Consider the following 144179-nt stretch of genomic DNA (forward strand, 5'->3'; position numbering starts at 1 on the left):
TTTTGGACCAAAACAATAGTTTTTCAAGCTTAGCCATCTAGGGACCTGCAGACCCACTAGTGGCCTTTCGGCCACAAATGGTGTACGACCGTCCCCTTTTAGTGGCCGACCGGCCACTTGTGTAAAAACACAGATGCCAGTTGTGCCAAGTGTCTTCATAGATGCATGCATTGTACCAGCTGTGTCAGTATGGATATTTTCGAGATAGTCTCATATAATTATATATATAGATGACTCCCTCTCATAATTTAGGGTTAGAAAAATTTGTGGAGCAAAGTCTTGGAAAATATTTCTCTCTCTCTTACAACTTACAACATTCTACCTAGACTCTCTAAACCAAACTTTGAGGGTCCTTTGCTGAGGTTATTGAGCTTGTATTTTAGCTCTTGAGGGTGTGGAATTAGTGGTTTATAATTCAAAAGGGTTACTCCTCTTCAAGAGGTATAATTCCTATCTTCTTTCCTTTATTTGTTCACTATCTTTTCTTACTATTTTGGGGCCATTTTTTACTTGTATTTGTGGGCTAAAACTTGTGGTTTAAGGCCATTAAAGGTAGAGGGGTTGACCACTCTTCTTTGAACCTTGCTTCCTAGGCCTTTACCCTTGTATTTCCCATCTTTTCATAAATTCTTTTTGAGCTTTTTACTGTTGTTTTTCAGAATTTTTCAGAGGCTAAAATGTGGTTTTGAAGTCCAAAAAATAGAGGGGTTAGCCTCCCCTCCTTTGGCTTGTTTACTAGCTTAATTACTCTATTATTTTAGCTTGCTTTTGTAAATGTTTTTACCTTAATTCCAGTGCTCTTTTAGCCTATTTTAGGACTGTTTTAAGTTGTTCATGTCATTTATGCTTTATATTGCATGCTTGTAGTGTAACGGTCCTCATAGGTTTGGTGTTTTAGGCATTAGACACCAACCTATTTGAGTTGATAGCATTTATTTCAAACTTTCCATACTTGTGTTCATCTCTAATCATCTCTGTACTTCTCTCATTTCTTGGCTTCTTCTTTGCTTTGAGAGTTGTTTCAAATTGATTGTTTGTTTAAGCTTGAGATAGAGATTGTTGTGATTAATGGTTTAATCTCTTCGGATGTTCATTATCAATGGCATGACATTTCTCTCATGCCCAAAACAACCCTTTGTTTGACACTTCTTTCCATTAGTGGACTTAGTATTCATTATTGGACTAAAAGGCTTAATGAATGGAAAGGTAATTAAAAGAGGTATTAACATTGGATTAAAATGGAGCAAAGTAAAAAAAAAAAATAGTTTTGGTTTAATCGGATGTTAATTGAACCCATTGAGTCTTAAGTCGTTTCATACTTGTTAGTAATGAAAATGGTTCAAGAGTCGATGTCATCCATTTCCCTTGATCAATATCATGTTAGGGAGGAGGTTCGTGGGTATTTCATTGTATCCCTTGGTTCATAAGTCATCACGCAATGAATTTACACCGATTGATGGCTTGCGAATCGAGCCTATCCCTCCTTTGATCTGTCTAATGATAAGGAGAAGTAGGGTGGACAGACATGCCCTGAAAATGCTTTGTTTGTGCTTTGTTTGCTATCTATTGCAGCAAGGCAGTACCACAAACTAGTAGTTGGCCGGACACTTATACTGTATGGCAGTCCATTACGGTTGACCACCTTTTTCAGCCAGGCAGTACCATTTGTCCTACAGAACAGAGCAGAGGTTGGGGCAAAACAGTGCAATTTTCTGACCACAAAATAGAACCTTTTTGGCAACAAAATAGAGGCATTTTCAGGAAAGCAAACCATGTACATGCATAAGCCATTCCCTCATTTCTCGGGCCCGTTAACTTGTGGACTTGTTATATTTAAATACTTAGTTAGAATAGCTAATTAACTTGGTGTTGTAATTAATTGAATTAATTAATTAATTAATTGAATTAATTAATTTTGTGTTGTAATTATTTAATTAGCTAAGACGGGTAGTTAAATTCGGTGTTGTAATAATTAGTTAGCTAGCTTAGATAGGACATTCATTCAGACCCTCTTGCACGAGTGCAAATATGTAATAATGTATATGCTTTCCAACCCCCATTTCTTTCTCCTTTTTATTTATCCATTTATGATGGATAGTTTAGAGCATCACATTTTCGTTTTGCATTTCTCATGAATTACATCCATTGTCTTGAATGCATTTGGCTCGGCACATCATTGTAACAAAGCATTATTATTTATTGCTTCTTTAAAAACATGCTCAGACTACATGTTATCAAATTGATTCACATGTCATGATAGTAGCCAAGTCAATTTAAATTGCATATTGCATATGTTGCATTTGTTAAGAGCATGCATGTTTTCTAATTCTTTTATTTTGATTAGCTTGCCTCGGAATACTAAGTGAGCATTTCTTTGCTTTAGCATATCGCATGCGTGTGATTGTTGCTATGCCAAGCATAATTACCATGAGGCTAAGTGCTTAAGTGATATACCTGTTTGAATGCCTCTGGATGAAGGCTAAATTGCTTATATTGGGCTAATTTGATTAATGTGCATACGAGCCCACTTTTTCAAGTGATACGTATTCAAACCATTTTTCAAAACAAACATGAAATCAAAGTGTTCCAAATTTTATAAATTAGTCTATACTGTGTGCAACACATAGTAAAGTTAGCCTAATAATCGGAACAAGAGCGGATCTTTGATCGGGCGAGTGGGGTGCTCAATTCATGACCTTCCACTCTAATGTCTACATTCTCGAGCCGAGACACTTTGGTGACGACGAACACGTGGCCTTTGGCACGAGTCATGGGTTTCCTAAATTTTTCAAAAACATTTAAATGGCGACTCTGAAATCGGGCAAAGCAGTCCATTTTTAGCATTTTGATTCAAAATCGATTTTTCAAAAGAATTGCCGAATTTGGACTCATTTGTGTTTATTTATTTCACATTGCACTTGTAGAATTAGATTCAAAATCACGGGAGTCCAAACTGTAGGGCTATTGTATCCGAAAGGAGCACGAAAAGTAAGCTACAGTTTTTGGTGACTCTGTTGGGGAAATTAGAGAACTTGACTCGAATTTCATGATGTGAAATTTTATCTTCACTTATATGTTCTTTGCATTGCATTTGCATTGGTGCACTTAAGTCACTGTATTTGGTATCTGCTATTCTTGGACGGTTTGCCGAAGGCTTGCACAAAAGCTTGCCAAAAGGCTGATCGGTCGTGGGCTCTGCTATGTTAGGAATACAACCCTTGGATCTGGACTACCGCTGTACCGTTTGATCCTTCTTTCACTTCTCGGTGTTAGGTGTGAGAGGTATATTAGGTAGTCTTGTTGAGATATCCATATTTTGACCATTTGGCTTGATTGCATATACACAATCCATAGAAACTGTTCCAAACTAGGACATAACGCTCACCCGAATGCAAGACTGCGGGAAACTGCTTGATTGAACTAGTAAACCCCAGTTCATGAGGTACCCTTTTTCTGACCATTTGACAAGCAAGTTATTTTTCTTTTTTCTTACAGGTTTATTGCTTTCTGTTTTTTTTTTTTAAATATTCTTATCAATAATTTCACAAACTTGCTGCCTCAATTGTGCTATCGTTCAATTCAATAACAACAGCTACCTATCCAAAGTGGGGTAAGAAAAAAAATAAGAAAACACAACACTGCAGGTCAGTGTTCCACTACATTTCTGATTGTGCAATTATATGGCACAATGAGAGCCACGAAAACCCATGAGCCTCTAAACAACATGCACGCAAACCACTTTTCCTGCTGTTGTGTCAGCAAGGAAGGGTAAAAGAGTAATTTTGGTAGTTCCTATGATATTTTATTGGGTGATTCTACTTACACCACTCTTTTACTTCTTTACACCTTCCATCTCATTACACTACTAAAATAAACATTAGATTCTCATCACACCTAATATATTACCAAAACAAACCCTAAGGTAAAAAAAATCTTCAAAACCTATCTCTTTACACCTATACTTTTGGAGGGAAAAGAAGGAAAAGAGAACGACGCAAAGAGAATGACACAGGGAAGAAGACTAGACAACACCGGCGTGGAGGGGTTCAAACGGCGTGGACATGTTCGGACGGCATGGGCAATTGAACTCATTCTTCTCGTTCGCCAAAGGTAAGTGAAAAAACATTTCTTTCTCTCTCTATATTGATAGGCATAGATATGTATATCTATATATATATATATATATATCTATATCATCTATGTCATCATTTTTTACAAATAGATAAAGAATAGCACATTCCCAACATAGCTTTGGTGGTTTTGATCTTGGAATTTAATTGGATTTGTGATTTTTGGTGCTAGTTTTGAATGTTGAAGTTCAGATTTTGGTCCTTTGTTTTATCTAATTTTTGGTCCTCTGTTTTGCCCATTGTCTCTGTTTTTTAATTTTTATTTTTTTGAGAGTGATAGTTAAGTGGAAAGGGTTAGAGTTCTGTGGGTAAAGAGTTGCCATAGAAGGTTGTCAGTTGTGGAAAAAATTGAATTTGTGGGTTAGAGTTTTGTGGGTTCTTGGTTTTCATAAATATATTGGTTGGGGTATAAAATAGAGAGTATGTCAGAAGCAATTTTTGGTTTTCAATTGTCAATCTTTAAAGATGGTGGTAATTATTGATCTTTAAGATATGCAAAGCTATGTTGCTTTCTTGGATATTTGATATATGGGGCAGGTTTTACATTATTCTTCAATTGAGTTCACTAGAAAACTAATCAACTGAGTTCACCCTGAAAGCAACACATTTCCAAACTTAGCTGCTACTTAAATTTTTTTTCCTCTTGTTTTACTTCAAGATCATTAGTCCGAACATATTTTTCCCCCTCCAAAACTTTGCAAATTAAATTCTTACAATTTGCTTAGTAGAAGTAACTTATGGTACTGCTATACTATTAGATATACTGTTAGTTGACATATCAGCCAGTAGGCCAATTCAGTATGTGGCACATCAAGGTATCACCATGGTCTACCATATGCATGTAAGACAACACATTTTATACCAGTACATGCATCAGGTTATATGTCTCAATGGTCATTCAAAACTTATGTAGCTCAAGTAACATCCAAAGCAAGGTATCCCAAGAAGATTAGATTTTGAGCTTCAAGATACAATAAAGTAGGCATTTAAAAATTAAAAATAAACAGGAAAAACTGGAAACTTGAAATAGAACAATGTAGGCACATTAAAATTATCAATTGCATTCTTGGATTACATAGTACAAATCAATAAAGATAAAAGAAAAAAGAAAACAATAGTTAATTATAAATTGTCTCAAGGTAAAGCTATAAGCATGAAATGAGGAACATATTTCCAACCATATCATGAACACATTCAACACAGGGAAAGCATAAACATAATGAACATAAAATTTGAACATTTATCATAACTAACATTCAATAAAGGCAACCTACTTGTAAATTTTTGTCAGTTGTAAATTTGAACATCTATCATAACAAATATTCAATAACAAACAGTGCCCTAAATTGTGAAGGAAGAAACATGAATGAAACACCCCTTGACTCATTTGAATGACCTCTTCCTTATTCCCTAGAACAGTAACTTTTATGCTGATGCAATTTTCTAGGACAAAAAAGTTTGGAATGGTGCCAAGTTTCCCATTTACTTATCATTTTAATAATTTTTTTTTTCTAAAACATCATGTATTAATAAATCATGTATTTTGCTCTTCTATAATTAGAATTTTTCCCTTTTTCTATACATTTGCACATTCAAAACTTTTTTTTTAAAATTGAATGTTATCTATGAAATTATGGTTTCTTTGCTGATATTGTTTACATCAGTCATTTAATATATTCGAGTTTTTATTGATATTGGGTTTAATGATTTTTTTTACACAGAAATGGTTAATGGTGTCTCACGTAAGAGACCAACGGCATCCAACAGAAGTTGTGCTATGCAAACAGAACCTGAAGCATTGGAAGTAAATGTCCCTGTGAAGGAGGATGACCATGTGGATGTGAATAATGATTATGTTGATGACGATGTTGGTGTGGAGAATGACGATGTCGATAATGATATTAGTGTAGAAGCTGACCTCATGGAGGACGATGTTGGTGTGGATGATGACAACACAGAACCAGTTCCGGGTGCTCCAGAGGATCCTTCATTGCTAATTAGCTTCTGTAAACATGTTGCTGCTGCTGTTTGGAAGAAAAAGGTATTTTTTGAATTTCTCAACAATAAACTAATCATATGTACTATATGCTTCAAATTATTTATATATTTTCTATAAAATGCAGGAACGGGGACCTCTTAAATGTTTGAATCGTTCTCAAAAGCTTGCAAAGTGGCCATGGATGTCATCAACACTCGAAAATGGTAGGTGGAGACATTTGGTTGAGCAGTCTGGTCTTAGTGTCCTTGTTGATCACACATATCGGCATGGCAATAGAGTGGCAATATCTGTCTTCATCGAGAGGCGGCACCCAGAGACAAATACATTTCACATGCCAGATTGTGAGATAACTGTCATGTTGGATGATATGCGGACCATATTTAGCATTCCAGTCACTGGCAGGGCTTTGTTATGTCCAAAGTTAACAAGATACGAGGCTGCTGAACTAGTGAGTGCTACTTTGGAAGTGCTAGTGAATGATGCGTTTTCAGAATTAGTTCAATCTCGTGGGCAATCCATGAAGCTAGAGTGGTTGAGAACCAGATTTCATGATGTTAAAGATACAGATGATGCAATTTTCATACAATACGCAGCCAAAGCTTACTTGCTATATTTATTAGGTTGTACCCACTTCGCTGACAAGAGTGGGACTCGAGTACCCCTTACTTACCTGCACATGTTGACTGACATTGATGCTGTTAGCTCATATACATGAGGTGTTGCAGTTTTGGCATTTTTGTATAGATAATTAAGACTTGCTAGTAGGGCTGGTGTTAAGCAGATTGTTGGTTACTTGAAGCTATTGGAAGCATGGATTTATGAGCATTTTCATTTAGGAAGGCCTCATCCAAATTTGTCCTATTCTGATGAACAACCTCGTGTTTGTCGTTGGAGTCCATGGAGAGATGGGGTTTTACAGAAAACCACTTGCAGACATTACGAGAGCAACTTGACATGTTACGTACTAATGAGGTTAGCCATTTTATAAAAATGTCATATTGTAAAAAAAAATAAAAAATTATAACTAATATTACGCATTGCCTATTTGTAGATCAAATGGGATCAATACCGTTTATGTATGACACACCATCTACTACATCAGGTTGCATATTATACTAGATGTTTGAAATACTTTGATATTGTTAAACCCTATCACCCCAATAGGGTTTTGCGACAGTTTGGTAGGGTCCAAATCATCCCACTAGCACCATTATCTCATATTCGAGCTATACGAAGCAGTAAACCAGGACAATACATAATCATGTATCAATACCATGATACGATATGGGCGCAATAGGAGAATCATGTGTTGTTCATTAACGCTCGTAGTGTGACTATACAGCAGAGCCCATCAGAATGTGTACGAGGATACCATCAATGGTATGCTTGTGTTTTGCACCGGGTTGTTCAAAATCCTACGCATCACTCTCAGTTTGATCCACGTATACAACGTCCCGAGAATGATGTAACTATGGATCCTAAGTGGGTAAGCGAATTGTGAATTAACTTATTTCACTTTTAAGTGGTTCACCATAAATCAAACACTAAGTATGATTTTTATCAATTTCTTTTCAGTGTAATGATGTTGCTTTCAGTGTTGGTGCTGCAGTCCATAGCCTCGGTCATGATCAGTGTGTCTTGCACCCTGACATACTGTATGAAACCATTGGTAGGATGCTACAAGTTCTTGATGGACCGAGTTTGGGATCTATATTGACACATACAGAGCATCAAGTCTACTACTATAAACGTCATAGGATGGACAGTACATAAGGATTGGGATCTAGTTCTTTTTTTATGTTATAGTTATGTGTTGACCATACATGAGAGTTGGGATCTAGTTTTTGTTTGATGCCATAGTTTTGGTGAATGTCCAGCCTGTATAGAGTTTGGGATATACTTTTGTATTGACCGGACATGAGAGTTAGGATCTAGTTTTTTTTTTTTTTTTTTTTTTGATGGCATAGTTTTTGTGAATGCCTAGCCCGTACAGAGTTTGGGAAATACTTTTTCCCAATGGCATAATTTTTGTGAATGTCGTGGATCTTTGGTAAACTATATGTTTGGTAAGACAAGTAATGAAGTGTCATACTTTTGTATGAATTTTAAACAATTTCACATCTATTTTGTATTCAATATTTGTATGATGATTTTAATGAACAATTATTTTGGTGAACATATGGATTTGTTATTGTTTGTAATGCATTGTAATGATATTAAAGTGTTTTGGAGTGATATGGTACTATTTTCTGGAAGTAACATTGTTTTTTTCAGTGCTATGGGCCAATTTAGTGGCACACTGCTAAACAATTTCCATTATTCCGGTGTTCTGTTGCCCGAAAAAATAGATCTTTTCAGCATTTTGTTGCTATACATTTACAAAGCCACTTTCTCGTAAATATTTTTTTTTTATTTGTGTTGGGCCTCTTCGGTAATACAATGCTAAACAATTTGAATAACTCTAGTTCCATGTTACTGGATAAAAAAAATTTCCCCAACATTATGTTGCCGTTCAATTGGATAATTTCAGTTTGCTTCACAACAAAGCCAATAGAGTCCATATTGAAGTGTCTATTCGGTCACACAATGCGAAATAATTAACATAACTTCGATGTTATAACTCCGGAATACATTAGTTTGTCCAGTGTTTTGTTACTATACATTTACAGAGCAACTTCCTTTCAAATAATGTGGTAATAATTTGTGCTGGGCCGACTCGGTAATAAAATGATAATGAATTTCAATTACTTCAGTATCATGTTATCAGATAAACTATTTTTTCCCAATTATATGTTACCGTACATTTGGATAATTTCAATTTCCTTAACAACAAAGTCAGTGGAGCCCACTGTGAAGTATCTGTTCGATCACATGATACTAGACAATTTACATTTTCCCGGTGTTATGTTGCTGGAAAACATAGGTTTGTCTAGCATTTTGTTGCTATACGTTTACAGAGCTACTTTGTTCCAAACGATAATTTAGACCTGTTTGGTAATACAATGTTAACAAATTTGAATTAATTCAGTTCGATAAAAAGCTCCATAAATCTAACATGCATCTATAAAATCATACATAAAAAGAATCCATAAAATTTTCATAAAAAAATTAAGTGTATGAATATCCATACAAGTATCCATAAAATCTATCATTGTTTGCATCCATCAATCAAACATGTTATCACAATTCATCTATATCGATTATTTCGATAGTTACTACATCAAGGCTAATAAGAGTGCGGAATTGATGAATACAAATAGTATATGCTTTCTCTCATCCACTAGCACACGGGTGATGAAAACGAATCCAATTATTTGCTATCGGAGGTACTGTATGACCAAGTTGCAGATAAACCTATAACAAAGAAATCAATAAGTATAATTACAAAATACGATATTATAATGATCTAAGTAGGCTCGGTAGTTACCTGTACAAAATGGTTTCCATTTACAGACCCTATGCAGATATCTTTTCGATTAGGTGTTGCAATTAGCACTAATCTAAGTAGTAGAAACGTCAAGCATTGTTGCATGGATAAATGATAAAGAACAACTTGGTAGTATGATGCTATCAAATGGCCCATGTTAGGCGTAGTCATCTAATGATTAAATCTGAGGCCAGGTTCGAAGTAGGATAAGTGTAGTGATCTCAATTTCGATCCTTCTTTCATGTTTTGCCACTTCGACTGGGCCAATCAGGGATTGAGCTGCCCAGTCAGCTCGCAGGGGTCTAGGGGGCAGCGCCCCTTGGCGGGTCCCAGGACAGCGCCCTGGTGGGGTCGATAGGCAGCGCCCCCGAAGCAAAAATGCAAAATGTATTCGAAGTTGCTTGTCCGCTCGAGCGGCCGTTTATGTGCTTAGCGAAGAATGTTTGATTTCAGAAGTTTGACCTATCTGCAAGAGTATTGGGTTAGTGTATTCGACGCTCGAGCGGACCATATTATATTAGTTTGTGAATATGATATTTCAGATCACTTTTTCAGTCCTCTCTCTCTCTAAAACTCTCCAGAATTCCAAATCGGGAACTTCTCTCTCTAGAAGTCATCTTCTCTCTTTGATTTCTCCAAATCCATTGGGATTTAGACCTAAGTTTTTCACCAAAGTTGGTTATCATCTCGAGGGCTTCGTTGTGTACAGTGAAGATCGAGTTTCGACACCATTGATTTTGGGGGTTTCATCTCATTTCTTCTTCAAAACTTGAGGTAGGGATTTTCTTAGAGTTATATATATATATATATATATTTCTGCAAGATCTATATGATTTTCGAAATCATCTTTCAATAGCTTTGAAAATTGATTGTTGATTCAAAAAGTTAAGCGATTTTGAAAGTGGGTTTGTCTCTTATTCTTATAAAATGATCTTATGGGTTTTGATCTTCGTTGATTGAAGAAAATATGATTTTGGAAAGTTTTCTCTCAAAGGATTTGAGTTGTATAGTTTTGGTGAGAAAACCTAGAATTTGGAGATTTTTTTAAAAGAGACTGAAAATCCATGAATGTTATTGTTGTATTTATTTTGTGTGTCAAAACAAATGGATGTTTGGAAATTTTCTATTTATATTTATATAAATGATGAATTTCAAGAAATACGAGAATTGTTGTTCATTTTGGAAATTATTGTTCAAAACGTTGAAATAGTCTTGAAATGACTAATTGTTGATGATACTTGAGAAGAGGGAATTGTGTTATTCTTTGGATAATGAATTGGAATAACAGTATTTATATTCATCTTGTGTTATTGGCATAACAATTCATTTGATTACATTAAACTTTGAAAGTTGATTTAAAAACTTGCATTGAGAAAAGAATGTTGAGAAACAAGGTTCCATGAAATGGTTTTGGGGTAAATACATTAGTAAGTCTTGATAGATGGTGTAGATGATATTGAATAAGTTGGCCTAAGAGTCTGGGGTGAAAGACCGAAAACCTACGCGGATAGGTGTCGAGCCTTTCAGTTAATACCGGTAAAAATGACAATTTGGTAGTACTTGTATAGTCTACTTACCGACACCGACCTAGGGATTACCAGAGTCGTATTTACCGCCCTTGAAATAAATTGTTAAGTTTTGAACAATTGAAATTGCATGACATCATTGAACATAATGGTTTTCAAAAGATAAAAATGTGATTTATCTTCAAAAAGGGGCATGGCATGTGCATTTCATCTCTTGAGACTTGTATAAAATGTATATACTTTGTTAAAGATTTCCTACTAGGCTTTATGCTCACCCTACGGGATTTTTGTGCGGGAAAAGATGTGGTGATGCCGCCTAACTAAAGGCGAGGAAATGTGTGTTGAGAGTACGAGACTCTCATTTTGCTGTGACTCTATGTGTAAGCTAAGGGTTGTATGTGTATGGGTTTGAATAACCGTTTTGTGTAACCAGGCTCAAGCCTTGGAAACTTGTAATCCCTTGGGGGTATTTATTTGTTTATTTACTTATTGTTGGATTAATGTGTTGTTGCATGAAGAACTATTGGATCATGTAATGTAAGTTTGGAGATTTATATTTGATTTTTCTTGAAAGAGTCATGATTGTTGTATTATCGTTTGGGCTAGAAATTTAGGGCGTTACAATAAGATAGAGTTAAGGTCATCAACCCTTTCTAGTGAACCAAATAGTTGCATGTAGTGCACTACATTCAAATGTAACTCAGTCAACGAGTTTTGCCAAATTTGTTGCCAATCATCTCCACTTAAACTAATCAATCCAGCTATTGCTCTGAAATCACAATTGTCATCTGCTTGTACATCTTTTATGTGATGGATATGTGGTCTCAACTTCTCCGAAAATTGTTCCAAGTAAGAGATACTGTATGGGAAAGAAATAAACCTTCTCGTATAATCCTGTTGATCAAGTCTGCGCTCCTTCGTACGACGTCGCTTTACTCCCTGAAAACACAAACGTGAGCTAGTCGGCGGGTGTGTGCCGGATACCTCTCCGATGCCTAAGTCAGCAAAATAGACAAATAGACAAAAGCTCTGTGTATTCGAGAATCAAAGTTGTGTTACCTCTCCATAGGTGATGTTATGAGCTTTTATAGGTTTCGCGTGGTACAATCCAAGTAGGACTCTTACTCCTCCATGTAGAGTCCTCCTAGGAATCACATTCCTAAAAGATAATGCTTATCCTTCAACACCCCCCTCACTGCTTGAACCAAGTGAGATGGTTTTACCACGGTTGGATGTCAATACGACTGAGCTAACATGACCATGCTAAAGCCGCAAACTAGACCGAGCTCCAGCTAGCTTGGTTCTTCCTTTCACTGCGTGTACCTCTGTTTGACATACTCCAACTGTGGTGTTTACTTACTACCGTGCTAACCGTGGTAAATCCCCGACCAAGCTAACGATAGCTAGGTCCACCGCAAGAAGCCCAAATACCTTAGTTCTGAATACCATGACCGAGATAACTACCTTTACTCCATCTGGTGACTTTAATCACACTTGGGCCGTGGTAACACTTGCCAATCCCTTTTCATACTTGGACCAAACTAACTATGGCGCGCTAAGACCGTGCTAACCAAAGCGAGGTCCACCATGAGAAGCCATCATACCTTGGCTCCAAATACTATGACCAAGCTAACTATGGCGTGCTACGACCGCGGTGACCGTCATTACACTTGGACCGAGCTAACACTTGCGATCCACTTGCTAAGCTTTTTTTACCGCGGCTGACACCTTTACCTCGGCTGACCCCTTTACCCCGGCTGATATCTTTACCTCGGCTAACATTGTGGTCAACCAAGTTACTTCGGCTCTTCTCTCCGTTTGACTACCTTGCTTGGTAGCTCGGCCATAGCGTTGACCGCTACTAGGAAGTAGCTAAGTCCCGTAGCTAGGTCCCATGGCTAGGTCTCATAGCTAGGCTGTGTAGCTAGGTCCAATAACTTGGTCCCGTAGCTAGGTCTTGTAGCTCAGTCTCGTAGCTAGGTCCTGTAGCTAGGTCCAACAGCTTGGTTCTGTAGCTAGGTCCCATAGCTAGGTCCCGTAACTAGGTCCTAAAAACATCTTTGACCGCCACTCCAACCTAGCTCGGCCCAATTTGGCTACACAAATTACCCTCTTAATTGTCCCTTAATTCCATCTACGTAGCATGATTTGGGATTACCTGTTAACAGCCGAGCTAAAAGCTTTAGCCCTTCAACCGAGCAATAACTTTGGGGCGAAACCAACTCCCTGACTTAGTCAAAACCGAACAAAGAATGCCGCACCATAAGCTTCAACCGGGCTACGAATCCCTCATTTCACTTAGCCGAGCGAGGACTCCATGTATTTCATCTTTTTTTTTTTTTTTTAGCACAGTCCAACGATCCGTGGTTAATATTTTTTCTTTTCACTTTGCAGACTGACTAGGTTGGCCAGGCACACCTTTGCACGCTCAACCGTGATACTGAAGAGGCCCAACGAAAGACAACCGAACTTCAGACCAAAATTGTCCGCCTTACTGAGCTAGTCAAATAAGCGGAAGCAAATAAGCAAAAGGCCCTGGTCGAACGGAAAGACAAGTACCTATATCTTGTAATGTGAGGCTGCCAAAGACCTCTTCTTCAAGTGTGGGTGGAAAACAGCTGTGGCGCAACTCGGTCATAGCCAAGAGACCGAGGTCTTCTTAAACCCTCCTCCATATTTTATACCGAGCTCCATGGTGGATTATGCAAATGTCATTCAGCAAAAATTTCTTCAAGCTGAGGAGGAAGATGATGCATCCTAAGAGCCTGATAACAACGCCCAGCTCGGTCACCAGTCTATCTCTCCAACTCCAGTGGTCTCCATCCCACCTTTGCCTGTTGTGTCTGATATGGTGCCTTCGACCGAGCTCAACCAAAGTGTGCTTGCCATAACCGAGCTACCTTTAGGTGAAGCCAGGGTTGAATTGGACGTCGATTTAGATGACCTCTTTGCATGACCATGTACTTTTTCTTTAGATGCTAACTTTGGAAGCTTTTGTAACCGGGCTATGGCCCTTCCTTTTTGTAATGCACTTTTGGAATGAAATCTTCAATTTGGAATGAAATCTTCAATTTTCTCATCTTTCTGTTCGGTTTATACCTGCATCCATTATTCAACTATAACTTGTATGAAGTATAACAATTTCTTTCCGAGATACCAATCGCGATCTCAACCTTGCAATCTACTTATACCTGCCAACCACTCTTTAGCCTAGATCCTTATTTCGGCTGAAGAGTACCAAAAGTTGGTTATTCCAGCCAACCACTCTTCAGCCTAGATCCTTATCTCGGCTTAGGAGAGCTAAATGTTGGTTATTCCGGCCAACATAGAGCTAAGTGTTTGGTTATTCCTGCCAAACTTCTTGATTGCCCCCCAAGTCGGGCAAAGACTTGTTGGTCAAACCTGCCAACTTCCTGCAGCCTAGATATCCTTATCTCGGCTTAGGAGAGCTAAATGTTGGTTATTCCGGCCAACATAGAGCTAAGCGTTTGGTTATTCCTACCAAACTTCTTAGTTGCCCCCTAAGTCGGGCAAAGACTTGTTGGTCAAACCTGCCAACTTCCTACAGCCTAGATATCCTTATCTCGGCTTAGGAGAGCTAAATGTTGGTTATTCCGGCCAACATAGAGCTAAGCGTTTGGTTATTCTTGCCAAACTTCTTGGTTGCCCCCTAAGTCGGGCAAAGACTTGTTGGTCAAACCTGCCAACTTCCTGCAGCCTAGATATCCTTATCTCGGCTTAGGAGAGCTAAATGTTGGTTATTCCGGCCAACATAAAGCTAAGCGTTTGGTTATTCCTGCCAAACTTCTTGGTTGCCCCCTAAGTCGGGCAAAGACTTGGTCAAACCTGCCAACTTCCTGCAGCCTAGATATCCTTATCTCGGCTTAGGAGAGGTAAGTGTTGGTTTTTCCAGCCAACTCTGCTTTTAATGCCCCTAGCTCGCTAAAACAACTTTTACAAAAGAAAACAATCTATGCTGAAAAGAAAACTACTTGTTTTATTGAGGAAAAGAAAAATTACAAGTACTCTATAGGAAAGCTAAAAATAAAATAACTTGAGATTGGCAGTGTTCCACGGCCTAGGGATAACCTTGCTATCTCCATCTTCCAAGTGGTATGCCTATTTTCCTACTAATCAACCACTTCGTATGGTCTTTCCCATTTGGGCCCTAGTCTTGCCATCTCCGGGTGCCAAAGTGTTTCCCATTACTTTGCGCAGCACCCAATCTCCAATCTTAAATTGCTTTTTATTCAGCTGCCTTGCCAACATCTGTGAACAGCCCCTTGCTCTCGAGTTCTTCCACTAACTATACATATCCTTTGGCAGCGTGGCTTCCATTTGCTGTGACGAAGCATTGTTTGGACATAATTTGGTCTCCAAAGACCTCTTAAATTACCCCGACTTCGTTGGGGAACCGCAATACTTGATGGTAGGTTGAAGCTACCGATCGAATGGCGTGCAACCATGTCCTTCACAATATTATATTGTAAGAGGAAGAGACTTTCAATAGCCAGAATTCCACTTGTTTTGTCATGGTTCCTGCCTTAACTGGGAGGATTATCTTGCCCACTGGCCACTCTGGTATTGAGTTGAATCTGATCAGGGGAGATGCTGCAGGTGCCAAGGCTTTGTCCTCTAGTTTCAATTGTTTGAAGGTTTCGTAATACATTATCTCACATGAGCTTCCTTGGTCGATCAAAATCCGTTTGATGTCGAAATTCTTGACGCGTAGAGTGATGACCAGTGCATCATTGTGAGGGCAGTATATCCTTGCTAAGTCTTTGTCCGAAAAAGATATGACATTTGTGGGTTCTGTTCTCCCCTTTTCTATGGTAGGTTGTGCACTTAGTACCTCCCTTAAGTGCTTAGCCTTTTTGATCATCCCCCTGAGCTCACATACTCGCTCAAGTTCGAATACTCCATGTATTACGTTTATCACGCCTTGAGGTGGGGCGTCGATTGGCATTCCGTTCGGGTGGTTATCATTCTAGGGGCTGGCTGCGCCCCTCCTTCAATGTATTTGTCCAGGTGATCAGCCGCCACCAACTCCTCTAAATGTTGTCTCAATGGTGTACAATTTTCAGTGCGGTGCCCTTTTTCTTTATGGAAGGTGCACCGTGATCTTTCGTCGTAGTACTTTTGAGCCTCTCCTAGCTTGGCAGGCCATTTGACGAAAGGTTCATCGCGTATCTCGCTTAGAATCCGGTAGATTGGCTTTTTGAATACCGTGGTAATGGCAGTGCGGACTCTCAACCATCTTTTATCCTGGTCTTCTCCGTTGTCCCGCCTGCCTCGTCCGTTTTTGTTTACACATTCTACCGCGTTAACCTTTGTCGCAGTCTTTTTATCTGGTACTGCGGTCGTGTTAGACTTTGCTTTAGCACGGGCGCCATCTTCTTCTACTCGAATGTGTTGGTGCACTCTCTCCATTAAGGCCTCCATCGAGAGAGGCGGTGTCATAGTGATTGAGTCCCTTAGTCTATTCCCGACTGGAAGGCCTCTTTTGTACTGTGCGATAGCGAGATTGGTGGGGCAGTCCCCAATCTGGTTGAAGGTCTCCCAGTAGCGGCTATTGTAGGATTTTAATGACTCTTTTTCGCCCATATCGATGGAGAGCAGTTGATCAATTTCCACCGGGGTTTTGGGGTTCGTTCTGAACCTAGTCACGAATGCCTCCGCCAATTGCGCCCAGGAGGCTATGTTGCCTTCTGGAAGTTTTTCGAACCAAGTCAAGCCTAGGTCACCAAGGCTTGATGGGAAGAGGATGCACATTAAAGCTTCGTTCCGTCGGTATACTGCCATAACCTGACGAAAGTGACTTAGGTGCATGTAAGGGTCTATCTTCCCTTCGTATGTAGTAAATTTAGGCTGGATGAAGCCTGAGGGTAATGGTACGTTCTCAATTGCCGGAACAAACGACGAGCTATGGAGTCTTGCCAATGCTTTATCTGTTGGTTTGTAGGCAAGGTGCAGTATTGGCATCCCAACCTCGACGCTTCCGTGCATCCGAGGAGCCAATCGCTGAAGGGCTGAAACTCTGTGTGGGTCGCGTGTCCTAGCATCCTCCTTCTGTCACACTTTTTCTTCAAGCACAGTCCGTAATTCGGACGATCTAGGTAACTCCGTTTGCCTGGATGATGTATGGTGTGTGTGTGAGGGCCGATAGGTACTTCCCTTTGTGTAAGACCTTAATGATCTCGTTCTCTCAGACCTGGAGTAACAAGTTCTAGAAGTCCTTGATTGAGTGTCGCCTGTCCTGAGGCTTCTACTCTCTGCTTGCGATGGCGTGATATGCCTACCACGATCTTCAGAGTGGCGAGCGGTGCATTGCCTTTGCGCCCCTCTCTCGTCGCCACCTCTTTTTCCCTTGATCTGGCGCTTCATGGCCTCCATGTCCGCCGTCATCTTCCTTATCAGTTCATCTTGCTCTTTTACACGATCCTCCAGAGCTTGAGGGTCGATTCTTCGCCTTTGCCTTTCAGGACTTTGTGAGCGAGAGCGACGGGAGCTATTGTTCTGCCTCCCTCTTGTATCCCTCCGGGGATTCTGTCGCTGGGGCTCTAAGTTCACCATAGGAGGGATAGCGGGCAACCCTTCACGCCTCCCACCCCCCTCTGGGGTTTGTCCGTCAATGGCGGACTGCGGTAAATCTTCGTTGTGCGCCATTCAATTAGCGAGGGAAACTTGATCAAGAGGTTTTGTTCTTTGTCTGGTATTCCTATAGACGGCGCAAATTGTACGGGAAAGAAATAAACCTTCTCGTATAATCCTGTTGATCAAGTCTACGCTCCTTCGTACGACGTCGCTTTACTCCCTGAAAATACAAACGTGAGCTAGCCAGCGGGTGTGTGCCGGATACCTCTCCGATGCCTAAGTCAGCAAAATAGACAAATAGACAAAAGCTCTGTGTATTCGAGAATCAAAGTTGTGTTACCTCTCCATAGGTGATGTTATGAGCTTTTATAGGTTCCGCGTGGCACAATCCAAGTAGGACTCTTACTCCTCCATGTAGAGTCCTCCTAGGAATCACATTCCTAAAAGATAATGCTTATCCTTCAACAGCACCCTCACTGCTTAAACCAAGTGAGATGGTTTTACCACGGTTGGATGTCAATACGACCGAGCTAACATGACCATGCTAAAGCCGCAAACTAGACCGAGCTCCAGCTAGCTTGGTTCTTCCTTTCACTGCGTGTACCTCTGTTTGACATACTCCAACTGTGGTGTTTACTTACTACCGTGCTAACCGTAGTAAATCCCCGACCAAGCTAACGATAGCTAGGTCCACCGCAAGAAGCCCAAATACCTTAGTTCTGAATACTATGACCGAGATAACTACCTTTACTCCGTCTGGTGACTTTAATCACACTTGGGCCGTGGTAACACTTGCCAATCCCTTTTCATACTTGGACCGAACTAACTATGGCGCGCTAAGACCGTGCTAACCAAAGCGAGGTCCACCATGAGAAGCCATCATACCTTGGCTCCAAATACTACGACCAAGCTAACTATGGCGTGCTACGACCGCGGTGACCGTTATTACACTTGGACCGAGCTAACACTTGCGATCCACTTGCTAAGCTCTTTTTACCGCGGCTGACACCTTTACCTCGGCTGACCCCTTTACCTCGGCTGATATCTTTACCTCGGCTAACATTGCGGTCAACCAAGTTACTTTGGCTCTTCTCTCCGTTTGACTACCTTGCTTAGTAGCTCAGCCATAGCGTTGACCGCTACTAGGAAGTAGCTAAGTCCCGCAGCTAGGTCCCGTGGCTAGGTCTCATAGCTAGGCCGCGTAGCTAGGTCCAATAACTTGGTCCCGTAGCTAGGTCCCGTAACTAGGTCCTAAAAACATCTTTGACCGCCACTCCAACCTAGCTCGGCCCAATTTGGCTACACAAATTAGCCTCTCAGATACGATTTGTTAACTGTATCATACAGACCTACATCACAAATATACACCAATGGATATATGAAATAATTAAAATGAGGCTGAACAACTATTAAAATATATTTTGTACATATTTTTTGCCTTCTTCCGTTGCACTTGCTTACGAACTGGTGCAGTTTAGATGGTAACACCTTGTGAATAACTATCTTTCCCATATAGTACAAACTCAAACGCAGATGGGTCACGTTTAGTAGATGTATCGATTTTGAATTGACCACGGCCGCAACCTCAGCCCCTACCTCGCGTATCAGTCTTGAGTTTAGGTTTCACCAAAAATGTACTAACTGGACTAATTAACTCCCTCAACTTTTTCAGAAAGATCACATGTTGCGTCTCATCAATCGTTTGGAATTTCTCAATAAAAAAATCAATCTCTGTTTTGCAATCTAACTCCACAAAAGCACTTTTTGAAACTGGAAGTATATCTAACTTCCTCCAATGAGGATTGCACAAGAGAGGGGAATCGATCGACCTTGTTGAAAATACTCAGTTATTTCATGTGCATATGGCAATCCATGTGTACGTCACAAAATGCAACCACATGCAACAATATATATTCCCACACTATTCAATCTCTTTGACTCTACCAATATTTTGTCCAAACTACAAATTGAAATAAAATCACGTAACTCAGTGAACTCAGTAGGTGTGTAGTTGTGTTGGACTACAATCAAACTCTTTTGAAATGAGGCTTTAATGTCTGCATGCTGTAACTCTAACAAATTGTGTATTTTGGTTCAAGATGTCTCAAAACTGCCTTTACTTGATCCAAGTTGCCTCTTCAATTTAGCATGAGAGCTCTCCGCCCTACAAGTATGTATATTTTGGCATTTAATATAAAATTCAAAAAATTATAGCAATTCATAAATGTAATGAGCAAAATTCACCTATTTGTAGTAGTATTTTTGAAATGCATAGTACTGTCTGTCCAAGTTGCAACAAAATTTTCCTTGTATGGCTCTAACCAATCGGTAGTAACATACTTAATAGCTTCAGGATACATACTAAATTTGATCTTGAAATTGGAAAATTGTTCATTGAATTATGTTTCTGTTCTAACCAATACCAAAGCATTCTAACTATGCATGAACTTATCCCATTTATTTTTCGTCTCAAAAACCTTCTTGCACTTTATCAGAACATTCTTGCTAATATGCCGTCTATATAAAAGATTAGTGGCCATAGGTAGAACTTTTAAGATGGCTTTCATCAAAGCCAACTCTATATGCGTAATAATGACTTTTGGAAAAGCAATATTCTCCATAATAGTACGTAATACGCCTAAAGCCCATGTATAGTTGTCCTTCTGTTCATGACCATGATAAGCAAAAGCAATTGAAAATGTCAAGTTGCCATCTATATAAAAGATTAGTGGCCATAGGTAGAACTTTTGAGATGGCTTTCATCAAAGCCAACTCTCTATTCGTAATAATGACTTTTGGAAAAGCAATATTCTCCATAATAGTACGCAATACGCCTAAAGCCTATGTATAGTTATCCTCCCGTTCATGACCAAGATAAGCAAAAGCAACTGAAAATGTCAAGTCCGTTGATGTTACCCCAATAATCTCTAAGAGAGGGAGTCGATACATATTAGTTTTGTATGTGCAATCCATAATCAAGATATGTAGAAATACACGTAACAACTCCAAACTAACCGGGTGTGCCCAAAACAAGTTAGTCACCGTCTCTCTATCATCACATCGATGCCACTCAACATAATTTTGAATCGGCAATTGCCCTAATAGTTGTTGCATCTGTGATCTTCCCACCCTCAATATTACTCGATGTCGATGGCGTGCGTTGTAGATTGTCTTCATTGTTGTCGCATTATAGGCATCCATTCGTTTCAATGTAACCAATATCTCTTTTAGTTGCACCATACTCTTTGACATGTTAACTAATAAGGATGTTTCCTCCTTAGATAATCTGCCAGCAAATGAGTGCCCTTCAAGATGTTCAGCAGACGGATGATTGTGCACTCCGCATAAGACATGCAACATCCACTAATCATTTGTAGGCAATTTTTCCCCCTTAATAAAAATGGACATCCACATTTTTTAGAACCTGTCAACCTCAATCGTTCCCCCTTGATCTTCTTGTTGTCTCTATAGTAACCACTTATTTCACAAGCAAGGGTAAGTTTTGGTTTTCTGCCATTACCTCCTGTATCTGATGTCTTTGTAACAATGACAAATCCAGTATTCTTCCCAACATCAAAAGCCCATTTAATTAATGCTTGACGACTACTAAAAATCTAAACATAATAAATACATTTATACGTCAAATTATTAATAAAACTCAATACAAATTAAAAATAAGAAAAAATCGTATTCATAAAGAAACTTAACAAATCTCGTATGTAATGAATTCATGATTGGAGTCCACTAATAATGCAGTACTTGCGTTGTTGCAATGAGTATAAATATAATGCTTCCAAGCAAAAAAATATAAAAATATATAATAAAAAAAAACTGAAAATACATGGTAATGAGTGACCGAACAAATTTAAAAAATCTAGCCTTATATTACCGTAAATGTATCTTTTATTCGGTAGTTGGCTACTAGACTTATATTTTTTGTTCGACATTATGATGCCGGACTATGTTATTTTGTTCGATTTCGAAGCACGGAACAAAACTCGAAGACTAGCCTAGAAAATCGAAACAAAAACCTACCAAACAAACAAGAAAACTCACCACTTCACTTTTTTGATGGTTCTTCACCGTCATTTCTTCATCCATTACTTTCTTTGATGATTAAAACACTGCGATTCTCACTTTTTAAAAAGAGATGTGTAAGAAAAAAGAAAAGTTGAGAAAGGAAAAAGGAAAAAGGAAAAGAGGAGTAGGGATTGAAGACCAAAGGGTGTAAGGAGATAATAAAATATATTACTTTTAGTGTTCTATCCTTAAAAGTAATTTCACACATAGATAAAATTGGAAGAAAAAAAAAATCAGGTGATTCTACTTACACCACTATTTAACCTCTTTACACCCTCCATCTCATTACACCACTGAAAAAAATATAATTCTCATTACACCCCCAATATAGTACCAAAACTAACTCTAAATTAACTATTTCATCTCTTTACACCACTAATTTTGGTAACACGGTGCAATTTACATTATTCCGATGTTATGTTGCCCAAAAAAATAGATCTCTCCAGCATTTTGTTGCTATACATTTACAAAGATACTTTCTTCCAAACAATGATTTTTTAATTTGTGGTGGGCCTGTTCGGTAATACAACATTAATTAATTTAAATTACTCCAGTGCCATATTACCGGACAATAATTTTTTTTCCTAGTATTATGTTGTCGTCCAATTAGATGATAACAAGAAATTACTTTGGACCACTTGTGAAATGCATGTTCAGTGATACATTGTTATACAAATGAGATTACTCTAGTGTCATGTTGCCAAACTACAATAGAGTTGTCTAGGCCCTCGTCGCTGTACAATAAAAGATTTACTTTTTCCTTGAAGCATCTATAAAAAAATTCATAAATCATACACGCATCCATAAAATCATACATAAAAAGTATTCATAAAATTATTCATAAAAACATCAAGTGTATGAATATCCATAAAGTATCTATAAAATATGTCATTGTTTGCATCCATCAATCAAACATGTTATCACAATTCGTCTTGCTAATTTGTAGGTATTTTTTTCTCCCTTAATAGAAATAGACATCCATATTTTTTAGAACTTGTCAACCTCAATCGTTCCCCCTTGATCTTCATGTTGTCCCTATTGTAACCACTTCTTTTACAAGTAAGTGTAAGTGTTGGTTTTCTGCCATTATCTTCCGCATCTGATATCTTTATAGCAATGACAAATCCAGTCTTCTTCCCAAAATCAGAAGCTTGTTTAATTAAAGCTTCACGATTACTAAAAAACTAAAAGTAATAAATACATTTATACGTCAAATTATTAATAAAACTCAATACCAATTAAAAATAAGAAAAAATCATATTTATAAAAAAACTTAACAAACCTCGTCTGTAATGAATTCATGACTAGAGTCCACTAATAATGCAGTACTTACGTTATTGTAATGAGTATAAGTATAATCCTTCCAGGTAGAAAAATAAAAAAATATAAAAAAATGAAACTGAAAATACATGGTAATGAGAAGTCAAACAAATTAAAAAAAATCGGTTTGGGGTTACCGAAAATGTATCTTTTATTTGGTAGTTGGTTACCAGACTTATATTTTTTGTTCGACAATGTGATACCGGACTATTTTATTTTGTTCAATTTCGAACCACTTAATGAAAGTAGAACACCAGTCCAGAAAAACGAAACGAAAGCCTACCAAATAAATAAAAAAAACTCATCATTCACTTTTTTTGATAGTTTTTCACCACCGTTTCTTCATCCATTGCTTTCTTTACTGATCAAAATACTATGATTCTCACTTTTTAAAAAGAGATGTGTAAAAGAAAAAAAAATTAAAAAAGGAAAAAGAGGAGTAGGGATTGAAGACCAAGAGGTGTAAGGAGATAACAAAATATATTTAATTTTAGTGTTTTGACCTTAAAGAAAATTTAATACATGGATAAAATTAGGAAGAAAAAAACAAAAAAAGGGTCATTCTATTTACACACCACTCTCCCTCTCAAGGCAAACCATTAATTAATTTATTTTTTACTATAATTTTAACCTTAAGTGAAATGACTATAAAGGACAAGTTATGATACACCTCATTTGTGTATTTACCATAAAGGACAATAATCAATATAATATAAATCATCAATTTCAAACTTGTTCCTTACGTATCTTCTCTGTCAAGAATCCAAAAACCCTAAAACTAAAATAAAAAATCCTTCAACAAATAATAAAAAATATAGTATTATTGAAGATTTTGATTGGATTCAATGAAGGATGCGTCTGACAATTCTCATTCGAAACAATGGACCAATGCAAATATTATTTTTTTTGTTGTTTTCGTTTTCGTTTTCGTTTTCGTTTATGAGTGGTAAATCGTTGTTCGGTTAACCAGAGGTGAATGATATATCATTGTTCGACAAGCTACAATCGAACAACTTATATCTGTTCAACAGATTACAATCGAATAACTTACATCTGTTCAACAAACTACAATCAAACAAGTGCAATTTGTTTGGATTACTATGGTTGAACTTTTTCATTTAATTCAACTCTGTATTGCCGAACAATTATAATTTTTTTTTAATTTTTTTTTTCAGAACTGTGCATCTGTGGAATGCAGTAATGTTGGATTTGGGGGTCTTGTTGACTACACGAGTCAATTTATTACCAACTGTGTTGAGCAACACCACCGACGACGTCTTGATGAGTGTTTTCAGCAATGGTGTTCACCGGTGTAAATAGAGAATGGAGGAGGAGATGAGTATCGTGGGTGTAGGGTGTGTGGCTGTGTGGGGGCAAAGATGGAACTTTGTGTGTATATTGTTGTGGGTAGGTGGGTGTGTGAGTGAGGGTATACATAAAAATTTGTGGTGTGTGATGAGAAAAATATTTATTTTTACAATTTATTTTTGGCGTGTCTTTAGAAGTGGTTTGCCTTGAGAGGGAAAGTGGTGTGTAAATAGAGCCTTCTAAAAAAAAAAACTCATATAGAGGGTGTAAAGAGATAAAGTAATAGTGTAAGTAGAATTGTCCAAAAAATCTCATATAGAAGGTGTAAAGAGGTAAAGTAGCGGTGAAAATAAAATCACTCTATTTGATTACACATTTTTTGGTAAATTTTTTTTTTTTCGTAACCCACATTTTTTCTCTACTTTTTTTCACTAAAAAGTCAAAAATATACTTATCTACAACATCTCAAATCACCTCTTAATTTTTTTTTTTTTTTTTTGTGTAATTTTGTTATTATTTTCTCCTAAACCCTAAACCCAATATATGAAATTTCAAAAGCTTCCCCTTCAGAAATTATTTTCCCCACTTCCTAATTAGCAATTTGAACAGAAAGAAACCCTACTCTCTCTCCCTCTCTGAGAAAATGTATTCGTTTCCTCAACCTGGTTCAGTCACCATCTGTGAAATCAACAGAGACTTCAGTATGAAACCCTCTCTCTCTCTCTCTCTTATATAGACACACACACACAGCGCTCAAATTTTTGTGAAAAAGTGTTTAAACTAGATGTATCATGTATGACAAATGTATATAAAATGCAGTTACGGCCGAGAACCTCTCAGACGATCGAGCTAAGGAAACTTACGCCAAAGTTCTCGTAAGTCTCCTCAATCACATGCATTTCTGTGTCTGTGTGTCTATAATTTGTATTGGTCATATATATAATTGAATGTGGTGGATAATTGTAGGGAATTGTATTCAGTGCGGTTTCTTTTCGGACCGATCATCTATTACCATCACCGAATCCGGAACAGGGTTCGGAACAACTAGGAAGAATTGATGAGAGTGTTCAGAGGAACAGCTGGTCAGCAGCACTACAGGGGATTTTTAGCAATTCCCTCAAACGCCTTTTTCATCCGAATGATGTAAGTTTTTGTTTTTTCTGTTTAATTGCTTTTGCTATTGTTTGGGTTGTTACTCAAAATTTTACTCATATTTGAGTAATGGACTACTCCAATGGACAAATTCAGATTTAACCATAAATTTGAGCAAAAGCTTAATTAATAGCAAAGTGGTAAATTTGAGAGCCACTAAATAGACTTGAAATTTTTTAGGAAACATTTGAGTCTCCGTTGATTTGGGTAAAAATCTGTGTAAAACTCAATTTGGTACAAATTTGGATAAAGGATTGGAGGTTGTTTTTAATGACTTTTACCCAAAATTAAGTTTGATTTAGGTTGGAGTGGAGATGCCCTTAGCATTTATTGAAATGAGGGAGAGACATTGCAGTGTCGTTACGTTGGCAGTACAAGATTTAGGCCTAATAGACTATAAGAAGGCGTGGAAGCATTCAAATGATCATAAGATTCTGAAATGCGTGGTTTTTTTTTATTGTTTATCTATGTTTACTAAGATATTAATGGTGACTCAATGCAGATAGTTAATGTGTTTTAACAACATACACTTCAGAATTGGTTGATTGACTGTGTCTCTTGCGTTAATCATAGACAAGCTTAACTTAAGCGTGAATTGCACTTAAAATGTGCACTTTTATGTCCTGCATTGGCTATTGAACAGCTTAAGTAACCCTGATTATTGATGATCTAAACTAGTTGAAAAGCTTGCAGATTATTTATCCTTGTGTAGTTTCTAGTAAAGGTTTACAGGAAAGCATTGAAAATTTTCAAATATTCTCATCGATTAAGAATCACATTTAGATAGTACACGTAGTTTGGGTATGGGGATCAAACCTATACTCTCTCTTCAATTACCAAACTGACAAAGGACGAGTCGGGGCTTACTCTCCTACTCAAGGTTCTGAAAAGCGGTTGCGGTTGCCGTAACGGTGGCGGTGACGCGGTTGCGGTTGCGGGGTGTAAAGGCCGTAGTGTAACGGTTGCGGTAACCGGAACCGTGAATTTTTTTATTTTTTGCACAATTTGAAAAAAACTTACCGATACGCATATTTTTTTTCCATGATCATATTTATTGGCTTAAAAATAAATATTGATCAATTTTTATAAATTTTTAAGTATGATGCAATATGTTTCATATTTTTAAATCACTATAAACTGAGTTTTTTACATTTTATTTTAATAATTAATGACTTTATATTATACAAAAAATCAATCACTAACTATTATACATAAGATAAACAATGACAAAAGTAAGAGAATAAATAAGAGGCTAAATATATATATATATATATACATATTTTAACCAAGCTAAATAGATAATGACCACACTTGTTATTATTATTATTATTATTATTATTATTATTATTATTATTATTATTATTATTATTTTCAAATAATATATAGATAGACACACACAAATAAAATGGTTTAGTAATAGCAGCTGAATAGAATAGCATAGGTCTTACAGTTTCAACAAATTAATAACATGTTTTTCATCTTCCCTCTTCTCTCTCTCTATCTCTTGCTCTTCCATTTTCTCTCTTTATCTTCTCTCTTCTCTCTTCTCTCTTCTCTCTATCCCTCTTCCCCCATTTTTAGCTTTTTTTTTTTGTGTGTTTTTTCAGAAGAAACAGTTTGGAACCGTTACGTAACGGTGCGTAACAGGCCGTTACGGCTGTTACAGCACCGCTACGGCAGCCGCTACGGCCGACACACCTGTGAATCTCAATCACACTGCAAAAGCGGCCGTAACGGGTGGCGGTAACCGCCAAAACCGTTACGTAACGGTTGCGGCCGCTTTTTAAAACCTTGCTCCTACTAGTAGTGAACCAAAATTAATATATGAGAACAGAAAAGCTGCTGATGTTAATTGATTTTTATGACTAAAAAGTTGGTATTTGTATGAGTAATAAAGGGGTAAGAATGTAAGCATGAAAAGATGGAATTTTTGGCGCTGTTCAAGGGCTGTTATGGGTGCTGTGAACAGTGCATAACTTGGGTTGTTATATATTCTTTTGTAAGCTGAGGTGCTAGGGTTAAGAAACTATGATGTATGGGGGTTGAATGGGAGTTAATACATATCTGGGTTTGTAGTTTAGAGGCTTGAAGTTTAGAAAAATTAAAACAAGAAGAAGAAAGAAGAAGACAAGGTCTAGGCATCACACCCAAATCCCTCAAGTATCACACTTGGGGTTAGAATTGCATCACATAATTCATAGAGGAGCTTTAAAAACTTCACAAAAGTCTCCACACCATGTTCTCCATTGAATTAAACGCATTATATTGCACTATAAAGGCTTCCTTCACCAATTAGTACTAGGACTCTGAAAAAGGAAACTAGGGGCTTGTTTGGTTTGTATCTCAAGATATAATTTTTGAGAAAAATTTTAAAAATTTTGTTTGGTTCAAATTCTTTGAAAAAAAAAATTCCAAAATCACTTTTTCTCTCCTACACATCAATCAATCAATCACTTTTTATCTCTCCTCTCTCTTTCTCAATCATTTTTTCTCTCACACATTTACTCAACTAAAACAAAATATCAAATCATTCCAAACTCCCAAACACCAAAACTATTTTCAAAATATACAATCAAACAAACCAAAAATTTTTCTAAACTCTCTATCCAAATTTTTTTTTGAAAATTTATCTCAAAACATAAACCAAACACACCCTAGACTTTTGTCTTCTAAAAAAAATATTTTCAAGACCAATTAAGATCTATAAATAAAACCCAATTACATGACTCATATGACGACCCATGGGTGACCCCTCGATCCCTTTCACAAAATTATACAAATTACCAAGCCCCCTTGGTATATAAAACTTAATAAATCATATAGAAATTAACTAGATTAGTACCTATTGAGCAGTCTTTTTTCAATAAAAAATAAACAATTGAACAAAACAGTAATTCAGTAGAACAATATATTGTTCAGGTATCGTACCACGAGGACCTTGGGTTGAGTTGTATCAATTTAATTGGTAATTTCTAATTTAATTTGAAGAAGAGAGGATGATTGATTTTTACCGATGAGAATTTAGATTAAACCAAACTAATTGCGCAAATAAAGAGAGTTATCCGAATATGGAGAGAGACTTAGGATTCCAAATCCACTACTAATCTCATATCATGTAATTAAAATATCCAATTCTAGTAAATCAATGGTCCGGATAATAATGATGTATCGTGGCTACAAGCTTTGATAACATTGCCAATAGGATGAGCATATCCAAAACATAGGCACGAATCGTCCACACCAAACTAGGATTGTGGCACGACTCGTCTCCCCTAAACATAACTCGTCTCAGGGTTTGTATATACAAGAAAGTAAAACAGTTGTATGATCATGCATTCTCAATCACAGAAATTGAATACATAAATCGAATGAAAAGATTATTTGAATAACGTATCTAAAAATGATCATACAATGATTATCTAATTTCAAAAAAAAAAAAAAAAACTATAATCAAAATACAAAATTACGGGATACTTGATTAGAGTTTCATCTCAATCTTGAGAAGGAAGCTTAGCCACTCATGGAGAGGTTGAACACTTCGAAAGTTGAAGAGAACGCCATGGATTGATGATTTTTCTTCTTCTCTAGCTTCTAGCCGTATTCTCTAGGGTTTCAGATGCCAAAACAAGTGCCTAAAACCTCTTTTTATCACCTCTAGTCAATTCTGAGTCTAAAATGTGTGCACGCAAAAACGTGACAAATCTCATGCGGATCAACTCAAAGGCCCAACTTGATTCTGGAAAATCCGCTCGTGTGGATTGTGAATTTCGCTCGAGTGGATTCACTCAGTCACGGATTTTCACTCCTTTTGCCTCCTTTTGCGATCTTTTCTTTTCCGGAGTGATATTAACTTGAAGAGGAAGAAAAACACTTTATTGTATCAAATATCATAAGCTAAAAGACTAAAAACATAAGCTAGGGAGCCTCGAAGTGTAACATTTCGGCTTAGATCACCTACCATAAATGATCATATTATTCTATTAACCCTAAAAGGTTTATTGTGCATGTTTCCAATGAGTTTGGCTTGAAAATAATGAATTCTCTCCTTTTGCCTCCTTTTGCGATCTTTTCTTTTCCGGAGTGATATTAACTTGAAGAGGAAGAAAAACATTTTATTGTATCAAATATCATAAGCTAAAAGACTAAAAACATAAGCTAGGGAGACTCGAAGTGTAACATTTCGGCTTAGATCACCTACCATAAATGATCATATTATTCTATTAACCCTAAAAGGTTTATTGTGCATGTTTCCAATGAGTTTGGCTTGAAAATAATGAATTCTAGTGCTTCCTTAATTTTGGTGTTATTTGCTCTTCTTGTGGACTGCTTTACAATGTGTAAGCAAGCTTGTAACTTAGACATGACTACAACGCTCATCATGAACTGTCTTGATAATGTTCCTGAAATGTATAAGTTTTAAGAACAGGAGTTGCATAAATATAGGAAAAAAAATAGATGGTTGGATCATTTGAATAAGAGCAAGTCTAGAGGACGTGGTTACTTGCCTGACAAGGAAAACCGGAAAAAGAAAAAAAAAAAAGTGGTCCGAGGCCTTACCCTTTTCTTTTTCTTTTTTTTGGGTTATAAATTTTGCAGGTAAAATTGTTGCCAGAGGTTGATCTTCATGGAGTGAGTTGGCATCGACATAAGCATATTTTAGCATTCATTTCTGGGCCAAATCATGTTACAATTCGTGATTATGAGGATTCAGGTCAGTAATTTTCTTTCACTGATATGAGGGTATACTTGCTTCTTTCTTCGCCATTTGCATTGTCAAAGAGCATTTCATTCATCATCCTTTAGATGTCTGTTCAATATAATTTTTGATTCTAGTGAATTGAACCTTTATATTTTTAACAGAACGGAAGGAACCATGCATTTTGACCCATGAATCCCAAAGAGATGTTAAGCTTCTTGAGTGGAGGCCAAATGGTGGGAGGACACTTTCTGTAGCATGCAAGCAAGTATCACAACATTTCTGCATTCTTATTGTACAATTAGCTCAATGTTTTGTGTATTATGATTTTAAGAAGATTTACCAACAACTATGTTATTTCTTATTGGGTATCTTTTCAATAACTGAATTGAGCAGGGGTAGAATTTGTATATGGACTGCTTCTTATCCTGGCAATGCGGCATCTGTGAGATCTGGAGTTACCTCTGGCACTATTGCTAGGGGTGCTGGAACTCGATGGACTCTAGTGGATTTTCTTTGAAGTCACGATGATGAACAAATTAGTGCACTTTCTTGGAGTCCAGATGGAAGATATCCTAACTAGTTTCCATTTGGCATTCATTTCTATAACTTTACTATGCTTTATCATATTATCTAGTACTAGGAACATGACTTACTAAATTTGAGATATAATTATCACTTTCCTCACAGCTTTTGCATGCCATTAGTCCTTTTTCATCGATTAAGTTTCATTAGTCCTGTAATGAAACTTTGGATTCCCTTGATGTTTTTGTTGTCTTTGCCATGCACTGGGCCTTTGTGGTTGTTCCTCTGTGTGTAGGGTGCTGAAAGATACATCATGTTATTTGCTTCCCTGTTGATTGACATTTGGATAGTTTTTATTTTTATTTTTATTTTCTTTATTTATTTTTATTTTTAGCAAAAGAAAATACATAGATATACTTTATAATTGACAATATACAACAATGAGGATTTATTCTCACTTCTAAATGAACCATATTTTTCTATGCTTTCATTTTCTGTATTCTATTAATGGTTGAATCTGTGATTTTCTTGACCTCTTTTTACATATTTGGCATCTGGCTCGTATGAGAGCTCGTCATTCACGTTCTGGGATGTTGCTCAAGGTATATATAAAATCATTTCCCACTTCAATTTTTTTAGCATCAGAATCAGTGTTTGCTTTGGTCTTACAGAAGCTCACAGATTATGCTGAGTAGCATGCTGGGTGATTTTAGAAGCATCAGAAATAGTTGATTTCTTCATTATATTACTTTTTTTTTTTCCCTTTTCACTTTTGGGTAGAAAACTTTCTCTTTGTTATTTGTTTTTTTTTTTTTTAACTTTTTATAAATTCTTTGATAAAAATTGTGTTGTTTACTATGTGTATCAGATGGAACATCTTGAGATGATGCCCATTAACCACTCTCTTTGGATTTGGTTCACATTATTTGACTGATTTTTCTTTTGATTGGGCATTGGATAATGTTGCCCACCCTGAACCTGAGTCATCTGTAACATGAGTTTGTATTTGTCCTTCAATGATTAGCATGCCTGCATACTACAACTCCATAGAAGATCTATTTCTGTAACTTATCCTTCATATACCTATGAGACACATCGGAGTGATTCAATTTTAAAATCATTCAGTGATATAGGACACAAGTTTCAAGTATATATATTCATAAACTATTTGTTTTGCAAAAACCAACCAAAAAACAAAATAGAATAAAAGGAAAAAGTGTGTTTCTGTTTCTCCCTGTTAGATAATACATTAATGATGTAGAAAAAGTGTGGAGATACTCTCCTACTAAGCAGTGAACGATGAGCTCAAAAATAAAATATGATGCAGCCGTGGAGGGCTGAAATTGCTAGTTGACGTGGCTAAAAAGGTGGTAAATATGTATAGGCTCTTATGGTTTGATGGATAATGAAAGGGTACGGGTTTGAGCATGAAAAGATGAGGTCTTGGGTATTATTCAGGAATTTTGTGGGCACTGTGAACCTTTGAAACTTGGGATGTTGTGTTCTTTAAGGTACTAGGGTTGAGTAGTTGTGGATGTTAAGTTATTGGGGTTATGAAATAGAATTTCTAGGATTGGGAAAGGCTTGAAACAGATCTAGTTCTAGAATTTTTACTGGCCAAAAAATACATAGAAAATTAAGAAGGAAGGAGACAGTTTAAGCAGCACACCTAGAGTTAGAATTGCATCATACAATCCCAAAAAGGCGTCAAAAGTTTTGGAAAATCTCTAAAACATATTCTCTATCAATAAGTTGGATGAATTTATATAGACTAGAACTCCTGATTCTAAAAGAACTTGGACTTCCTATTTTGGAAACTAAAACTTTTGACTTGGAAATCTATCTAAAACCATGCACGACCCATGAATAAAAACTCAATTACATAACTTGACCCACATGATGACCCATGGGTGACCTTGTACAACCCATTCCAGAAATTCTACAAATCACCAAAATACCCCACACCTATAAAATACTGTAATACATATAAAAAAAACCACTAATTAATATATTTAAAATAAAAATAAAGACAAAATTGTATTACTTGAATAAAAAGGGACAATTGCAGAAAAATGGTATCAATACAAAATACCATTTTTTTTGCAATTGTCCCAATAAAAAACACCCATGGGTGCACCAAGTAGGTGTTTGGCATGCACTAAAAAAGTGCACTTGTTTTGCATACATACACTTATTTGAGTCACATCAATCAACATCTCCTCTCTACTTTTTTACCTACTTTCTCTACTTTTCTACACATTTTTTTTTTATTATAAAAAGTCAAAAAGTGTACTTATTTAGAACATCCCAAACCAATGCTCAACAAAAAAATTGAGTTCAGAAATGAAATCTAAAGGAGAGAGGATTCACAGAATAATGCTTGATTCCAAAAATAAAATGTATGTATGTAAAAGACCCATCTTGTGCTTCTAGATCCCAAGAATTGTCTCCTAAAAAATGCATCTATTTCCCTCTCTCCAAGCTTCACATTATACAGAGCGGGGCCACCATCCAAGTTTTCTTTTTGGACTTCCAACTGCATCCACTACCCCAACATTCCATCACCTCCTTGATCGAGCTTGGCACCCTAAAGGTGGAAAAGGTGAATCCCGAAGCTCATTTGCCACAGGACAGTGTATGAGAAGATAATCCCCTATCTCTTCCGCTATACAGTACATTCAGCAACAGCAGCACCTATTGGTCATTTTATATCCCCGCTTTATCAGATTGTCCACCGTTGAGATATAATTCAAGGCTGCTAAAAGCCACCTTTGAAGGAGCTCCTGTCTTCCAAATTGATGGCAAATGTTCTCTAGATCCTCCAGAAATCAATGAGAAGTAAGGTATTACAGAGAAGAACTCATATCTATTCTTCCACTTCTAACTGTCCTGTCTGGGTGGAGTGATAGTCATGCCATTAAGTAAGCCAAGAAACTCCTCCACGCCTTCTGCTTCCCAATCTTGAAGAGGTATGCTAAAAATAGGCTGTCTCAAACCATTTTAGACCTATATAAGCTCAAATAATCCACAACCAACACATTTATATTCTAATTTAATACCTAACCTGTAAAAAATAAATTGATGTATATTATTGATAGATATATTAGTACAAATGTGAGAGGCTCCTTATATAGGAGATATAGGTGTAGTAGGTGAAGTGGAGGTGGTAGTGGTGTAGGTGAAGTGGAGGTGGTAGTGGTGTAGTGGGTTAGGTTTAGTGGAGTAGGTGAGGTGGTAGTGGTGGTAGGTGATGGTAAATTCTAACAGCCCCCCGCAAACTCAAGGAGGATAGAAACTAACCAACTTGAGTTTGAAGAGAGGAACAAAACAAGAAAATACATAAAAAAAGGATAGGAGACACTGTATGGTCGTGTCAGACCGTTGGTGAAGACACTGTATGGTGGTGTCATAACGTTGTAGAGGACACTGTATGGTGGTGTCATAACGTTGTAGATGACAGTTTATGGGGTCATGTCGGACCGTTGTAGAAGACAGTTTATGGGGTCATGTCGGACCGTTGTAGCAGACAATGTTGTGACAGTTGTTGTGACAGTTTACGGAGTCTTGCTGGACCCTTGTAGAAACTAACCGGAATCAATGTCGGGACAGTTTACAGAGTCTTGTCGGACCCATGAAGGAGCTAACCGGAATCAATGTCGGGACAGTTTACAGAGTCTTGTCGGACCCATAAAGGAGCTAACCGGAATTAATGTCGGGACAGTTTACAGAGTCTTGTCGGACCCATAAAGGAGCTAACCGGAATCAATGTCGAGACAGTTTACAGAGTCTTGTCGGACCCATGAAGGAGCTAACCGGAATCAATGTCGGGACAGTTTACAGAGTCTTGTCGGACCCTTAAATAAAATCGCACCCTCAAAAGGTGCGCCCAATTTTTCAAAAGGCGTGCCATCAAAAGGCGTGCCCAATTTATCAAAAGGTGTGCCGGACATGATGGCGAGGCACGTGAGTGTCTTGGTTGGCGTGCCCGTTTGTCGTTTGGCGTCAAGTGGCGCGTGATACGCGTGGCTGCCCCGTCGTCATGGTCTTTATAAGCGGAGGCTAAGGCTGAGGCAGAGGCGGAGACAAAAAAACTTGCGAGAGATATTCTGAGAGAGATTTCTGAGAGAGATATTCTGTAATACTCTGTTGTCTGAGAGAGATTTCTGAGAGAGATACTCTGTAACACTCTGTGGCCCAGAAAATGGCTTCATCTTCCCGGAGTCTGCTCACTCTCTTTCCCGACCTCAACGAGTCAACAAGAGAGAGAACTGGTGCGGTGGCACTGGAACCTCAACCAAGCGCCCCGGAGTTTGCTCCGTTGAACTTTCCGATGCGGTCGGTGGAGCAAAGAATGGCAGTGCAGTCGGATGTGGAGGCCAATCAGTATACTTTGAAGTTATGTGTGGAAAGCATGACGGCGGTCACAAACTTGTCGCACCGGCTGCAGAGCAGGACAAATGAGGTGCAACAGTTAAACTCCCATCTGGCTCTGCTCCAACGCATGTATAAGGATGCGCGAGCAGAGATGAGTGTGCTAAAGGCAGAAAACAAGGAGCTGAAGCGGAAGGCCACTGTGATGTTCCGATTTGGAGGTCCGCCGTATGCTGCAGTGGAGGAGCAGGGAGTAGTGATCGTGCCCAGTGGAGTGGGAAGCACAGAGGTAGCACCGTCAAGGACCGCCCAGGACGGAGGCAAGAAGAAGAGACCTGCAGTAGAGTAGAGAAGGAAAAAGAAAAATCCCACTGTGGGAGTGGTTTTTTTTTTTTTTTTTGTAAGTGTGATTGGGGTTGATCCCTCAGATGAATAAAAGAAGGGAAGGTTTGGTGTGCAAATCTTTATCACACGGCGTTGTGAAAAACAGCAATGGTGTTGGTTTTTTTTTTTTTTTTTTTTTTAATAAATAAATAAAAAAAAATAAAAATAAAAATAAAATAAAATAAAGAAATGGAGGCAACGTGGGTGAGAGAAAAAGTAAAGAGAGAGAAAATTTGTTCTCCGAATTGAGAGAGAGAATGGCTGTAAAGTGTTTGGTGACAGCTATCTTCTTTAGGTTCTGCTCATGGTATACTTTCTTTAATGCCTCGTGATAAGCATCTTTACAAATGTGCTCATGCTCTCAACAGTGTTGCTGCAATTCCTAGACGTGCAACTGTTGTAAATTGCTGCAGCCAAAAATCTTGAATATGGTTGTAATAGGGCTTCCATGAGGAATTTTGGTCCTGTAAATAGGGGAGCCAAGGAGGAAGACTGGGATAGAGATTAATATTGTCGCAGAGGAGATCTCGAAGAAAGTCCTGATTCATCCTCCCTGACCGCAAAATCACGTCAAAATAGAAGAGTTGATTCGCGGCCGTAGGTAAAACTCCGATCGGCGGAGAAGCATGAAACTGAGGTTGCTGGAACGGAAACCTAGAGGCGGCGGTGCCGAATCCGGTAAATCCGCAGCCGTGAGAGAGACTGAGAACGAGCGGAGGCGACGAATCGACCATCCGCGCCGGAGAGAAGCCTTCGCGACTCGAAGACTCGACGGTACTGCTCTCACTCGGACTCCGATTACAATTCACTTTCTTGATTTCATTGATCTTCACATTATTATTCTCTTCCGGTTGAGGAAAAATTAGTTTTGGCCTTAGCACCGCGAAACTCTCTGGCGGCGGTGTCGTAGGCTTTGGCCGCCTCCTCCGCCGTATCGAAGGTCCCCAACCAGACGCGGCTCTTGCGCGCGGGATCTCTGATCTCGGCAGCGTAGCGGCCCCACGGCCTCTTCCGTACGCCTCTAAAATGCGCCTCTTTGCCGATCGCGGCGGCGGTGGCGGTGGCCTTCACAGCTCCGCCGTCCAATTTCTCCTTGGGCGCCATACACAGTTCGTCACCTATACATACACAGTTGGAAATATGTGTGATTGATTGTGTGTGAAAGAGAGAGGGAGACGGGAGGTGTGGTGTAGCTGAAACCGGCGGAGCGGACACCACAGGAGGTGTGGCCGGAGATTGACAAGAGTTCAGTTCAGTTATGGAATTTGTGGCAGCGGAGTGAAGGTATGTGTAGAGGTCCGGCGGGCGGCCAAGGCGAGGCTGCCGCCCGCCGGTGAAGCAGAATTATTAGTTTCTCAACCTCGCTCTGATACCATGTAAAAAATAAATTGATGTATATTATTGATAGATATATTAGTACAAATGTGAGAGGCTCCTTATATAGGAGATATAGGTGTAGTAGGTGAAGTGGAGGTGGTAGTGGTGTAGGTGAAGTGGAGGTGGTAGTGGTGTAGTGGGTTAGGTTTAGTGGAGTAGGTGAGGTGGTAGTGGTGGTAGGTGATGGTAAATTCTAACAGTATAAAATAAGTCTTCAATAAAGCAGAATTTGATTACACATAATTCCAATTGGTCCCAAGCAAATTCTGCTTGAAGCCAACACATTTCCAAAATTTGCTGCATCTTTAATTTTGCTTTTTCTTGATCTTGTTATGGTCCATATCAATTAAAGCCCCTAGGGTATGAACATGGTGAGGTGCATCATCTATTATGCACATTAGCATTCCAATTTTTAAATGCAAATCACTTAGTCAAATTTTCCCAAATTCAAAGCATATTGCTTGCGCTAACCATATTGTAAGAGCAAACCAAACATACCACACAAAGAAAGATCAAGCAAATAGCTTTTTGTTGTAATTTGTAGAACATAAGATTACGGATAAAGAAGAAGAGTAAAAGACATTGAATGCTATTATGGTTCTCTCCCTTGTAACTATTATTTATACTTAAATGAAGCATACTACAAAAATACCCCTTGTATTAAAAATAAAAACATTCCAGCACTCCCCTTCAAGCTAGTGCAAAAAAATCAGGCGTGCCCAACTCTGTAAGGATATTACGAAACACTCCACTCGATACTCCCTTTGTTAAGATGTTAGCAAGTTGATCTTCATTCTTTACATAATTTAACTTCTCATCGATAAAGTTCTTATTAATATCAATATGCTTAGCCTGATCATACTGAATTGGAAGGATATATATATATATATATATTTGGGTGAATAGGATATTCATGTTGTGTGTGCACGTTTTTCATGTCCTAAAGTGACCAAGACTTTAGAGCTTAAGGTTGAATCAACGTTTGTTGTGGCACGTAAGGAAGAACTTGTTGAATCAGTAACCGTGTAAAATGTTGATCTAGTCATTGATTCTATTGCTGATGAGAATTCAATTGAGTCTATTGTATCCTCCATTCCAGAGTCTATCCTATCTTCATCTCATTACGAGCCTGATGAAATTGTCATATCCTCTGCTTTTTTGGAGTCTATTGCTCCTATCTCCTTGCTTGATGTTGAGAGTTACTCTGACATTATTTCTAATCAATCATCTCATAAGTCTGTTAATCTCGTCTCTTTGCTTGATTTTAATAGTTACCTTGAGGATATTTATTATCATTTTAAGCATAAGGGCTTTGCTAGTACCCCTTTGCACCATAGTTGTTCTCCAAGTATTTCACGTTGACATTTAATGGACAAGTTTGTTCTATTCTGGATTATGGATCAAGTGCATGTTTTACTAATTTACCATTGAATTTAAATATTTGTTCAATGTTACATGTACAGGATATGTTACTCAATTGAGGCACTTTGAAGCCTCTTGTTTTTTTTGATGGTTTCTCTACTGGAGTTGCTACATTTTCACCACCAACACCTGTTCTAGCTGCTTTGTCTTGGTCATTTTGTGTTTATTTGATTATTGATGCTATAGAGTCAAGACATCATTTTCTTACATTGGGCTTCTCAATATAGTCTTGTTCAGGAAGTATTCACCATTCAGATGCTATCATGGTTGAGGAAATGTTTCGCCAATGTGAGCTTCATCTGTTGGAGTGCTTTTATTATTACAACTCCCTGAGGGATATGTTTTTTCGCCGATGAGAAATGATAGGGAATGACAAGGCTGTGGATGAAGCCAATTGAATTAGAATTTTAGTTTATTTAGGTTTTTGTAATTATTTAGGAGTTTTTTGATTTCATTTCATTAGGATTTTAGTTCCATTTTTATGTTTCTTTAATTTTTCTTTATTTTCTTATTGGATAATGCTTTTAGGCCCATATATATAGGTGGATGTGTATTGAACTATTACATTTTTGATATTGGCAATTTGGCATATTATTGAATTTGAGAATTTCAATATACCTCTTTCTCGTCTATAGATTTGTTTCTTTTCTTTTTCGTCTTCTCGTTTCTTCTTCACCTTCTTTCTCCTATTGGTGCTGTATCAAGGTGTCATCCTCCCTTTCCTACACCACGAGTCATCTTCTTTAATTAATCAAGGTCATTAACTTAATTAACTATGTTATGATTAATTAATCACAGTTACCTAGCTAATCTTGATTAGGCTTAATTAATCATTGTTTCTTTTATTAATCGGAATTGGTTTTTCACATAGTTGACAACACAATAGTCATTAATCCAAATTGATTAAGCACCTTGGTTTGCCATTCAAACATCATTAAGCCATAGTAACTAGACTCTATTCAACTGCCCCTAAAACTAAATGTCTCTACACAAGCACACAAGTGGTGTGGTCTCTTCTTACATTTTCATACAGGAGACTTATCTCAACATGAGGGATAGTGCAGAAGCTCAAGTTATACAATTACAAAACATTTTCATGTTATTTTCATCTATTTGTATGAGGCATTTCCATACAATATCAATACAACATATACTCTTAGCAAAATATCAATACATCAGATGTTAGAATTTACCTTCACCTACACCACTACCACCTCACCTACTACCACTACCACCTCACCTACTCCACTAAACCTAACCCACTACACCACTACCACCTCCACTTCACCTACACCACTACCACCTCCACTTCACCTACTACACCTATATCTCCTATATAAGGAGCCTCTCACATTTGTACTAAATATATCAATCAATCTTGTATCAAAACATCAATCAATAATACTACAATTTTAACATGGTATCAGAGCAAGGTTAAGATCTTAGTATTTCCCGCTTCACCGGCGGGCGGCAACCTCGCCTTGGCCGCCCGCCGGACCTCAACGTAGTCCCCTAGAATTTTAAACACATACCAGAAAATATTCTTCCTTTGTCATTGTTCCTCCCTCTGTTCTTATGCCGTCTTCTGTATTTGACAATATGAGGTATGAACACCCCAGTTCCATTTCCAGTCCTCATAGATGAGAGCCTTGTCTTCTTTAACTATCTTGTGAAGCTCAGTGCTAGAAGATATACAGGCTCTTTCATCAGGTTGTTACAACCATTTTCTTTATTATGATGATCAGAAACCTGCTCATCATTGTCACTGTCTTGAGATCCAGACGAGGGTGTAAGACACGAAGATTGGAACACTCTGCTTCCTCTGGATCGACTCCGACGAATTTTAGAAGACGATGAAGACGAGGACTCAGCAGCATTGGGTTTGCTACTGCTCGATCCCATCTCAACCCAACACCAACGGCTTCAAAGACCCACCAATCTTCACATGACCAACCAGAGAAGAGGAACTTTTGTGATGTTTTTGTCTGTTGGACTTGTTATTGCCGCACTCCCATGCCTTTTTCTCTCTCCCACTTTACTTTTTCCACCACCCACACCACACAACCCCTTTCTTTTCTTTTCTTTATTTTCCACTCACAAAACATTATCATCACCTTTTGCACCTCACCCGTTGCTCCACTTTTTTTTCTTTTATTTTATTTTATTTATTTCTTTATTTATTTATTTTATTAAAAAAAAAAAAAAAAAAAAAACAAAAAAAAAAACAAACAAAGAGGAAGAAGACGAACTGCAAACTCATTTTATTCATATCGGGCCTCACCCCGATCACCATTTTACACCAAAAAAAAAAAAAAAAAAAAAAAAAAAAAAACCACACCCACAGTGGGATTTTTCCTTTCCCTTCTCTATTCTACTGCAGGTCTCTTCTTCTTGCCTCCGTCCTGAGCGGCCCTTGACGGTGTTGCCTCCGTGCTTCCTCGACCACCAAACAAGTTGCCTCCTCCCTGCTCCTCCACTGCAGCATATGGCGGCCCTCCAAATCGGAACATCACGGTGGCCTTCCGCTTCAGCTCCTTGTTCTCTGCCTTTAGCACGCTTATCTCTGCTCGCGCATCCTTATACATGCGTTGGAGCAGAGCCAGCTGGGAGTTTAAATGCTGTACCTCATTTGTCCTACTCTGCAGCCGGTTCGACAAATTTGTGACCGCCGTCATGGTTTCCACGCATGACTTCAGAGTATACTGATTAGCCTCAATATCAGTTTGCATCGCCATTTTTTGCTCCACCGACCGCATCGGAAAGTTCAATGGAGCAAAACCAGAGGTGTTTGGTTGCGGTTCACTGGCCACCGCACCAGTTATTTCTCTTGTGGGCTCGTTCAGTTCTGGAAAGAGCGTGAGCAGGTTCTGGGTAACTGGACGGGAAGAAGAGGCCATGTTTTTTGAGTTGCTAAGTGTTTCAGAGAAGGGTTGGTTTCCGGGTGTTTCAAGATTTGCAGAGACAAGCTCTCCGAGCGTTCAGAGGTTTCAGACTCGTATGCACAGCCTTCGCCTCAACCTTGTTTTAAATAGCCAGGGCCAGCCACGCGCATCGCGCGCCTCTTGCCGCCCGACAAACTGGCACGCCTTTTCATGGCACATCTTTTGATGAATTGGGCACGCCTTTTGATGGCACGCCTTTTTATGGATTGGGCACGCCTTTTGATGGCACGCCTTTTGACAAAATTGGGCACACCTTTTGAGGGTGCCACTTTTACAAGGGTCCGACAAGACTCTATAAACTGTCCCGACATTGATTCCGGTTAGCTCCTTCAAGGGTCCGACAAGACTCTGTAAACTGTCCCGACATTGATTCCGGTTAGCTCCTTTATGGGTCCGACAAGACTCTGTAAACTGTCCCGACATAGATTCCGGTTAGTTTCTACAAGGGTCCGACAAGACTCTGTAAACTGTCCCGACATTGATTCCGGTTAGTTTCTACAACGGTCCGACATGACCCCATAAACTGTCTTCTACAACGGTCCGACATGACCCCATAAACTGTCTTCTACATCGGTCTGACACCGCCATCCAGTGTCCTCTACAACGTTATGACACCACCATACAGTGTCTTCACCAACGGTCTGACACGACCATACAGTGTCTCCTATCCTTTTTTTATGTATTTTCTTGTTTTGTTCCTCTCTTCAAACTCAAGTTGGTTAGTTTCTATCCTCCTTGAGTTTGCGGGGGGCTGTTAGAATTTGCCTTCACCTACACCACTACCACCTCACCTACTACCACTACCACCTCACCTACTCCACTAAACCTAACCCACTACACCACTACCACCTCCACTTCACCTACACCACTACCACCTCCACTTCACCTACTACACCTATATCTCCTATATAAGGAGCCTCTCACATTTGTACTAAATATATCAATCAATCTTGTATCAAAACATCAATCAATAATACTACAATTTTAACATCAGACTTAAGTAAAACATATTCATACGAAAAAATTCATTACTTCAAGATAGCATCATATCACCTTAGCAAGTAAGAAATAAGGCTTTCTTGTTTAAGTGCACTCAATGCAAGCATAATATAGAGTGCAAAGCAGTATCTGGGTTATCACAGTTAGAGTCTCCAGTTGTTTTAGGGTTGCTTTGTTTTGGGGCATGGGTTAAATTGAATCTGAGAATATTTTCATATTTGCTGATCTGGTTTTTATCTCTTTAAGAATCAAGTTACTCTTGAACTACATGCATTATGATAATTCTATTTTCATTTTTGCAGATACTCAGTTCTTTTTTTTAATTGGTATATCTGAATTCATATAATTACAGGTCGAGGCACACCCATTCGACGGGGATTAGGAGGCATATCAATGCTAAAGTGGTCTCCCACTGGAGATTATTTTTTCGCAGCGAAGTTGTACTGTCATTTACTCGCCTGATTCAGATTTTGTATGCTTGCTGTTAATCTTAATCAATCTAAATCTGAGGTGATGATCTTGTTCTGTTACAGTGATGGGACATTTTATCTTTGGGAGACAAACACATGGACATCAGAACCTTGGTCCTCAACCAGTGGCTTTGCCACGGTTAGTAAAATGATAATTCTGTTTGTGCAATTGACCTGTACTTACGTGATTATCAGATCATATGAGATATCTATAGTTAGCAATCATATATTTCTTTATCTGAGTTTCTTGGTGATATTATTCACTTAGATTGACAAATTTAGGTGTTTGTAGCTTTCACAGATTGATTAATGTTTCTTTGTGATATGTTTATTATTATGACTGCATGGATTTAGAGATACGCTGTGGAGAGAAATTTTTGTAGATCAACATGGTGTGTTGTATTCCAAGAGATCAGCAGTCTCTTTTTGTGCAGTGTTCACAGTCTCTTTTTCTACTATGTGTGTGCATGTGTGTATATATATATATATTTTACGGGGGTGAGGGTTGAGACGTACTAGCTACGCATGTTATGCTAAGTATGTTTTGCCCCCTCCCTTCCCCCTTTTTCTTTTATGTTGCAGTTGACCAGTTTCAAGCTCGGAGAAAGGATTGTTGTAGTTTAGATGACAGATGTAGAACTTGTAGCCACAACTCTTGAAGATTGGTTATATTTTCTAGCAGGTGCATTCATTTTCATTGCCTTGTGTCTAACCAATGATAGTGCACTACAAGCAAGGTTGTTAAAATAGGGATCTTACGTAGGATCATTGGGAGGGTCTTGTGGATTGGATTGTAGATTGTAAGATTCTACTTGCTGTATAAAATAAAGTGTAAAATTATCAATAATAATATATGTTTTAAATAATTTTAATAAATAATAAATTTGATATAATGCATATTTATGCTAAGATAAATTGTTAGTGTTTACTAATAATGTATAATTGATAAAATGGTCACAATTATTCCATTTAGATGAAAACCAAGTTTTCAATTCTTCCTCCAAACCATTTTGTTCAAACAAAAAATTGAATTCACTGACTTTGATTTTAGGGCGAAACAAATTTTTTAAATTTCTCTCAAAATATTTTAATTCAAATAATTTTGAAGAAATCTTTTTCTATAAATAAAGAGAAGCTGTCACATTCTCTTCAAGTTCCCAAAATGAAATTTGTTATAAGGGGTTGTTTGGGGTGCCCTAAATAAGCGTACTTTTTGTCTTTTTAGACTAAAAAATTGAGGAAGAAAATATGGATGTTTAAGTTAACTTTTCGACTTTTTATGAAAAAATGTGTAATAAAAAATTGTAAAAATTGATTTGTAGGGAAAAATTAGAATTGAGAGTTGTGCAGCCGTAATTGTTGACTTTTGGTAAATAGTGTTAACTTGTTAACTTTTTGAGTAACTTTTTGATTTTTTGACTTTTTTTGTAATATGCCAAACTTGGCCTAAGAGAAGACACTTGAAGGTGAATTTTTTTGTCAAAATTTGATCTACACACACATACATATATAGAAAAAATAAATAATAAGAAAAAAATTGGTAGAAAGAATCAGAATCGTAGCTGGACCGGGATCATATTATGATTATACATGATTTTGTGATTAAGATCATAGTTATTCTAAGATTCTACAAGATTTTAGATCCTAGTGCAATCAGGATTGTTCGGCCAAATTGAGATGGTAGAATCGTAAAATCCTGTGATCTGGATTCGGATTCTTATAACCATGACTAGAAGTGGTATATGAAAAAAAACATGCACATTATCTACCCCAAGTAGTGGGGATTAAAGATTTTTGAGTTATGGAGTTTGGGTGATGCATAAATTCTAGAGAAGTTTTAAGACATCTAAAAATGTGTTATGTATTCTATTGGCTGAATACAGTTATTGGAATTGACGATATGTGAGGTTTTATGATTCATTGTGGGAAGTTGAGGGGTCGTCTTCTAGTTCTTGGAGAAGTTAGTTCTGTGAATTTCTAGGAGGAATGTAGTGGAATTGATATTGTGGAAACTGAAACTTAAGTTGAGTGTTGCAGCCTTCTGAAGTTACTTTGACGTATGATTTGGTATCTCTGGCCCTTTGGTTTTGATATAGGTCAAGAATTTTAGAAGTAACAAAGGCTGATTCAAATTTGGTTTGTTAATTGGCGAAAACAATCCAGACAGAGAACTAGAAGAAAACATTATTTGATAGTTGGTTTTTAGGCCTTTTGAATTCTGATGCTTTCTGCAGCCATGCAGGGAAGTTGAACAATATTTATTTCTATTTGTCAACATTGAATATCTTATTTAGCTATAGGATAGAAGGTAGAATCATTTTGTTATCCAGCTAAAAAGATCTGATGGAGCTTCTATACTTTTGAAGTTAAATATATTTATTTTGATAAGAATAGATGGATATATATCATGAGAATTTGATATGACATTCTCTATGGGTTGCTAGTTATTTTAATGAAGTTGTCTCAAATGTCATTTATTGCCTACTTGGTGTTACAGTTTCATGAGTAATATTTTGGTGGCACCATTTCTTAAATAATGGTTTGTATGCTAGTGACGTTCAACAAAATTATCTGGTTTACTCACTCAACTTTTGAATAGTGTAAATAACTTGTCAAATGAGTTTCAAGGTTGAATTGCTTTTCACTAGTACCGTGTTAATTCCTTCCAATTATAACAGAAGCAACTACTTTCGGTTTAGAAAACAGATTCATTCGTGATGCTCATGGAATGCAATTTCCAGATTTTTTTTTTTTGTTTTTTTTTAAAAATTACCTATGCTAATTTCTTCATATCAATATATGCAAGACTTGATGCAGCAAGTAATTACATCTCTTGGCCAATACAAGAAGTAAATGAATAATAAGAATCCTTGAGCATACATTATCATGGATACATTGTAATCAAAAGCATACAATGTTCAATTTATAATCAGAGATAGTATATCTCATTTGAAATAAGTCAGCTCATCTTCTCTTCATAACAAAATGGGCAAACATGAAAATCCCCACGTGGTGAATCAAACCACATAAAGTGGTAGAGAATGTCTCCTCATCTCATCGTAAGTAAAACCGGCGTGTTTCAAGACTCTCAATTCAATGGGAGAACTCCATGATTCTTCTTCAATTACTTGAAATTAGGGTTTTCCTTCAATCGGAATGAGCATAACAAGCTCAGTCATGGAGTTTAAGCCGATTTTCTACCAAATTGCACTTGGTAATCAAGCTATCGACATATTAAAAAGAAAGAAACAAGTTGCAAATAAGAATTCTTACTTCAATTGGCTAACACGTGCAAGTTTCTCTTGATCCTTCTCTTTCTTTTCTTGAATGTTCCTTCACTCTCTTATCTTTTTCTCTCCACACACTATCTACAGGACAAGGACTTCAAGTTCCTCTCTTCCTTTGTTTTTAATAAGCCATTATAGATCTATAGACATGTATGTATAAATAGAGCACATGTCAATGCACAAAATTGTAGAGAAAGCGAGGATGAGGCGTCTCTTCCCCCCCCTTTTTGCCAAATGGGCCATATACTCACTAATGAACACCATTAACCACTAACTACTCATGGTTAAGTTAATTAATCTCACTTTTGTTAATCATGTTGTTCTTAATCGAGGTTGCCTTTATTAATCGTATAACATTAATTATTAACCGTGGTCATTATTCATACAAAGCTCAAGACATAACAAGCATTAATATAGGTCAATTAAGTATTTTGATTAAGAAATTGAAGATCATGAAGTCATTTAAACACTGTAATTACAATGTCTCAATGAAGCATGTGAACAATTCTATTTCAATTCCATTCTCACATCAAAGACACAACTCGTTAAGAGTAGTTCATAGGTAAAGACACTAAGAGAATCTCCAGTAGTGTAGTATTAGGTGTAGCAATGCTAAAATAGCATTGTAGCGAACAAGCAACTCCAACAGTGTAGTATATATTGTGCTAAAATAGCAGTGTCATTTCCCATGCCAAATTTGGCACATGATACACTGCTATTTTATACTACACTTGACTAGTTGACTTTTTTCAAAAAAATTACATCTAGGGCTTTATTAATGCAGTTTAATATAGCACCGATTACAACTATGTCATGTGAAGATAAATTAAATGTAATTCCTAACATGATGAGAGAGCGAGAGTCAGAAAAAGGGAGAGTCAGAAGGTATAGTGATCGTGTGCTTGATCTGAAGATTGAGCAGAAGGTTATTATTGTTCAGGTGGATGAGAGATCACATGGGGAGGTAGTGGAAATCATAGAAAGGAATAGGCATCGCAGTTTCACATTGAAACTTGATCTGGGAGGGGTTTTTTGGGCATCACAGGTTCTCAAAGATGCTGGAAACATGAGTACCATGAGGCTGTTCTTCAGAAAGTATACGAATAGTTCGGCTGTGTTCTGTCTTCAGTGTTATTCAAATAGGAGAGGTGAGTTTGTGGAGCTATCCAAGTGGGTTGCAGGGATTAGGACATCAAATATTATCATCCCAACAGGAGTCAATCGAAAGGGGTGGAAGGATGTGGCTTCGTTGCTGGAAACAATCCTATTTGGAGCAAGGCAGAACAACTGCACTAGAGATGTAGATGGCAAGAAGGTAGGCAATGAGATAAGAAAGGAGGCCAAAGCAAAGGATCCTTGCAATGATGTTCGATTGAATGGGGCTGACAAGGGGGATGACACAGGGGAAAAGAGTCAGCAAGTGAAAACAGGGGCAAATAGAGGATGGTCGTATGCGGAGGTTCTCAAGCTTCCATCAGTGAGTTTGTTAAGAGATGATCCTTCGCTAGTACTTCATCAGGCGGTGGTGTGTGAGAGGGCAGATTTCTTTATTGGGTGGGAGCAAATTGAGAAGGAATTATGTAAGTCTTACAAGATATCTATTAAGTTGCGTCCATTTCAGTTGAATCGAGCTCTGTTCTTCACCAAGACCGAGGATATGGCTGCTTTCTATGGGGGTAAGGGGTGGCAGTTTTTTGGAATGGGTATTGCGGTATTGTTGGAAAGGTGGTCAGAAGAGAAGCATAGGAGATCGAATGTGATTGCTTCGTATGGTGGCTGGATTGCTATTTGTGACTTGCCATTTAATCTACGGAATATCAGTATCTTTGAGCAAATTGGGAGGAAATGTGGAGGGCTTCTAGAAGTGGATAACAGAACAAAGAATTTTGAAAATCTGTTTGAGGTGAGGTTGAAGGTGAGAGGATCAGATTCTGGGTTTCTACCTTCAACCATGGAGATCTCGACGGATCATGGAGCCATCACGGTGCGAGTAAAAGGGATTTCGAAGTCTTTCAGTCGAAAGGAGGGTCATCGGCACTGGGATTTCCGGCAAGAGGTTCCATCGGAGATTGGCGTCGGAGGTGGAGGAGATGAAGAGTCTGGGGGGACAGCTGCGACACTTGGCTGTCTGGTTCCTAAGGAAGTTGGGGTTAACGAAGGGGCTCTGATATTCGTCAGTGAGAATGTCAACGAAAAGGGAAGGTCAAGCGGTGGGCATGAGTGTAATGAACATGGGCCTCGTGTTTTGGGCTCCAGGGCTCGAGAGGCTAATTTAGGTGAAGATGGGCTGTTGGATGTGCTTGGGCCCAGATCAGGTTTGGGTCTTTCTTTTACACCAATTGCAGACCAGGTCCGTGACGAGGAGATTTTTGATTTGGGCCTTTTGAGCTATAGTCATTTGGGCCAAGGAGGGGATCTTGTGGAGGATAGTCCACTGGGTAAAAAACAACCAAGTTGTATGTTGAATCATGATGGGTCGAATCCAGTCCAAATGAGCATTTCTGTTACTAGTTCGGATCTAGGGCTTTGTCGGGTAAAAGAGACGATGGGTATTTTCGATCGGGTGAATGATTGTATACAGACAACGACCCAGGTGGACGATAGGGATGAAGGCAACGACAGTCGGCGACAGGAGGATGTGGAGATTGGGGCTGATCTGGTTCCGACTAAGCTGGTTGGATTAAACCCGAACGAAATTCAACTGGGTTTGGCCGATGTGGTCGATCGTTCCACAGGTCAGTTTTTTCGGGTTGAGCGACACACTGATGTTAATGATTTGGTTGAAGATGAGGATGTAGCGATCGAATTTTTACCTGATGTTGACAGAATGGTTCACGAAGTGGAAGGGGACATCTGTGATCCTCAAGGGGTGCTTCAAGCATTGGAAGAATATGGATCTTTAGATAGTTCTGATGAATCTCTTGGTCCGAATGAGGAAAATGAGGATTATTCGGAGGAGGAGAGGGCTAATGATGTTGAATTGAATCTCACTGGGTTATATCATGAAGAGGAGGTACCAGGTTCTTCTTGTATTAAACACACTGGGGGATTTGAGGGTGAGGAAGTCTTCAAGTCTTGTGAATAGGTTGGTGGCTCCATTGACAGGGACAACATGAATTCTTCACTTCATCCTTATATTCAGAGTTCTCATTCTGTGTCAGTTAGAGGGGTGGGGCAGGAGGGGGAGTCAGTATTGGGTCCTTGTTTCTTACAAGTTTCCGGAAAGGTTTCTAACAAGAATGATAATTTGCCTTTGTTACATGCGAATAGGACCTCTACCAGTGGCAGTTTGAACCCACAGCTGAATAATATGGACACTAATAGGACTGATCTTTCGAGGGAGAAGTCTCTTAATCATAGGTTTCAAAGGAATACTGTTAATGGCAACGATGGTTCTGAGTCTGAAAGGTGGTTGAGGGAAATGAGTAAGTATGTGTCTTTTCCTTTGGAGGAGGATGATGTCCCTCATTTTACACAGTTACTTGAGACTCTTGGGTTGACATTGGTCAGGAATACTGGGAAGAAGTCTCGGGCTAAAAGGGTGGGGATTCCATCTGGGGGGGATAGAAATCATAGGGGTTCTGGATTAAGGAAAGGGTTGAGGGAATTAAGAAATCTTACAAGTGGTATCAATTATGAGGGGCGGGGAAAAGAGGTAAGGGGTGATGATAGTTCCCGATGAAGATCTTTAGTTGGAATGTTCGAGGACTACGGTCTCGTAGGAAAAGGGCCGTAGTTAAAGAGGTTTTGAAAATTCAACAACCAGAGATAGTTATATTTCAAGAGACAAAGTGTGAGGGGTGTGATAGGTTAGGAGATGGGCTGTACTACCTTCTAGGGGAAGATCAGGGGGAATGTTGATTATGTGGGATGAGAGAGTTGTAGTGGAGTGTGAGGTTGTTGTTGGGGTATTTTCTTTGTCTATTAGGTTCAGGAATAGGGATAATAAGGAATGGTGGTTGACAGGGGTGTATAGTCCTAATAGATCTGGGGATCGTCAGGAGTGGTGGGATGAGTTAGTGGGATTATTCGGGCTTTGTTCTCTTTATTAGTGTGTGGGTGGGGATTTTAACATGGTTAGGCAAATTTCCGAAAAATTAAATGGGGTTTCCACAAATAGGAGTATGCGGGACTTTGATTCTTTTATCAGGGAGTGTGAGTTGATAGATCCTCTTCTGAGTAATGCGCATTTCACATGGTCTAATCTGCAGGAAAATAGGGTGTGCTGTAGGTTGGATAGGTTTCTTCATACTTTGGGGTGGGAGGAGTTGTTTCCGGATGTAAGGCAAGAGGTAGGGCCCAGAGTGGTGTCAGATCATTGTCCTGTGATTCTAGAGAGTTGTCCTTTTAAATGGGGTCCAACCCCATTCAGGTTCGAGAATATGTGGTTGGAAAATCGTGCGTTCAAGGCATTCTTTAAGGAATGGTGGGAAAATGCTCGTGTCCATGGGTGGGAGGGTTTTAAGTTTATGCGCAGGTTGAGAGGAGTCAAGGAGAATCTTAAAATCTGGAAACGTGAAGTTTTTGGGGATACGGGTGAGTTGAAAGCAGAGCTAGTTCGGGAGATTGGGGAGTTAGATGGGAAGGAGGCCGAGGAGGGATTATGTCAATCGTTAAGGTATAGGAGGTCAATGCTAAGAATGAAGTTGGAAGAGATCATTTTTAGGGAGCAAATTTTTTGGGGTCAAAGAGCTAAGTTGAAATGGGCTAGAGAGGGTGATACCAACTCTAGATTTTATCATAGAGTTGCGTCAGGGAAGAGGAAGAAGAGTTTTATTAAGAATTTGGAAGTGGCTTCAGGTGAAGTAGTGTGTAAGGAGGAGCTTATTGTCAAGGAAATTTTTAATTTTTATTCAAATCTATATTCCGATGGGGGTGTGGACCGTCCAAGGATTGAAGGCATTAATTGGGTCCCAGTGGATTTAGCGTCTGCTAGTTGGCTGGAAAGACCCTTCGACGAAGAAGAGGTGAGACAAGCTGTATTTGAGTGTGACAGAGACAAGGCTCCTGGCCCAGATGGTTTTTCAATGGCAGTATTTCAGGATTGTTGGGATATTGTAAAAAGGGATCTTATGAAGGTTTTTTCTGAGTTTTTTGAGAGTGGGCAAGTTAATTTGTGCACCAATGCCTCTTTCATTTGTCTAATTCCTAAGAAGGAGAAGTCAATCAAGATTAGGGATTTTAGACCCATTAGCTTGGTCACATCTCTTTATAAGATTTTAGCTTAAGTGCTTGCTAGAAGGCTCAGAGCTGTCCTGGGGGGCACTATTTCTTCGGCACAAGGTGCATTCGTGCAGGGTCGGCAGATTTTGGATGTAATTTTAGTGGCCAATGAGGTTGTGGAGGAGTATAGGGGATTACGTAAGAAGGGTATTGTATTTAAGGTAGATTTTGAGAAGGCATATGACCATGTTGATTGGGGTTTTGTGGATTTTGTTTTGGAAAGGAAGGGGTTTGGTGTTAGGTGGAGGAAATGGATTTGGGGGTGCTTGTCGTCATGCAGTATGGCAATTATTGTGAATGGCAAGGCGAGAGAGTTTTTCCAACCATCCAGGGGCCTAAGACAGGGTGATCCTTTATCACCATTTTTGTTTATTTTAGTTGCTGATGTGTTGGGTAGGATTATTGAGTTAGCTAAGGATAAGGGTGTCATTGAAGGGTTTGTGGTGGGAAGGGATAGGATAGGTGTGACTCACTCACAATTTGCGGATGATACTATTTTCTTCTCATCAGAGGAGGAAAGTAAGGTGGGGAGTCTACTGAAGATTTTAAGAATTTTTGAGATAGTGTCTGGCCTCAAGGTCAATCTTAGCAAAAGCAGTGTTGTGGGCATTAATTTGGCTGATAGTCAGGTGCATAGGATGGCGGCCTTGTTGGGATGTTCAATTGATTCCTTCCCCCTCAAATATCTAGGGCTTCCGCTGGGAGGAGATCCTAGATTGGTGTCTTTTTGGGAACCTGTTCTTGTCAAAATTAGGAAAAGATTGGAGGGATGAAAGCGAGCTTTGTTGTCTAAGGGAGGGGGTATACGTTAGTACAATCCGTATTAGGCTCGGTTCCTATTTATTTCTTGTCCCTTTTCAAAGTTCCGGTTAGCATTGCAAGAAAAATTGAGAAATTGATGAGGGATTTTTTCTGGGAAGGGTGTGAGGAGGGTAAAGGAGTTCATTTGGTTAGGTGGGAGACTGTTACTCTTTCTAGGGCAAAAGGTGGCTTGGCTATAGGGAACATTGTTGCCAGGAATATTATTTTATTGGGCAAATGGTTGTGGAGATTTCCTTTTGAAAATGAGTTGTTATGGTGTTCAGTTATTAAAAGCAAGTATGGAATTCAATCCAATGGTAGAGATTCTAATGTGGTTAATAGAGGCAATTGTCGTTCTCCGTGAAAATCCATTTCTCGTTTGTATCCTCTTGTGTCTAATTATTTTTCATTCAAAGTGGGGAACGGGGAGAATGTTCAGTTTTGGGAGGATGTTTGGTTAGGGGATACTTCGTTTGCTAGATCTTTTTCCCTTCTTTACAGGTTGGTTCGTTCTCCAAATGTGTTTATAGCGTCGGTGGCTTGCTCGTCTATGGCACTCATATCTTGGAATTTTGATCTCATTAGAAACTTGAATGATAGGGAGGCGGGGGAATTGGCTTCTTTGTGGGTTGTGATTGAGGGGGTTTCTCTTTCTTCGACTCCCGATAGTAGGGTGTGGAACCTTGTCTCTTCTGGGGTCTTTTCATGCAAATCCTTTTTTGATAAGATTATTGATAATCCCTCGGTTCTCTTGTTCCCTTTTCATAAGAAACTTTGGAAAGCGAGTGTCCCTCATAAAGTGAAGTTTTTCATGTGGTCTTTGGCTCAAAAGGACGTTACAACTAATGATGTTCTTCAAAGGAGAAGGCCTAATCACTCTCTTTGCCCCCAATGGTGTGTGATGTGCAAGAGTAATTTGGAGGTAGCGGATCATCTTTTTCTTCATTGCCCGGTGGCTGTAGCATTATGGCAGCGCCTTTTCAGGTTATGTGATGTGCAGTGGGTTGCTCCAAGGGAGTGTATGCATATGCTTCTTATTCGGTTTGACGGGTTTGGGAGTACTAAGAAAGCCAAATCAATGTGGTTAGGCATTGTTTTTGCTATTTTTTGGGTTATATGGTTGGAGAGAAATGTTCGAATTTTTTAGGACAAGGTAGCAAGTGTAGAGGCTTTGTGGGATAGGGCTGAATATTTGGCTTCTTTTTGGGCTTTTGTATCTCTTCCTTTTAAAGGAGTCCCTTTGTTTTTGATTTCTAGGGATTGGGCTGCTGTTTGCCATTCTTAGAGTTTGGAGTTTTGTGATTGGTTTTGCTTTTTCTTCTTCTTTTTTCTCTCCTTGTAAGAGGACTTCTTGTCCTCTCTCTTTTCCGTTTTAATAAAATTTTGTTGTTTCTCAAAAAAAAAAAAGAAAAAAAAAAGAAGAAGATAAATTAAATGTAAATATAAAAATTACATCCATATACAAGCCCATCTGTTTATTTTGTAACTTTCGACTTAGTATAATGAATTAAAGCTTTATTAAAAAATGGTGGTTGATAGGTAGATGAATAAAAAAAAGTGTAATCCTTGGTGCCTCGAATCCATCTTGCCTCGAATTTCTGTTCATCGGTCGTCCAGCAAAAAGGCTGACAACCGTGGTTGTCACCTTGTCAACTGCGGCTGTCAACCTTTTCGCCGGACGACCAGTGAACAGAAATTCGAGCCATTCGAGCCAAGGTCAAATTTGAGGTATGTAGCATTGCTCTAAAAAAAATAGCACATGAAATACTACACTGTTGGAGCACCTGTACTATTTGGGCACAGTGAATACTACATACTACTGGAGCAACTTATAGTAAATTTTTATGAAGTGCACTTTTGTTGTGCTCAAAAATAGCCCAAATTCCACTAGATATGCTCTGGCATAGCACACGAGTATGGCATATGGCATTATCACATGGGGAAAATGATGAACATGCACTTGTGGCATGCAAAGTAAGAAACAAGATCATGAAGTTATTCAAACATACTTTAATTACATACATGGTCTCAGTGAAGCATGTGAACAATTCACTTCAATTCTACTTTCTCATGTCAAAGACAACTCTCTGAGAGTAATTCATAGGCATAGTCAAGACACTAACATAGCATGTTTAAGTCACCTAGCACACAAGTATGGTATATGGCATTATCACATAGGGAAAATGATGAATATGCACACGTGGCATGTAAAGTAATACCTAAGGTATTGCATAGCGTTTCGCTGTTCATGATAAAGAGATGATTACTTTAGTGTGTAATCCACATGTTCTGACATTTGACGTTTACAATCCAAGAATTTATCTTGGTTGTATTAGTTGTATATCCACATTTCTTTAGCAATATCACAAGTCCTTTGTTAAAATTTATCGTCACCTACCACACACTTACCATCACCTACCACACACTCACCTACTACACTCACCTACTCCTCACCTACCACCACCTACTCCACTACACCTACATCTATATAAGGAACCATTTGTAATAGACAGAATCATTAGATATCAATCAATAATACATCAATTTTAACATGGTATCAGAGCAAGGTTGAGAAGCTAATAATTCTGCTTCACCGGCGGGCGGCAGCCTCGCCTTGGCCGCCCGCCGGACCTCTACCCATACCTTCACTCCGCTGCTCTCTCTCTCGGCAACTCTCTTTTCTGGGCAAAACCCAGCTTGTTTTTTTCTCCAACAAACTGTCCCTCATTTCACTCCTCGCGTCCGTCTTCTTTCTCGATTTCTAGAGAGAGAAGATCGATAGATATATCGCCATAATATATTCTACTTGAAGAAGAAGAGCTCAATCCCAGGCCCATCAATGGTGTTTCCCTTCATCGGCAACGCGATATCGCTCGTTCGAAACCCGACGAGGTTCTGGGAGCTCCAATCCGCCATGGCAGACTCTACCGGTTTCTCCGCAAATTACATCATTGGCTCCCTCAATGCAGCTGGAGTGCTTAGCCAACTACGTTGCAGTGCTATCCCTTCTAGAATACAACATGCTTTGTTATGCCCCCTCACTTATTGCTGCTTCAGCAATTTTCTTGGCCAACTACATACTCCTTCCTTCGAAGAGACCTTGGAATTCCACCTTGCGACATTACACACTTTACCAACCCTCTGATTTATGTGAATGCGTTAAGGCACTGCATAGCCTCTGCTGTAATAGCGTCAGTTCTAGTTTACCTGCAATCAGAGAGAAATACAGTCAACACAAGTACAAATTTGTTGCGAAGAAATACTGCCCGCCTTCAGTACCTGCAGAGTATTTCCAGAACCTAAGCAGCTAGAATAAACAAGATGGTATTTGCTGGTCTTCCCGTGGGCCCCATGCACATGCACCTCGAGAGCCCTGTGCTTCTTTTTTATTAAACAACTTAGTTGGAGCCCCTTTCACACCCATGTTTCCCACTACCCCATACCCACCATATTTTTTTAATATTTCCACCTTTTCATTTTTTGTTTTTCTTTTTTTTTTTTATTCATCACCCACTTGGGCATGTCTCATCCGGGTGCTTCTTTTGCTTATCCCAATTTTTTTATTCCCTTTGTTCCCACCATCTCTCTTCAAACCCACTATCTTTTTTTTTAATCAACCTCACTTTCTTTAAACCCCACTTTCACTCACACTCACATGCGCTTGTCCCATTCTCCTCTCATCTTTTCAACTTTTCTTTCAATTTTTTTTTTCCAACGTATTTGATCTGCCCAAGACGTGGCCCAACACTTTATTTTATATATTATTATTATTCTTATTATTTCAACCAAAAAAAAAAAAAAAAAAACAAACAAACCAACAAACAGAGGCAGAATTGCCCACCAAACCTTCCCTTATTTTATTCATGTCGGGACTCACCCCGATTACCATTTTACATAAAAAAAAAAAAAAAAAAAAAACCAAACAACCAAATCCCAAACAACCACATACACAGGCGGGATTTTTCTTCTCTACTCTGCCACCTGTCTTTTCTTCTTGCCTCCGTCCTGGACGGCCCTTGACGGTGTTGCCTCCGTGCTTCCTAGACCACCAAGCAAGTTTCCTCCTCCCTGCTCCTCCACTACAGCATATGGTGGCCCTCCAAATCGGAACATCACGGTGGCCTTCCGCTTCAGCTCCTTATTTTCTGCCTTCAGCACACTTATCTCTGCTCGCGCATCCTTATACATGCGTTGGAGCAGAGCCAGCTGGGAGTTTAACTGTTGCACCTCATTTGTCCTGCTCTGCAGCCGGTTCGACAAGTTTGTGACCGCCGTCATGGTTTCCACACATGACTTCAAAGTATACTGATTAGCCTCCACATCCGACTGCACTGCCATTCTTTGCTCCACAGACCGCATCGGAAAGTTCAACGGAGCAAACTCCGGGGCGCTTGGTTGAGGTTCCAGTGCCACCGCACCAGTTCTCTCTCTTGTTGACTCGTTGAGGTCGGGAAAGAGGGTGAGCAGTCCACGGGCAGACGAGGACGAGGCCATTTTCTGGGAAACAGCGTGTTACAGACTATCTCTCTCAGCAAAACGCACTATCTCTCTCAGCAAAACGAAGAGTTTTTTTCAGAAGTTTTTTCCCAGGTTTTTTTGTCTTCGCTTCTGCCTCAAGCACAGCCTCCGCATTGGTTTATATCGACACTGACGACGCGGCCGACACGCCACTCTGTCGTTCACGTGCCTCGCCGCGTCTCCGGCTCACCTTTTGATGGCTCGACGCTTTCTGTCGGGCACGCCTTTTGATGAAGTGGGCGCGCCTTTTGAGGGCGCGACTTTTGAGGGCTCACTATATATATCCATATATATATATATATTTGGGCAGCCTATATACACCATCCTACAGTGTATTTTTTAAGGGTCCGACAAGACTCTATAAACTGTCCCGACACTGATTCCGGTTAGCTCCTTCAGGGGTCCGACAAGACTCTGTAAATTGTCCCGACATTGATTCCGGTTAGCTCCTTCAAGGGTCCGACAAGACTCAGTAAACTGTCCCGACATTGATTCCGGTTCGCTCCTTCAAAGGGTCCGACAAGACTCTGTAAACTGTCCCGACATTGATTCCGGTTAGTTTCTACAAGGGTCCAGCAAGACTCCGTAAACTGTCACAACAACTGTCACAACAGTGTCTGTTACAACGGTCCGACATGACCCCGTAAACTGTCTTCTACAACGGTCCGACATGACCCCATAAACTGTCTTCTACATCGGTCTGACACCGCCATCCAGTGTCCTCTACACCGTTATGACACCACCATACAGTGTCCTCTACATGGTTATGACACCCCCATACAGTGTCCTCTACAACGTTATGACACCACCATCCAGTGTCTTCACCAATGGTCTGACACGACCATACAGTGTCTCTTATCCTCTTTTATTTTTATGTATTTTCTTGTTTTGTTACTCTCTCCAAACTCAAGTTGGTTAGTTCCTATCCCCCTTGAGTTTGCGGGGGGCTGTTAAAATTTACCGTCACCTACCACACACTTACCATCACCTACCACACACTCACCTACTACACTCACCTACTCCTCACCTACCACCACCTACTCCACTACACCTACATCTATATAAGGAACCATTTGTAATAGACAGAATCATTAGATATCAATCAATAATACATCAATTTTAACATCCTTTATATGGTTGTTTTTGCTTTTATGCTTCTGAAATACTTTTATTTCCTTTTTCTCTGTTTGGATTTGATAAACCTAGTTATTGCATACATACTGTTGATGGAGTCTTTTCTTAGTTTTAATTAGTGACTAATTGATAATATCATTTGTTATTAGGGAGCGACATGGGATCCCGATGGAGGAATGATATTTGTTGCTTTCTCTGAATCTTTAACATTAGGTTTGTTCATTTTGCATCAAAGCCTCCGTCACTAGGTATGTGAGCGTCTTCCCTCTTTTCCTTAGTAGCTCTTATTCCTATTGAATGTTTTCAACATTATGCTTGTTTTCCGAGTTGAGGTTGTAATGGATATGTTGGTATGAGGAAATTGTAGTGTGGGCTTGTGTGCGCATTGCTGGCATCTCTATGTGTCTGGTCTGACTACCTCACAATCTCTATTCTCTTGAATAACTTATTTATTTAACAAAGAGATCTATGGTCTTGGATTCTCTCTCTCTCTCTCTCTCTCTCTCTCTCTCTCTCTCCCTATGCATGTGTGTATTGTTGTTTTTTCTTTGTGGTGGGGTTGGTTAAAGGCTTTACAAATCCTGGGTTTGTGGAATAGTGTATTGGTAAGTGTTTTTGGGTATCATGGTGTTGGGAGTTAGTATATGGTGTGGGAGATAGTAATGGTGTGGTGGGATACAGAATGTTTTGAGGGATTCAAGTACTTTGTTGTTGTATAGTTAAGATCTACTTAGCTATTTTTTTTTTTCCTTTTTGTTTTTGCTTATGTTCTTCTAAACTTAAAAAGACTCGTGAGGCCGAGGGGTTGGTTGTGTGGATGTGAGCAGCAGTAGTAGGGGAGTTTGCACTCTCTAAATCTCTCTTAGTACATTTCATTTCCTTGTACCTTTAATTTCACGTCTTTAATGAAATTTTTAGTTTGCTGATATAAGGGGAAAGAAAAGAAAGTTGGAGAAGATATAAGGCTTGACAGTTTTAGTTATCTCATCTTCAATTTTGTTTACGCTACTCTGAAGAAAAAACTAGATGCCATCATGTTTTACAAATATGAACTGTAAGTTACACTTTGCCTCCAACTAGAGTAAGATGTCAATCATTATGATATTTCATATTTTATTATTAGTATCGTAAAACAGAATATTAAGGCCTTTTTGAAGTATTATTTTAGTTCATTTAGGTCATGTTTGGACATCTGGATGGGATTTTGGTCCAAGTAGGAGATATATGGTCAAACTGGATTGGAAGCGTATCCTCTATAGATAAATATTTTCTGTTGAGTATTTGATGTGGTATTGATTAATAGCCAACAATAGTGTTATATAACCTTTTTTTTTCTTTTCTTAATTATCAAAATCCAATAAAATTTGAACTCTTCAAAATTAATCGAACTTAAAAATATTAGAACCAAATGAGAGTGGGGATAATATGGATGTTGATAAAAAAATTCAGGATAAAAAAAGAAAGAAAGACTTTCATATGCAATAAAAATATGTATTATGTTAAAATTAATATATATAGAAAGAGAGAAAACAAATTATGTATATATATTGATGTATTATTGATTGATATTTGATTGATGTGTAAATTACAGATGGTGAGGTACTCATTATATAGGAGAGGATTGGGGAGTAGGTGAGTGTGTGTGGTAGGTGAGTTGAGTGGAGGTGGTAGGTGATGATATATTTTAACAGCCCCCCGCAAACTCAAGGAGGATAGAAACTAACCAACTTGAGTTTGGAGAGAGGAGCAAAACAAGAAAATACATAAAAATAAAAAAAGGATAGGAGACACTGTATGGTCGTGTCAGACCATTGGTGAAGACACTGAATGGTGGTGTCATAACGTTGTAGAGGACACTGTATGGTGGTGTCATAACGTTGTAGAGGACACTGTATGGGGGTGTCAAACCGATGTAGAAGACAGTTTATGGGGTCATGTCGGACCGTTGTAGAAGACAGTTTATGGGGTCATGTCGGACCGTTGTAGCAGACACTGTTGTGACAGTTGTTGTGACAGTTTACGGAGTCTTGCTGGACCCTTGTAGAAACTAACCGGAATCAATGTCGGGACAGTTTACAGAGTCTTGTCGGACCCTTTAAAAAATCGCATCCTCAAAAGGGGCGCTCAATTTTTTAAAAAGGCGTGCCATCAAAAGGCGTGCCCAATTGATCAAAAAGTGCGCCGGACATGATGGCGAGGCACGTGAGTGTCTTGGTTGGCGTGCCTGTTTGTCGTTTGGCGTCAAGAGGCGCGCGATGCGCGTGGCTGGCCCTGGCTATTTAAAACAAGGTTGAGGCGAAGGCTGTGCATACTAGTCTGAAACCTCAGAACGCTCGGAGAGCTTGTCTCTGCAAATCTTGAAACACCCGGAAACCAACCCTTCTCTGAAACACTTAGCAACTCAAAAACATGGCCTCTTCTTCCCGTCCAGTTACCCAGAACCTGCTCACGCTCTTTCCAGAACTGAACGAGCCCACAAGAGAAATAACTGGTGCGGTGGCCAGTGAACCGCAACCAAACACCTCTGGTTTTGCTCCATTGAACTTTCCGATGCGGTCGGTGGAGCAAAAAATGGCGATGCAAACTGATATTGAGGCTAATCAGTATACTCTGAAGTCATGCGTGGAAACCATGACGGCGGTCACAAATTTGTCGAACCGGCTGCAGAGTAGGACAAATGAGGTGCAGCATTTAAACTCCCAGCTGGCTCTGCTCCAACGCATGTATAAGGATGCGCGAGCAGAGATAAGCGTGCTAAGGACAGAAAACAAGGAGCTGAAGCGGAAGGCCACCGTGATGTTCCGATTTGGAGGACCACCATATGCGGCAGTGGAGGAGCAGGGAGTAGTGAACGTGCTCGGTGGACTAGGAAGCACTGAGGCAACACCGTCAAGGGCCGCCCAGGACGGAGGCAAAAAGAAGAGACCGGCGGAATAGGCGAAGAAGTGAGGTCGGTTGGTGGCCGCTGCAGAAAAGAAAAGAAATCTGTTGTTGTTGTTGGTGTTTTTTTTTTTTTTTTTTTTGTTTTTTTTGTGTGTGTGGTTTGGTGTAGAAATGTGATCGGAGTTGATCCCTGTCATGAATGAAATGAAATGTGTGGTTTTGTTTTTTGTTTTTGTTTTTTTTTTTTGTTTTGTTTTTTTTTTTTTGGTTAAAAAATAAAATAATGGTTTGAAAAACCAGTGATGATGTGTGAATCTGTGAGTTGATATTGCGTATTGGGGTGGTGGAAACAAGAATATTGTGGAGAAAAAGAGTGTTGTGGAAAAGTGAGGCCACTCATATTATTAAAATAGAAAATATATTAAGAAATTAAAAAAGTGATATTATTTGGCGGAATAAATATATATATGAAAGTGGCTGTCATGAAGAAAGTGGCGGGCATTAAAAAAGTGGTATTATATATGAAAGTGGCTGTCATTAAAAAAGTGGATGTCATTAAAAAAAGTGAAGTGGGTGTTCAAACTGCCAAAAGGAAGAGAGAGAGAGATAGTGGGCTGCATGTTTGATCACGACATAGTCATCCTGCTCATCGTACTCGATCTCAAGCTCATCGAGGAAGAGATGTGCTGGCTTCCTAACCACCATAGCAGAGAAGAGTTGTCCGCCGAGCCACGCACCACCGCCGGGGCTGACAGATTGCTCAAGGATTGCAACCTGAACTGATGGATTCTTGCTGAGCTCGTAAGCGCAGGAAAGGCCAGCAGACCCAGCGCCGACGATGACAACATCGGTGTCGGCGTAGGTGATCATATCCAGCATATACCTCCGGGTCATTTCCCGAGAAACGATCGATTCCTTGATTGGCTCAAACTTGAACGAGTTGAGATCGTATGAGGCGGACATGGAGATCGAGAGGTTCTGTGTGCCTGATTTGATAGGTTGGAGGAGGCGAGATGGGGAAGAAATCGGGACGCCATGGAAGGAGGTGGAGAGTGAGCTGGGTGTTCAGTTTTGTAAAAGGTCTGTTTGGCTCTTGGGACACTTTACTGATGGACCATTGGGACACTTTGCCATCCATAGATAAAGGTCTTTATGTTTGCTGTAATTAATGCGGCGAGAACAAGTGACCAAAACTTTCTCTTTATTTCTAAACCCAGAAGTGTTCTTTTAGGCCTCTCTTCAGCACTCTCATCCTTCTTTACAGTTACAGCAACCTCTGCTTCACTATGTTTCCTCTTCTTTCCCATTGTTCCTAGAGATCTGAACCACAGAAGAAAGAGAACGCAGAGAGTGAGAGAGAGAGAGAGAGAGTTGTTGGCGGGGATGTGTTGCAGAGTTGTTGGCGAGACTGAGACGACGACGGAGGATGGAAATTCACCAGCTGAAGATTCTCGCAGCAGATATGGCGGTGCCGTTGCCGGAGAACGGTAGAAAACGTCAGAAATTGGATGTTGACGGCCACGGTTGCTCACATGTGGCGATGAAGTGCAAAGATCGATTGCACGAGATAGTGAGAGACGAGCTCGAAAGCCACGAAGAAGATTCGTGGAAGGAAATGATGGAGCGAAGCTTCTCTTCTTGCAGAGTTACGGCTGTGGAGAGTGGAAGGTATGTGTAGAAAATTCTAGGGGACTAGGTTGAGGTCCGGCGGGCGGCCAAGGCGAAGTTGCCGCCCGCCGGTCAAGAAAAATATTAGGTTCTTAAACCTGCTCTGATACCATGTTAAAATTAATATATATAGAAAGAGAGAAAACAAATTATGTATATATATTGATGTATTATTGATTGATATTTGATTGATGTGTAAATTACAGATGGTGAGGTACTCATTATATAGGAGAGGATTGGGGAGTAGGTGAGTGTGTGTGGTAGGTGAGTTGAGTGGAGGTGGTAGGTGATGATATATTTTAACATATTATTATTATCTTTATCTTATTCTTGTGTGTGTGTGTGTGTTTTTTTATTTTTTTTTAAAGGAAGAAAATTTTTGAAAAAGAGCCAAATTAAAGTGGTACAAAAACAGATTTATGTTTTTTGAGTGTTTTCTTCCAAGAAATAATACATAACTGTAAATTAGTTTGTGTTAGATTTTTGTTTCATATGTCAACCATCAATTCCTTATTCTAGAAAATTATGTGTAATCATTTAATCAAATCAACTAATGAAAATTCCCTAAAAAATATTACAAAAAAAAAATAAATAACAATGGTGATGATCCCTCATAGGTTATACGAGTACCCTCTCCATAAGGTTGAGAGATCTGGAAAGCCACTAATTATGTTATGATGTTAGTAGATGTTTAATAGATTTTGGGACTTTTTATTCATGTTCATACTATTACAGTATATGGAATGTGAAAAAAAACTATTTCTTACTGTGTTTTCTCATAAAAAAAAAAATGAAATGGAAATATTTGTACTGTAAAATTTGAAGAAATTATTATTTTGAATATATATTATTTATGTGTTGTCATGTTCATGTTGTGTCATGTCTTGTTTTTTTAAATTGTTGCGTCAGTGTGTCCATACCATGCTGTATATCAATGTTGTACCATGTCTGTATTTGTATTTGTGCTTAGTTTAGTTGGTATGACATATTTAAGGACAAAAGGTGCTTTTGGAAAAAAAAAAGGGAAAAAAGAAGTTATAGTCTTTAGTTGGTTCTCTGTTTCTGTATCATTGTCTATTCATTTTGTTCAGGAAAACTGTATATGTACTCTATTGTTCGTAACTATAGGGAGCTTCTTTCCAAACACCACTTTCTCTCAATTCACACATTTTTTTGGGTTATGTTACCAATGTTCGAACAAAACTACATTGTTTACAAATTAACTTCCGAACAAAAACGTATCATTCGGCTATATCTTTGGTTTAGAAGTTGATTTCCGAATCCGAACTACAGATTTTTGTTTGGAAGTTGATTGCCGAACCATGTAGTTTTGTTTGGAAGTTGATATTTGAATTAAAAATGGGGTGTGAACTGAGAGTGGTGTGTGGAAATAGAAGTTTCCATAATTCTAGGGCACTGAATTAGGCTTTAAGAATTGATTCAATTCTTTGCATGTGATGATTTTGCCAGATGCACACCTTTTACCGGTTGATTTGTCAGAGATACAATCCTTGACTCACAGGTAGAATAACTTTGTATTTAAATCCTATACCTTCTTAATATTTTCCATGTTTTAAGGTTTACGAATTGACTCTTAAAATAGCCCTGTTTAATGAGTAGTTCTTATGGTGTTTTCAAACTAGCATAGAACAGACAGAGTACTATACATGGTTACTATGTTACATGGACTCGGGTACGGGTGTCGGGTGCGGGTATGTATCTAGAGGTCGGACTCATCAAATCATAAATTTAAGGATACGCGGACTCGGCAAAAAATGGTATTATATTTAACTTATAGTGTCAAAATGACATTTATAGCAATTATACAACAATATGTACATATAATAATAGTGTTATATACAATTATATAAGAAGTATCCGTTGAAAAGTATCCGACACATATCCCATACCCTTGTCCGAGTGTCGGGTGTCCGACACAGGTACTTGATTTATTTTGAAGAGTCCATGCAACATAGCATGGTTATATAGTAAACTCAACTAATCAAGCATACTTATTGGATGCGGAGTCCAACTAAGCATGTCGAACACATGTCCTTATTCAAATGTCAAGTGTCCGACACGGGGACTTAACAAATTTAGAAGAGTCGATGTAACTTAGAAACGCACATGTTAAAAGAAGAGTTTGAAAAAGAAAAAGATAAGAGGTTTTTTCTCATTACATTTTCTTGTTATTTATGCAGTCGAGGCATTGAGAAGATAGCTTGGGATGCTTCGGGTGACAGATTGGCTTTATCATATAAAGATGGGGATGAGCTGTACAGGGGTCTCATTGCCATTTGTGATGTCAAAAGGACTCCGCTGATTTCTGCATCATTAATGTGAGTTATTGTCTTGTTACATGTTTATCAATTATCATTTGGTGTTTTAACCAGCCGCAGTATCTTTTTATTTCTTATTGTTTCTATTAGGCTGATATATTGGCAGGGTAATATACAACTTTTAGTAGCATTAAAAGGTTGTTCATTGTCCTGGCATCATCCATAAATTTGGCAATAGTCCCCGCCGTGTCTGTTATCATTATTATGGGTAGTGCTAATGACCTTCAAATGGGTGGTCATTAGTCTCAATATATGTGTAAGAAGTGTATAGAAAGTGTTTTGGACTTACTTTTGATTCACATAACACTTGACTCTCTTTTCACCAGTTGTTCGTTATTCGTATAGATGGAAAAATGTTGCCATTTATTTTACATTGAAATATATATTTTAATTTGTTTTTCCTTGTGTCTACAGACCATTGACATTAATTCTGCTCACTTTAGCCTTACTAAAGGGAGATTGGTGTAATTATGGCAAACTTGTGGGGTTTATTGTATTTTTTCTAAACCTCAGGGTGGTCTGTGTATTTTACCCTTATTGTTATTATAAATAGTGACTGTTAACAATTTGTGTGTGAATGTTTCTAAATCTGTTGATTGTACTTGAATGGTACCTTTAGCATGTTTCTAATCTTTTTTTTTTTTTTTTTTTTTTTTCCCGGTCGTATTAATCCAGTGGGTTCATTAGAGGGCCTGGAGACAATCCGAGGCCACTTGCTTTTTCATTTCATAACAAGTTCAAACAGGGACCGTTGCTTACTGTGGTAAGTCCATTACACTATTCTTTTGTGCTCATACTCTTCTCATGTTCTTGGTAAGATCATTGTGGTATTTTATGGTTCCACTTCAAACTATATTCTCAGTGAGACAAACATGCACATTTTCAGCAAATGATTTTGATCAACGTGTATGACATAGATGTGGAGAAGGTCATGTGTATAGATTATAACCAAACCAAACCAAGCCTTGTGTCCGAATTAACAGGGGTCGGCTACATGAATTTTTTTCTGCCATTGTATTCTAGTGAGAGCAGTGCAAAATACACTAATATCCTAGCAAATTACATTTTGGAATGTACGTTCTGGTATATGGTACACTTTTATTTTAAAACGATAAATTTAGTGATTTGAAGGAATCCCAAACGTTTTTTCTATTTTATTTCCTTTAATGCTTCCTTAGGAGGAAACAATAAAATATAATGAACTAAAATTTAGGAGGAGTGAAGTTTTGCCATGACAAAACATAAAAAAAATGGCAAATAATCGTAGTGGCACAGACACGGACACGACACCGACACTAATATCAGATTTAAAAATATTATGTATTTTTATTTTATATTTTAGAATTAATATTTAGTTGGGAATATTTAATTTAGTATAGAATAGTATAGATTTATTTAGTTTCTTTTCTTAATTTGATTTGATACAATTTGACTTGTCTATTAGCGTTGATTTTTATTTCCTGTTTTATTAGTTTCTTGTTCTCCAAGAAGTAGGTTTATTATAAATAAGGTTTTAAATCTTACGGCTATGGACTTGAAGTTGATATTTGATTAATAAAAATTGAGAATTTGCTCAATATTGTTCGTTCTTAGAGAGAGTATCTCTAGTTTGATCTTGTTGTTTGCTCGTCTTTTCGATATGCTTCCTGCATGAGGCATGCCGACACGTTTTTTAAAAAAATGCAGGGCACGACACGCTTGGGACATGTTTAATTTTTGTAATTTTAGAAATATATTATGTCATATATATGAATAATTTATTCAAAGATAATAAAAAAATGTAACATACCTTTTTATATTAAAAAGCTATATATTTCATAAATTAAACATCAAGGTGTTATTTACATAGCAATTACATCCTAAACAAAAACAATAATATAAAATTGTATTGCACATGATGTTCTTTTAATATATTTAGGATACATAAGTTGTGTTATAAAGAATGGAGAACATTGTTATAATGGAGGGATTCATCATATAGGATATATTTGGAGGATTCAAGAAGTGTCACCGAAGTGTTGCTAATGTGTCTGATGTTATGAATTTGATTTTAATCCAGACACATTGAAGAAGTATTGGGCATGCTTTTAGGAGTGAGTGTCCAAAGAGTGCCATGTCGGACACAGGTGTGACATGACACATTTCCTCCGTAAAAGTGTCCGTACTTCTTAGGTCATAATGTTCATAGAAATGTTTTGCTACATGGTTAATTTGGGAGGAAAAAAAAATTACATTTTATTGGATGCCGAATAGTTAAATGAAAATTACTCTAAAATTTCTTAAATTTTCTTATAGTGTAAACTATACAAATCTACCTTATTGTTTCACATTTTAAAGCAAGTTGTTTACCACATTCCTGATCCCGTTCCACATACCGGAATGATCCACATTCTAGGTAACATAGAGCAACGGTTATATGCTTAGTTAAATTTAATAAATTCATACACTTTTTTAGTACACCCCATGATAGTTTAGGTGTTCGTTGTGCATACATTGTAGAAGTTTTTATGAATGGTCCACACAATCAAAATTTTTGTTTTCTGTTTACATGTGCCACAGCAGAAGTCGTCTTGTCACTGGATTAATTATGCAGCATTAGTGATACATTTTAACCTCATGTCATCTATTGTGCAGTGTTGGAGCAGTGGATTTTGCTGCACCTATCCACTTATATTTCGTTCACATGTTCTTCCCTAGTCAAGGCATTTGTTCTATTTTGGATTTTGTTTCCCTCTCTTGTAAAATGCTGATTCTGTAGTACACGAATTCCATCTACTCTTCATGAAATTTCAATTGAAAAAGGTGTTTTTAATTTTTTAATGTACAGTTTTTTCTTGCTTTTAAAAGTGAAAAATTCACCATACCAATGGAAGAATGTTGATTTTGATTCGGAATTAAATTCTTTATTATAAGAGATCAACAAAATTGACATGTTTCGATACTCCCGGGCTCTCATTCCGACCCTCATTTGGTTGGAAGTGTTCTTGATAAGGCCAAAGAATATATCCTCTGGTGATTTATAATTCCAGACTGGTAAAATTAGATCGGACATTGTGAAGTCTTTTGGTAGGTAAAGCATGATTTGAAACATAGCCAGTTATTCTATACATAAAAGGTTGAGATTACCTTGATACTTACTCCCTTTCTATTGCTCTCTTTTTTGACATTCTTGTAGGTTAGTTGACTGTTTTGCTTTCACACCGAGGCTTTTTGTTTTTTGCGGGAGAGAAAATGTTGTTAAATTTTACCCATTTGAAGCTTAGGACAACCCTCTAATCGCAATTTGTGCACATCAAATGCATCTGTGTATATATATTTATACAGATTTCTTCAAAAATTAAGTTTTAACATTTGTATTTAAAAAAATGATATTGTATCGCTGGAATGCTTGCAGATGTGTTAGGATTTTAGAAATAGCCGTGGCCTAGTTATACGAACTTGGCTGTTGAACTAGGAGAAGGCGTGAATTCCTGTATCACTGACATGGATGGCTCCATTGTATTTTGTTTTTTTTGTGTTTATTATTGGATCAGAATAGCTGGAGACCTTCTTGATGACATATTTATGCTTCTCCAAAATGGTGGAATCTGTTTGGACATCTAGAGGGTAGAATAAAGATTCAAGAGGGTACGGAAGGACCTCTTGTTCAATTTTATGCCTTAGAACTTTCGATTTCAAACCGTTGTCTTTTGTTTTCATTTTCATTTTTCTGGAAACCGAAAATGAAAACTTATTTGATATATTGTTTTTGTTTTTGAAAAAGTGAAATTGATTTCAAATTTAAAATTTTTTGGAAATGTTAAAAGGAGAAGAAGATATTCTCACTTTCTTTCTCTTCTCCCTCTTCCACCACCTCCGGTCACTGTCTACTGCTAGTTACCCTCCAGCAAGCTCCAGCCTCTGATGAAGTTATAATGTCACTATTTTGTTCATCTACCGTTAGTGAGGTTGACAAAAATTTGAAGAAAAGGGATTAAAATGAAATTTTTGTGAAAGTATAAAGATCAAAGTGAGATTTTGATGAAAAGTGTAGTGGTGCTAGTGAGACGGAAAAAAAAAAGGTCATTTTAGTACATTGCCAAGTTTTGTTAGCCTTATTAACGATCAATGAACTGAAAAATGGCATAGTAACTCTACTTAAATTGTAGGTTTGACTGGCACAATTAGCCGTCAAAAAGAAAAGTGGTAGTTGGCTAAAAACGACTTTGACATTATTGGAACGACATTATCAAAAATTAACAAAATGATATTATAGTAAATTGAAAAATGATTTGACCATTAGAGGCATTTTTTTGTCAAAAGTGAAGTTTTTTACAATCATAAGTGCAAATCGATAAACCAATGTGAGGTTTGCAGTTAAATATCTTTAATTTAATTTTATCATAAAGTGGCCAAAGTTCTAATGTTGGGTTTGGTTTAAAAAATTGGTAAGGAATTTGTAGAGAACGAATTAGGAAGGAGGAAAAAAATAAAATAGAAGTTAAATTTTTGTCACATTTTCTTTTCTCCTCTCAAATTCCTTCTTAAATTCTAAATCTAAATACAATCTTATCTTAAGAGCTCGTTTGACAATCATATGTTTTAGTCAAAAAGTTAAAAAGTCACTATAAGTTGTCACACTACTCTCTATTTTTTCACACCACTCTCTATTTTTCTACACATCTTTTCGTAAAAAATTAAAAAATTACTAAAATAACTTATTTCTAAACAAGGCCTAAATGTTTTTGTCCAATTACTTTCAAATAGCCACAAGCCTGATAGAACCCTAGACAAAGTTAATGATTTTGGTTCTCATGATTCTAGCATCTAAAACAAATTAGAATAAGAAAGTGATCCTTGATTATTTATTTCAATAGGAATCATATTCACAAATTAAGTAAGAATTTGATTCCCCACTTTCATATGGGAATCTCATATTTGGGAGAATGTTAACCATTTAAGAATAAAAAATGATAATGAAACTCATAATATTTAAAACTTCATCTTTTTTTCATGGAAGATTCCTAGCAAAACCAAATGCATGGATAATATTGATACATACTTTATTACTAATAATGAGATTCTTATTATAGTTTTCAAAATTCTTGTCATTCAAACATAACCTCATATTTAACAATTATAAATAAACAAACCTAGAATCTATATTTTAGGAGTCCAAGTACAATATGTAATTAGTTACCATATTTAAATAATTGGGGAGTATACATTAGCTAGTACTAGAGTTAAGTTTAGTAGTATGGTTAATTTGAATGGTAATCATTATATGGTAATTTGTAAATAAGCCAAATCTAATGATAAGTGGAGTCATAATTTTTATTTTTGTGTGATGAGAGATAAGTAGGGTCATATTGTGTAAAAAGTTAGATAAGTTTTAGTAGTAAGTTAGACCACCAAACAACTTAATTTATAGGGGAATTAATAGACCAAAAGTAATTAAGGGATGGAGGTGCAACATTAAATTGTAATTCCCCCATCTTTATACTCAGTTTGAGCCATTCCCCCCTCCCCCACCCAAAAAATCACATCTTTTTCTGATTTTTTTGTCTTTATTGATTTTTTTTTTTTTTGAAAATTATGTCATTTTTTTTTAATTTTTCCGGTCCGTCTTGTCGAGACGAATTTAAAAAGTATATATTTTTTGAAAACTTTCAGAAAAAAAAAATCACTAAAGACTAAAATAAACAAAAAAGATTGTTTATTTTGGCTTATTTTTATCTTTTCTGGATTTTTTTGGATATTGTTTTAAAAATTATAATTTTCTGGCTCATCTTGTTCAGCTGAGTTTAGAAATCTAAAGCTCTTTCAAAATTTTTAAATAAAGTTCACCAAAAACAAAAATAAACCAAGAGTCAAAAAAAGAACTTCTCAAAAAGCCTTTACACTATTCAAATCTGAATGATTTTTAGGATATGCTATACAATTTTTTTTTTAACTATAAAAAATGAATAAATTACATTGACCTCTATTGAAATTTGAAAAAAAATAAAATAATAAGCACCACAATTTTGATATAATTACATTGACATCTCTTTAATAAGGTTAAAGAGATCAAAACTAATGTAAACGATATAAAAAGCACAATGATACACAAAGTAAATTACCTTTCAATGTAAAATAGATAATAATATCATTTTTTCATTCATATGACTAATGAATTTTAGATGAAAATAGAATCAAGTGTTATATGAATTAAGACCTTAAGGAAACCTAATGTAATTATGCAAAACTTATGAGGCTTATTGTATGTTCTCCAAACTTCAGGGGAGGTCAACGTAATTTACCATTAAAAAATAGATAAATTAAAAATATACCAGAAATATATTTCAATTATCAATTTTATAAGTTTATTGTTCCATAGAAGAGTAGTTATAATTTTTTTTTCTTCTGTTTATTTCGTTAAATAATTTTTTTTGACAAGTATTTGTAATTTTTATAACTATATGGGGCAATCTGTATTTGAAGCAAGCCTCATGGCGTGCATTTATAATTTACCCCTTTTTGTGGAGAAAATACACCCAAAAAAAAAACTTAATGTTTGACCCTTGTAATAAAATAAATATTGAGTTTTTAATTTTGTCAATTTAAACCTTAATATTTTGATTTGTTTTAAATTTAAACCATTTGTTTATTTTTATTAGGTAAAACCGATGAAAATATTGATATTTTAGTCATTAAACTCAATAAAAATGAGTATTTTAGACATTTTATGTACATAAAAAATGATTTATCCTCCTAATTGAGGTCATCTAATTCCATTCACAGTGTCGTGGCTAAGACCTATGTGAAGACATACACACACTTCTCTCCTTATCAAACTTTATTTTTTTTCATATACGTCGTTGGGGGTGGAATTGGGAGCTCAATTAAGGAGATATGTAGTGGAACTATATTTACACATATATTGAATTTAATCATTAAAATATTATTTTTTTGTAAATTTTACTTGATGAAAATAGACTAATGGTTTAAATTAAAATAGATCAAAGATTATAATTTAAATTGATAAAATTAAAATTTCAGAATTTATTTTGTTATAAGTATTAAATCTTGAAATTTGCTTTCTAACTTGTTTTTACCATAAAAAAATTGGTAATTTCATATCAGTGGAGGTTGGGAATTTTATTTTATTTTTTTTAGATTAGTGAAAAATGTTATAAATATTAAAAAATATAATCATATGCTTTTTTATGAAGTTATAATTAACTTTTGTAGAGATCTCTGATAAATTTCCGTAAAAAAATTGTATTTTGGGGGGGGTGTAATATGACTATATGCCTTGTTTGGGATGTACTAGAATAACATTTTTTTTTATGTTATTTGAATCATATCACCCATCTACCATATTCACATATTTTTTTAAGTCAAAATAATATATTTATTAAAGGGCGAATTACATTAACGGTTCCTGTAGTTTGTGGTTTGAGTTACTTTGGTCCTTGACCTTTATTTGATCTTAAATTTCGAATCTTGTTCCAAATAAGAATAATTGAAGATAGGAAAAATTATCCATAAATCCTATATGGAGGTAAGTTAAAGCATTTAGTCCTAAGAGTTTTGTTGTAGACCATTTAGTCCCATTTTTTTGGCAAGTTTTTTGAGTGTGACTTGATCCCATATAAGTTTACATTAATACCCTTGGCAAGTTTGGTTTCCTAAATGTTTATTTTGTTTTGGGGTGGATAAGGAAATGTCAACGTATTCGGGGGGATTTTGAGTGATTTACATTGATCTAATTAGTTTCTAAGAGAAGATTTGTGGTGGGCATTCAGTTTGGTGTGGGTGATTTCTTCCGGTGGTAACTGTTGTTCGTAATAGTGATCATTTCATCGGGCCATTTTACTGGTTTTTCCGGTTCTATATTACGTACAGTGCTTCTATGATTTGTGGTGTATAATTGCTGGGTTCGTACTGGTGTGGGTTTCGCCATTGTAACAGGTGACTGGTTATTATTTGTTTGGTGTATTTTCACGTTTGTATGTTTGTGTGTTCTCAATGGTGTTGATTTGTGGGTGGCCATGTTTGGGTTGTTATGTTTTTACTGGTTCATTTTTTGTTCTTGTTTGCTGAATTAATGTTTGATGTATGGGTGGGTTGTGTTAGATTAACATCACAAATGCCATGTGGTATGGAAGCTAATGGTTTGTATTTCTATGGATTGTGTTGCCATTGTAATGAGTTCGGAAATGTCGGTGTCACATTTTTTGTTTTTTGTTTGCTGAATTTATGTATGGGGTGTGTTGTGTTAGATTAACATCACAAATGCCATATGGAATGAAAGTTAATGGTTTGTATTTTATGGATTGCCATTGTAATGTGTTAGAATTTACCTACACCTACCACCACCTACTACCACACCTACTACACCTACCACCAATTTACCCTCACCTACTCCTCACCTACTACCCAAACCCTCTCCTATATAATGAGCTACTCTGCTTTGTAATATAATATATCAACACAATATCAATATATCAATCAATAATACATAAATAATTACATGCCCCCCGCAAACTCAAGGAGGATAGAAACTAACCAACTTGAGTTTGGAGAGAGGAACAAAACAAGAAAATACATAAAAATAAAAAAAAAGATAGGAGACACTGTATGGTCGTGTCAGACCGTCGTAGAAGACAGTTTATGGGGTCATGTCGGACCGTTGTAGAAGACAGTTTATGGGGTCATGTCGGACCGTTGTAGAAGACAGTTTATGGGGTCATGTCGGACCGTTGTAGAAGACAGTTTACGGAGTCTTGTCGGACCCTTGTAGAAACTAACCGGAATCTATGTCGGGACAGTTTACAGAGTCTTGTCGGACCCATGTAGAAACTAACCGGAATCGATGTCGGGACAGTTTACAGAGTCTTGTCGGACCCATAAAGGAGCTAACCGGAATCAATGTCGGGACAGTTTACAGAGTCTTGTCGGACCCATAAAAAGTCGCACCCTCAAAAGGTGTGCCCAATTTTATTTTTTTTTAAAAGGCGTGCCATCAAAAGGCGTGCCCAATTCATCAAAAGGTGTGCCGGACATGATGGCGAGGCACGTGGGCGCCTTGGCGTGCGTGCCCGTTTGTCGGCTGTCGGCAAGTGGCGCGCGATGCGCGGATCGGCCCTGGCTATTTAACCAAGAGTGAGGCAGAGGCTATGCAAACCAGTTTGAAACCTCTGAATTTTGGCAGTCTGAAACACTCTGTAAACCCTGCTCTGAAACACTTAGCAACCCAAAATATGGCCTCTTCTTCCCGTCCAGCTACCCAGAACCTGCTCACGCTCTTTCCAGAACTGAACAAGCCCACAGGAGAAATAACTGGTGCGGTGGCCAGTGAACCTCAACCAAACACCTCTGGTTTTGCTCCATTGAACTTTCCGATGCGGTCGGTGGAGCAAAAAATGGCGGTGCAAACTGATATTGAGGCTAATCAGTATACTCTGAAGTCATGCGCGGAAACCATGACGGCGGTCACAAATTTGTCGAACCGGCTGCAAAGTAGGACAAATGAGGTGCAGCATTTAAACGCCCAGCTGGCTCTGCTCCAACGCATGTATAAGGATGCGCGAGCAGAGATAAGCGTGCTAAGGGCAGAAAACAAGGAGCTGAAGCGGAAGGCCACCGTGATGTTTCGATTTGGAGGTCCACCATATGCTGCAGTGGAGGAGTATGGGGGAGTGAACGTGCTCGGTGGACAAGGAAACACGGAGATCGGACTGGCACGGGACACCCAAGATAAAAGTAAGAAGAAGAGACCTGCAGTAGAATAGAGAAGGGAAAAGAAAAAATCCCACTGTGGGTGTGGTTGTTTTGTTTGTGGTTTTTTTGTTTTTTTGTTTTTTTGTTTTTTGTTTTTTTTTTTTTGTGTAAAATGGTGATCGGGGTGAGGCCCGATATGAATAAAATGAGTTTGCAGTTCGTCTTCTTCCTCTTTGTTTGTTTGTTTGGTTTTTTTTTTTTTTTTTTTTTTAATAAAATAAATAAATAAATAAAAAAAATAAAAGAAAAGAAAGAATGTGGAGCAACGGGTGAGGTGCAAAAGGTGATGATAATGTTTTGTGAGTGGAGAATAAAGAAAAGAAAAGAAAGGGGTTGTGTGGTGTGGGTTATGATGACAAAATGTTATAATAAACATATATGTGCGTTGGGTGTGCCTGAGAGAGAGATTAAAGTGCATTGGGTAGCTGTTCTTTTCTGTGGGTGATGGGTGTATGTGTTTATGAGGATTGATTTCACCAATCAAAAAGAAATGAGAGAGAGACCCTCTGAGAGAGAGAGAGCTCGAAGGAAGGCTTCTGAAACCAAACAAGGCCGTAATCCTCCTCCAAGCTGATACATCCATCGCCGTCCTTATCAACATCGCTGAGCATCAACTTCAGTTCCTCCTCGGTCGGTGGCTCTAATCATTTTGTTCAGTCAACATGGCCTTGGCAGTCTCTGCAATTGGATTTGAGGGTTATGAAAAGAGGCTTGAAATTTCCTTTTTTTGAGCCCAGCATATTTGCTGATCCTGAAGGAAGGGGCCTTCGTTCTCTTTCCAAATCTCAATTGGATGAAATACTTGAACCTGCTGAGTGCACTATTGTTTCTTCACTTTCAAATGACCTTGTCGACTCTTATGTTCTGTCTGAGTCGAGCCTCTTTGTTTATCCTTACAAGTTCATTATCAAAACATGTGGGACGACAAAGTTGCTTCTTTCAATCCCGCCTATCCTGAAGTTGGCTGGTACTCTTTCCCTCACTGTACGATCAGTGATATATACCCGAGGGAGCTTCAATTTTCCTGCAGCTCAGTCATTTCCTCATCGTAGCTTCTCAGAAGAAGTTGTAGTTCTTGATAGCTATTTTGGGAAGCTTGGTTCAGGTGGTGATGCTTATGTTATGGGCAGCTTTGACAAACAGCAGAAATGGCACGTCTACTCAGCTTCTGCTGAATCGGTGTACTGCTGTGAACCTGTTTACACGGTGGAAATGTGTATGACTGGTTTGGACAAGGAGTTGGCTTCTGTCTTCTACAAAAATCAATCCGGCTCTGCTGCTGTCATGACCTATTCCTCTGGTATAAGAAAGATGACTCGGAGGAGGAGGAACCGGAGCTGAACGATAACGGGTCGGATCGTGAGACCGACCGGTTCTTCTTTGACCTGAAGAGTCTTCACAAATTAGGAGAGAGAGAGAGAGAGTGTTGCAAAGACAAGCACAGGGGACGAACACAGGGGGTTATGTGTAGAGGTCCGGCGGGCGGCCAAGGCGAGGCTGCCGCCCGCCGGTGAAGCAGAATGAATAGGTTCTTAACCTTGCTCTGATACCATGTAATTATTTATGTATTATTGATTGATATATTGATATTGTGTTGATATATTATATTACAAAGCAGAGTAGCTCATTATATAGGAGAGGGTTTGGGTAGTAGGTGAGGAGTAGGTGAGGGTAAATTGGTGGTAGGTGTAGTAGGTGTGGTAGTAGGTGGTGGTAGGTGTAGGTAAATTCTAACATAATGGGTTTGGAAATGTCGGTGTAACAGGTATAGATGGTGGAATATTGTTGGTGTGTACTTACGGGCAGGACAATATTGTTGTTTGGTTGCATCACGTGGTGTCGTTTGCACGGATTGTTGATGATATTTGTGGGAATTTGATGGGTTGGTACATGGGGCTGTGTGTTTGTTGTTCGATGTTCCCGGGTATAAGAAGTTTAAGGTTGTTAGTGATGATGACATTTAGAACATGTTATGCCTTGGTAAATCGTTCGGACTAAATCACATTGAGGTACTCATTCAGACATGGAGTGTTGGAGTCAGTGGCAATCGTGGGGTGGTTGATTGTATGGAGGATGGTGGAAATGACCAAGATGGTATTCGGAATATTGGTGGGGACGATCAGAGGGATTTGTTACCAACGTATTGTCCTAATAGGGGTAAGATGTTTTTGTCTGCTCAATGGGCGTATGGCATTACCCACGTAGGACAATGTTTTGATGGCGGACCAAATGAGTCCCGTGAAGTTCTATGCAAGTATGCCGTGGAGCGTGGATTCCAATTCAAGTACATTAAAAATGATTCCGTTCGCATTACAGTCGTGTGCAAGTTCGTAGAGGCCACAGGGTGTAAATGGTCAGTTCATGCGAGGATGTTACCATCAAGCGGTGTGTTATGCGTTAAGAGGTTCAATAGTGTGCACACTTGTGGCGTTACTGTACGCACTTACAGGAACCCGCGTACAGGGTCTGATTTGGTGTCTAATGTTGTTGCGGATCGAGTGTGTGATCAACCTTTGACACGCCCTACGGATGTGGTGTTCGATTTGAGAAACGAGTATGGATTGGAGATTAGTTACCAGGTGACATGGTTGGGTGTAGAGAAAGCGAGGGGTTAAGTGTATGGGGATCACGCTATGTCGTTCGACCAACTCAGGTGGTACAGCGATTATGTTATGGAAAAAAACCCAAACAGTTACATTAACCTTGACTTCGAACAGAATACCGGGCTGTTTGTTAGGTATTTCATTTCATTCCGTGCGTATATAGATGGATTCAAGCATTGTCGACCTTTGTTGTTTTTCGATGGAACGTTTTTGAAAGGCAGGCTCAAAGGTAATAAGCTTGCCGCTATTGCGAAAGACGGTAATCAAGGTAATTTCATGGTATCGACATGTTTCAAAAATAAAATTGCTAAAATAAATTTACCCACACCATTTTTTTCTTTAATCAGGTTGGCATGGAATTGACACCATTATTGGTATTGGAAAACATATTCACATGGTCATTCACTGTTTTTTAAAATTTGTAATATATGACATGACATTACACATACTAGAACCGTTAACTGTTATATGACATTAGACATTTGCACAACTTTTTATTGATATGTAACTTCCCTGTCAACAACATTTGAACGTGGGGGTTTCATGTGTTTCATGCTTTGGATGTAGGATTATTCCCTGTGGCGTTTGCGGTGGTAATTATGAAAATGCAGCCAATTGGGAATGGTTTCTTTGGAATTTGAAACAAGTTATTGGTGGAGACCGTACTCTGACGTTCATATCTGACCGTCACGCTGGCTTATTGCAGTCTATGTTAAACATATTCCCGTCGACACATCACGCAAATTGTTTGTTGCATCTCCAAATGAATTTACGAGACCATATGAAATATGTTAATGCGACCCACAAAATTGGGTTGATGCGCAAATTGAGGGAAGGTGCCTACGCGCCCACTGTTGATTGTTTCACTGAGAAAATGGATGTTTTGAAGAAGTGTAGCCCGGTTGTGATTGAAGGTTTTATGAAAGACTTAGACCCTAAACATTGGGCGAACGCGTATTTCAGGTGATATACATTTCCGTTTAATGGGTTACAATAGTGCACCGTTGCTTTTTTGGATTTATGTTTTCGTGCTTGGCATGTTTACCCATCGGTTCCAGTTATTTTCCAGGAGGCAGCGGTACGGTGAAATATGTTCAAACGCTGCCGAGTCCTTCAATAATTGGGTCAGTGAGGTGTGCCATTTTCTTATTACTCGCCTAGTATATATGATACGGGTTTAAATAATGGAGCAAATGGCAGGCTGTAGAGTTAAAAGCACGACATGGGCCGGCATATTATGCCCGAAAATGGAGAAGAAGTTGGTGGCGGCATATAACGATAACAAGCCGTGGTGTGTTAGTCAGGCTAATGATGATGTGTACGAGGTTCACTCCCACCCGTCGGTGTTGGTTGATATGGCTACACGGAAGTGTTCTTGTTTTCAGTGGTAGATAAATGGGTTCCTGTGTGTCACGACCCAAACCCGCCCCTGTAGGTTTAGCACCATAACCAGCCAGTAATCCGTGGATTACCAAAGGCCTCTGAACAGATTAGCAAATAATAAGTGGCTGCGGAAGCAATAATACAAAATAGACAAGGTCCAATGAGCTGTGATAACGTACATGGGACAGAACATTTCAAAACTTATTTATATATACATAAACATGCCAGTCAAAGGACACCACTATTTACAAAGTATTTACAGAAGTACACATCTCAAGATCTGACTTTATAGGACAGTCACAGAGAGTAGCATGAATACAAAAACAGCCATATAACGAGACTTCGATCGGAACCTCCTCGGGAGGCACAACGGTTGGCTGACAAAAACAGGACAGAAGGCTGTCAACTCTGGCCCTGATCACCCGCTGGCTCACCTACATACATAATATAAACTGTGAGCGGAAGCCCAGTGAATAATAACAGAGTAAAGGAGTTTTATGAATGATGTCCAGCACAAGTTAGGATCCAGTATTTAAATCAGAACATATTCAGACTTCAAAACATAAATAGATTTAGATACACACTCATGTTCATATTCAGATTTTGCATAAGATCATACGTGATACACCCATTAGCTATTAGATCAATTTGGTCCAGAGACCCACATGCATAGTTGGTACCAACGACCATAAAGGTCCATATCTTGCGTGCAAGTAGCCATGGTGTTGTCACCCCCAGGCAAGGGCCACATGCAGATTGGCCGCGGTATTGTTACCCCCGGGCGAGGGCCACGTGCAGATTGGCCGCGGTATTGTTAACCCCGGGCGAGGGCCACATGAACTAAGGGTGCCATAAATACTTTTCAGAAAATAGGACATTCATTCATAACTCGTAAGATAGCATTTTAGAAAATAGATCATACTATACCAGTCAAAAAATACTTAAGTTAAATATAACTTTACAGAGTTATTACTCACAGTGGGCCTTGAGACAAACAGACGGAGCAGGTTAGTCAGACAGGACGTGGCACGTGACCTACACAACACATAACAGATGCACACTTGAAACACACGTTCTAATTGTACAAAACTTATTTCATTGGCTTTTAGTGTGTTTCTAATCTCTCATCCTCATTATGGGGTGTTAGACAAGGCCTAGGAATGCCTAGGATGGAATGAGGATGCAAGAATGCATTGAAAACCATTTCTCAAATGTTGCTGAAGATAAGGTCTACGCTTGAGCGTGGCTTTTCCCGCTCGAGCGGACACATAGATAAAGAAGCTCCGCTCGAGCGTGGACTTCCCCACTCGAGCATACTACAAACTCATGAAAAAGCGTTAGATGCATGAAAATCACACTCGACGGGCGCTCGACCCCCGCTCGAGCATGTGACACAGACCCTCGCTCGAGCGTGGCTTCCCCCGCTCGAGCGGACTGCAAAACACACAAACTTTTGGGTATACGCATTTCAAGCTCGAGCATGACTCTCGCCGCTCGAGCGGAAGTGCATGTACTCAGGCTTCACGCTCGAGCTTGAAAGTCCCCGCTCGAGCGTGGGTCAAATTTCTGGAAAATCCAGATTGACCTCCAAGCATGAAACTCAACTTTTAAGCCTTCAAAACTCATTTTTCTGGGCCAAAACTTTGAAAAACCCTTGGTAACACATAAAACAACATGTTTAAAGCTTCAATTCAAGAAATTATGGCCCAAGAATAACCTAATTATGCACAAACTCAACTTACTCTTATAAAAGATCCAAAACATGACATGCACGAACATTTTTGAGCTAAAGCTCTCCAAAACATAACCAAACTTTGCCAATTTGATGGAAAGCAAGATGAATGACCAAAATGTAGGTGAAGTTAGCACATGCATGGAAGAAACCTTTGAAATCATGCTCAATTTGCAAGAAAATGTACATGCATGCATGGTATGGCCCATTTCTAGTACAATTCCCATATGAATTCACTTAGTTCACTAATGATCTTGTTGAATCTAACTCAATTACTCAAAGGAGAGTTTAGTTTCTTACCTAGAGGCTCCAATCTACAAAATTAAGGTTAAGGCTCTACAAATCTTCTTCAATTGTTAACAATCCTTAGCACCTCCTTGAATTTGAGCTAAATCTCTAAATCTTGGACCAATTCTTTTACTCTCACGTTTTTGGGTCTAAGAGGACTCAAGAGTGTATGTAAAATGAAGAAGGGAGTGAGTGGGGGGGTGTTATTGTGCTCAAAAGGGTCACTAAGGCTCTAATTAGGCCATTAAATAAAATGTACTTAGCAAGGTTGATTAGTGGCATTAATTTAATCAAATTTAATCGTTCCGAATCGAATTTTAATTAAACCTACCATAAAATTCTATAAATCCTAACTAGCACATATATTAAGTCAATTTCGAAATTGGGCGCCGATAAGGCTTTCAATTTGCAATTCAAAACTAAAACATGAACATATATTTCTACGCCTAACAGATATAAACACAAAAATCATGCAATACTCATGCAAATTAGTTCCAAATCCTTCCTAAATTGTTGTTAGGCTTAACTAATCATGGATTAGCATTAATCGGAGGTCGGGGTTATTACACCGTGTTCCCACGCAGTCGTGGCATTCCGTAATAGCAGGAGGAACATTTATGATTCCATAGATCATGCATTCCACATTGAAACGTACCGGTCTTCATACAGTGGAACAATATATCTTATCCCAATAGTGGACAAGCAGACTGGTACCCCAGCTGAATATGTGATAGCTCTGCCGACAGTGAAGCGTCCTCCGGGTAGGCCCAAACGAAAGAGGATTCCATCAAAAGACAAGATAGTTCAACGTATCCGTTGTAGTTGTTGTGGAAAATTAGGTAACCACAATAGGAAGACATGCAAAGAGCTGATGTAGGAAGATCGGTATGCTGTGTGATTAAATATTTTCCACAACGGGACCTTTTTTTGGACAGTCGCATTTTGTTTGTTTTTAAGTTTTGTTAAGTGTTTTAAATTTGCATACCATTTTACTGTTTCACAATTTTAATAAATGTGCTACTCCAATCTGATGCCTAACATGGTGTTGTTTAACATTGACGCTGGGTTTTTGTACCGTCAAGTGGTGTGTTACATTTTCTTTTATGTTCTATATGTCCACATCGTACAAAACATTAACCCAAAACCCACTACTTCAAGTGATATGTTTTACAGACATTCCAATCACAATGAATAACTAAACAATTCTAGGGTTATTACGTGAAGTTAAAAACATGTACGGTTCCAAGCCAATAGGGACGACATAATGTGGGATAACCATGTTGTCTCTATGTCAACAATGCTATTTACATGCAGCATTAACAAGTACTTACAGCTCAATCCATGGTCTTTTATTTACATTAAATATACTCATAGGTCAATACTCAACCAACACGCTGCCTTCACAATGTTTTACCATTTAGTGTCCAATTTCATGCTGCCTACAAATCACCGAAACATACCAACATTATTCACATGGCAATTCAATGGGTAAACATTCCACCAAAAAATGGAATGAGTAATCCGTCATTCTCAGTTGGGGGGGTGTAACATACAATCAATTTGACCCAAATGTTCAATATTCAACCAATCGAATACCATAAAACGGTTGTAACGACCCATATTGCAGAAACTATAATGTTTAAATCATTAACAAAACTAATATCCCTGGTCAAAAACCATTAATCCAACGTAGAATGCAAATCAAGTATCATACGATAATTAACCAAAAACATATGCGAACATCACATTACACATTCGCACATGGAACAATATTTTTAAACTCCCTACTTCAAAACAAATCCGCCATTTTAAGAGGGGTTGTTCCTACTGGTACTGTGTTTGATGAACACATCTTGTAGACTCCTCACACAAAGTCCTTTTTTCGGGTCAGTCAAAAACATTTCCACCATCGAAGCGCGTATACCAGTCCAAGTAAGACCATCCATCATGTTGTCGACATCTGCCCCGCGAACGTACTGCCTAATAATGAAGCATACAAAAATCCTACAATCTGACCTGCATTCATAGATGTTTTAAATGAACTGACGTCGTACAAATTCATAGTAGCGCATACAACGAAAAAGAGACAGCACTTACGACTCCGGATCTTGTTGCGGGCAATCCATAACAGATGCAAGTGTGCCACTTAAATCGTTCGATAGAACATCATTAGCAGCAACTCTTGGCTTCACAAATTTCTCATGATGGTCTGCTATCCATTGTTTCTGTTTATCGGACAAATTTTTAATTCACTTATTCATCACGCATTTATATACAAACTCAACAGTGCAAAAATACCATGACAAAATCCAAACCAAAAAATTCGTCCACTTACCACTTTTAGTGCCTCATTATAATGCTTATCTCGCACTCCACGTCTGGGCCTCATTGAGTTGTAATGTTTCCAATCCCCACTATCTGAATCATGTACCATAACAGTCCAATGTTTGGCATAGAATATAGAGTAAACAGTGTACCTGCAGTTTCTCACAGCCTTTGTGTGTACGTTCAAGTACTTTGTCCGCAATAACGCACTCGGGTTACGCATCATATCCTGCACAAACGTTCAACATCAACTCACCCCCTTCAGTTTAACCTACATATCAATTGTCATGGTGTGCTAAAAGAACAATGTCGTGGCGTGGAGTCACGGACCGAACACGCACTACTGTACACATATGTTGCTCTTCTATGTCCTATGCCCCCCCATAGCGTCCTATGCATCTCCGTCAACATAGCAGTGTATGCATTGATTACATGTACCACATGTGTAACCATCAACATTTCTTTGTAACAATTCAAAAAAATTTTGACTAGTTTTAGACATAGTGCATTGCGTGAAACCATGTCAACACACAAATATGATGTCAACCAATGTCCACGTGTCTACAATGGTACCAAATGAATTAAGTATTTAACTAACAAAGGTAGAGATGAGCGTACATTCCCATTGACCAAGTTCTGTTACACCAAGTCTTTAATGTCAATAAAGTGGATTTGTATCCAGTTGTGGGGATGTATTTTCTAAATACCAAACACGTGGCAAGGTGACGCCGACGTGTCAGCCGAGGTGCCACGTGTCCATGTTGTGACGCCGAGGTTCTCTCGGCAAGGCCGAGGTTATCTCCGAAGATATCAGAATCCGAGATAAATGGATAAAAGATAAGGGACAAGAGTCCTAGAGTAAGGAGGGGACTTAGCCAAAATAAGGATAAAGCTCTTAGGGAGTTTATCTTTATCTCTTGAGGAGTCCAAAGTAAGTACTGAATTGGAGTCCATAGAAGTCAAGCTTCTAGTAAGACTAGGATTGAGTAAAACTATAAAAGAGAGGCACCCCCGTGGGTCTAAGGTACGCAGTTTTATGCTTTGAGTAGTGAGTTTAGCACTTGAATATCTTTGAGAGATATACTGACTTGATCGTCGGAGTGCCCCCGGGTGGAAGAGCCACCACCGGAGCCTTTTCTTTCTATTGCAGGTTAGTTGAAGCCATCTATTCTGTCGGTGCTCTCCAGCTGATTACTAGGCGGGCAGTGTGGTCAGAAAATTACCAACACAATTTGGCGCCGTCTGTGGGAGTCTTAGAAGAATAGATGGCCAGTAACGGACAGAGGGAAAACATTGGGGGCGACACTCCTGCTGGGAGTGGCAGACCAATTGACCTTGACGTTGAAGGAGACAACCACAATACAAAAACTCATGACCAGCGCCACGGAGAGAAAGACGTCGGCCAGGAGGGCGACGCTTCGAAGAGGACAGACCAAAGCAAGTATTATAACGAAGATAACCTTCAGGTATGGAGGGATAGGTGCCTGCGGAGGGATGAGGAAGTAAAAGACTTGGCAAACAAGTTGGCAGACCTACAGTCAGTGGTCAACTTCATGATGCAAAACAATGTCATGCAGCCACCATACCCGCTGCAGGATACGCCGATGCCAGCAACTAACACCCAGAAGGGAGGAAGAAGAACAATCCCCGAAGTCCCTCAGCACACCAGAAGCGGAAGGCACTCTCACCGACCTTCCAGGGAAGGCGGACGAGAGGAGCCGAGACGAGAGGAGTCTCGAAGAACGTATCACACGAAGGATCCAAAACCCAAAGAACATCGGCATGTTCAAGGGCAGATGTTTTGCTTTGACACAACACATGGAGAGAGATCAAAACGAGCCCACCATGAGGCCGAAAGTAGTGTGCCAAAGAGATTGAAATCCAGAGATAGCCGAGCTCCAGGAATGAGTAAAGAAGACTTGAGAGATTACCTCAAGAGGAAGCAACAGAATGCTGAAGCCAAGGTAACTTCCCCGGCTAAGTTGAGGACACCATTCTCGGTGGAACTGGACAAATTTCAAGCACCAAAGCGATTTAGTATGCCGAGGTTCCAAATATATGATGGTAAGTCAGATCCCAACTTCCACGTCGGGCTATACCTGAATTCAATGGCATTATATAGTGGGAACGAGCCGTTGCTCTGCAAAGTGTTCCCCTCGTCCTTTGGGGAAATTGCATCAGATTGGTTCCATAAACTACCGAAGGGAAGCGTAAAGACTTGGGAAGGCCTGGCCGAGATGTTTGTGGCCAGGTTTGTGACAAATAAACTACAACCCTTGAGGGTCGACGCATTGATGGCTTTAAAGATCGCCAAGGATGAAGGCCTTAGGGCCTACGCAAAAAGGTACTACAAGGTGTTCAATCAAATACCTGATTGCAACCAAGAGGTGGCGGTCGTATCTTTCAAGAACGGCTTGAAAGATGACTGCCCACTACGGAAATCTTTGGCAAAGACATTGCCAAAAAGCATGGAAGAACTCATGGCGAGAATAGAGAAGTACGCCAGAGCCGAGGAGGATACGTCGGGAAATAAAAAAACAAAGCAGGAGAAAGGAAACGGCTCGCCGAAGCGAAGCCGAGGCAACAATGGACCAACCAAACAAGAAACGAAATTGAGGGCTAAATAGGCAGTAACGACTATATTCCGAGTCCCGATCCACAAAGTCTTGGATCAAATACGAAACCAACCATATTTTAGAGGACCGACAAGAACACCAGGGAAATTCATGGGAAGAAACGTCGGTAGGCGTTGTGCTTACCATAATGAAGAAGGGCGTCCAACTCAGGGCTGTAGAGCCCTAAAAGCACACTTAGAAGACTTGATAAGGCAAGGATATCTGAGAGACCTTGTTGATGAGGCCAGGACTAGAGAAGAACAGGCAAGATTGCCTCAAGCACCAGCAGCTCCGCCTCCCCCAGCACAGCAACCACCCGCAGGAGGACCACGGGTGGTTAACGTAATTCACTCAAAGGTGAACGAAAACGACATACGAGGGGAGACCCAGAAAGTAAAACACCTGCAACACGTGAACCAGGTTGGACATAAACGACCTCGGCCTGAAGAATACCAGGGACCGACGATAGCATTTACTGAAGCCGACCTAGAGATGGTCCAACATCCACATAATGATGCCTTGGTAGTATCCCTCCAGGTTGGGGAGTGCCAAGTAAAACGCATCCTGATTGATCAAGGCAGCTCTTGTGACATCATGTATGTTAGATGTTATAAGGAGCTGGGCCTTCATCCTGACGACTTGGAACAATTCAATAACCCGATGGTTGGCTTCAATGGAACGCTGACATGGCCACTGGGCGCAACAAGCTTGGAAGTACAAGCTGGCACTAAGAAGATCAGGACAGAATTCATGGTGATTGACACACCTTCACCATATAACATCATCTTGGAAAGACCATGGTTGCATGCAATGGGGGCAGTTCCCTCAACATTGCATCAACTACTGCGGTTCTCAACAGAGCATGGGATTGAAGAAGTCAGAGGAGATCAACTGCAGGCAAAAAGTTGCTCCATGGCAGCAATGAAGTCTACTTGCAGCGTTCGAGAACCAAAAGAGGCAGAAATTGAAGATGAGGACGTGGAAGTACTAGAAGACGTCGGCAAAGAACCAGCCAAGAAGTGCGAAGAAGTGCTAAAGAAAATCCTCGTCCAGGATGGAGACGAAGAACGCTTCTTTCTTCTCGGCTCGGGCTTAGCCGAAGAAGAGGAAAAAGAGTTGGAGACTTTTTTAAGAGCCAACATTGAGGTGTTCGCCTGGACACCTTACGAAATGCCTGGCATTAACCCCAAGGTCACTTGCCATAGACTGAATGTCGACAGGTCGGCAAAACCTGTGATTCAACGAGCTAGAAGACCGACGTTGATGCACGTCGAAGCAGTAGAAGAAGAAGTGGACAGACTCCTGGAGGCCAGGGCCATCCGAGAAGTTCATTACCCGACATGGCTATCCAACACAGTAGTGGTAAAGAAGAAGAACGGCAAATGGCGGGTCTGCGTAGATTTTACAAGCCTGAACAAAGCTTGTCCCAAAGACTGCTTTCCTCTACCCAAGATTGACCAGTTGGTAGACGCCACATCTGAACATGGAAGGATGAGCTTCCTGGACACTTACAGAGGATACCACCAGATAGCCATGTACCTTCCAGACGAAGAGAAGACAGCGTTTATCACCCCAAAAGGACTGTATTGTTACAAGGTAATGCCTTTTGGGTTGAAAAACGCAGGAGCAACTTACCAAAGGTTGGTAACCAAGATGTTCAAAAATCTGATTGGCCAAATGGTGGAAGTTTACATTGACGACATGGTCGTGAAGACCAAGGATCCAAAGGGCCATCTTGCCGATCTAAAAAAGGTCTTCGATATACTCAAAACATACCGGCTCCGACTTAACGCATCAAAGTGCGCGTTTGGAGTTGGATCGGGTAAGTTTCTGGGGTACCTGGTAACAAAAAAGGGCATTGAGGCCAGCCCAGATCAAATCAAGGCCATCCTAGAGTTGAAAAGCCCGACGTCGGTAAAGTAGGTTCAAATGCTTACTGGAAGGGCCGCAGCCCTAAACAGGTTCATCAGCAGAAGCTCAGACAAATGTAAACCCTTCTTCAACCTGGTGAAGAAGGCCACGGACTTCCTATGGACTGAGGAATGTGAGGCCGCTCTGGCCGACCTAAAAAAGTACTTGACCACGGCTCCAGTCCTCTCAACACCTGAACCTGGGGAAGAACTGTTTTTGTATTTGGCAATTTCAGAACACGCAGTAAGTGCAGTGCTAATCCGAGAGGAAAAGGGGGAGCAAAAGGCTGTTTACTATGTAAGCAAAACCTTGGCCGATGCAGAAACAAGGTACCTACCACTAGAGAAATTAATGCAGGCCTTAGTAATGGCTTCAAAGAAGCTGAACCATTACTTTCAAGCGCACAAGATTATAGTACTAACTGAGCACCCATTGAAATCCTTGTTACAACAAGGAGACTTAACAGGAAGAATAGCAAAATGGGCAGTGGCCTTGGGCCAGTACGACCTAGAGTTCAGGCCTAGAATAACAATTAAAGGCCAAGTTTTGGCCGACTTCGTGGCCGAATTCACGCCAGAATCCATCAAACATCAGGCTCCGTTGAGACAAGACGAACAATGTCCAAGCAAACAAAGAGAAGCCCAGCCAAAGACAAAACAACAAGGAAAAGAGAAACTAAGGCCCTGCAGCATTTACATCGGTGACTCCTTTCGCCTGTTTGTCGATGAGAGTTCAAACCGGCAAGGAGCGGGGGCAGGAGTAGTGTTAATATCTCCTGATGGGGAGATATTGGAACAGTCTATTCGATTGGGGTTCAAGGCCTCAAACAATGAGGCAGAATACGAAGCACTGATTGCAGGACTGAAGCTAGCAGTGGCAGTAGAAGCAGATGAGGTAATAATTTTTTGTGATTCACAACTTATAGTAAATCAAACAACAGGAGAATTTGCAACCCGAGATGAGAGGATGTCGGCATACGCAAAAGAAGTCATCAGGCTGGCAGCCTTGTTTCGCAACTGTCGACTTCTTCAGGTCAGCCGAGATGATAACAACCACGCCGACGCGTTGGCCAACTTGGCAAGCTCAATACAAACTGGAAAAACAAGAACAATAATGATTGACTATCTGTCAAGCCAGAGCATAGAACAGCCGATCACAGAGCAAGAAGCAATGTGTGTGGACTTGGGTCCAAGCTGGATGGATGCAATTGTTGCATTCCTGAAAGAGGGAAAGCTGCCAGAAGACCACAAGAAGGCACATAAGATCAGATTGAAGTCGGCTAGATTCAATCTGACAGCGGATGGACATCTTTACAGAAGGTCCTTCACAGGACCCCTTTTGAGGTGCGTACACCCATTGCAGGTTGAAGATTTTCTATATGAAATTCATGAAGGGATTTGTGGAAGCCACGCTGGGGGCAGATCGCTAGCTCACAAGGCCATTACCCAGGGGTATTGGTGGCCCTACATGCAAAAAGATGCCGAAGCATATGTGAAGAAGTGTGAACAATGCCAGAGGTTTGCACCTTTGATACACCAGCCAGCTGCTGACCTGAACCCTGTATCCAGTCCTTGACCATTTGCCCAATGGGGCATGGATCTCGTTGGGCAATTGCCCCAAGCAACTGGACAAAGAAAGTACTTGCTGGTAGCAACAGACTACTTCACGAAGTGGATAGAAGCAGAACCTCTTGCCAAAATCCGAGATGTGGACGTCAAGAACTTCATATGGAGAAACATCATCACCAGATTTGGCATTCTAAGAGCAATAGTTGCCGATAACGGAACGCAGTTTGACAGCAAACTCATCAAGAACTTCTGTGCAAAATTCAAGATAAAAAATTACTTTTCAACACCAAGTTTTCCCCAAAGCAATGGGCAAGCAGAAGCATCCAACAAAGTAATTTTGGATGGTATAAAGAAGAGGCTGTAGGCAGCAAAAGGAAAGTGGGTAGACCAGTTGCCCAATGTACTCTGGGCATATCGGACTACGCCGAGAAGATCAACAGGGGAAACCCCCTTTGCCATGGCTTACGGCACAGAAGCAGTTATCCCACTGGAGATCGACATCCCAGGGATCAGAACCGATGGAGTAGAGAATGGCACAAATGATATATTTCTAGCCCGAGATCTGGATCTCTTAGAAGAAAGAAGGGAGAAAGCTGCAATTCAGTTCGCAGCATACCAGCAGTAACTTGCTAGAGCTTACAATAAAAAGGTTAATCCAAGGGATTTTCAGGTCGGCGACCTAGTCCTGAGAAAAGTGGTTGGCAACAAGAAGGACCCCAGAGAAGGCAAGCTTGGACCAAACTGGGAAGGACCCTACAGAATCACTTCGGTATTGGGCAATGGAGCATACCGACTTGAAGACAATGAGGGCAAAGTATTACCAAGACCTTGGAACACTTATAATTAAAAAAATTTCTATCATTAGATGTTCCTTGTTATTATTCATCAATAAAATTTTAGCAGAGTTCTCCAAAGACTTGTAAATTGTCAAAAGATGCATAATAATTGTTTCTGAATAATGAGAACCTAAGTGGAACTCAGGTTCACATTAGGGGCAGAGAGAAGAAAGTAATGCTTAACGCTTGTTGAAATTTGTAGCAATTTACAAGTTGAAGTTAAGCCGAGATAATTGTTTATCTTCACTTGTTGAAATTTATAGCAATTTACAAGTTGAAGTTAAACTAAAGTAATGCTTAACGCTTGTTGAAATTTGTAGCAATTTACAAGTTGAAGTTAAGCCGAGATAATTGTTTATCTTCACTTGTTGAAATTTGTAGCAATTTACAAGTTGAAGTTAAACTAAAGTAATGCTTAACGCTTGTTGAAATTTGTAGCAATTTACAAGTTGAAGTTAAGCTGAGATAATTGTTTATCTTCACTTGTTAAAATTTGTAGCAATTTATAAGTTGAAGTTAAACTAAAGTAATGCTTAACACTTGTTGAAATTTGTAGCAATTTACAAGTTGAAGTTAAACTAAAGTAATGCTTAACACTTGTTGAAATTTATAGCAATTTACAAGTTGAAGTTAAGCCGAGATAATTGTTTATCTTCACTTGTTGAAATTTGTAGCAATTTACAAGTTGAAGTTAAACTAAAGTAATGCTTAACGCTTGTTGAAATTTGTAGCAATTTACAAGTTGAAGTTAAGCCGAGATAATTGTTTATCTTCACTTGTTGAAATTTGTAGCAATTTACAAGTTCAAGTTAAACTAAAGTAATGCTTAACACTTGTTGAAATTTGTAGCAATTTGCAAGTTGAAGTTAAGCCGAGATAATTATTTATCTTCACTTGTTAAAATTTGTAGCAATTTACAAGTTGAAGTTAAACTAAAGTAATGCTTAACACTTGTTGAAATTTGTAGCAATTTACAAGTTGAAGTTAAGTCGAGATACTTGTTTATCTTCACTTGTTGAAATTTGTAGCAATTTACAAGTTGAAGTTAAGCTGAGATAATTGTTTATCTTCACTTGTTGAAATTTGTAGCAATTTACAAGTTGAAGTTAAACCGAAGTAATGCTTAACGCTTGTTGAAATTTGTAGCAATTTACAAGTTGAAGTTAAGCCAATATATTGCTTAGCACTTGTTATAACTTGAGAAAATTTTTTAACCATTATATGTTTATCCTTGTTGAAACTTATAAGCAATTTACAGGACAAATACTTGCCGAGATATATTATCGGGTGGCATAACCGAGGTGTGTTACCCCAAGAAGATTGCACAAAGAAGAAAGAGTACATACGATATATGCAGAATATTCTAAGTATAGAATCATACGAAGACAAAGAAGAAAAGACAGGAGTACAAGCATTCAATAAAAGAGAAAAGTTGTATTAACATTCCAAGTAAAAAGGGGGGCACGTCGGCCATACACAGAACATACATCCTTCCCTAAGATAACAAAGCAAGAAAATACAACGAAAACTTAGAGCTAAGGCTCCTCTCCTCCAGATTGTTGGATTTGAAGATCAGATACCACCTCGGCCTCCTTCTCTGCCGCTATCTCGGCGTCAATCTCTTAGAGAGTTTCTTCAACAGTTTTGACCTCAGAAGGGATGTCGGCTGGGGTGATGTCGGGAACAGCTTCTTGGACAACCTCATCACCTTCCTCATCCTAAGTCAAGTCTAGAACTTGATCATTCTGAGGAGGGGACTTGGCCCCATCAGCATCTTTTGATTTTCTAATCAAAGCCTCGTCCTCTTCCTTCTCGGCCTCATCGTCAGCATCAGATTCGCCGACATCTTCACTTGGAATTAAGGCTGGAGGAAATGGCAAGGGAATGGCGTCGACCTTTCGCAATGGCGAATCATCAGGAACATTTAGTTTTTTCAGAAGAGACATCCAACCAAGGGTGAAACCCTTGTTGCATGCCTGCTTCACTTGAAGTTCATAGGCCTCTGTAACGTCGGCCATGCCTTGATTATAGGCCTTTTCATCGGCTTCTTTGATTTCAGCTTCTTTGGTGGCCAGGGCCTCCTAAAGCTCTTTCTCAGCTTGAGCCATTTTTTCCTCGGCCTCTCTCCTTTGAGACTCAGCCACCTTTCTGATAGCCTCAGCCGCCTCAGCCTTCTCTTCGGCATTATTTTGAGCTTTAACTGCAGCTTCAGCTTGATCCTCCAGCTTCTTCATTTTTGATTCAAGGCCTTTATTGATCTTTTGAATAGAAGAGAACTCCTTTTTCATGTCGGCCAGCTTTTGCCGATTCTCAAAAGACTGCATCGAGAAAGAATGGGCGTGCTGGATGGCCTGAAAGAAAACAAAGGTATTAAAGAATATTCAAAGTATGAAATAAAGAGAAAGAAAAATTTACCAAGAAGAATACGTTTACCTGAATAGAGTGCTGTAACATTAAGGCATAATTTTCATACTCGTTGTACTTGGCGTTCCGCTCCAAGTCGCCTGGGAGAAGTAAAGCAGTACTGAGTGCAACGCCGACATTGATATCGTCGGCACTGTCACTTTCCATTACAGGCTTATCTTCTAGGGTGATCTCGGGGGCCCAGGGGACAGCTGGTTTCTTTGATCCCGAAGTCGTTTCAAATGACCTCGGCCTTTTTGACTTAGAGGATTCGGAAGGAAGTACTTCGGCAGACTTCTTCGAAGGGACAGAGGCAGTTTTCTGAGTTGAAGCCAGATGTGGGGTTGGCAAAGTGTCCTCAGTCTCAACCTGAGTCACTTTCGCCTTCGGTTAAGCTTTCTTAATTCTTTTTGGTTTTTCTGGAGGTTGGGTTTGTGTTGGTTGTTCATCAATAGATGATGGAATGTTGGCTAGAAGGTCTTTAGCAACTGGCTTTGCACGACCCATCTCAGTTGCAAGAACAAGACGTCGGCGACGCTTTCTTTGGGATGGTGGAATGAGGTATGGAGCCGAGGTCGATGGCTGTTCTGCTGGATCAGAGGTTGATCCTTGGTCTGTTCGCGATGATAAAGCAACTGGAAAAGTTGTAGCAGAAGGTGGAGATAAGCTTTTCTTCTTCATTTTTCTGGGGACGTCGGGGAGAGCTGATTTGTATGTCGGGATGAAGTTGAGAAGCAGGGGTGCCTTTCGCTTCTCAATTGGCAAATCCAGAAGTCTCTTCAAGTCTTTGCTGGAGACAAAGGATTGGCGAAAATTTTTTGGTGGCTGATGAACAGCTGCAAAAAGAACAGACGTCAGAAACAGACAGAATATTTAAGACTTTGAAAGAAAACAGGCAAAGCAAAATGCTGGGCTCTTACCCTTGCCCTCTAAAACTGATCGGGGAAGAGGGTAGAGATAGATGTCCTCGTCTGGAGCAAACTCCCAATTTCCCGAGGTAATAAGATAGTCATCTCCAGCCCCCTTGTTGGAGTCTGGGAGGTCGGCTATGATTTTGAAATCTGTAGACCTCGGCTTAAGATAATAAATGTAGCCTTTTTCTTTCAAGTTAAAGGCACACATGGTATAGCAATATTGGATGTCGGCAAGGGTGATCCTAGCGTTTTCCTGATTAGCCAGGGCTATGATACCAAAGATCACTCGATAGGAATTAATTGCTAGTTGCATGGGGTTCAACTTAGAATAATGAAGGATCTCGTGAAAGAGAATGTTGAGTGGGAGCCGGAGTCCGCACTCAGTAAAAGCTACAATGGGAAAGGGCATGGCATTTTCTGTAGGCATGATAGAGTCATCATCACCAGCCAGTCTCAGATGGACATCGGCAGGGATAGAGAACTCCTACCTAAAGTACTCAAGTTTGGTCGGGGTATCTACCCTATGTCTCCACATATCCATGATATCGGCTTGAATTAGAAGGGTTGAAATTCAGAAAGATGTTTCTTATTGATAGAACCTCGGCAAATACCTAGGTTTGGGTTGGTTCAGAAATTTGTAAGGAATGTTTTAGTTTTGTCCTGAATCATGGGTTCTATAAACAAATCCCAAACCTAAAGCTATGAAGATGAAGATCGAAGGCACAGATTTGGAAAAGATACAAAAAAATAGAAAACAAATACGAAGTTTCAGAGTCAAGAACAGAGATAGACTATCAAGAATATGAAGAATACAAAGGGATGAAGGCCAGGAAACAGTAGCAAGATGTGCAAGAAACACTAAGAATAGTACAAGTATTCAGGGCATAAGCAAAAAGCAAAATCAACGCATTCAGATGTATGATCTACAAATTGATTACTTAAGCAAAGCAGTAGTAAACAAGAAATTCCAGGAAAGATCAAGAACTGGAATAGAAAGAAACAGATGCTTACCAGAAAAAGGGAGGCCGGAAAGGAATTTGCCAACGTCCTACGACGGTTGCAAGAGCAAATGACCGGTGGAAATCTCACCGGAAGGGGTGAACGGAGAAGGATGCAGAGCTTTGGAAGCTTGAGCAATGGCGGATTTGAAAGAAAGAGTTTAGAGAGAGAAAAAGCATGAGAAATCGGATGCAAAAGTGAAGAGACGGAAAAAAGGGAAAAAGTTTTTGATTAAACAGAAACGGCGGCAAAAGCAATCAATACGCCTAGAAAAACGAAGGCGTCAGACGGCGCACGTGAAGAAAGAGGTGGCTAATAGGCGTGTCACGTGTACGGACCAGTAAGAAGGAAACGCGTGGCTAAAACAGTTGGGTTGAAGTGCATGACAGCTCATGCGCGTGAGAAGTCCTTAAAAATCCTGATTTTTTAGGGAAAGCATGTCAGCCTGAAATGAATGATCTCGGCTGTCAAATTTTAAGCCGATTTACTAGAAGAAAATACAGATATAGGTTCCATCACCTCAGAATGCCGAGGTAATAGAACCTAGGGGGCAGTTGTGAGGATGTATTTTCTAAATACCAAACACGTGGTAAGGTGACGCCGACGTATCAACCGAGGTGCCACGTGTCCATATTGTGATGCCGAGGTTATCTCGGCAAGGTCGAGGTTATCTTCGAAGATATCGGAATCCGAGATAAATGGATAAAAGATAAGGGACAAGAGTCCTAGAGTAAGGAGGGGACTTAGCCAAGATAAAGATAAAGCTCTTAGGAAGTTTATCTTTATCTCTTGAGGAGTCGAAAGTAAGTACTGAATTGGAGTCCATAGAAGTCAAGCTTCTAGTAGGACTAGGATTGAGTAAAACTATAAAAGAGAGGCACCCCCGTGGGTCTAAGGTACGCAGTTTTATGCTTTGAGTAGTGAGTTTAGCACTTGAATATCTTTGAGAGATATACTGACTTGATCGTCGGAGTGCCCCCGGGTGGAAGAGCCACCGCCGGAGCCGTTTCTTTCTGTTGCAGGTTAGTTGAAGCCATCTATTCTGCCGGTGCTCTCCAGCTGATTACTAGGCGGGCAGTGTGGTCAGAAAATTACCCACACAGTATCCCATTGTCACCTCTGTCCCATACTATTAACCTGCGAATCATAATCCAAATTACATTAAAAAAATCATATTACATCATACTCAACTTCATAATGGAAACATTAATCAACTTACTCCACTTATAACTTACCCGTCTCCATCTAAGCTATACATTTTCTCCACTAGTTTGATGTCTTCGTCCTTCCACATTGCCTAAACAACGTGTTTCCTACTCATACTAAAACCGTTCCAGGTTTTACGATCCACCTCAACGTCCTCCACAACGTATATCACACCGGGCTCTATCGACTTAGAATTCCTGACTTTGTCGCTCAGTTTGCCCCAGCCAACTATGCGGGGGTACTCGTAGTCAGACAGCCTGTATTCGCGTCTTGGCTTGCTTTTCACGCGTCTTACCATTGACATAATTTTTGGCCCAGATTTTGGCTCGCTATCATTTTCATGACAACCACATTCTACGCAACCAACATCAACACCAACTCCAGCAGAAAAAACTGGATCTGACTGGACATTTTACCTTTCCTTGGAACCATCAACACCTGCAACACTCAAACACACATATCCATCGGCACAACCAACACTCACATCTTCAGCCTAATCAATATCTCTATCTAGTCCCAGTGTTGTAATGGGCACATTTTCGGTGTGTCTTGCAGTGTATGATAATTTCTGAATGACTTCGTCACTCATCAACGTGCCCAATCCATGCACTTCCCCCCTCTGGATGGTAGCAGGTGACGGATTCTCGCATACATCATTTGCCATGGACTGCGTCACCACGTGCACCTCACACTCATCAAGGCTGTCTTCTAAATTGGTTACTTTCTTCTCCAACTGATGGACCAGTTTATTGAGTCATGCAATCTCAGCATCCTTCCCAACAATTACACTGTCAAATCCTATGAGCATATTAGCAGCCTGCGCCCCAAGAATTTTCTCCATCGCTTCTACACGATCTTCTAATTCACGTACCCGTGCAGACTTCGTTCTAATTTCCCCCTCCAATTCACCAATTCTCATTTTCAGTTGTTCTAACTCATCTTGTATCCCCGCTGGTTCGGTACGAATGACATCACCATTTGGTGTGCATGACAGTTCAAGAAGATCTGGGGAAAATACCGGACATAACCCCCCAGATGCTGACATCTGCCCGGCCACTTTTCCCTTACTCTCTGACGTCTCATCGTTATCAGTCTCAAACTCAGTTAATCCTTCAGGCTTGACTTGACCACCATTTGCAGAACAAGGCTTCCAACAATTGAAGCTAGGCTCCATAACGGACACATCATCCATATCAACATCAGTCCCTCGTCCATCCTCCACGGTATCCGGATCCACACAAAGAACAATCGTACCGGACTCGATTGGCTTGCTGTCAATCACCTCAAATTTTAAAGAATGACACTTTTTAATCGTCTCGACAAGTTTATTGCAGTTCACCTGCATAAAACAGTAAACCTCACACATAAAAAACCAGATGTAAAACCCAAACAATGTTTTCTGTTTTTTTTTTTCCATCGCATACCTGAATACAATCTTCAGCCTACAAGTTTAACACTTTCAACTTCACAACAAGTGTGCCAAGGTTCCATCGACAAAATCTGGGGGTCACATTAGGCCTTTCTGGGGTTAAAATGCTTGAATGTTCACATATAAGAAACTGCAATACACGGTAAAACACAACCCATCAAGTAAAGTTATTAAAAACATACCACAATCGTATGTGCACCACGATGAAAACTAGTATACAAAATGCGATACATACCAGCAATGCGACAACACAACCAGTTACCCGCTCTGACCTGTTGTGCATCTCAGTGAGTGAACTAACCAGCGTGTTTCGGATTGTCGCAATCCAGTCATACTGTCTTAATGTTTCCAGCTTATCAATCACACGGACAAAAGCCCACCCTATATGTGTCACACCCCAAACCCGCCCCTAAAAGTTCGGGCATGACCCATACAGAAACGGACACTTAACCTGATATACATATCATATGGGGCCTGAATGGAAGCATTTAATATAATAAAATAACATAGAAAAGCATCCATTGAGCTAAACCTAACATGCCAGGATCACATTCGTGACAGTCATTTATTTTTAGACATACCCATACACATACATGACCTCATAAACAAACATTGGTATAGAAAGGGGTCATATACATACATTTTAACCTTAGGTAAATAATTAAAGTGCAAGCCAAAATCTTAACAAAACTTGACATAAATGCATAGACTTGGTCTGGGAGCCTGGGCATACTGAGGTTGACAACTGAAGGGTGAGCTTCAGGGGTTAAGACGGACTCCCAAAGTGATTACCTACAGAACAGACATAATATAAAGTGAGCGAAGCTCAGTGAATAATAGCACATGAACGATTCAATGCTCAACTTGAATTATAATACATATCAATGCATACATAAATAATGAGGCATAAGGTTAATTGATTCTGTATTAATTCTTGAACGGCCTAAGGCCCAGTCTTGAAACATATTTACTTGAAACATAATATCTTGGAACATAATAGCTTTAAGCCCTTGAACAAAGTGGCGATAGCCCTTGAACATATTAGCATTAAACTTTTAAACATGTTGGCATATAGCCCTTGTACATATGGCATGAAGCCCTTGAACATATGGCATGAAGCCCTTGATCATATGGCATAAAGCCCTTGAACATATGTGTATGAATTCAAAAGGTGTCGCACACGGACTCTATAGGTGACTCACATCATAGCACTTAGTTCCGTGTAGCACTTTGTTTCATATTATAATAACTTATCCGGGATGGCCATAGGCCTCATAACTTGCACATATGTATGGACTCAAGAGGTGGCTCGTACGGATTATAGAGGTGACTCGCATCGTAGCACTTAGTTCCGTACAGCACTTTGTTCCATACCGAAAATACAGAATGGCCTCTGGCCTCATAGATCATATAGAATGGCCATAGGCCCAGATTGGCTATAAGCCTCATTTATATATGTATGGACTCAAGAGATGGCTCACATGGATTCTAGAGGTGACTCACAATGTAGCACTTAGTTCCAAGTAGCACTTTGTTCCATACCAGTAATTAACAGGTTTTACAAACCAACCATACATATCATGTCATATCATAAACGGAAACAAATTCATACATATGCATTATGCTTAATTCATAAACAAAAATCAGAATTCAAACTTAATTATACCTGGCACTTTAATAGTGCTAACAAGTCAATATAAAGCATTCTTGTTCCTCGGTACTAAGAACTTGTAATATCCTTGAACTTATAACATACGTGAACTTGTAACAGACTTAAACTTGTAACAGACTTAAACTTGTATATACTTGAACTTGTAACATGCGTATACTTGTAACATACTTGAAAACACGGTATTATTACCCCCGGGTAAGGGTAGTGTGCTACGGATGTCATGAATACTTGACATATATGGCCAACTGTTCTTTACTTCCCAAACGTAACATATTAGAACATAGAACATTTCTTATTATATCATGTCATTACAGTACACTTAGCAAAGACAGAACATGTTACATCATAATGTGGGCTACATGACAAGGTCATCGATATTGAATTCTGTCTTTGGGTTGAGCCATCCGTAAATCAATCCGTTGTTTATCATAATGCTTAGCAGGTATTAACGTATAAAACAATACGTGGTCTTAGCTAATTATTCGTTAAGAAATAGCGTAATTCACTTGATCTATTAATAGCATATAGAAGCATATACCTTTGTTTGCTCGTTCATATATGTTACCATATTTGGCTTGTACTTAGCAGAGTACTACTGGTAGCCGTTACATCATTCACATGAGTTAACATAATTAACAGAAGTTTAACAGGACGTTCCTGATAATTGCTAATGAGAGATAAGCACATTTACAAATTGAATGATTTCAGAGATACGTGAATACCATGATTCCATAGTGCTTATACGTTCCCTTGGTTCGTCATGAATCACTATAGATATCTTGCACATAATGTTAGTATTCTTTGTTAATCAACATACTTGCAAGAAATAGAATGTTAACAATAAGAATCATTAACGATCATTGAATGTACGACTACCGTACTACTACTCACAGTGTTCAGATGCTTGGTCCGCCCCTGTAGCTGACCCTACGCAATTCATAATACACATAGAAATCGGGTCACATATAATTATTCCGTTCTTAACTTGTTTAATTCTCTTTATACCAATTACACATCAATTTGCAATTCAACATAATTCAAACTAAATCCTTGAATCCCATTTCAACATTCCACAACTGAGTTCATGTCATCCATATCCTTAATAAATTATTTCCCCAATTTTTCCTTTACATTAAAGCATGAATTACAACGTTCATAACAAAGTTCATTCGCAAATTTTAAACATAATTTTCAAACATTTCCAAATTCCAATTAAACTTGTACATATCTAATTCAATATCTCAATTTCATTATTCTACTTTCAATTTGGGCCAAATCATTGGTTATCATCATTAATTAACCTAGGGTTTCAAGAAAATATTGAAATTTTAAGAAAAATACAAACTTATTAACCCATTACTTTTTATTCCAATTTTCCCAATGATTATACATCTAGGAGTCACAATCCATCATTTTAACCCACCAATTTAACTTCCAACATCTCCAACTCTAAACCCTTAATTCTCAAGTTGGACATAATATGCTCAAAACTATAGATTTTGTTTGTATATACACAAAATTCCATAATTCCATCCATGAATGCAAATATTAAAAGGGAATAAGGACCCCTACCTCAAGAATCAAGCAAAGGAGCAAAGATTGAGAAGAATCCTCCAAAAAATTCGAATTTCAATCGGTTAGAAATGTTGACCCTTTCTTGTTCTCCATCCTTGATGCAAGATCCATGGTGGATTTGTTGATAAAAGTGGAGGAAATCAAGGTTTTGGGAGCTAGGGTTTCGGACATGGAAGAGGGGAGAAGAAGAGAGGAAAAGAAAATGTAAGAAATGGGCCAAAAATCTCGTTTTTGAGCTGCTGTCCCGCACAGCCCGCACGTGCGGCGCTATTCCCCGCACGTGCGGCTCTGCTTCCAGCACAGATGTAAAAACTTCAAATGGGTATAACTCTCTCATCGGGACTCCGTTCCAGGTCATTCTTGTGTCCAAATTGAAGCCCCAGAAATAAGCTTTCCAATGGTTCTAACCTCACATTCAAATTCAAAGTGTAGAAAAAGAAAAGGGCAAATGAGTGACGGTTGATTGTAGAATAACTATCCGAATTATACTCTTTGGTCCAATCTTACTTTACCATCATACCACCACCTCAATCCATACCCCAAAATAAGATAAAAACATTCTCAATTCCAATAGATATAGTTGAATTAAAACACATTAACCCCTAATTAAATAAGGATGACTTTTGGGGTCATTACAATATGCTCTCTACTAGTTGCAAAAAATAGCTTCGCACAAATGTAAAGACAAAGTAGTTTCGCCATGTCTTCTTCGTCACGCTCCGTCAATTCATAGATTGCTTCTACTAGTCCATCCTTAATCACTTTCGAAGATAACCGACCAACGTTCGGGCAGCGTCGTTGCATGAAATCTGAAGGCCCTTTCGCACATTATTAACCGAATGTAATTGTTTTGCAAAGGTAACTTCGCACCACCAATGTAAAACTTCTCATCCTTCGGGTTGTACGTTTGTATAATTCGGCACACTGTGGCATCACACTTTTTAAACGACTTTGAATCTAGTTTGTGAACACAAATAGCGTCAATCATCACCCAAAATGGGGTTTTCTATAATTGCCGAATATGCCCATCACCAAACTGTAACTCACGCACAGTGTTAATCACCCCCGATATGTTGGACCGGTACATTAGCTTCGACGAGTTAACTTCAGCCTTATAACGACTACTAGTACTCACTTTTTGTTTCTTGAATGCCAGTCGTGATTGCCTCTTTGGGGCCAATCTGGTTGACATTTGACCAGACTGCTACGACCATGGTATTCTAGCGATGCTTTTTCCATTTCTCTTCCCAGCACTACCTGAAATGGGAGTCACACAAACAAGTCAGTTTTAAATTCAAACCAACTCAACTATAAACGAAACATCATAACTATCATTACAACAACCAATTTAATTAAAAACACCCATTCTACTCTACCACACATCCAACTCTTACCTATGTGCCAATCGTATAATGAATGGTAATAACATCATGTACATCAACAACACCATATGCAAACCACCATACATAACATTATTACAACAAGACAACATATAAACTACACCCAACATCCTACGCCATCCAATACTAACAACCGTTACAACGATCGCTGTTTGTTTCGGGCATGCTAACAAATGAAAATCACATCACGAAGCATATTTTCAGTACGTGTTGTGCGATGTATACGTATGTTCAAATTATTTACATTCCCACAACCTACATTTCTTTGCCCCTATCAACACCGTATACCTGCACGTCAACACCGAAATCACCACGCTTAATCATCCAAACTGTTACATAATTATCCCAACCACTATCCCCCACAAAACCCACATATCGCTACCATTACAGTAACATAAATTATCCAAGCACCCCCTCTTGCGACCAATTACATACGCATGACATCTTCAAACAACAAAACATCATAGCAAAAAAACATCCAGCCCACCAACTATGCCATGCCACCAACCACTCCAACACATTTGCAACCTACACATTAAAATTGAACATACCTCACATACCACATTTTACATTACACCCACACCTTTCAAACACCATTCACGCGGGCTAACAACGCAACACAAATCTCAATACAACATTCTGTTAATAACGTATCACACACATCAAACTACTCTAAATCATCAACCGGAAACAATAAAAACATTCTCAGTGGTTCACACATACAAATGAACAACGATTCACATTGAAACATGTACCAATCATGCAGTTCACAAAACCCACCCATATCATTAAAGCAGGCTAACAAAGCGACACAAATTTCATACTACAATATTGTTAATAAGATATCACAAACACCAAACTACTACTAGACATCAACTGGAAACAACGTACCTGCCGCCATTTGTAACAAACACAATCATCGTCGTTGACGAATGGAGGGTTTCCTGACCGGCGTACGACAACACAACAGCTACACGACCTCTCTAACCCCCCGACGTAAACGTATTACCAGAACAGGGGATCAGTATTTTCTAGGGTTTACAATGCCACAAAAAATGGTGCTTCACAATACCAATCCACAATGAATCCTCATTACAACTTACCAATGAACCAAAATCTTGCCAACATCACGCCATTAACATCGGATATTCCAGTCCTTTCCATCTACGACTCTTCAATTCAAATGGGTTTGGATGGAAAGCAACAAAAATTACAATAGCGTTTTTGGGCATATAAGTAAATTCAACATTGCAAAAACCCATACCTACCCTTACTATAAGCTGCCACACGCGAGGTAACACACATAATTTGGTCATTTACATTAGACTGGGACCTATTAGTTTATAAGATATAAAATAGGACCAACTAGATCACAAGATGATGATTTGGAATTTATTAGTGCATTGCCCTTGAAGATAATGTTGCTCCATTTCAAAAGCAAAGTCATCAATTTGATAAAATATAAAATAGCTTGACAAAAATAAATGCCAAAAAACTATTTTTCAATATTTATAAATTATTTCTACTTACCAAAATAAAATTATATAAAAATAATAAATCTTTTATATTTTATTTTTTATCAAAAATTAATTTTTAGTATGAGTTTGGATGATGATCATGTAATGGGGGATTATTTTTGTTGATATTTTTGGATGGTTATCATATAATATATGGTTGTATTTGTTATTAACATATATTTTTTTATGGTTATAATGTAATGGATGGTTATTAGGCTTTTAATGTATAATCAATATGTTTAATATATGAAATGTTTTTAGTTTTGAATTATTTGATTTAATTGATTTGTTGACATCAAAGTTGTTGCTATATTTAACTTTTGAAAAAATAAAAACTAATTTAATGAAAATAAATATCAAAAAAAATTATTTATATATAAAAAAATGTGTTTTTTATTATTTTTTTTCACCAATTTACTTTTTAGTTTTTTTAAAAAAAAAAATTCTGAAAATAGATTCTAAAAATCAAACCAAACAGAACTTTATAAAAAAAATATTCCAACATTATTCATTAAAAGAATACCATTATATTTCAAACAACATATAAGTTAACAAACACAAAATAAGTTATATGATGACTTTACCTTTTAAATAGAATAACAATATTTTCAATTATTCTTATATAGAACAAGATTCAAGATCAAATATATCATAATTAAAATATCTAAAATCAAAATAATACAAATCCTAAACTAAACAAACTAAATAGACTGTTAATATAATTCGTTATTTATTAGATCATCCTAAACCATTCCTTCCAAAAGTCCGCTCCTCTCCTCCACTGGGCTTACATATAAATACGTACGACAGTTATTTACCTTCGCCTTATCCAAAAAAATCAAGCGCCCCGTTGGGAGAGAGAGATGGCTCTCCTTTTCATCCACACCCCTTCTCTCTCCTCTCTCTCTTCTCCTTCTCCTTCACCAACATCATCATTCCCACCTGCATCAAATTTTCCCATCACTGCAAACCCATGTAAGAAATTCAACGCTATTCTTCTCTATCTCTGCATATTTTCTTACCATCTCTACTCTATGCTTTGCCTTTTCATTCAGGCATTTTTTCAAACACCTGACCTCCAATCTTTGTATTTGTTCCTAATTCTCTGATTTCATTTCAGTCTTCAGGTTACGCAAGGAACCCATTGATTCTCGCCCAAAACTCTGTAATGTCCGCAAAGAAAGAGTTGTTTCGGTGATTGTTAAGGCATCTTCTGATGTTGATGGTGTTGCTGAGCCTCCATCTCCGTCAGAAGGCGAGGAACAGGCTGCTGCTATGCCGGTTGAAAATCTGCCATTGGAATCGAAGCTGCAATTGGATCTTGAAAAGAAGATGAAGTTTAAATTGGCTAAGAAGATTCGGCTTCGAAGGAAGAAGCTCGTGTGGAAGCGCCGCATGAGGAAGAGGGGCCGATGGCCGCCTTCGAAGCTGAAGAAGAGCAAAAATGTTTGAGACCCTTTACAGGTTTAGTGCTGCTGACCCTATTTTGTTATGTCAATTCAATTTGCTTGTGTAATCTCTGAGTATCTTTCATTTCTATGTAATCAAATCTTTGTAGACATATCAATATTTTTTTATGTTTTTTTGGATATGGTTTCAATTGAATCATGGATGATATAGTTTCACATTTTGTTTGTCCCTCGTGATAGATATATGGTATGCCTTATCTATACTGTCTATACTATTATGTAATGTGTGCAACTTAGTTTGGTGTGAAGAGGTAAGTGAAATTGTGTAATGTATTTTTCAATTCCAACATTGTTTAAGAACAAGGCACATTTTCACAGCTTAATCAACCGCTGTTTAGAATTATTGTGAGGTAAAAAATGAAACTTTACCACAGACCTAATCACTTCATGCCTAAGAGCGTCTTCAATAGGCGAAGAATATAGAGCATTTTAGGCATTTTGCCAAAAATGGAGTCTCCAACAGGGTATGCAACACGGTAGACATTTTGCCTCATTCTCTTTTGGTTAACTACATGTGGAGAGACTTGGATTAGGCAAACCAATCCTAAGATTCCAGGAGTAGAGAGCATTGTTGAAGTATACACTGGGCAAAGTGTCTAAGCAGAATACATAATGCACTTTTTTATGTGTACTTTTGCTAGGCAAAATGCCTTGCTCTAAAATCCGACTTGGCTTCCAATTTTTTTCTCACCCCACTGTTGTGTTCTTCCATGTCCCAAACTACGTCAATCTACTCTTCCCTCACGACTTTTACTTTTCCAGCTACTATTGTTGGCAACAACAGGCCTAGCCTATGATTCTCCTAAAAGTTTAGTCCCAAGGGGGAGGTCATAGATTCAACTATTCCCAAGGGGAAGTTGAATTAAGGAGGCAAGCACTTTTGCAAAGGTGAGGAAGCTAATTCCCATAGGTGTTAATCTAACAACTAACTTTCGCCGATCAAAACAAAAAAAAAAAACAACAGCAGCGCTTCCAGGAACGTTTTTGTTCTTTTTCCTACAGATTTCTTGGCAATCATAGGCATGAAGTTATTACTTTTGTTTATTATGTTTCATGCTCTATGCCCTCTCATTGTTTGATGAAATATCCAAACAAGTTGTTGGTTGTTGGGCTTAGTTGTGTTGAATCTTTCAAGTTTGAAGAGTTTAAACAAGAAATCTGATGCATTCATGTGAAGAACTCAGTTCGCTTCAAATACCCAAATTGACTTGACGGACTTTAATTTCTTCAGTAAGTTTCCACATATGTTTGGCCATTTTTTCAAGATTTAAAGATTAGAAAGTTGTATGTCAATTGGGTTTATGTTCATATACTGATTGGGGGACCAAGGTTGGGACTTAATTGTTTTGGAAATATAAGAAATTTGCAACTTTGGTTTTTTTCTTGTTAGGAAAAATAGATTTAACAAATTGAAAAATTTGATAGAAGGAAGTTTTCAATTAAGAACAGAAACACCTACTTCAATTAATGGCATTTTCTTTTATGTTCCTCTATTTTGTCAAGAGCTTGATTGGAACATTGTTTATTGTTATTATGTTTAATTATAAATTTATGAATGTATACATCGTCATCTATGATAAGTAACAGAGAACATATACCTCTGTTTCAATCGCCAATTGAGTTGCTTTCCCTGCTTTGGAATTTACCGGCAATGTATGGATGCATAGATATAGGATTTTCTTTATCTATAACAATTGGGGTAATTAGCACCCACACATATATACTTCTACAATTTAAGCTTGTGCTGCCATGTTGTTAATGCACTTAATAATGGTAGCTCGAATATATGAAGGATAAAGTTCTTTTGGCCTAATACTATTTGCATCATATGGAAATTCATTTACTAACAAATTGTGATAAAATTTATCTGTTGTTAGTTGCACACCGACAATCTCATATTTGTTTAATTAGTTGTTAGTCTTTTCAATTGAAAGCCTCATATGTCATTAATTTTAATTTTTTGCAATAAAAGATCTCATCAAATATACTCATTTTTAAAGATAGAATTTAAAATATGGAATCCTAAAGAGACCATAGTCAATGCTGGTTCCTCCTCACCTTAATAGGTTAGGAGTCTTCTTTTTTCAGGGAGTAATGTGAGTAGGGTTGTTCACAGGTTGAATTGGTTCAGATTTGTCAGTCAACCATCACCCAAACTGACCACCTTGGATTGGAGAGTTTGTCAACCAATTTCGACCCAACAATGGTTTGAAATCAACCACTTCGGGTGTAGAAAAATCGGTGTAGGGTTCGGTCGATACTGCAACAAAAACCTATTATCTTTCTCAATACAACAAACACCCACTGGGGGTGGGAGATCAGAGGGGAAGAAGGGGGGGTTACCGGGGAGAGGGTATCAGAGATGAAGGGGTTCGGGTAACAGGCCAAAACAACAAAGGCCACTGCCTTGGGCCCTTTAATTTTAATAAAATTTGGGGGTCCCAAAATAATTTTAGTCCATATAATATTAATAGCTCAAAACTGAAGGCCTAGTTCAACTCATTCTTTTAAGTTCACAGTCCAGACAAAAGCCCCAAACAAAACTTTAGAGGATTAAACCCATCAAAAGAACTCAATCATCCAATCACAGAACTTTCAAATCTGTTCAAGCCAAGTGTGGGTTGGGATTTACAAAAATAAAAAATGATCACAGTGTTATTACTAAAATTCTAAAAGGGAAATAAATAAACGAAACAAAAACAAAAGCAAATAAGGGTGATAGCCTATAAATAAATATACAAAATATAGGCTTTTTAATAACATATTAAAAAAAGAGAAATGAGTCAGTACTCTAAAATAGGAGCACTAATGCCAGCTCTAATGAGTTGGCAGTGCAACCAAAAAAAAAAAAAAAAAAGCAAAAGCTAAATTATCACATCAGTGATGGGGTCCACATAGTGCCACATCATTAGTGGTGTATTAGTGGTGTTGAATTAGTGGTCTGAAGCATTTTTCTTAAAAAAACTAGTTCAGGTAGTATTTTGTGTAAGGGTATATTAAAAATAAATTATTTATACCTTGTTCATGGAAAATGTTTTCTTGTGAATGAACAAGAAGTTATATTTGGTGAAAAATATTTTCAATTTATGAAGTGTAGAAAATGTTTTATGTACCTTTATACATACTAGTGGTTGGGTATGTGCGTTGCACGTAACACGTGATTTTCATCAATTGTTAGTATTGTAATTATGTGTACTGTTAAATTGGTATGTGATATGTATACAAAGTATGGAGACTTGTATAGATAAATTGATCTGTATCCAAAATACAACTAAATAATAAATGAATACATATTCGGCTTAAGAATTTAAATAATAAATGAGAAATTTTATAAACATAAATATGTTGTGATGTCCCAAGTTCTTTTTAAAACAAATTAAGTATTTCAATCTAGAATTTCCACTTCTTTTGATCCTCTTTGCTACTTTGGAATCTTATGAGTCTCGTGTTGTTGTTTGTTCTTTCTTTCTTTGGAGTTACTCGAGTACATACTAGTGTGTTCTGGGGTGTTGTTTTTTCATTTGTGAGTGTTAGAGTGAGTCTGGGATTAATGGGAGTGCATTAAGGTAGCTAATGTCTCTGTTCTGAGTTGGGACTGCTCGAGCGGTACTTTTGTCGCTTAAGTAGTAACATCGATCTTCCATTATCTCATTTTGCAGTCTGAACTTCTGGGAGTGTGTATTCTTCGCTCGAGTGAAGGTTTCATCACTCGAGCAATCTTTTGCAAGAAGAAGAGAGATTCTAGGAGTTGGCATTTTTTGCTCGAGTATAGGATTGTTTGCTCAAGCAGTCTTAGAATTTGAATTGATCGCTCGAGTGCAGGATTGTTCGCTCGAGCGATCTTAGAATTTGAATTGATCGCTCGAGTACAGGATTGTTTGCTCGAGCGGTCTGGCTGCAGTCTGATCCGAAAAATGCGTCCAATCATTTAAAAGCTGAGCCTTACACACTTCTCTTTCATTCACTTCTCTCTCTCTCTCTCTCTCTCTCTCAACACTTTACTTTCTCTCTTTTCTCTCATCTCTCTCTAGAAAACCCTTCACCCACCTCATTTATTTCCTTGATCTCTCTATATACTTTGAGATTTTGACCTAAGTGTCTTTATTAATAGTGGAGAGCTCATCAAGGGTTATATTTTGTGCGGTGGAGATTGGATTTTAACACTGTCAATTTTGAGGGTTTTCTCTCTCTTTTTCTCCAAATCTTGAGGTAGGGAGTTTCTTTGAGTTATATATATGTTTTTGACATGTCTAGCTTTTTTGTTATGATTTTCAATGGAGGGTTTGAGGTTTGGAGCGATGGGTTTTGGAGAGTGTTTCAAAGATGATTTTTATGTATCTTGGTTCAAATTAAGTTGTTTTATAAATTTATGAACCTCTTACAAGTATATGGAAGGGTAATGTCTTGAAAATGGAGAAAAAAAACTCTCTTTTGATTAAACCCTAGCTTTTTGGGAAGAATTGGGGGAAAATGGATTTTTGTAAAGCAATAATGAAATTGTCGAAATTTCTATAAGAAAATGATGAGATTATCATATGTGGTTATGTTGTTTGAGATATCCATAAAATGGATGGATGTTGTTATTTTAAATTTTTGGATAACCTGAATATATATATGCTTGGATTATGAAATGAAAATGAATTTTGATTGTGAATATGAGATGGTATCATATATTGCATGGATATGGATTTTGTTGTAATTTGGGCAAATATTGAGAATTGTATAATGTTACGGTGAAACTTTATAATTACAATTAATTTCATTCATTTTGCACAAGTTTTGAATTGTTTATTCTAGTAATGCTTAGGCAATTGATCTATTATTTTGAGAAAAATAATTAGAAACCTTGAATGTTTTGGGATAAATATGTTTGGTACGTTTGGATAAGGGGTGTAGATGGTAATCTTTAAGTTGGTTTGAATATCTAGAGTGAAATATCGAAAACACGCGCGGAGGAGGTACCACGTGCCTTCCGGTTAGGAGCTGGTAAAGTGGGAGATTGGTAGTATTTATTATGCCTATTTGCAATATACCAACTTAGGAATTACTTGAGTCGTATTTACCACTCCGTATTTAAAACTTTAGAATTTATCAAAATAATAAATTGTCTTAAAATATCATTGCATATGATTTTCAATGAATAAAACTTGTGATTTTTGGAGCATGCCATGGCATTACATTCAATGTAAATAAGATTGCTTAAACATATATACTTTGTGAAGATACCTTTACTGAGTTTTGTGCTCACCCCTAGTAGATTTGTGTAGGAAAGGATATGGTAATCCCGCCTAGCTGAGGGTGTGGAAAGTCTTTTGGGAGCAAGATGTTCTTTTCTTTTATGATTATTTTTGACAAGCCAATGGCTTAAATTGTATGGGTTAGTTATTCACTTTTGTATAACCAGACTTGAGCTTCGGAACTTGTAGCCCTTGAGGCATTTCTTTGTTATTTATTTCTTGTTATTGTAGGGTCGCAAATGCTATGAATTCAACTTAGGAGAGTTTGAATGTGTAATGCATATGTATCTTTTTTGTAAATCTCTTACATGAATGAAATATGAATTTAGAGATTTGATTAACCAAATTGGAATTGCTCAATGGATGAGATCACTGGTTATTTTATGTCAATTATTTGGGGGGTGTTACAATATTAATTTATAATTAGATTGTTAAGATCATAATCTTATCTTAAACAATAAACAATAAACATGTCCTTTAAATATATAGTATTATATAAATCTTTTTCTATTAACTTCCCATTTCAATTTTTCATAATACGTACCTATAATACAATTGAAAGTATGAAATTAATTTGACAATTACACAATTTTATTTAATAGTTTATTTCATAATACAAATTCATTAAACCCACTATTACATATCATTTGTATACTATTGGTGTAAGAATGCATTAATATCAATATGTAATATATTTTTATACATCAAAAGTTGTTGAGTCTTATTTTCCGTGCCACGAATATCTTGCATGATGAAAAATATAATATTAGTCATTAGTATATTTTTATTTATATAGAAAATTTGAAATAAATTTTTTTTTTTTAAAATGGAATGATATTATAACTTAATATTTTGATCGATATAGGAATTTCATAATTATTTTCATAATATTTATAGATCCATACTTTTAAGTGTTTGTAGAGTCACTTTCATGAAACTGTTAAATTACATAATTTATATGTCATGACAAAAACTGATCAAAATTTTTCATTTGATGTACTTACTTTCTGTATCATTAAGTTGCTACAATAATGTTTGGGTATCATTTGATTTTTTCCTTGTAATTTGACTAAAATGTGTACATGAGATAATTGTTTTTCTTTTTTGAATTTCACAACAGATATGATAATTCCTGCTTCAGCTTGTCTAATTTTAGTTGGTAAACATGTTACAATAGATTTTTTGTAGTTTTTATTTCACCATCTTCTTATTTTTCTTCTTGCTAACCATTATAACTCATTATAATAAAAATATTTTGATAAGTAAGAGTTTGAGGTGATATCATACTGTTCTGAATTTCAAAATTTATTTTCTCCCAAGAATGTGATTTTTTCTATGAGGAAATAAAAAAAATACAATTATGTTAGGGATTTTTATTGATAAGTCCAATTTAGAAGTGTTTTAACCCAAGAAGTCCATGAAGTAATTTTTTAACCCATTAGTCCCATATATGTATAGTTTTATTCCATAAAGTCTATTTTCTTGATTTACACTATTTTCTTGGACACTTATGCCCTTATATTTAATTTTGATACCCTTATAAATATTTTTTTGAACGATTAGCAATTTAATGATGTGAACATTCATATTTTAAAATTCACATTGGTAGGAATGTAAAATTGGCCCGTGGGCGGCCCGAAACCAGCCCGGGAGCCGGGGCGGGCCCGGCCCGTTGACAATGTGAATATTCACATTGACATATTAACATTTACATTAATAGGAGTGTAAAATTGGCCCGCATCCCGTGGCGGCGCGAAACCCGCTCGCGGTCCACGGGCAGCCCGGGACGGGCCCGGTCCGGCCCATTCACATTGATAAGAGTATAAAATTGGCCCGCAGCCCATGGGCGGCCAAAAGCCCGCCCGTGGCACGGGGAGGGCCCGGCCTGTTCCGTTGACAATGTGAATATTCACATTGACATGTTAACATTCACATTGATAGGAGTGTAAAATTAGCCCGCGCCTCGTGGCTGCCCGAAACCCGCCCACGGCCCGTGGGCGACCCAAGGCGGGCTCGACCCGGCCGGTTGACAATGTGAATATTCACATTAATATGTTAACATTCACATTGATAAGAGTATAAAATTGGTCTGCAGCCCAGGGCGGGCTCGACCCGGCCCGGCCCGGCCCGTTGACAATGTGAATATTCACATTGACATGTTAACATTCACATTAATAGGAGTGTAAAATTGGCTCCCGTCCCATGGCGGCGCGAAACCCGCCCGCGGCCCATGGGCGACCCGGGGCGGGCCCGGTCCGACCCGTTGACAATGTGAATATTCATATTGACATGTTAACATTCACATTGATAAGAGTATAAAATTGGCCTGCAGCCCATGGGCGGCCAAAAGCCCGGCCCGGCCCGTTAACAATGTGAATATTCACATTGACATGTTAACATTCACATTGATAAGAGTGTAAAATTGGCCCGCAGCCCGTGGGCGGCCCGAAGCCCGAGGCAGGCTTGGCCCGACCCGTGACAATGTGAATATTCACACTGACATGTTAACATTCACATTGATAGGAGTGTAAAATTATCCCGCGCCCCGTGACTACCCGAAACCCGCCCACGGCCCGTGGGCGGCCCGGGGCGGGCCCGGCCCAACCTGTTGACATTGTGAATATTCACATTGACATGTTAACATTCACATTGATAAGAGTGTAAAATTGGCCCGTGACCCGTGGGCAGCCCGAAGTCCGACCACGGGCCAGGGCGGGCCCGGCCCATTGGCAATGTGAATATTCACATTGACATGTTAACATTCACATTGATAGGAGTGTAAAATTGGCCCGCAGCCCGTGGGTGGCCCGAAGCCAGACCGCAGCCCGAGGCGGGCTTGGCCCGACCCGTGACAATGTGAATATTCACATTGACATGTTAACATTAGCATTGATAGAAGTGTAAAATTTGTCTGCTGCCCGAAGCTCGCTCGCGGCCCGCGATAGGCCCGAACCCAAACCCGGGCCACCCCGGGCCGCCCATGGGACGCGAGTCATTTTACACTCTTATCAATGTGAATGTTAACATGTCAATGTGAATATTCACATTGTCAACGAGCCGGGCCGGGCCCGCCTCGGGCCGTCCACGGGCCGTGGGCGGGTTTCGAGCAGCCACGGGGCACGGGTTAATGTTACACTCTTATCAATGTGAATGTTAACATGTCAATGTGAATATTCACGTTGTCAACGGGCCGGGCTTCGGGCTGCCCATGGGTCACAGGCCAATTTTACACTGTTATCAATGTTAATGTTAATATGTCAATGTGAATATTCACATTGTCAACGGGCTAGGCCGGGCCCGCCCTGGGCAGCGGGCGAGCTTCGGGCCGCCCACGGGCCACGGGCCACGGGTCAATTTTACACTCCTATCAATGTGAATGTTAATATGTCAATGTGAATATTCACATTGTCAACGGGCTGGGCCGGGCTCGCCCTGGGCCGCCCACGGGCTTCGGGCCACCCATGGAGCGCGAGTCAATTTTACACTCTTATCAATGTGAATGTTAACATGTCAATGTGAATATTCACATTGTCAACAGGCCGGGTCGGGCTCGTCCCGGGCCGCCTACGGGCCGTGGGCTAGTTTCGGGCAGCCACGGGGCACGGGTTAATTTTATACTCTTATCAATGTGAATGTTAACATGTCAATGTGAATGTTAACATGTCAATGTGAATATTCACATTATCAACAGGTCGGACCGGGCCCGCCCAAGGCAACCCACGAGCTGCGGGCGGGTTTCGGGCCGGCCATAGGCCGCGGGCTAATTTTACACTCCTATCAATGTGAATGTTAACATGTCAATGTGAATATTCACATTGTCAACGGGCCGGGCCCGGCCCGGGCTTCGGGCTGCCCACGTGTCACGGGCTAATTTTACACTCTTATCAATGTTAATGTTAATATGTCAATGTGAATATTCACATTATGAAGGGACCGGCCCAGGCCCGCCCCGGGCGGCGGGCTGGCTTCGGGCCGCCCACGGGCTGCGGGTCAATTTTACACTCCTATCAATGTGAATGTTAACTTGTCAATGTGAATATTCACATTATCAACGAGCCGGGCCGGGCCTATTTTTTTGGCCTGTGGGTCGGCCCGGCCCGACTCGAATTTTTCTGGGCACCCACGAGGATCGACATGGGCCGGGCCCCTACACATTGACGATATGAACATTCACATTGACGGTGTGAACATTCACATTAGGGGTATTTTGGTAATTATGTCACCCATAGGACTTATTGAAATATAAGAAAATAATGTGAACTAAATGGAACATAAGTAGATGAAAAAGGTATTTTGGTCTTCTTATCTCAAATTGGACCTAATGGAATAGTCAAAAAGAATATGGGTTGGATGGAATAAAAGCTCTTAGAAAATGGATATATCAAAAAAGCTCCCATTATGTTATGATGGAGATATTTTGCAAAATTTTGATTTGTTATTGAAATTGTTTGCTATGGACACTTGTTTATATGACATGTATGTGTATATGTATTGAACATAAGTTGATAGGAGAATAATATACAATTCCGTAATTTCTTCCTAGCAAAATATAACTATATTATTAAAACGATGCATGTTAGAAAATTAAAGTATCTAATGGTAATATAGCATTACAGATTGACAGTGTATGAATACAGTAACATATATAAATTTACATTTATATTTTTTTATATTTATATATGCAAACATTGACATATATAAGATATCACAAAAGTAATATGCGAAATCTTTTGCAATAATATAATATGGAAAATAATGAGAAGTTAATTATTCATAACTAAATAGTTGATCATAATGTAGATGTTTAGTATTATATTTTTGTATGTATGCACCATTTTTTAATTAGATTATTAAATTCATATAAAAATTGAAAGGAATTTATGAATAATTTGTGTAAAATTAGAGATTAGTGAAGAAAAAATTTTAAAAGGAGAAGTTTATATAGTGTTTGGTTTGGTGTATTTTTTCAAACCAATGTTTTGAATATTTTGGTTTTCATATTTTTTTTTTCTTTGACTCTATTTTTTTTAATAATCCTTTTTTTTTAAAAAAAATTCACTTAATTTAATACCTTTTTAATTTTACTTTTGTGTATTATTTTTAGAAAAAAAATTTTAATATTAAATAGTAATAATAATAACAAAAAATATATAATAATAATAATAAATTGGTACATGCTTGAATTTATAAATTTTTTAGCAATATTTTACTTTTTAATTCTATTTAGATTATTAGATATTAGATTTTCATGTAAAAGTATTATTTAAATATAAAATATGAAAAATAAAAACTGAAAACATATTTAAAAAATAAAACCAATGAAAGTAGTTCTTCTTTAGAATTTTGACATCATACTTTAGTTATTAAAGTACAATATAAAATATTACAGTTCATAAAATATAATTTAAACAAAAAGAAAGTGTATGAAAATAACCTGTGAATTTTTTAGATGAAGCATAAATCTCTGTTTTAAAAGCGCATAATTTGCCTCTGTCTAGATTCGAACGAATACGTACAACTTTAAGATTCAACCAAAATTATTCACAGTGATTTGATCCATGATGGACATTTGTAAATATTACGTATATCAGTATAGAAGCAGACACAGAAAATAAGAAAAAATAATTGTATTTTGCTTTTCAATAATCATTAATGTAAAAAATAGGGAGATGATTTTTCTTCTGAATAAACTATAATAGTTGAACTTAATTCCCATAAAATCTTATTGAGAATATAATAAATCGTCGTTAAAAATAATTTTTTGTGACATTTTTTGCATATGTCGCTAAAAAAAATAGTCACAAAAAATTGACAACTAGTGACTTTTTTTGTCATGATTTTTATAAATTGTCACTAAAACTTACAATTAGTGACGTTTTTCTGTGACGAATTTTTCAAACTGTCACTGAAAGTTAAAAATTAATAACATTTTTTTTTTGTGACGATTTTTTAAAACTGTGGCTAAAACTTATAATTAGTGACATTTTGTGATAAAATTTTTAAATTGTCGCTGAAAATTAACAATTAGTGATTTTTTTAAATAGTGTTTGATGAAAAATGTCATTAATTCTTACAGGACTTATTGGATAATAAATCCACCTAATAGAACCTACATGTAAGTCCCTATTTTTTTTTTAATAAGAAGGGAGACAATTTGTTTATATTTATATAGGACTATTAGAAACAGATATATCGTTTTTGAGTGTTCAACTCCAAAAATAAAGAGATAGTTCCTTTATACAACTCCAAAAATAAAGAGATAGTTGGTTTATGTAGGACTCTATATGACTTTTAGAAAATATAATAGATTTAAGAAGATAAAATTGAGATTTAAAAAAAGTAGAAAATATGATGGACTTTTCACACTTTTATAATAGTAGTAGATAATATGTCTTTTAGTATTAATTTTATGTACTATAATTAGTAGAATAAGTTAATGGATACCAATCAAATCATTTTATTTTTATTTTTTTGAGTTATTATGATGATTTTTCCCTTTCTTAATCTAACCAATGTAACTATATCTTAATTTATAACTTTAATTATTATATGTACAAGTAAATTTATTGAGAACTAATTAAAAAAAAAAAAGAGTAAATTTTGTGTAGGTGTTAGCAAATAACTTTTTTTAAAAATTTAAATATGTAATAAGGCTCATCTTAAATGTTTGCCTAGGGCCTAATAAAACTCAAGGTTGGCCCTGTCAAGTAAGAAGATCAAATAGGGAAAGGGGATGAATCAGAGAAGAAACAATTGTTTGGTTGCCGCCATGACAATCTCATCTATAGCACCATTATCACGATCACGATTTCAACCAACATGATTGTCACGATCCAAACCCACCCTTATAGGTTTAACATCTTAACCGACTAGTAATCCTAAGATTACCGAAGGCTTTTGAAATAGATTAGCAAATAATGGGTTGGCGAAAGCACATATCAAAATACAATGTCCATAAAGCTGTGCAGACTTATATGAGACAGAAAATTTACATTTATAGTTACATGTATATTCACGTCATTCTTACGTCATCCATAACAGATAAAACAAAAGGAACTTAGCCTTATTACTGATAAACAAAAACTTGTCCAAAAGACGTAAGAAAAAAAATAAAAAAATAAAAACTTAAGACTGTTCACTTGACATAACACTTGAACACAAAAGACTTTCGGAACCTCCTCAGGAGGCACACAGGTTGGCTGACAAAACAGAATCCAGACTAGAAGTTTCAAGCCTGATCACGAGCGTGGTCACCTATATACATAATATAAATAATGAGCTGGAGCCCAGCGAATAACAATACAGTAAATGTTTTATGAATGATGTCCATAACAGATTCAGAAATCAGAATTCAAAGTAGAAACAAATTCATATACTTATTCAGATTTGTAGACAGTCATACATGGTACATCTATTAACGCTAACAGATTAGATTGGTCATAAAAGACCCATATACAGAGCAGATGGTCATTAAGACCCATATACATATCAAACATATGGTTATGCACAATTGTAACAGATAACCATATAGGTTTTATAGATAATTCCATGATTGGAACCCATAGAGATCCCTGGTACCAGGTAACAGATAACAGATAATAGATTCACATGATGCTAAGGATACCACGATACATTTCAAAAATTGGACAATCATTCATCTATACAGAAAATAGCATTTTAGTAAACAAAGCTTATCATTTCCATAAGAAAATACTTATAATTAAACATATATTTACAAGGTCGTTACTCACAGATGGTTCCAGAAACAGAACAAACGAATCAAACAGATCAGACGGACAATGGCATTTAACCTACATAAGCACTTGACAGATACATACTGAAACACACACTCTAAAAACACTTAACTTATAATATTCTTTCTTAGTGTGTTTTTAATTCATATCCTCATTATTATGGTTTAAACCATGGCTTAGGAATGCCTAGGATGTAATAAGGATGCAAAAATGCTCTTTTGAAACACTTTGCAAAATTTCATAAAACAGGACAGTTCACTCGAGTGAAGCTTTGGTCGCTTGAGCGGACCGCTTGGTCTGCAAAAATACTAGATGCTCTCATTTTATGTTGGAGCCAACTTTTGGTCGCTAGAGCCAAGGTTCAAAACAAGGGGTGATTGCTTGAGCGATCTTTCGGTCGCTCAAGCCAACCGTCAAACTCTGCAAAAGTATTGAGAGCATGCAAAGTACACTCAAACAAACCCTGCGAATTATGAATTTCCAGATTGCTGTTCCAAATATCAAACTCAATTTCTTTACATCAAAACACATTCTTTTGGGCCAAAACTTTAGGAACCACTTGAAAACTTCCATAACATCATGAATTGAAGATGCATGTATTGTTTTGAGCCCAAACTCTTTAAATCATGAAAAATTAGGATGAAATGGTATGACACATGATGAATTTTCAAAACAAAGCTAGGATTATTACATGCATGCAAGAATTCTTTGGAAAGCAACCCCAAATGCCATGAAATATACATGCATGTATGTATTGACTTTTAATTTTTCAATCTTAGCTTAATTCTGGTATTTAACCGCCTAACTCTCTTGAATTCATATACTTAATGTCTTTAAATACAAAGTTTAAGAGTATAATTCTTACCTAAGGTTGAATTCAAGTGTAATTCTAACTCAAAGCTCCAAATTGTCTTCAAATTCCACAAATTCTTCATTTTCTCTTCTTTGATCTCAAATTCTCTTCTATTTTCTCTCTCTCTCTCTCTCTCTCTCTCTACGTTTTTGTAAGCTCAAGGATGACTTGTGAAGTGTATAAGGAAGGTTCTTGGATCAATTAGCCTTGTATAGGCTTAATTAGTGGTATTTAATTAATCTTGATTAGCCTTAGCTTAATTTTCATTAATTTATTCTAATTATTTAATTCCGAATCGAAATCTAATTAAACTTGCCATAGGGTTCTAAAAATTCCAAGCAACACATAAACATAGTCAATTTTGTGTTCAGATGCCGATAAAGCCTTCAAATTACAGAACAAAGCAGAATTCTGAACAGATATTCCTACAACTAACAGATAGGAATTCAAACAACATGCATATCACATAATTTCATCTTAATTACTTATTAGGCATTCTTAATCATAAATTATTAGCTAATTATAGATCGAGGTTGTCACAATGATCACAATGACAATATGATTGTCATAATCAAGATCACCATCTCATAGCCATGAGCTAACACCATCATTGCGATCGCAACCTACCATCTTCACCAGTATCTCAACCCCAACAACAACAAACCCTCTCATGGCCTTAGCCAATGTAAAAGTGAGACATAGTCATGAGAGGAGAAAGGAGATTAGGACAAGGGAGCTTAAAAGAATGAGAAGACTGAGATAGTTTTAGAGTAATTGAGAAGTGACTAAAGAGATTGAGAGTGATAAGAGTGAGTGAGTGTGTGTGTGTGTGTGTGTGTGTGTGTGTGAGAGAGAGAGAGAGAGAGAGAGAGAAACTCTTATCAACCTAAGAAACACAAATGCTTGTAGTAATGTAGACACGACACTTGTTGGACACTTCCCAACATTTAGACACACATGAAATACATTACAAGTTTGAATAAAAATAACTTAGAATCCAATGATGAAATAAAAATAATTAAACCTATTATCCTCATTTAGACTTTTAACTTTATTATTTTTTACTTAAATATTCATATATGTGACATAATGTAACTATCTATCATTATATATGACATATAATAAAATAAAAAATTATATATTTTGCACGTGTCCTCCACATGTCGTGTTCTACATATTTTGGAAATTTTGTGTTGGCGTGTTCGTGTCATGTCACGTGTCCGTATCCATATTTATGCTTTTTAGCTATCAATTATCTAGTTCTCTAAATAGGAAGAAAAGTAATAAAGTAGCTCTCTAATCAATAGAAAAATGCTATACTTTGAAATGAGATATAGTTGTTCAATTGATAAGGATAAACTCACAAATTTATATTCATAATCTAATAACTGAACAGCCACTCGTTATTTTGGTATACTAGCACTAGATATCGACCATGTAACTGATCAAAACTGTCCACAGTCTATCCTTTGAGTCAATCAGATTGGGTGGCCAAAATATTTTATAAACAACCATAAAAATGAGTTATTATGAGAGATAGACATTAAAGAAACAAAGGAAGAAAAAGTTGGGGAGATAGGGGTTTGTTTTAATGAGTTTCACACAATAGTTTGCCTCTCTAAAATAGTCAATGAGGTTATTCTTTCATACTATTGCATGTGCATCACGTGTGCTTACTAGCTGGTCTTTGAAATTGGATCATAAAGAGTGCATGAGAAATATATGGCGTGCTAATGTATTGATGAAGATGACAAGGTGATGTAGAACTAGAAGAGAAAAAGAAGAATAACAAAAAGAAGAAGAAATGGCACAACCACTCTAGGGCTTCTCAAACAAATATATTCTCAATTTATTATTATTTATTCAAAAGTGGAATTTATTTATTTATTTTTTGATCAGCAAAAGAACTGGAACTTTATTGATGAATTAAGAGGTTATTACATCAATAAAGGAAGGGGGAGGATGAGTGTAAAAAGCATCATAGTGAACCAAATCGATCCCAACGAAGTTGGCATTGATTAGACCACTCAATCATATGTTAGCACCATATCAAAATTAGTAAGAAACCAACCACAAACAGAACTGCAACAGCAATTTACAACCCAAAACCAACCCAAAACAGGTCAGCAATAGCAAATATAATCTAACCATAGCTAAGATAAAATTACAACCCAAAGCTAACAAACAACAACACAGCAGCACATCAGCAGAGTAACTCAACAGCAGCAACAACCCAAACAGATCAGCAACAACAACAACAAGACCCAACAACATCCAAACAGAGCATCAATAATAGATCAACACCAGTACACACGTCCCACATAGATCAGTAGTAATCCCAGCAGAGCAGTATTACCAAAGCATCGCCCATTATACATATATCAACCCAAACAGAGCCTCCTTTAGACCTTAGATAATATGCCTCACCCATTTTATGTTTGAAACAATCTCTTGAATGGAGAAGCAGCACCCCACATTAATAGACTTCAACCACATGGCCATTCAAATTTTAATAAGCTCACATAATATATCAATATCAAGTTGAGTATTATTAAATAAACAATCATTGATATACATCCACAGTGACCAAATGACAGAAATAAAAATAACCCTCCACACTCTCTTTTCATTTTTCCTGAGTTTCCATCCCAACCACCATTGCATCAAGCCTTCAATAGATCCAGGTAACACCCAATGAATTCCTTACCAGGCCATGATGTTTTGACCAGACATGCCACACAAATGAACAGAATAAAAAAATATGATTAGAGGTTTCCTCCTTAACTTTGCACAGCACACACTGCCAAGTCCCATTACCTCTCAAAACTCCAATTTTGCTGAGGAATGCAGATGTTTTCAACCTACCTTTCCAAGCGAGCTAAGTAATGAATTTAGCCTTAAGAGGAGCAAAGTTATTCCAGACCAAATCTGGATAGCTGAGGGTAGACCCATCACTTTGTTTGCACCAGTTATACACAAATCCAACTGTGAAAATCCCTAACTGGTCATCTTTCCACTTGATTGAATCCCTTTGACTAGCCACAAGGCATGGTCCTACTCCCAGCAGATTTTGCAACCTTAGCACCTCTTCTTCTTCCCATCCAAATAGAGGCCTTCTTAAGTTAAAGAACCAATTATTGTTATTATCTCTGCAACCAATTTGCATCTTCAAGTTGATCTCCTTATTTAAACTCAATTGATACAACCTTGGAAACTGAGATTTACGGCTTGTTGTTCGCAGCCAAGCATCTTGCCAGAATTTTACCCTATTCTCATCACCAATTCTAAGCTCTATATTTTCTAGAAAAAAATTATGCAGCCGAGGATTTAAATAAGACACAGCAAGGACTTGTCTCCAAATAGTAGAAACAGAAACCAGAGCATTCACTGGAGGAAACCAATGGCCCCCTGATACTCCATACTTGGCACAAATCACAATTTCCATAGAGCCTCATCTTCAAAGGCATATCTCCACCACCACTTAAGAAGTAGACATTCATTCGTCAATCTAATATCTCTAAGACCAAGACCTCCTTGTTTAAAAAACATCTGTACTACTTTCCATTTTACCAAATGGATTTTCCTTTTAGACTCATCCCCTTCCCACAAAAACCTTGCTTGAATCCTATCAAGTTCCTTAATAACGCACTCTGGTATCTTGAACAAGGTCATATAATAAACAGGTAAGGAAGATAACACAACTTTAATGAGAGTGACCCTACTAGCATAGGATAACAACCGTCTCTTCCACCTAGCTAATTTCTTTTTATACCTGTCTACCACTGGTTGTCATGTTTGCTTCCGACTTGTGTTGGCTCTAAGTGGCAACCCAAGGTACTTTAAACATAACTTATGACTCCTCCAGTTAAGTATGTCTGCAAATTCCTCAACCAACCCATTATCAACTTCTACCCCACATATCATGCTTTTATGAAAATTAATCTTCAACCCCGCGACTATCTCAAAACATCTTAAGATTCGTTTAATAGCCACAATCGCTGCCCTTTCAGCCTCACAAAATATAATAATGTCATCCGCGAACTGAAGATGGGATATGATGACCTCACTGTTACCCACTGCCACTCCTTTTATAATCCTCAAATCCTTAGCTCTTGACAACAATATGTTCAAGCCTTCAGCAACAACATTGAACAAGAACGGGGAGAGAGGATCACCCTGTCTTAACCCTTTCTGCAGACAAAATTCAGTTGTCAGTGAGCCATTTACTAATATGGAAATTCTAACGGATTCTATACACTCCTTCATCCATCGAATCCATCTAGATCTAAAACCAAAACTATCTAACATCTACAACAAACAATTCCAATTAACAGTGTCGTATACCTTTTGAAAATCTAGTTTGAGAATAATACCCTTTTTCTTAGATGTTTTCCACCAATCCACCACCTCATTAGCTATAAGCACACCATCTAGAATGCTTCTTCCCCCTACGAAACCTAATTGGGCCTTATCAATCATAGTAGGCAGGACTTGTTTCATTCTATTAGCCAAAACTTTGGATAGCACCTTATATGGGGAATTTATCAAAGTAATAGGTCTGTAATCAAGAAGAGAGGTTGGATTCTCCTTTTTGGGAATAAGAGCAACAAAAGAGAAATTTACCCCATACCCCAATTTACAATTGCTATAGAACTCCTTCATAAATTTCATAATGTCATATTTCAAGAACTTCCACCATTTTTGAAAGAACGTCATATTAAACCCATCCGGGCCTGGGGCTTTGTTTCCATCACACTCTTTTACAGCAGCCCATACTTCTTCTTTTGAGAATTCTCTCTCCAGAATAGCATCTACTTGACTAACAACAATTTTCTTAAAATCACCTCCAATACTTGGCCTAAACCACCAATGTTCAGTAAATAAATTTTGGAAGTGATGGCAAGCTGCATGTTTGACCTCAGTAGGTTCATCCACTTCAACCCCATTAACCAAAACAAAAGTAATGAGGTTTCTGTTGTGCTTCTTAATGGCCATAATGTGAAAAAATCTAGTGTTTCTATCTCTTTTCAAAGCCCAATCCAACCTTAATTTTTGCATCCGCATCCACATCCACTCTTTTCTTTTGCTAAGCTTCCATATCAAACCCTTAACTTCCTTTCTTCGACCCTCTTCCTCCTCAGTCAACTTCTTCACTTCAAATTGTAAATCCATAGAATGTAACTCATGTTCAGCTTCTTTCAATTCTAATTCTACATCACCAAACACTTCCACATTCCATTTTTTAAGAGCTACTTTTAGAGTTCTTAGCTTTTCCATAATTATATAACAAGCCCAACCATTTACATTGGATGAGTCCCAAACTTTTTTTGCATCACCAAGGAACTTAGGATGTAAAACCCAAGCATTTATGAACTTGAAAAGCTTCAGGCCCCAATTCCTATCATCTTCCATCAACAAAATGGGCTATGATCCAAAAAAAGTCTTGGTAACCCCCAAACCTTGTATCTATACCATTCCAGTCACTCTAGGTTAACCAAAAACCTATCAATCCTGCTCCAACTTTGATAATTACCCCAAGTATATTGCCTGCCTAACATTGGAATATCTATCAATTCAAGATTGCTAATAAAGTGGCCAAACTTGTCATGATCCGCTCCCCTTACCCAAGGGTTAAGCATCGTGATAGCCAGTAACTGAAGTTACCTTCGGCCAATTCTTGAACAAATTAATAAACGCGAGTAGAAATAATATTCAAGTGAGGGTACCAAAATAATCATTGGAGCTTCTATTTTTATTACAAAATTTATTGACCAAAAAGGCTGATATTTATATATAAAAATATCATAAAAGTACTGTGTGTGTCTATTCCGGAGCCTTACGTCTAAGACTTTCCAAAAGCTATTTCTGAATTGCACTGTTTCCTGAAAATTAGTAAACAACTATAAGCACATGGCAGAGTGAGAAATATTATGCCAAGAGTATAAGGGACACAAAATAACCATGGATAGTTATGTAACTAAAATATTTAAGATAACTTAGTCTAAACAAATAATCATTTTAGTAGCAAAACTGAGATTATGTAAATAAATAACCATAACCACGGTACCAAACAGAACATCATAGATGCATGGACTCAAGAAGTGGCTCATACAAACTCTAGAGGTGGCTCCCACATAGTGTAGCACTTAGCTCCGTACAGTACTTTGCTCCACATTAGAAATCAGAGGGTCAATGGATTCATAATAATACAAAGGTATAGATTTAAGAGGTGGCTCGTACGGATTATAGAGGTAACTCTCACAATAGTGTAGTACTTATCTCCACATAGCACTTTGCTCCGCACAGAACAGAGGCCAATAAATCCATGACAATAAAGGGCCACAAAGTGGTCAAACAGAGGCTAATGGTTCTTTAAGTCCGCCAAGGCGTAAGACTCTCCCATGGTGGTACTTACAAAACGTAATTGTTTATAAGGTCATTGTCAAATATTTTTAAAATATAAACAAATATATCCATGGGTTTCATTTTAACAAATAGAGTTCAGAAATTAATCTACGTAATTGAAATATTTATAAAACATAACTTGTATTAATATAACTAATAAAATACCACTTGTATAAAATAGATTATGGTAAGTCCAAACATACGTAAAATATATTATGGTAACTCAAGGTATAATATAGCTCACCTTAAAAGTGATACCTTACTCTTTTTTTCCACTACCAAAGACCTTTTTGACTTCCATTATTTTCTTTCCCTTCTCTTTCTTTCTTTTTTTTTTTTCCTTTCTTTCCTTTCTTTCTTTTTTTTTTTTTCCTTTCTTTCCTTTCTTTCTTTCCCTTTCTTCTTTCCACCCAGGTGAATCACCTCCTCTCTATAAATAGGGAGGTAAGCACGTCCGCTGGCCAACACATGGCAGCGCGTATCTTCCCCTGATTCGATAATAAATTATATAGATTTATACTTATCTTTAATAAATATTTAAGATAATTACACTTTGGCCCAGTTTTCTAATATAACTATATAAATAAATTAATCCCTAATTAAATTACACTCTATCATATACCAACAAAAAAATTAATTATTTATTTTACTACAACACCCATTATTATTATTATTGTTTTCAATATTATTATTTATTTACTCTTACTTTTATATTTATTTATTTACTATCTTTAACTTTAATTTGGCCCAACTAGCATTATAATTCCATATTTCTGTTAATTTAGCCCTAAATAATAATCCATAATTAATCCCATATTGATAATCCAATGCCAAATTAGATTCTGTATTTATTATTATTTATTTAATAATACATTATCGCATACAACCATAATACTAGTATAAAATTTAAGGGACAACTTAAATTTTTGGGTTGTTACAATCTTTCTTCCTTTTAAAAATTTCGTCCTCGAAATTTGTCATAGGTGTAAGCTATCCGCTGTGCACTCTGAAAAATACATATCAGATGATTAAAAAAAAATATTACCTCAAAATTTTTTTACCAAAAACAACTCACTATTTATTTGTCAAAAATTATTTTGGACCAAAATGAAAAACAATCGGTGACTTTAAAAACTTTTCATTAGTTTTATAATAAAATAAAATAACATAAGAACACAATTAAACAAGCGACTGGAAATGAAATGACATAATCATATGCAAGAGTTTAAGGAATTTGAGATGAACTCTCATTTCTTTTATCCGTGAACTTTCCATTGACGAAAAATAGTTTTAAAATTAGTATCTTTATAATTTGAACCAACTTTTAAAAAGTCGAAATAATATTTTTTTTTTAATATTGAACTGAAAATTAAATGTATTTAGTTATATTATAATTTTGGTGGGTGCTTGAGCCCCCCACATCCTTTGTTTCTTTTCTTTCTTTTGCTACAACAAATATAAATTACATCTATTATCCTTCACAAGTTATGCACAAAATATATATATATATATATATATATATAAATCATATAAAATTATAATAATTAAATCGACTAACAAAATACAATATTTAGGTACTAATTGCCCGCTATCCTATTTCTTAAATCTGCGTGTGTCTGTAGACACCCCATTTTTGACTGTCCACAAGACTTGGACGTCACCATTGGAACACTTGGTGATTACCCTTGTTTGTGTTCGTCTTGAGTTCCCGGAGGTCTCGGTTGCGCGCCTTGCCTCAGGATCTCTCGACTCGACCGTGTTGTGTCTGGTTTTGCACCAAACACTTGTGTTTTGCCTTGGAGGGGCAGGGAATGCCTTGTGAGGCATCCCCACACATCACCGGCCATGGCTCAAGGCCACCGGCCAGTGATTTTATGCCATCGGCAATGTATATTGCCGGTCGGCACTCTTTGTTGCCGGTCGGCCATTTATTTTGCCAAAATGGCAATTTTGAATGGCCAATCACTGTTCATCTACTTTTAGTAGATATTTTGTGCCAGCTGTGATAGCTGGCACCCACTCTACTTCCCTCCATACACGTGTATGGAGGGATTTCCCTCTTGGATGGCTTGTTTTAGAAGCCTTACAAGAGGGAGTTGCTTATAAGAAGAGGGCTCCTCTCTTGGCATTAGGGTTACAAAAATTTCAGAGGGAGTTCTAGATTAGGGTTAGGGTTGATACATATTTCCTATCTCTATATCTCTCTCTTGTGTGTGTCTAGTGTGTGTTTGTCCATACTATTGCACACAAACACATAGTGTTACACCTTCTCTTGGTTGTTGAGGGACCAAAGGGTTGTTCTTGGTGTTCTTGACTGGATTTGAGCTCAAGGAGGCAACAAGATCATCATTTGTGAAGGAGGACTTCAAGGGTACGAAACTAGCCCTTTTTACCCCATTTTTGCACACCACTTTTACCTATCTTGCAACTGTTTTTTGGATTTGCATATAATACATAAAAGTTCTGTTTTTAAGGCCTCTAAATAGTTTGTTAAGAGTGTTTTAAGCTTTGGGGTTGTTTGACCCCTCTTAAGCCTTGTTTGGCCCTTGTTTTGTGCTATTTTGTGTGAGTTCCGGGACTTTGGTGTTTGGGACTCCTCACCACTGAAATCTTGAGAGATTTCAGTGGTAAGGATGGTGCCTTGAGGTCCCAAGAAGGAGAGGGTCACCCCCTCTCCTTGTTGTCCTTGAAAAGGACCATTTTTGCCTCTTGAGGGAGCACCTAGCTTAGGCTCTTGTTGACCATGCCTTAGCTGTTATTTATGCTTATTTTGCCATGAAATAACATTGTTTTAAGTTGGTTTTGGTACACCATGCTTGCTTAGCATACATGCCTTGTAATGCCATTTTGTTGCCTTAACATGCCTTATGTTGTAAACCATTGTTCTAGCATGTTTTAGGCTTGGCTTTGTGAAGCTTTCATGTTTATTTTGCCATGATTAAGGTATGTCCTTAGTTGTTTGGTTGACTTTGGCATGCATTGTATAGTCCCTTTGCATTTTTGGCTTGTTGGCCTTCAGGGTGTGAGTGTATAGCATGCATTACTTACTTTGATTTAGTGGGTTGGGACCATTTTCCATGTCATTTCAGTCCACTTAGTATGCTTGTATGCTTCCATTTCATGGTCCCTTTGATGTGTCAAAGGCTTGTGTTGCATGCTCCATGTTTTGGTCATTGTGCATGCTTTTGAATTCAAGTCATTTAGATGCCATCTAAGTAATCTTTTGGGCTTTGTTTTATGTGCTAAAACTCTGTTTTGGGTCATTGAATTCATGCCATGTTTGGTCTTGTTAAGTGTGGTTCAATACCCCTTTAGCTTGCTTTGAATCTTGGACTTTGCTTGCATACCTTGATTGCATTGTTTGGGTTGGTTTGGCACCATGTTCTTACATGATTTTCAAAGCTTAATTTACATGCTAATTGTCCATGTTGTGCCTCTTTCAAGTGTGCTTGAGAGTTGCCCTTTTATGCTTAAGTATTAGCCCTTTAACATGTGCATGTGTGTGCATGTGTTGGCCTCCATGTTTGAGCACTTTGGCCACTGATTTAGGCTTGTTTGAGAATTGCCTAATCATGTTTAAGTCCATCTCTTTGCTTGTTTGCATGCTCACCTCGCATGGTTGCTTGCATACTTGCATGTACATATTGCATTGCCATGTTGCATCCTTAGCTCGCATGCCTAGGTTGCATTGCATTGTGCATGCATTGCCTCACCTCTTGAAGTGAGCCATGATAGAGGTAGAAGCCCCTTGGTTTGACTATATGCATTGCATTACATTTGAAATAAAAAATGCACAGCTTGGTCTCTTGGGCTATCACGTATTGAAATGCGCGCTTGATGGTCCGAGAACCGAGGATCATGTCCTTTTGAGTCATAAACATGATAAGGGATATAGTTGGTGCATACATTGCTTGAATTGCATTGTCATGCATAGCTCTGTCCTCTGCTGCTGTCAAACAGATTCTGCAGGAACTTTTTGCCGATCGACTGCACAGAGTGCCGACCGGCAATCAATCTATGGCCGATGGATTCATTTTTGGCCAATCGACACCAAATCACAGCCGATGATGATTCTCCTCAACTAGTGGTGTCTCCCAATGTCCAGGGAAGCAATTCTGAGACTTTGGCAGTTTTCAGAGAGGCAAAGCAGGGAAAACAGAGGCAGCCTACGCATGGCAGTGGACTTCCGAGCAAGACCCGAGCACACGTGCATTGAGCCCTCTTCCCGAGGCCCTTGTTCTTGCTTTCTTAAATTAATTAATCTGTTTAATTAATTTAGTTGGTCTGTAATAATTAATTAGCTAGGATAGTTAATTCATTATTCAAATTGTATTATTCTTTTGGTCCCTCCGAGCGAGGGCGAATTTGTAATAAGTGTGGGTGAGTGTGTGCATGTCTTCCAACCCCCACTTCTTTCTCCCTTTTACTTACCTGCTTTGATGGTTAGTAATAGGTCATGTTTAATTTAGCAAACCTTATGCTATGCATGCGTGCATCATTCATCAGTATTGCATGCACCGGGCTCGGCGCATCATGCTAACAGCATTAGTATTTCAAATCTAACTTGAATACATGCTACCTGTGCATTTTCACATGTCATTCATAGACTAGCCGAGCCTGCTCTAATGACATTCCGTATGCGTTGCATTAGGCATTTAAACATGGACTTGGATCATGCATTGATTGCTAACGAGTTCTTTGTTTTGGCACGGAGTATGATGTAAGTATTTATGCTTTAGCATCTCGCATGAGTGTGAATGTTAACATGACAGTATGCTTGCCATGCGGCTATATGTTTACATGATATTACTGCTTGAATGCCTGTGCGTGAAGGTTGGATTGTTTGAGTTGGAACAACTCATTGAAATCCATGTTTTTTAGCTTACTTACGAGTAGCAAATTTCAAATTGTTTTCCAAACAAACGGATATGCAATGTTTCATTCCAACCTAGGCGATTTGGTCTATACTTGTTTGCTGTGCACATGACATAGTAATTCTAGGCTAATAACCGGAATAAGAACACATAACGTTTTCAAAAACGGATATCACGGTTAGTAGAGACCGATCTTCGGATCGGGCGAGAGGGGGTGCTCATAGCTGACCTTCCCCAATCGTACCCAAGCTCCCGGGCCGAGGCAACTTTGGTGATGACGGACACGTGTCCTTTGGCACCGAGTTAGGGTTTCCTAAATTCCCCCATACAAAATATTTAGGTGGCGACTCTGTATCTGGCAAAGCAGTCCATGTTTGGCACTTCTTTTTCAAAATCTGTTTTCTCAAAACGATTTGCCGGATTTGGACTCTTTGGTTCAGATTAAGGACCGACACAAAATCGAGTCCGAACTGTAGCACGAAGGCCTCACGCGGGCGCGTCTACAGTGTCCTATGCTCCAATGATGATTTTTTATTATTATTTATAAATCATTGCGCTGATACCACTTGTCACGACCCGCTCCCCATACCCAAGGGTTAAGCATCGTGATGGCCAGTAACTGAGGTTACCTCCAGCCAATTCTTAAACAAATAAATAAACACGAGCGGAAATAATATTTAAGTGAGGGTACCAAAATAATTATCGGAGCTTCTATTTTTATTACAACATTTATTGACCAAAAAGGCCGATATTTACATATAAAAAATATCACAAAAGTGTTGTGTGTGTCTATTCCGCAGCCTCGCATCTAAGACTTTCCAAAAGCTATTTCTGAATTGCACTGTTTTTTGAAAATTGGTAAACAGCTATAAGCACATGGCAGAGTAAGAAATATTATACCAAGAGTATAAGGGACACAAAATAACCATGGATAGTTATGTAACTGAAATATTTAAAATAACTTAGTCTGAACAAATAATCATTTAAGTAGCAAAACTGAGATTATGTAAATATATAACCATAACCATGATATCGAACAGAGTAGAACAGAAGTCACAGAAGTGACAGTCAGAACAAAGATACGGATTCAATAGGTGGCTCTCACAATAGTATAACACTTATCCCCACACAACATTTTGCTCTATACAGAACAGAGGTCAATAGATCCATGACAATAGAGGACCACAAGGACCACAAAGTGACCAAACAGAAGCCAATGGTTATTTAAGTCCCCCAAGGCGTGGGACTCTCGTGGTGGTACTTACAAAACATAATTGTTTATAAGATTATAGTCAAATATTCTTTAAAATATAAACAAACATATCCATGAGTTTCATTTTAAACAAATAGAGTTCAAAAATTGATCCACATAACTGAAATATTTATAAAACATAACTCATATTAATATAACTAATAAAATATAACTTGTATAAAATAAATATGATAAGTCAAAAGATACGTAAAATATATTATGGTAACTCAAGGTATAATATAACTCACCTTAAAAGTAATACCTTACTCTTTCTTTCCACTACCAAACATCCTTTCGACTTCCATTATTTTCTTTCCCTCTTAGCTTCCATTATTTTTTTCCTTCATTTTCTTCCTTTCTTTCCTTTCTCATTCCTCTCTTCCTTCCTTTCTTTTCTTCTTTCCCTTTCTTTCCCTTTCTTTCTTTTTCCAGGTGAATCACCTCCTCCTTATATAAGGAGGTAAGAGCATTGACAAGCCAACACATGGCCAACGAATCCTCTCACAGATTTGATTCATTAATTATATAGATTTATACTTATCTTTAATAAATATTTAAGATAATTACACTTTGGTTCAATTTTCTAATATAACTATATAAATAAATTAATCTCTAATTAAATTACACTCTATCGTATACCAACAAAAAATTAATTATTTATTTTACTACCACATCCATTATTATTATTATTGTTATCAATATTATTATTTATTTACTCTTACTGTAGACACCCCATTTTTGACAGCCCATAAGACTTGGGCGTTACTGATGGTTTACTTGGTGATAAAAGGTGTGCAGGGCAAAGATTCAATTTCTTCGGCAATGAAAGGGTCAAATCCCAACTTCACACCCCATTTTGGACCAAAGCTATTTTGAATGGTTTTTAGACCTTAAAACCCTCTCTTTCAAAACATTTTTGAAATAAAGTTTCTACGATGTTCCGAGGCTCACATTTTGTCAAAAAATGTGCTTTTCGATAAACCGAGCAAGGACAAAGTGGAAATGAATGAAAGAGAGACGAAATTTTTGAAAAATCTTTCAAAACACCTTGCTTAGGGGTTTGAAGTTGAAGAAAAGAGGAGAAGAGCGGAGAAGCCAAGTTGGAGAAGAAGATAGGCAAGAATTGCTAAGAGAGGGACGAGCAGTCCTCGCTAAATCAAGCTTATTTGTCTATACACTTTGATTTAAGGTATGAGGCCACCACCATTGGAAAGAAGACTTCCGGGGCTTCATTTTTCATTCAATAATCTCTTAAATCCGAGACCGGAGGGCGGAGATATGATTGGTTGAAGTTGGGTATCATCCCGGTTGGACCGAAACTGAGCAGCCTTCACTAAAACAAGCGTAACTTTTTGTACAATTGGAATTTTGATTCAAGGCTGGTTCCATTGGAAAGCTTACTTCCGGGGCTTCAATGTTGACACAAGAATGACCTGAAAAGGAGTTCATATGAAGAAGTTATTCCCGTTTGAAGTTGGACCTGCAGAGTAGATTTTTCCTGCCGACCGGCCAAAACAAATGGCCGACCGACCAAATAGATGGCCGACCGGCCAGAAAAGATGGCTGACCGACCAAGTTTGCTAGCCGATGGCCTTCTGGAGTATTCTACAGATTGAATGGATGCCAGCTGTGCCAACTAGAATGCACAGACTCTGCTCCCCATGCACGTGCGTGGCTGTTTTGCACCCTTTGCACCCCTTTTGACCCTCTTTTTTGCACCCTTTGCTCAAAGCTTCTTGAGGAAGCTTTGACCCCTTGTCTTGGCTTCCTTAAGAAGCTTGCACCTTTGCATTAGCTTCTCTTAGAAGCTTGGTCCCTTTAACCCTTTTGTATAGCTTCTTTGAGAAGCTTTATGCCATTTCCTTGCTCTATAAAAGAAACCCATCCTCCTCCATTGTTTTGGTTCAGCAAAATTAGACCTAATACGTACATATAACATACATATCACCCTCTCTCTCTATATCTCCCTCTCTCTCTACATTTGGGTGTGCTAGAGTGTTCAAAGACCCTTGTTCTTGGCCTATTTGCACTACACCCTATAGCACCACACCACCACTCCATTCCAGCAGCTTGGAGGGCCTTCTCAGAGGCTAGGAGGCAGCTTTTCTTGGTCCAAGAGGTAGCAAAGGATTGGTCTTCAAGGGTGAGTTGATTTCTCCCTCTTTCTAGCTCATTTTTGCAAGTTTTCTTAGCCCCTTTTGCTTGCTGTTTTGAGCTCCGACCATAACTGGAAATATCATTTTTTTGAGCTCATTTTTCTGTTTCATTAAGGGTCTTACCCTGTTTGGGACCCCCATCTTGCACTTGCTTCATTACCCCTTTGTATGCCATAATCTTGCATAGTATTTTTGGCCTATGTGTGATCTGTTTTGGAGCATGATGTAAACTGTAGATAGGCTTATTTTGAGCCCTTATTCAACATTGAAGAAGGGCTCATCACTTTTTGGGACCTCCATGTGCCACTTGTCATTATATCCCTCTTTGGTCCCCATTTTTGCATGATTTATTAGCCTATTGTGTCTCTGTTTTTGGACTTTGGTCCGAACTGAAAATGGCCCTATTTTGACCCCCTCTTCATGTTTCATTAAGGGTACATGGTTGTTTGAGATACCCTTTGTATACTTTATGTTGTAGCTCTTTTTTGGCCTTAATCTTGCATAGTATTTTGAGCATACTTGTATACTGTTTTGGGCTTGGCCATCAGCTGTAAAAGGTCATATTTTGGGCCCCTCTTCAATATTGTTGAAGGGCCCTAATCTGTTTGGGGTCAGCAGCTGTAAGTTGCTTCTTTATCTCACATTTAGGGCCATTTTTGCATGCTAGTTTTGCCCTATGTGTGTTTGCTGTTTGGCTTTGTTTAAAACTGAAAAAATGCTTATTTTGGGGCTTCCTAGAATCTGTCTTCACATGTCATAATTGAATAATGCATGTTTTATATAGCTATAGGCCAATGCATGGGCCTAGTTTTGCATTTTAGTTTCATTTCATGCATCGGGTGCTATTTTCCCGTGATTCGGGGCTATTTTATACCACATTTCAGTGCTGAAATTACATTCTTGTATGCCATATTTCATGCTTCGCCATGCCTTGTTAGAGTTTCATACTATGCCTTAGCTTTGGTCCTCGGTTTGCGTACATGCGTGCACGCATTTCGAGAGTCTCATTTTCATCTAATGGCCACCGATTTTGGCATGCTTGCGAGCTATCCATGTTAGTTTTAGTCCATCATCGCATGTTGTTGCATGCCATGTTTACTTACATGTTTAGGTTGCGCGCCTAGTATACATTGCTCATTTGCATGTTCATGTTGCATACTTAGCCTCCATGCCTAGGTTGCATTTCATTGAGCATGCATCCCTTGCCTCTTGATCAATCATGATAGGGGTTGGGGCCCTTTGATGTGTTTTGTGCTTGCATTTCATTTGATATCAAAGTTGCAAAACTTGGCCTCTTAGGCCATCATACGTAATTGATGGCCCGAGGGTCGAGGGTCATGCTCCCTTGAGTCCCTTGCATGATAGGGAGTGTGCCCGCGCATACATGTGCTTGAAATTCTATGCCATGCACTGTCTGTCCTTGTTGCTGTCAAAAACCAGCTTCTGCAGGAAGTTTCTGCCGACCGGCACTGAAGAATGCCGACCGGCAAAGGATATGAGGCCGATGGACTTAAAAGCAGTCGATGGAAATTTCCCATGGCCGGTGGTCATTTCACTTAGCCGGTGGTGTTATGCAGTTCTCATTGAAGATACCCTGAGACTTTGGCAATTTTCAGAGAAGCAGGGCAGCATTAACAGAGGCAGCAGTGGCATGGTATGGGTTTCCGGGCTTTCGGGGGAAGATAAATCCGAGCATGCATCATTCACGCATCCCGAGGCGGGGGCTGCGGCCATCCTCTCTTTGCATTTAATTTGTTAATTAGATTAGAAATTTTGTAATAATTAATTTAGTATTATTTATTCAGACTGTAATATTTATTTGGACCCTCCGAGTGAAGGCAATTATGTAATAAGTGTGGGTGAGTGTGTGAATGTCTTCCAATCCCCACTTCTTTCTTCCCTTTTATTTACGTGCTTATGATGGTAGATTAGGGCATGTTTAAATTAGCATACCTTATGATATGCATGCGTGCATCCATACATTTGTTTTGCATGCACCGGGCTCGGTACATCATTCTAACTGTATTTGTATTTCAATCCCAAATTGAATACGTGCATTAATTGGTTGCATTTCACATGTCATGTTTAGGTTAGCCGAGCCTACTCTAATTGCATCTTGCATGTGCTGCATTAGTCAACTTGACATGAACTAGGATCACGCATGTTTGCTAACTAGTTTATTGTTTTGGCACGGAGTACGATGTAAGTATTTATGCTTTAGCATCTCGCATGCGTGTGAATGTTAACCTGATAGCATGCTTACCATGTGGCTAGATTCTTATGTGTTATAAATTGTTTGAATGCCTGTGGGTGAAGGTTGGATTGTTTGAGTTGGAAAAACTCGTTGAAATCCGTATTTTAGCCTACTTGCGAGTAGCAAATTCCAAAGTACTTTTTTTTTAAGACAAACAGATATGCAATGCTTATTTCCAAATTAGGCAATCTAGTCTATACTTGTTTGCTGCGCGCATAACATAGTAACGCTAGGCTAATAATTGGTTTAAGAACACATAACGTTTTCAAAAACGGATATCATGCTTAGTAGAGGCCGATCTTCGGATCGGGCGAGAGGGGGTGCTCATAGCTGACCTTCCCCAATCGTACCCTAGCTCCCGAGCCGAGGCAACTCTGGTGATGACGAACATGTGGCCTTCGGCACCGAGTCAGGGTTTCCTAAATTCCCCATAAAAAATATTTAGGTGGCGACTCTGTATCTGGCAAAGCAGTCCATGTTTGGCACTTCTTTTCAAAAATCTGTTTCTCAAAACGATTTGCCGGATTTGGACTCTTTGGTTCAGATTAAGAACCGTGACAATTTGAGAGTCCGAGCTGTAGTGACCCCACAAATGAACAGAACGGGACTCACCCTCCCGGGGCGTTCGGGGACGTCTACACTTACTTTTATATTTATTTATTTATTATCTTTAACTTTAATTTGGCTCAACTAGCATTATAATTCCATATTTCTGTTAATTTGGCCATAAATAATAATCCCTAATTAATCGCATATTTGATAATTCAATACCAAATTAGATTCTGTATTTATTATTATTTATTTAATAATATATTATCACATATAATCATAATGCTAGTATAAAATTTAAGGGATAATTTAAATTTCCTGATTGTTACAAAACTCACCCATTTCTCTGTCCCTTCTTAAACACCCTTTTTCTTTCACTAATATTTTTTACTTTATTGAAATCTCCCCCTAAGCACCAAGGATTAGGAAATATCGACTTCAAATTGGATAAAATACCCCATAACCTTCTCTTACTCAAATCTTCATTAGGAGCATATATGTTACCAATAACACAATTAATAGAAGAATACATAATACCTGTCAAAAGAATGAAATTTCTGGAACAGCAGCACTCATGTAGTGAGAAAATCATAGGTTTCCAGATACACAAAATCCCACCTGCACTTCCCTCCACGCCCATTTCCATGTACTCCACCGAATCAAAAGGCCACAAAGACCTAACAACACTTTCATCAATATTTGATCTTTTTGTTTCTTGCAACAAAGCCATATCCACATTTTTCAACCTCATAAATTCCTTTACCCTACGCCTTCGATCAGCCCTTCCCAAGCCTCTCACGTTCCAAGATAGAATCTTCATAAAGATACAGGTACACACTAGAACCTCCTACCAAGTGCTATAGTTAAGCATCTGGCACCACCTCTTTTGCCTTCATTCTCTCAATATCTTCAATTTCCATCTGAATAACTCGCTCCACAACTTCAGCTTCTTTCCCATTCATTGCCAGTCCCAGAGTCTTATCCAACTGCATTGTGGCATCGGCTTCCTGTCTGATTCTCTTTTGTTTCCGTAAAATGTTACTAATAGATAAAGATGATAAGGATGCTATTGCTGCAGATCGAACAAGAGCACCTCATTGAAAACCATTTCCGAATGATATTCCTTTGTGCCATTTTCTTTTCCAGATTTTGCCCAACACTCTATTTTCATTGAGCTGGGCTTCTTCTCTACTCTCCTAAACATAATCACCAAATTGATGCACTTCCCCTTCTTCTTCACTTGGGCTTGACTCGTCATCTATACTATCACTTGCCTCAGCTTCTTCATTTAGGTTAACCTCCTCAACAACAGTGGCCTTTGCATTTTTAGGCCCCAGATGATTCCCATCAAAATGGGCTTTATCCAAAACCACTTCTAAAAATATAATGAGCCTGTTTAAATCCCCTGCAATTAAACTTCTAATGAGCCCATTGGGCCCATTAGATGTCTCTAGCACCACACATCCTCATCTTCCACCCCTGTCAACCTCTCTTACTAATGGTGCCTGCAAGCAGACATTGGGTACTGGATCAACTAAATCATGATTGCAAATTCCCAACTCAATACATGTTTCATTAACCATCGATATAGAGTCTGAAGTACACGTGTGCTTGTGACCTGTCCCCACCACCACATCATTAGACTTCTTGCTATTTGCCATGTAATGTCTTCTCTCCACATCAGCTACAATATTTCCCACGTCATTACATTCATTCCTGCGTCCATGGTAAGTTGCAGAACAATGGTCACTACCGACCATGGACATAGGTGACAGCTCTCCAACTTCGCCTACACGAACAAAGTGGGTTCTACCATCTTTTTCCAGAGTAACCAATTTATCAATACGGTCCAGTTGAGATGTACAGATTCTGATTTTCCCGCATTTCAAAGACTCCATACTTGATATATTATGATCAAGCTCTACAACTTCACTACAAGCATTACCAATTTTCTTGAAGTTATTAGCATTCCAGAGATTTGAAGGCACACCAAAGCAACTTAACCAAACTAACCTTTCATTATCCAACCTGACATCTTTGTTCCACTCAGTGATGGAATCACACCACTCCAATACCCGGTCTCCTAAACTGTTCAGTGATTGCTTCATATCCTTTTTGGATTTAAAAGTGATAAATGCATTTCTCTCTCTGCCTTCTCTGAGTTGTATGTCCTTCAATCCTCTATTACGACATTCAGTCTTAAAACCATCGAAGTTACAGTGAGGTTTAAATTTGATTACTGCACTCTGTATTAACCAGCCAATGGCATATTCATCCGCTTTAGTTCTGATATGATTACCACTTTCAGACCTCCCTCATTTCAGAAACTCCGCATAAGAACTTCTCCCTCCAATACCAGTGCCAATTAGTCTCGAGACCCTATCTGGTTTATGTGCTCCTAGTCTTGGATGGCTCTGATCATTTTCTTTTTCGAAATCAGCCTTTTTCACCTTCAAAGATTTATCACCACACCACGATCTATTGGCTTTCTGAATTGCAATCCCCGCTACAACAGGACAGTCATATTGTACAAAACCAAATATGGTTTTCGTTGCTTTTCACCGTTTCTCTGGTATGTACACATCTTTAACAACTCCAAAGTTTGAAAACATGGTTAACAAACCTTTAGGATTCATCGAGTCCAGGATCTCATCAACAAAGATTGTGTGGAGGTGAGCTGCCCCTCCATGTCTACCTTTTCGTCGACGGAATACCAGATTCCATCCACCTTGCTACTGCTCCATTCTTACTCTTGGTAGCCCTTCAAAAGTGGAATTTATGTTCCATAATATTAAAGCAAAATGAGGAAATAAATAAATTCAAAAATAAAATCTCCTAAAAATTCTAAACAAAGTATCTTATAAATTGTAGGGTTTCACTTGAAGCCTCGTACGCCTATAATAAGTCTTCATTCCTTTCCTTTCAAATGCTCTCGAAGGCATTCTGATACTAAAGTTAGAGAAGAACTAGAGAGATAATGAGAGCGTAGATGTAGGATTTGGAGGGAGAGAATCTAACCTCAATGCTGTGTATCCATAATCCGTGGGGGTTAGCCTTTTTATAGCCCTTTATGTTATTTATTTATGTATTTTTATGCAGGAATGGTTTTGTTTGTTGTTTCTTCCTTTATATCCCTAGGCTAGGTTGGATTACTTCTAACCTCTATTCCATCAATCTCAAACTAAGATCCTTATCTTGGTGGAACCACCATTGGACATGACCCTTACTCATATCCTAAATTGGACAAGTTGCCTTTGCCTAATGGTGGTCTCCATCTCAATTTGTTGGGCTCTGGTTAGATTTTTTCTCATCGAGAGAGTATTATGGTTTCATAGCTATATTCCGCTTGTGCCACAATGGTGCTTTTGGATTCTATGCCCAAGAGCTAAATTCCTCCCCTTTATAACCTCATGTCACTTGTGCAAGTGAATCTTGTGCTTTCCTTGATGGATTCGCCAGCAGACAGAGACTTTAAACAGTATGTACTCACATTTCACATACATCAATCAGATACAAACTTTAAACAAATGTTAAAACAATAACCAAAATATATTTGTGAAAAACAAATTACTCTGAGTTGATTTCATTATTTGTTTTGCAAAGGGGACTTAGATGGTGTTTGATAAAATTAAAAATTAAAAATGAAGTATTAAAATTTGCATGTTAAATTTTTTAAGTTGAAAGCCGTTTGATAAAAATTTAAGTGTTAAATTAAAAATAAGTTGTTTGATACGTATAAGATTAAAAATAAAATTTACTATTTTTAAATTATATATTTTAATTTTTATATTGTGGTGGTGGTGGTGATAATGGTATGATGGTGATGTTGATGGAGATGGTCATAGTGTTGGTGGTGGTGGTGGTGTTGGTAGTGATAGCGGTAGCGGTAGCGGTGACATAGTGGTGATGGTGGTGGTGGTGTCAGCGGTAGTAGTACCATTGATGGTGGTGGTGATGTTAGTGGTGGCAATACCGTTGATGGTGGTAGTGATGGTGGTGGTGGTGGTGTTAGCGGTAGCAATAGCATTGATGGTGATGGTGATGGTGATAGTGATAGTGATGATAGTGGTAGTGGTAATAATAACGATAGCATTGATGATAATGATGATAGTGATGGTGGAGGTGGTGGTGGTAGCGATAGCCATGGTAGTGGTAGCATATGATAGTGTTTATGGCAATAATGACAACAGTGATGAAAGTGGTAGTAGTAGTGGTAGTAGTGACATGATGATAGTGGTTGTGGTGATGAATTTATAATAATGTACATTGATATTTATAAATTCAGTCAGAATTATGTAAGTTTCATAGAATTTAAAATTTTCTTAAATTTTAGGGTAAATTACAATGACATCCGTTGAGATTAGCTTTTAATACAGATTCCTCCCTCACATTTTGAAAATTACACTGACCCGTGTCAGTGTTTGTCTTTTAACCTAGGTAACAGAAAAGATGTAATGCCATAATATCCTCAATTAAAAATATGAATATAGTATACTACCATCCTCATCCCAGACACCCACCCACCCACCCACCCACCCATAATCTGTCCAACTTGTTCACTCTAACACAATCTCTTCATTTCCACCTTACCCAATATACAACAATCTCTTCCATTACCTTTTTCTTTCCATGATTCACCTCTATGTTGGGATCTGGGATCCCGCCCAAGAACTTATAGAAATCATAACAAGTAGAAAAACACACCCACACTCAAGGAGACACAATATTTAACGTGGTTCGGCCTCAATGCCTACGTCCACGGGAGAGTAGCCGGTTATCACTATAACAATGGAGATATTACAGAAAGATTACAATAGAGGAGGAGCTCACACTCTCCTCACTCACCCACTCACCCGTCTCCCTCGCTCACACCGAGGGAGACGGTCTCTCCGCCTCACATATCTCACTCTCTGTGGCTTGCTCTGCTCTCACTCTCTCTCAATTAAACTCTCCCCTCAGCCTCCATTTATACACTAACAGAATAGGAGATGAAGAGGGGCTGGCCAGCACATGGCCAACTTGTGCCAACTCTCTTGTGTGTTGGCTTCACATGGCCAAAGGTTGGCTAACATGGCAGCTCATGTGTGTGTTGGCTTTGCACATTGCCCACTCCTTCTTCACATGGAGAATCACCCCTCACATGGGGTGATGATATCCCACACTCTAACCACTATCAGCAGAGTGGGTTTCAAAATCGAAATTGAACCCAAGCTCGACACAAATCAATCTTACATTATAAATGAGAGAGAGAGGTGTTCACAAATCTGGTGATTGCATAAACGTTTTACCTAAATAAAAACTTCAGTGAATCACTCCATAATCGAAGCCACTCGTGTTCATGAAGTGTCAATTTAGATAAAGAAAAAACAAATAGAGGAAGTGAGAAAAAACCAAATTGTGGAGCTAAAGATCTCAGGCGTTATTTACCCAAAATAATAACTAAAAAAGTCCTAGGCATCGGTGGTAGTCAGTGAAAGAAAAAGAAAGAGATAACAGAGATGTATTTATGTGTGCAATTTGGGAAGGGGGAGAGAAATATGGAGATGGGTAGTCAAATGTTGGTCGTCGAAACAAGGGAGAAAACAGAGGTTGCAGTGGTTGACACCTAATTGAAATCAAAGGATGACAAGTGCATGTGCTTGTGTAAAACAATAAATAGGTTTGTCATCTTTTTTTTCATAAATCCAATTACAAATTCAATTTCGCAAACCTGTCACATCTCACTTGCAACATTGGCGTCTCAATCAATAAACCCATTGAATTGAATGGTAATTCATATCAAAAGTTATGTTCAGTAACTCCATCTCTTCTTCTTTACAGTTCATTTCAGCAATTCATCAAACACTTGAAGTATGAGATTCTTCTCCTACTACTGCCTCTTCTACTCTTCCATGACATCCCTACTCCATCCCACCCCACGCCACCACCTACACTCCTCCGCCACTACCAAATCAAGCATGAACCACCACTAAATTAACTACTACCACATTTAAAAGACCCCTCCCCCCCCGAAAAAAAAAAATAAAAAATAAAAAAACCCAGAGAAAGAAAGAGACCACCAACACCTTCAATGTTGCATACTCAACCTCCTCACTACCATAAAAAACCACACTATACAGAGGCTTTTGAGATTTATTGTCATTGGATTTTCTAGTTCCAGCAACTCTTCTACTATGGAGCAATACCCCACTGCTACAACATCACGACGAACAACAATAGAAGAAGCGATTTGCGTATCGAGATCCTCTTCTATTTCTTCCTTTCGTTTTCTGTCTTTGGCTTTGAATTAGGTTTACAAATGGGTCAGGAGTGGGTTATTTGATTGGGTTTGGGTTGAATTAGAAGGTTAAAACTAGCATTTTAGTGCTGATGTCTAATGGAGCTTGACAGAATAGACGAAATTGTAATACGATTTGAAACCTCAAGGAGGGTAGTGTAATTTCCCCAACCCTAGGAGAGAATTTGTATTAAAATTAAACTTTAGGGAATGCCAATATAATCTATCCTAAATTTTATATTACATTTTAAGATGTATTCATATTTTTAAATGATATCAATTGTGCTTATCAAATAATTTAATTAATTATCACTTAATATATTTGATTTTAAATACTGAATTAGATTATCAAATACTCTTTAAAGTATGTCAATATCTCAAAATCCTAAAATGAAGAATAATTATCCTTTATTTATTTTTGAAAGAAGTGTTCATTCTTTGCTCGTCCACTGTTGATGGATCAGGCATTGAAAGTGGCATTGGGATGCTAGTCTATTGCTATTGGAGATTGAGGTTTGGTTTGGCATCTTAAAAACAATTAAAAAGTTAAAAGTCATTATCTTATTTAAATCATATTATTCTATTTAAGTTATATCATCTCTCTATCATATCATTTCAAATCCAACTCATATTTTATAAAAAGTCAAAAAATATACTTATTTAGGATATCCCAAACAACCCGAGTTTGGGTTCTCTCTCGATTTTATAAATGCTTCTTTATGGTTTATGTGCCTTTCCCTTACAATTCAGTCTATTAAAAATAAAATGGATTAAAATGTTAATGATATAAAATATTATATTTAAATCATAATTATTTAAATAAATTACATTGACACTCTGATATTTGAGTTTAATATAAATTCCTCCTCTATTTTTCAAAAATTACATTGCAACCCCTGCCAATGTTTGTCATTTACCTGGGTTAACTGAAAATATAAAATGGAAAATGTTCCGTAGCTCGAAAGTCTTCGGCTCGACTAGCTTGAAAGTACGTTTTCTCTCTCCTCTCTATCTCTTTGGCTTTCCTCTCTTCTCTTCTACTGTATTCTCGAATGAAAAAAATGATTGAAACACTCATCACTCTCACATCTCTTTCTGCTCATCCACTTCTCTCTTTACTCATCCCTCTCATTCCAAATATCACTCTCACCTCTCTCTCTCTCTACTTTTTTCTCTCATTCCACAGATCTCTCTCATCCCTCTTGTCTCTGGTAAACCTTCTCATCGCTTTTTGGTCGCGGTAGGAGGACGAACGAACAAAGACGGACGACAACGGAGCAAGACGAACAACGGCCTACGACAGCAGTAACGGACGAAGGCTTAAAAAATGTTTGATGTTTGATGTTTTCAAACAAAGTGTTTTCATTTTTAAAAAAAAAAAAAAATTGGAATCAGTTCACTGATTTGTGCATAAAAAATGATCCATATATGTAACTTGTGAAGAAAAAAAGAACAATTCTTGAACCCCTTCAATAGGTACCAGGCACAATTCTTTAACCCCTTTGTTTTGAAAATTTAAACACTTAACTGTTTGGTGTTTGTTCACTATAGCATAAATGTGTTTGGTAATAGCTACCTCTCTCTCTGTTCTACCACACGGTGCTCCTCTCTCTCTCTCTCTCTGTTCTATTTTTCTTTTTTTCTTCTTTTTTTTCCAATTGAAATGTCTGGGTGTGTTGCACAGCAGCAACAAGTTAAGTACAAAACTAAATTCGGGCCTCTTGACCCATGGCATTTTCGAGTTACGTAGCGGCACCGATATAAAATTACTTTAATACCCTGACATTTACAAAGAAATCTACCTAATTATCCTCATCTAATAACATAATCTACCTAATTATCCTCATCTAATGACAGGCCTACCTTTTTGCCAACTCTCTACTCATTTCTCAGATCATCCACCATAGATTGATTGTCCACCAGACAGACCCATCAAATCGAAACCCACCACCATGCATATCTCTACCATAACCACTGAGCCCGTTACCACCAAATCAATACGCAAATCCCCACCACGTCCCCCCATCCATAAACAGATGACGAAGCTCCGCCAGCCCTTCATTGTCGTCATCACCAATGAAATCAATCTTGCCGTCAAGCACCACTAGGTCGTGGTCGATGAAATCAGACTCTACTCCATGTTCTCAATCCTCTTCTCTAGGTTTCGATCCTTTTTTCTTATTATCTCCTTGTTCATTGTGAATATGTTTTGGCGTAAATTGTGGGTCTTGGAAGAATTTTGATGTTGAATGGTGGGGTTGGTGATTGGAGTTGTTATTTTATTGAGAGAGAAAATCGTTGGACTTTGAAATAGGATTGCAGGGTAATAGAGTAGAGGATGCAGACCAACTGTTCGACACAATTCGTGCTAGAAAAACCCACTGAAGTAGTTGCAATAGTG

At 38.2% G+C, this 144179-nt stretch overlaps 2 protein-coding genes and 3 pseudogenes across 3 annotated transcripts; 3 read left to right on the forward strand and 2 right to left on the reverse strand.

The window, feature by feature from the left end:
- Positions 1-20517: 20517 nt before the first annotated feature.
- On the reverse strand, positions 20518-21777 carry LOC145803628 (PKS-NRPS hybrid synthetase cheA-like). Its single transcript, XM_082896944.1, has 3 exons — positions 21733-21777; positions 21101-21290; positions 20518-21014 (listed from the first exon to the last, which is right to left on the reverse strand). The coding sequence occupies exons 1-3, from the start codon at positions 21775-21777 to the stop codon at positions 20518-20520; spliced, it is 732 nt and encodes a 243-aa protein (XP_082753070.1).
- A 3148-nt stretch (positions 21778-24925) lies between these two features.
- On the forward strand, positions 24926-67516 carry LOC114294276 (aladin-like; annotated as a pseudogene). The gene is made up of 14 exons (XR_014346503.1): positions 24926-25085; positions 25204-25259; positions 25351-25527; positions 30133-30247; positions 30397-30496; positions 30629-30802; positions 31301-31359; positions 42605-42692; positions 42786-42861; positions 57835-57933; positions 63707-63758; positions 64438-64575; positions 65251-65338; positions 67210-67516. The product of XR_014346503.1 is annotated as an aladin-like (transcript).
- LOC145804537 (ethylene-responsive transcription factor 4-like) lies at positions 35720-36764 on the reverse strand (annotated as a pseudogene).
- Positions 67517-74966: 7450 nt separating the features above from the next.
- Positions 74967-75678, forward strand: LOC145804538 (S-adenosylmethionine decarboxylase proenzyme-like; annotated as a pseudogene).
- A 27828-nt stretch (positions 75679-103506) lies between these two features.
- On the forward strand, positions 103507-104325 carry PSRP5 (plastid-specific 50S ribosomal protein 5). The gene is made up of 2 exons (XM_028208215.2): positions 103507-103673; positions 103819-104325. Exons 1-2 carry the CDS (start codon positions 103562-103564, stop codon positions 104148-104150), a joined length of 444 nt encoding a protein of 147 aa, XP_028064016.2. The 5' UTR covers positions 103507-103561; the 3' UTR covers positions 104151-104325.
- The last annotated feature ends 39854 nt before the right edge of the window (positions 104326-144179 follow it).

The sequence above is a fragment of the Camellia sinensis genome, chromosome 12, assembly GCF_055761805.1.
Source record: "Camellia sinensis isolate YWXY chromosome 12, ASM5576180v1, whole genome shotgun sequence".
In the NCBI taxonomy this organism is placed as follows: Eukaryota; Viridiplantae; Streptophyta; class Magnoliopsida; order Ericales; family Theaceae; genus Camellia; species Camellia sinensis.

Coding starts and splice junctions, on each gene's coding strand:
- LOC145803628 (XM_082896944.1), bottom strand. CDS start 21,777: ATGGATGAAGAAATGACGGTGAAGAACCATCAAAAAAGTGAAGTG. Junction 21,291..21,732: donor ACCATCAAAAAAGTGAAGTG/GTGAGTTTTCTT, acceptor TATTATGTTTAG/ATTTTTAGTAGTCGTCAAGC. Junction 21,015..21,100: donor GGAACGATTGAGGTTGACAG/GTTCTAAAAAAT, acceptor TCTTATGCGGAG/TGCACAATCATCCGTCTGCT.
- PSRP5 (XM_028208215.2), top strand. CDS start 103,562: ATGGCTCTCCTTTTCATCCACACCCCTTCTCTCTCCTCTCTCTCTTCT. Junction 103,674..103,818: donor TCCCATCACTGCAAACCCAT/GTAAGAAATTCA, acceptor ATTTCATTTCAG/TCTTCAGGTTACGCAAGGAA.